The 144,179-nt window shown below is 47.1% G+C and overlaps 3 protein-coding genes and 2 long non-coding RNA genes across 12 annotated transcripts; 2 read left to right on the forward strand and 3 right to left on the reverse strand.

The window, feature by feature from the left end:
• Window positions 1-12,958: 12,958 nt before the first annotated feature.
• On the reverse strand, window positions 12,959-56,858 carry LOC111858695 (serine/threonine-protein kinase Nek7). Of its 3 annotated transcripts, none has more exons than XM_072707316.1 (10): window positions 56,728-56,858; window positions 40,759-40,876; window positions 36,114-36,254; window positions 35,950-36,012; window positions 30,010-30,120; window positions 28,378-28,486; window positions 27,270-27,377; window positions 20,836-20,930; window positions 16,109-16,222; window positions 12,959-14,435 (listed from the first exon to the last, which is right to left on the reverse strand). In XM_072707316.1, the coding sequence occupies exons 2-10, from the start codon at window positions 40,849-40,851 to the stop codon at window positions 14,325-14,327; spliced, it is 945 nt and encodes a 314-aa protein (XP_072563417.1). In that variant the 5' UTR covers window positions 40,852-40,876; window positions 56,728-56,858; the 3' UTR covers window positions 12,959-14,324. The 3 variants fall into 3 exon arrangements, with proteins under 3 accessions (XP_072563417.1, XP_072563411.1, XP_072563420.1); XM_072707310.1 differs by lacking the exon at window positions 56,728-56,858 and adding an exon at window positions 56,543-56,716; XM_072707319.1 differs by lacking the exon at window positions 56,728-56,858 and adding an exon at window positions 51,039-51,621.
• A 6,575-nt stretch (window positions 56,859-63,433) lies between these two features.
• Window positions 63,434-66,349, reverse strand: LOC111858708 (uncharacterized). Its single transcript, XR_002841660.1, has 3 exons — window positions 66,321-66,349; window positions 66,099-66,218; window positions 63,434-63,548 (listed from the first exon to the last, which is right to left on the reverse strand). It is a non-coding gene; the product is annotated as an uncharacterized lncRNA (long non-coding RNA).
• Window positions 66,350-79,407: 13,058 nt separating this feature from the next.
• Window positions 79,408-82,002, forward strand: LOC140587694 (uncharacterized). 2 transcript variants are annotated; one of them, XR_011989371.1, is made up of 4 exons: window positions 79,408-79,458; window positions 80,511-80,639; window positions 80,976-81,195; window positions 81,408-82,002. It is a non-coding gene; the product is annotated as an uncharacterized lncRNA (long non-coding RNA). The 2 variants fall into 2 exon arrangements; XR_011989370.1 differs by having other exon boundaries at window positions 80,976-82,002.
• Window positions 82,003-82,628: 626 nt separating this feature from the next.
• lhx2b (LIM homeobox 2b) lies at window positions 82,629-108,925 on the reverse strand. The gene is made up of 8 exons (XM_023840697.2): window positions 108,826-108,925; window positions 108,250-108,701; window positions 100,675-100,759; window positions 100,153-100,315; window positions 98,311-98,513; window positions 97,234-97,607; window positions 83,363-83,568; window positions 82,629-82,913 (listed from the first exon to the last, which is right to left on the reverse strand). Exons 4-8 carry the CDS (start codon window positions 100,270-100,272, stop codon window positions 82,629-82,631), a joined length of 1,188 nt encoding a protein of 395 aa, XP_023696465.2. The 5' UTR covers window positions 100,273-100,315; window positions 100,675-100,759; window positions 108,250-108,701; window positions 108,826-108,925.
• On the forward strand, window positions 86,462-93,330 carry LOC111856952 (sterile alpha motif domain-containing protein 3-like). Of its 5 annotated transcripts, none has more exons than XM_072707328.1 (13): window positions 86,462-86,626; window positions 88,125-88,206; window positions 90,547-90,659; window positions 90,793-90,925; window positions 91,016-91,066; window positions 91,202-91,369; window positions 91,495-91,582; window positions 91,693-91,845; window positions 91,987-92,055; window positions 92,167-92,376; window positions 92,495-92,651; window positions 92,761-92,840; window positions 92,941-93,330. In XM_072707328.1, the coding sequence occupies exons 3-13, from the start codon at window positions 90,581-90,583 to the stop codon at window positions 93,226-93,228; spliced, it is 1,476 nt and encodes a 491-aa protein (XP_072563429.1). In that variant the 5' UTR covers window positions 86,462-86,626; window positions 88,125-88,206; window positions 90,547-90,580; the 3' UTR covers window positions 93,229-93,330. The 5 variants fall into 5 exon arrangements, with proteins under 5 accessions (XP_072563429.1, XP_072563424.1, XP_072563423.1 ...); XM_072707323.1 differs by having other exon boundaries at window positions 90,578-90,659; XM_072707322.1 differs by having other exon boundaries at window positions 88,125-90,659.
• Window positions 108,926-144,179: the final 35,254 nt, after the last annotated feature.

Genomic DNA, 144,179 nt, shown 5'->3' on the forward strand with positions numbered 1-144,179 from the left:
TTCCCCTGTATAATTTCCTACTGCTTACTTATTTACCTATTCATAAGCTACTGGCCCAAAATTTATAATAATCCTCAACCATATACAAGTTCACATTATGCAAACATTTCATGCAAATCTGCACCAGGCTGTGTGATGATGGCCTGCAGGTGTGTCTGTGTGTGTGTGGATTTCCGTTTGCCTTGACGAGGACTCGTCACCTCAAACTGAGCCTCTCAGACACCGACAAGCCCCCCTTCTGACCCCACCTCCCTATCCAGCCTGGATCATCAACACTCTCTTGGATCATGGGCATCGATAAAAGACCAGCTACCCATTACTAACCACATAGCAGCTAACTACCCGTTCTGTCTGTCTGTCTGTCTGCCTTTCTGTCTATCTACCCATTCTGTCTGTCTGTCTACCCGTTCTGTCTGTCTGTCTGCCTTTCTGTCTATCTACCCATTCTGTCTGTCTGTCTTTCTGTCTGTCTACCTTTCTGTCTATCTACCCATTCTGTCTGTCTGTCTGTCTACCTTTCTGTCTGTCTACCCATTCTGTCTGTCTGTCTGTCTACCCGTTCTGTCTGTCTGTCTACCCGTTCTATCTGTCTATCTACCTGTTCTGTCTGTCTATGTACTTGTTCTGTCTATCTATCTATCTGTTCTATCTATCTACCAATTCTGTCTGTCTATCTATCTATCTATCTATCTATCTATATATCTATCTATCTATCTATCTATCTATCTATCTATCTACCCATTCTGTCTATCTATCTACATGTTCTGTCTGTCTGCCTATCTGACTGTCTATCTTTCCATATACAGCACGACTTCTCTATACACTTGTCATCTCTGACTGCGGATGATTCGAAAGCACGTCTGCTATTCAGTCAGCTGTTCTCATGTTCCACCTCTGGGCCCCTCATAGGTGTTTCTCGGTGCTGTCTTTCAGCGGATGTCACCTGCCGATTCTCCACTATGCAAAGCCGAATTTCATAATTCACCTTTTCCATGCTCAGTCGCATTATGCACTTAGTTGCTACTGGACCACCTTGGTGTTAATTATTAGAAGAGCTGTTCCGATATTAGTTTCTGAGGTGCTTTGTATCTTGTTCCTGTAACTTGGCCCCCTGGCAGCCGTATGCCTGTGATGTATAATCTGCCTCATCGCAATAACATCACCGTGGACAAAAGCATCTACTAAATAAGTAACTGTAACTGTAAATCTAAAGTCTATTTATCCTGGGATACCACAGGGTGGTTTTTAAACACCACAGAGTAGGGACAGTGTTAAAAAGCAGCACCACGTTGTTAAAACTGCCTTCCCCACATTCCACTGAGGGACTGCGTGCCTGTGTACCTATTACGTAACTGGGATGGATCAGCCAGACACCAGTCTGCAACGGCACTAGATCTGAAAAACGGGATTCTGCTCGTGATACACTGCAGGTTTGTGTACATTACTGTACATTACAGAGGAGTCACTGCAGTCATCGTCATGTTCAGCCAGGAAAACGTCGCTTTCAAACAGTATTAGTGTACCAGCACCCAGTTAGGCTTGAACATAATGATACCACTTTACAATAAGGCTCCCTTTGCCACTTACAAATGGTAGCACCTCATTAATTAAAAAAAAACTGTTATAACTTGTTTATCATTGTCTATGAATGATTTACAAAATGTTACAACCTAATTAATAAACTGATTATAAACCATTCATAAACCCTTTGGGTAGACTTATTGTAAAGTGGGAATAACACAATGATATATTAAGGAGCCAAATGTGTATTTTAACTGTACGTATAGCAGTATTTGTTGTATAGGTCCTAGTATCATTTTAAGGTATGTATACATTTTTGACGTTGAGATATGCTGTGATGACCAGTAACAATACATCAGCATGTATGATTCTGCTGTATTTGTCTGTCTATTCCTTAATTTGACCGCGTCACTTCAAGTTCACCTCTGTTGGGCCTTACTAATGAATTTATAATTAGGCAGCTATTTATGCAAATTAGGATGGACGAGTTCCTGGGGGGGTGGGGGGGCTTTGGGCCACTGCCCTCTGTTAAATCCTTACCTTCGTAAGTCAGAACCTTGGACGGCGAGGCCCCAGTTTGCTTTGGCTCCTATGTGTCAAAGCTCAAGTCGTCAGGCTCACCTGTAGCTTTCCGGAGAGTTCCGTCACATCCCAAACTACCTCAAAAGAAGAATGAAACAGAATGCTTAACTAACAAACACAAATCTTCAGAACACATTATGTAAAACAGACCTGAACTTTGGCATATATAAACAATCAGGCAAAACAAACTATATAAATGAAACTGTACGCGGAAAAAGTCAGGTTCACGCTGCTTTCAGATGCTTACAAAGAGCGAAAACATTCTTCGATGAATAATTAGAGTGTATTTGCAGGCAGACTCCGGAAGTAGAAGCCATAGTTTTTGACCGAGGTATTGCGTTGGGTTGCGTTGTCTTGCTGAAGCTCCCTTCGTGGCAGGAAATGGGAACTGGGATCGTTTTAAGATGCGATCAGGAGCTAAAACTCCCTGCCAGCTTGATCCCCTCCCTTGAGGTCCTGCTGAGTATCAGCACTCACCTCCCAAAGAGCGTAACTCCATCACCAGTCCTGTAGGATGAGGAGACAGATAGCTGTTCCTATTAATATTATTTTAATTATACACTCACACGCACACGGTCTCGAAAAATGTGAGCTTTGGCAAGGTCATTTCGTTCCACGTTTTATTTGTAGATTGGAGATGGGTGCAGGGGTTGGGGGGGGGGGGGGAGTTAGTTAAACCCTCTAGAATGTTATGATTTATTTAAGTAGTGGTGAAATATGAATAATGTATCTGTGAAGCGAAACATTCATGCCTTTTGTATTAATTGTCAGGATGGCTTGCGTACGCTGTCAAGGGCTGATGAGCCGGCAAGACCCCGAGATCACAGAGGTGCGATCCGAGAGTCGCCCGTCCTGCAGGCCCCGCTATCAACTTGCAAATTAGCGCAAGGAGTCTAATTAATGCCAGGCTAATGAAAGCGGGATTTGAATACTGCGGGAAAAAAAAAGCGGGGTTCCCTTTTCTCGGCGATGAAGCCGCCGCCATTGAAGCTGATTGTACAGAGCATCAATATGTGAACAAAGTTCGGGAGAAAAATTAGCATTCATTTGAAGAACGGCGCCGTTATGTATTCTGTTGCTTTTGGCAAACTTCAAGGTCTCAGGAGGGCCCCGGCGCGGCAGATCGCGGGCGGCAATATCAGGGAAATTTGCGACACAGTCTGAGGGTACCGCCAAGGTTTCTGCCTGACTAGCCAGCCCCCCCCCCCCCCCCTTCCTGAACGGGTTGATGTTGTTGTTGTTGCGAGGAACGCGAGTGCCGGCGGCACCGGAGAGCGACGCGGATCAGATCCACCGCCCCAGCTGCCAGACCCCGCAGCCGCGTCGTGCCGCTTTGAAGACGTGGCTCTCCACTAAAGCGGGGCCCCGAGGCGGCGGCCCCCTGCTCGCTGTGGCCCCGCCGCCCTGGCCAAGCCGCCGTTTGAAGATGAGTCGCTCCAGTTTCAGATGACGCCCCTGGACGCCCTGGTACTCCCGCCTAATCTGGGTTTCTCTTCCTCTTCTGCACCCCCCCCCTTAAGCTCCACCCCCCCCCCCCCCCCAGCGTCGGCCAGGAAGCGTCATCTCCTGTCACCTCCAGGCCCACCACGTGAGGAGCCCCCCCCGCCGGGGATCCCCAGCCCCTCCCTGGTGCCCTTCAGAGGCCAGGCGGAGGAAGATGGATGGTGGGGTGCACCTGTGCCACTCCAGCAGGCCTGATTTATGGGGCCATATTTCATTAGGAGGAGCGCGGAGCCTCCAGGGGGAAACTCATGGATTTCTGGAGATGTGAGCCCAGGAACTGCAACAACGCCATGGTGCCAAGTACCAAACTGCGACTCCAGAATGATCTTCATTTGTCATGCCGGTAGCTATAGATCTCTCTTAAACACAGAAAGCTCCGGATAGAAAGAGGGGAAAAAAACCGTTGAACTCTCTCTTCTATTTTTGATTGCATTGATCTTCACGGTTTTTCCTTTTTTTATGATCTTCAGATGTAGGAGGGCGGTGATGAACCACCGGACTGTCATCCCCATGTTTGTGTGTAAGGATCACACCATCAGTCGTCTTATTATAAGGACAATGGGGGGGGGGGGGGGGGGTCAGGATTTGGTTTGTCAAGAGCCAGTTTGGTACCTCCTACCCCCGGTAACGTTTACTGCGGCTGCCGCTGTCAGTCCTGGGCAAAATTAGAGCAAAATTAGAGCCGCCTTGTTTCTCTTGCCACGTCCGCATCTCACTCGCTCCTCATTGGCCCGTTCCTTAGCACACGGGGAATCCCATTGGACCCGGGGTCACGGGCTCAGCGGTGCCGCCTGAGCTGGCTTGCTGAGACAGCGAAGCTGCCTGCCGGCGTGGGCTTGCAGCGGCACTGTCGCCTGGAGGCCGTTCCGTTTGCTCGGCCGCACAGCCAACACCCCCCCCCCCCACACACCATCCCCACCGTCGCCCGCGACAACCGCCTCTGGCACCAGCCCGGAGCCGGAGCGGCGTGTAGTGACATCTGTCTGCCAAGCCGGTGCAGGCGAGGCGGCGTGACAGGCTGCACCTGAAATCGCCGCTCGTGAGGGACGCAGCTCTAAACTGCTCGGGCTGCTGCCAAAGGGCGCAGGTTTCGGATGGGGGGTGTTGGGTGTGGGGGGGTGGGGCGCCAGCTGACACATGAGGCTCTAATGACTGTGCGGGATGGAGCGGCCTGGGGGGGGAGGGGGGCGTGGGTGTATTGCAGCTCACTCCGCAGTGGCCCCTGGATTGTTTTAAACCTGCTTGGTAATGATGTGTGGTAATGAAATGCAGTCGCGGGTGAATGTGTGTGTGTGTGTGTGTGTGTGGAGTGTGTGTTAGTGAGTCTGTGTGTGTAATATGAGTGTCAGTGTGGAGTGTGGATTAGGTTTATATTACATTGTTTATATTACTACCTGTTTTTTCACATTGTGGGGACAATTTTTCAGGTCCCCTGAAAGATCTGTGAATGCAATCCAAAGAGTAAAAATGCCAAAAGTCTCATATTTTGTTTGGTTACTTATGCTTAAGGTTAGGGATGGGTAGGGGTTGGAGAGTCCCCACAAAGATATTATTACAAACCTGTGTGAGTGTGTGCAGTGTGTGTGTTTGTTGTGTGTATGTCAGTGAGTGTGAGTGTATGTGTCTGTGTGAGAGACTCTGTGTGTCAGTGAGTGTGTGTCTGTGTGTCAGTGAGTGTGTGTCTGTGTGTCAGTGAGTGTGTGTCTGTTTCCGCGCATCATGGAATCAAGCTTCAGTTTTCTTCACTTCTCCTGTGTCTAACACTTTGGCCGAGGAAAATGGCACTTCCTGTGTTAATATAGCCCTGGTTTCCTGTGCTGTGACCAAGGAACCCACATGGCATAGACACACACACACATGGCATAGACACACACACACACATGGCATAGACACACACACACACATGGCATAGACACACACACACACACACACGGCATAGACACAGACACACGGCACAGACACACACACACACACATGGCATAGACACACACACACACGTCATAGACACACACACACATGGCATAGACACACACACACATGGCATAGACACACACACACACGGCATAGACACACACACACACGGCATAGACACAGACACACACACACACACATGGCATAGACACACACACACACGGCACAGACACACACACACACACACACACGGCATAGACACACACACACACACATGGCATAGACACACACACACACACACGGCACAGACACACACACACACACACACGGCATAGACATACACACACACACACGGCATAGACACACACACACATGGCATAGACACACACACACACACATGGCATAGACACACACACACATGGCATAGACACACACACACACACACGGCATAGACATACACACACACACACATGGCATAGACACACACACACACACATGGCATAGACACACACACACACGGCATAGACACACACACACACACACGGCATAGACACAGACACACGGCACAGACACACACACACACACATGGCATAGACACACACACACATGGCATAGACACACACACACACACACGGCATAGACACAGACACACGGCACAGACACACACACACACACATGGCATAGACACACACACACACGGCACAGACACACACACACACGGCATAGACACACACACACATGGCATAGACACACACACACATGGCATAGACACACACAGACACACACAGCATAGACACAGACACACGGCACAGACACACACACACACACATGGCATAGACACACACACACATGGCATAGACACACACAGACACACACAGCATAGACACACACAGACACACACAGCATAGACACAGACACACGGCACAGACACACACACAGACATGGCATAGACACACACACGGCATAGACACACACATACACACACAAGACATACACACACCTGGGACGGACACACACACACACGCTATACATACACACAACACACTCACACACGTAAGATGCCTCGCATAGAGAAAATAAGAGCCACACAACAGAAGTGTTCCTTTCTTCCCAAATAAAAAACAATAAGCAGATATACACACTTGAAGGCAGCTTAAATCCTATCAGAAGTGGTTGGTATCTTCTACAGATGTTAAAGCACATGCAGAGACGCACAGAAAGGCTGGGAACGGCTCGGTACAAATGAATCCTGACACCAAGTGAGAGGAACCTTGTATTGTGCAATATGTATGTTGTGTTTTGGAACTGTTATTTCAATTAAAAATAAGACAAACTGCTGATTAATTCAGTATACTACCCAATTACAGATCAAACAGGCCTCCCGGGGGTTGCAATACCCTGAAGACAGCAGATGTTGAACAGAAAGGCCCAGGCATATTTAATACCACAATGAAATATTAAGATGGTTTAGCACACGTGTGTGGCTGCAGTCTGGCGTGCCAGAAGACGGCACCCTGTCTCCGGGAGAGCCCAAGGCCGGACGGCTGGCAGCAGCGCTGCGAGGGTTAACCGCTTAACGGTTTATCCAAACGGCAACGGACGGCCGGTTTTGGGTGCGGCAAACTGGGGCCCAGGGCTGGACTGGGATTCAACATCGGCCCTGAACTTTGGCGGTCCCCCACGATAGATCTTGCCAGGTCACATACCCAGCAGCCCAGCAGGAAGATGCCCGGCGTGCCAGATGAACAGTCCAACCCTGTCAGGACCCGCCATTTGAGTTTTGTTACTCTCTCATGTCACCGCGGTCATACCTACACTTTGAAAGTGTTATTCATTGTCCAAAACTCCTCTACCAGAAAGACTGTGGTGCAGGCTGAGTGAAGAGAGAAGGAGGCTACAGTTTAGAGGGCAGTCATTGCACGGCACGTGCGAGGCGTTACACGAGCCCCGCACTTAAGCGCCGATGCCGACGGCTGCATCCCACCACCGACATATGGCATCGCTGGCGGCCCCCGGCTCGCGTCGCCGTGCCGCCCCCCCCTCACCGGAGATGATTCTGACGATCCGTTCGCCACCGTGACAGCTCACCAGGAGGCCCGCGGGCCGACTCGGAGCGCCCCTCCCAGTGGCGGAATGGAAGCCACATCCGTAGGGCCCCCCTAGCAGCCTCCGGCCTGATTGCCGTGAAATTTAGCCCAGGCCGTAACACATAAATCATCTTTTAAAAGATGAGTCGAGCAGGTGCGGATATTAACGAATCCGCGTGCCGCAAGCCCGCCGCTGTAAATAATTGATCAAAGCGGCGTGCCGCGGCTCTGCGTTATTTATTTTGTCCCATGCAGCGCTTGTTCCTCAAGACAGCGTTTTAGCAGAGGGTCTGTCGCTCGCGGTAATGAAGCCCCTTGCTCCCCCCAGCCCCCCATGGCAGGCTTTCCAAAGAGTGCGGCCATTGCTCTCTGACCGCCGGAACATCTTCGGCGACCCCCTCCTCACCGCTTCAAAAGCTGGCCATTTGTCACAAGGTTCTTAATAGAGCCGCACGGCAGGACCCAGAGGCCGGTTTGAGGGCGGCAACACCATCGTTTATGTAGGGGGCAGCTGGGGAGGGGGGTGGGGGCGACCCCCAAGGACTAGGAGTCTCGGCGTATCCCTCTCACCCACCTCTCGCTCCCAAAGACCCTCGCTGTTTTCTGGAACATTCCATCGTGACCTGGAAGCCCCGGACTGTTCCCTCCATTGGCGCACCGATTCTTATTTATTTCCAAAGTGGGACAGGCTCGGCCATGCCTGTCACTACTACCCCCCCCACCCCGCCCCCCGGCTATGGACACCATCACTGTGGGCACCGCCGCCCGCGGATGTTTAGCTATCAGCAAGCGTAAGCGTCTGCCTGAATAGTTTATGAGCGATAAGCTGGTGTGAAAGCGTAGCCGGCGGCGTCCTGCCGAACAATGGCACGTAAGATCCCTTCTGGGAAAGCTTGAAAGGGGCTGAGTTCCTGCTGACGTAGACACGGGGACGGGGGGAGGAACGCCACCATCACCCCCCCCCACCCTGGCTTTCCCTGCTTGCATATGCGGGTTGGAGCTAATTTGTACATCCAGCGTGTGATTGAAGTCGTCGGCCAGCAATGGATGCCTCACGCATGCGAAAGGGTTAACGTTATCTTCACGCTTTAACTTGCAAGGAAGTGCAAAAACAGCCCCCACCCCGCCGGGAACACAATTAAGGAAGGGCTCACTGTGTCGTTCGGCGACACAAAGAGGCCCGGGTCACTGGCCGGTGCCATGCATGTGAGACAACCTATCTGATCCCAGATCAGGCGGGCCTGCTCCCCGCGGAGGGCGGCTGCAGAAGCTGGTCCCTGCAGTGGCTGAGGCTGCCTGGAGGCTGATTGCCCAAGACCCTGTCCCTCTTTCAGCCGTTTTGTTGTTGCTTTCCTCAGTACCTGAGGGACCATTAAGCTGAAAATAATTGGCTTCAAATCCACCTCCCCAAACATCGATCCTTTGAGCTGCTGGACTCTCCAGCACACACACACACACAGAAACTGAAACATACACAGCCTGCAACTCAGTATTGGAAGGTGCTCCCTCTTGAAAATCATACACTACTTATTTTAGGTTTGAAATTAAATTAATTAAAGTAATGACCTATTGGAAGATCAAACACTTACACTTAACTGGATTTACATATTTATTGTGCGTTTGTATTTCCTGTTTGTCGTGGCGTGGTTGGGGTGCAGGCACTAAAGTTAGATGCCACCTTGCGTCTCATGCCACCTTGTCAATCGCGACAGCACCTCCGGTTTGCCGAGGACAAGGCAGAAGCAGTCTATCGGGATCTTGACGGCGGAGGCGCGACCGAGTTCCGCTCGGCCGCCGAAAGAGGGCGCCTTTGCTTTTTCCAAAGTGGTCGTGCAGAATAACAGATGTGCGCTAAGAATGGTCAATAGAGACCCTCACAACTGAATAGCGACAGCTTGTTCCTGCAGGGCTCGGTATTATTTCCCTTGGTAATCCTCATATAGTCAGGTCTGCTTCAATTTACATTTCCAGCCATTTACTGAAAGAATACAACACGCGTGCATTCAAAAAGTATTTGCATAAGGATTAACAGGCCAAGGCTTTATATATAATATGGCTTCACAGGTACGGGTATCTAAACCAGAAAATTAACGATAATTAATAATAATCAGTTGCTGCACTGGTATCCCAAGACTTTAATTAAAAATACGAGCGCTCAAGTGTTGATAAAATTAATCTTTCGTAATCAGATACGTATTAAGCCCGGAATAACCTGGAGTAAAGCCATCGGGTCAATAGTCCAGCTTTTTTTTGGGGGGGGGGGGGGGGGGCTGGGGGCTGGTTAACACCCCCAAGGCCAGCTGAAACTATATAGACATATTAATCGTGGACCAATCTTTGGCCGTCTTAATTTTCAGTACAGAATAGCAGGTAGTGAAATAGCAATAACAACAACAACAATAATATTAATAGAAAAAGTACTAATTAATAGTGACATTTCAGACTTCGACGTGGAAACGACACGGATCCGTATCCGTGGTGTGTGGGGACCCAAGGCCGTCGATGCGGGGGTACAGACCAGTCTGCGCTCAGCCTCCGCAACAAGACCCCTTTAGCTGTCCTGCTCAATAAGACGAAGAAATGCTAGTCTACATTAAAAGCCCGTTTACCTGAAACCGCTTGCTTGTGTTAATAGGCAGTTCATAAATCGCGTAAAGTTCGTGGTATATAGACCTTAGGCTAAGTTAATGCAAGGTAACTGGGGAGGGACTCCCTAGCGGAGATTCAATTTGAAACAATTACACCTTCTCCAATGGTTTCAAATAATGCGAGCAGACGTGTGCTGGTTCGCCGCTATGTCCGCCGTCTCCGCTACTGCTACAGCACAGATACTATTTCGGATCCAAACCAATATAGCGCTTCTCGGAAAAACTTCTCGAAACCAGTTGGATGTCCAGCGGGAAATCTGCTGGGAACTCGAGCGAAAGTTACTGTGTATTTATACAGTATATGTACACAGTAGGTAGCCTACAGACATACGCAGATGCAGTGGCTATTGAAAAATGATGGATATCTCGCAGTTTTATATATAAATAACATCAATAATATTAGGCCCTACATTAATTATGATTAATATCAACAACATCACTAATATTATTACTATTATGATTAATATTAATAATAATGTGTAGTTACGTAACAAGTTCCAAATATAGGCCTATGTCTTATAATGTGCATAAGACCAGTAATCTACAGACTGGGCGATTCTCGCGCCAGTAGAAAACCAGCATGTCACAGAAAAGCAAGTTAATAACGTCCGGACATTCAACATACTTGCTTATAATCGAGAAACACGGTACTTCAGATAGCGTACATCTCCTTATTATAATCTTTGACTAGTATTTTCACTTTAATGATTTCATATCGCCGTATGAATGTGTATTATCTTATTAATGCGCTTGTTCATTTAGATGTATTTTAACTGCAAATTTGCTTACTGATTCATGAAATGTATTGCTGATTTTAAGTAGATGTATTATTTTATTAATGCTTCCTTCTAGCCGTCCTGACCGTGTATAACAGTAGGTTAGCCGGGAATTAATTACCGAGGTCTTCAAAGCGTCGGTGACTTTGAGGGTAAGGCTCTTTAAATTTTGGCATCCCTAAATTAAGCGAGGTATTTTAGCTGAATAGCTCCTGAAAAATCGTTGAGGATTAAATGAAACACCGAAATTTTCACGACAACACATAGTACGGTTGCATTTCGGTGATCATGCTGACGTTTGTGTTGTGCTTGGGTTCTCCCGTTATTTACGTCCCGACTACGGCATGTAGACCGTTCACTGTGTATCCTATATGTCCCGAGGATTACTATCAAATCTGGTTATCTATAAAATGTCCAACACCGCAGAAGTGCTTGGGCTTGATGGATGCTGGTGTTGATGCTCGTTTTCTTGCATAACTATATACCAATCAGGAAACCTATCGATGAGACTCCCTTTAAGGGAGGTGGTAAAGCACTCACCTGGGGTAGAGCAAAACCAGCTTCAGCTCTCTCCTTATCCAGAGGTCACACCTTCAAGATGTCATAAGAGTTTTTGCTCACTCGTTTGATTTGGCAAAGATATTTCTCTTGAGAGTTCAATCAATTCGCCCCTTTTTCCACACTGAACACAAGACCAGTCTGTTAGACTTTGTCGTTCTCATTTTTAGGTTCTTGTTTTTAGGGCTTGGTTGGGCGGTCCGATGGAACCTGCTTCTTCCACCTCTTTATACAAATCTGGGGTTGTGTGACCTTGTCATGTAGACACAAACAGAAAGTTCGTCTCCTTGGCCCTCTTCTCAGAGAGTACCGTAGTTATCAATGATACGGGTTTCCTTTGTTCCCGCCACTTCCTCCAGCAGGTCAGGGACCGTGTTCTCATGAACCTGAAGCCAGTTCACAGTTCCCTTTTCAGTGTTTTAGTAATTTCCTTTTCACAACTTCTCCTCCATCATAACCTGGCTTTACCAAATGGCTTTTGTATGCTTTGGATAGCAGGAAGTACTCAAACCTCTAAAAGCTGTGAGGATTGCATGGTTATGGACAGAAGACATCTTGCAGAAACTCCAGATGGCTACAGTTTGTTTCTTACAGGAGCATTTCATTAATTAGATGTTTTCCTGGACAGTAGAGGTTCACTTTGTTGAAATGTATAACGACGATTTCTTTAGTAGCAAATATCTGAAATGCTTTCTCCTGTACAAAGGTTTTCTGTGATTAAGAGGCAAAAGTTTGCCTTACAAAAGCAGCACCTGATTCATCTGGTTAACTTGAGCATGTCATAAGACTCCATCTGTACAACGAGACACAATACCAGAAACCATGGTCCTTTGTAGTGATGGACAAAATGACACTTCTTGAACCATTTGGTATATTTTTTGACTCCATTAGGTGGTGCTCTCTGTTTAAAGAAGGGCACAAAGCATGCCTCAAAGCAAACCAAGAGCGCCATCTAGTGGGATCAAAAACTACAGCAAATGGTTCATGAAGAGTCATTTGTCCGTCATCAGTGCTTTGAGTTCAGAGTTCATTATCTGGGGGCAAAACAGTAGCCAGACCGGGAATTGACCAGAAGGAATTAACCTGGTCAAATAATCACATCAGTATTGGGCTGTGAATTTTACCACAAGAATGATGCTTTGAAGGTCAAAGTCCCACAAACGTGTGAATTATTCGACATTTTGTGGTTTATGGTGTCATTGTTAGTTTTGTTGCATATACAGCTGTGTAGCATGCAGTATGACCTACTTCAAGAATTGTGCAAGGTAGGTGGGAGGATAAGTAGACAATCAAGGTGTGTGCAGACATTTTTCTGACATGTCATTTCCTAAAACGTGCAAAATCACCCCACTCTCTGATAGAAGGACAATGGTGCAGATCAAAGCAATTCATTTTATTTGAACTATAAAATATGAAAAGAACCACTTCAAAATTATTTCACAAGATCAAAAATATTGCAGTCTCACTAAAAGTCAGGATTCCCAAAAGAAAGGTCAATTATTACAAAAATGCACATTCTAACGGGGAAATATATATATATATATATATATATATATATTACGAAAACAAACAGGATTCTTCTACGTGCATCATTCTTCGTACATTTCAGTGTAAATGTGGAGGCGCGATGGATGTTTAAGACCAGTAAACCTGTACTGGGAAGCACTGTTGCAGGTCATCTGAAACCAGTGGCGAAAGACATCAGTCCTGTGAGTCATATCAGGCTTGGCAAGTAACCATTACTGCGGAACGATGCGGATCACAGCAGATGGGTGGGTACCAGTATGTGTGAGATCCGGCCTTCTAAGGTCAGTCTGACAGAGGCCTAGATAATGTAGGATGTGCAGGCGCTTGGCGGGGGGGCGGGGGTTCTACAACACACAGCCCCAGAAAGAGTCCAAGTTTTCCATCTTGCATGCGACACTTCCAAAAAATCGATTCCAGTATGTACAGAGGATATTCCAGACAGTTACTTTCTCTGCATTTCACAGTAGGAAAATAGTTCTTACAACAGGATGTTAACACAACCATGCTCTGCACTGAAATCATAGCCAGTTACTGTTATCTAAAAAAAAAAAAAACACGAAAAATTACCAAACATTAAAATTTCACTGTTGCGGCCTCACACGCGAAACTTCAAATCAAAGAAGCAAACAGGCAATAATAAATGAGCGAAAAAAACTTCTCAACAAAAAATGTTTACATTTCAGTGACGTCCAGACGCTTGGATATACAGTTAAATGGAGAATTAGCAATAGAAATGTAAAAATGAAAACTTAATTGGTAATGTAATATCTGAGATACATAATTATTATGCTTAAATACAGTGAGTGTTCTCACTGCACGATGTTCACATTGCATTAAAAGCTTGCTGTTCAGTCAAGTCACGTTTTCCTGTCACTAAAGACCCTCTGCAACATCATCAACCATATGGTTTGTACTCCCAGCCAGCAGGGGGCAACATTACGGCCCCCTGTCGCTCCCACCTTCACCGCGCTACCCTCCTTTGCACACTCTGTATGACTACATAGTTCTTGATTAGAAATAATTGGCTTTCACCAGAAACAAAATAAGAAGATAATGGACGGCAGTGCCGGAGAGGAGGTGCGTGAGAATCTCCTCCTTGCACAGGCCACTCTCTCCCATCTCTCTCTCTCTCAGAAACGGGACAAAAGGACCCGATCTCAGGTCAGGCCGGGGGGGGGGCGGCTCGCGTCCGTCCACTCGCGGTCTCGTGCTCAGGTGCTGGAGGACCACAGGTGCATCTGCTTGGCAATCTGGAGCACGAAGACAATATCGGGCCGCTGGTCGGGGTCGGGGTTGATGCACATGCTCACCAGACCCCTCAGCTGTGGAGACACGGGACGGTGGGGGGGGGGGGGGGGGGGGGGGGGGGGAGGGGACACGGGGATTTATTTTGAGCTGCTCGCCAGAGTTAAATTGTCCCAGTTGTATAGCTGGATCCATGATGAAGGTTTAGAGCAGGGGTGGGCAATCTTATCCAGAAAGGGCCATTCTATATGCAGGTTTTCGCTGCAACTCCCTAATTAGGTCAGTAATTAGAGGACTGATTGGCTGAAGAGTCCTCACACCTGGGTTTGAACAGCTGACCTAAAGGTTACCCCAAAGGCCTGCATACACACTGGCCCTTTGCGGATAAGATTGCCCCCCCCCCCCCCCCCCCCAGGTTTAGATCCTCGGCAGCACGCAGAAAGCAAACCTCTCATCGTAGATCCTTCACCAATATGTACCGTTTACAGCATATGAGCCACTGTCTTGTTTTGGGGGGGGGGGGGTGCTTGGGGTAGGTGAACTTAAACAGGGGATTTCTGGTGTATTTCTCACAGTCCAGCCCATTTCTGGTTGAGGGGGTGGTGACCGTGTTCACAGTCGTGGCCATTAAACCGAGAAGCTGATGCCCTTTTCCGGGACGGGGGGGGACTCCTTGGTGCTTAAGCAGCAGAGTGACACATGGGCTGGGCCCCCACCAGGCGCCCGACAACCCGTTTGTCTACAGAGGAGCAGCAGCTGGTGTCCATGCCCTGGGGGGGGGGGGGGGGGGGGGAACACGGTCCCCATCCCTGCCTCTGCCTGGCCCTTTTCCTCTCAAGACCCTCAGCTTGCCAGCCCCACTCTGACACCCCCACCCCCACCCTCTCCACCCAAGTGGCTCCAAGTGCAATCGAAGGGGGGGCCTGGCAAAGGGCTGTCCATTCCCTCATCCGACCCCTCCAGGTGGTCCTCATTGAACCCGATGACAGTCGGGCGCCCCAGTACCCTGTCAGGCGGTACGCTGCTCTGGGGGGGGGCTAACTAACGCTAATCTGTTAGCTACATCCCCGGCAGATTAAAATTAAGCATTAAACCATTAAAAGGTGGAACAGAAACTGGCAGGTGTTTTTGAGTCATTTGCCGCCTCCTTGCTCCACGTTTACAGGTAACGTTAGTCGTGAAGCTGTGACTGGGCTGCAGCCAGGACCTCCCGCTCACACTCCGTTTGACGGCTAGCACCCACGACAGCCACGCCTGGGCGGCCCGCCGTTCACCCTGCCAGACCCGCCCCCTTGGCTCCAGCTCTACCCTCCTTCATGTAAATGATGCCAACCTCCCCTGTGGCATCTGGGCGACCTGTCGGGGCTGCTAAGGGTCACGGGCCAGTCGCCATGAATGATGGCGAATGACGCATCCGCCGCTGCCACGGTAACAATGCCGAGCCTAATCACTCAGAAATTAGGTCTGGCTTGTGCCTGACTACCTGCTTTTGTAGTAGGGGATAGAAAGAGCAGAGTTGCAAGTTGAAACATTGTTTCAATATAATTACGATAAGGGGGAGAAGGGCCCTGAAATAAGGGGGCGAAAAGCCTTGTCTTGAAGCGTACAAGGGGCACACGGCCACCCTTACTGGGTTTTGTTTCCTCCTCTGTCTGCAGGGCTCTTTCACAGCTCAGTATTGTTACTGGACACGTTTAATAGGCATCGTCACTGTAAGATCTCACCGGTCTCCCTCGACAGCGCCCCCTACCTTCTCGGAGTAGTGCTCTACAGGCAGTGGCGGGTAGTCGCACTGCTCAATCTTCTGACACAGGGACAGCAGGTTCATCTTGTCTCCGTAGAAGGGGCTCTGCAAGGCGGCCATCTGAAATAGAGCCACGGGATGATGCTTTATTTGCCCTTCGTGCCAGTGTGAGTACAGCTACGGTGGAATGTTTCCTTTCACATATCCCATGATGCTCTGCTTCGAGACACACACACACACACACACAGTCTAAGCATAGGGTCAGCCATTTATCTGGCACTGCTAGAGCTGTTTCGGGGGGGGGGGGGGGGGGGGGGGAGAGTGTTGATCAAGGGCCTAAAGGTGATATGACAATCCTCCCGACCATGGGATTCAACCCAGCGACCTTCCAATCACAGTCCTGATCCACTGAGCCACACCCCACCCCCCACCTGCGAGGGGGACAGGCAGATGGGTGAGCCCCTGCAGTCTCGCCCCGTTCAGCCAAATTCCTAGATGTCATGTGAGGGGTCAAAGGTCACTAAGGGGTTGGGGGGAGGGCAGGCGGTGATCCCCTTGCCCTGTGGTTCACCCAACGGACCCCCCCTGCATGGAGATTTTCCATCTGCCCCCCGGAATGGATTACACTCTGTGAACAGGGACTCCCCCCCCCCCCCCTCCTGGGTATTACCCGAGAGCAGGAAACAGGAGGTGCCTTTGTTAAGTGCCCCAGGCTTGTGCACACAATCCACCTGCACGCCATTCCCACCTAAATCCTGCCTTGTCTGGTCGACCTGAATGACAAACACTGTATACAAAAGTTGTCGTTACTCAAAGACTGCACAAGTGTTTCATTTTAATGGGTGGTTTCAGTTACCTTACCTGAGGGGGGTCTAGTCAATTCCTGTCATACCTCACTTCAGTCACCTCACAGTTAAGCACTGATTCATACCCAGAACACTAAGTGCAGTGATTTCTGACTCCGGCACTGACCAAGCGAGCAGCACTGCGAGTCGCAGAGGTCCTTAAGATATTGGATGGTCCACAAGGTGCCAGTCTCATCTGCTGGCCCGCGGGCAGACTATGGAGAAGCATGTCCCACAATGCACAACAGTATGACATGTTGTTTTCTAGCTACAATTTGGGTTGGTGGGGGGTCAGTTCATTATGGGGTATTTCACGTGAAACGGCAGTGAAATGACACAAAGAGAAAGGCACAGATGCCATACAGAAGAGGTTAAGTGAGAGAATTTCAAGGAATACGATCCAATAACTAGCATACTGGTGTATCTGTGCCCAGGTGGGAGGGGTCAGCGGAGAGGCTGAGGCTCGGTCAGCGGGGGAGGCTGAGGCTCGGTCAGCGGGGGAGGCTGAGGCTCGGTCAGCGGGGGAGGCTGAGGCTCGGTCAGCGGAGAGGCTGAGGCTCGGTCAGCGGGGAGGCTGAGGCTCGGTCAGCGGGGGTGTCGGTGGGCCGACAAACAGCACACAGAAACACCCGCACAGACGTTCACTTTACCACGCTCACTCCTTTGCTGATGCCTGGCTTTTCCCCATGACATCAGTGCAGTGACGCTTTCATCCAGCAGGCGGCGCCTTGGCTAATTGCCACATGGCGCCGTTATTATTTTCCCTGTTGCGATCGGCCTAATTGCGACTGGGGAGTGATACGCGGGGGCCGGGGGGCAGGGGGGTCCTGGCGAGGCGCTACATCCTTAATAAGGAGATTCCTGATAATCGCTCTGGCCTGTGACCCCGGGGTCTGGGTGCAGCTCATTATCAGGCTGTGCGGGGGGGGGGCACCCTGCCAAACTCACCCATAACACAGTCATTCTTAACTCACCTCTCTCTTTCTCTCTCTCACATACACACACACACACACACACACACACACACACACACACACACACACAAAGTCACACACACACAGTCATGCAGACATGGACACACACACACACACACACACACACACAACGTAGACACACTGCCTTGTAACGAGAGCTGCCTGTACAGATTCCGAGCTGAGGGACCCCCCCCCCATCTCCTGCAGTGAGCTGCTAATTAGTGGAGTACAGCCCCCCCCCCCTCCCCCCCCCGGCACCCACTTGTCACCCCCGTCAGCTCGCTCTTTCCACTCCCAGCTCTAATGTCTCGGCTGCTAGAGAGCTCCAAGACAGCAGCAGGATGGAAACGTTGGCGGGGGGGGGGGGGGCACAGGTCACACGGGTACGTGAGGCACCGCCAGGACGTCAGGTCCTGAACACTGCTCTGGGGGGGGGGGGGGGGGGATGAGCTTTCATTTTATCTGCCAAGCAATAACCCCAATTCGTCAGAAATATGTAATTTGTGCTCCAGAGTCCTGGGGGGGGGGGTTGTTATCAGGAACAATAATCCCGCTCTTTGATCAAACCCACGGTGCTTAAGTTCTTTATTTTTGTCTGAAAGGGGGCAAGTATTTACGAAGAAAGGGATTAGCTGTGTGTGGAAAGTGACAGAAAGAAAGCACGGCTTGATTTAGGGGCCGTTGGAGGTGGAGGTGCTCGGCCATCCTGGGGACGGGGGCAGGCTGCTGCTGTCCATCCACCCCCAGGTCCTAAAAGTCACAGGATTCCAGGACCACGCGTCATGATTTCAGACCGAGGTCTTTGCGCATCATGTGAACCAAGCCCAGTTCCAGAACATTCTACAAAGGCCGTGATGGGAAGCTTGGGGGTGGGATTCGAGCTGACAGCCTTCTGGGTCTCTCCCCCCCAACATGCTCCCAGGAGACACTGTGTCAGCCCTCTGCTGTCCCACGCGTCCCCAGCCTCAGCCGGGCTGCTGTAAGGAGTCCTTCTTCACTAAACATCCCCAGCCGCCCCCCCCGACCCCAACAGATGGCAGCCCAGACACTATGGCCTCAATAGGAAACAACCCCCCCCCCCCCCTGACATCCCACAACCTCCTCCACTGAGCAGCACATGACCGACTGCCGGTGTCCCCAGACACATCCCACGGCGAGGGCATCCATCTCAGCGCCCCCCCCCCAACAGGGCAGATCGTGTCGGTCGCGGCATTACTGACATGCACCTGGTGAGTCACTTTAGGTGCCGCCGTCGATCGCCCCGAAACCTGAGGGTGCGGGATGGCCCAGGTATCTGTGGGAGGGGCCAAATGTAGCCACGCCAAGATCTCCAAGCTCGTGTCCGCAAATGATCCAGAATGTCCTCAAAAAACACACAGCAGGAATGTGCATGCACACACACAAACATGTGCAAACATACATGCAGATGCACACACACACACGAATGCTGAGTTCATATATTGTATCATTGTGGGAACCATCTATTAATTTCTATGGGGAAAACTCTAATCCGAACATGACAACCTTAACCCCGACCCAGCCCTAACCATTAACCATAAGTAACCAAACAAAATACAAGACTTCTAGGTTTTTTCATTACAGTCACAGATTTTTATAAAAAATGAGGGGGGGGGGGGGACTTGTGGGGACTTCAAAAATGTCCCTACAAGCTAAAAAGTAACAGCTTTTATATTTGGTCCCCACAATGTGGTAAATACAAACCCCCCCCCCCCCCCCCCACACACACACACATACACAGCCCCCTCTGATCTTTATTAACACAGAGCAGTACAGGAGTGGGAAAAGGGGGAATCGATGGCGCCCCCCCAACCACAGCCGGCTGAGAGCGGAAAACATTGTTAAACTCCCGCAGAGCCGGCGGCTCCCCTCCACGACCCCCCCGACCGACGGGCCTCCTACACATTGATTTTTTATTTATCGCCCAGTGGCGATATTTCTTCCCGAGTGCGCAGAGTCCCTCCCCCCTCGCTGCCTGTCAGCACATAAATCAGGGCCAATTTCGGCAGCGGAGCCCGGGACGGCTGGTGGACACGGGGCCGCCCGTTAACGGGATTAAATCGTTATTTAGCTTCTGTGGATGGGGGGCTGAGGGATGGCCGGGAGGCCCTGACAGGTAAACCATCCCCCCCCCCACCCCCGCCTGCCCCAATGCATTTTGTTGTCTGCTTAAGGGGTGTGAGCGTATGCGGATTGGGGGAGCAGTTTGAGTCAACAAAAGCCATCCATCCATGGATGCTGTTTTCTATCCTGATGATTCCTGTACAGGGTCAGGCTGCAGGATGCGGGGAGCATCGAGTGCGGGGCAGGGGGTGTGGGGGATAAGAGGGACGCGGAGGGACTGGGTGGGACGCGGGGGGACTGGGTGGGACGCAGGGGGACTGGGTGGGACGCAGGGGGACTGGGTGGGACGCAGGGGGTACTGGGTGGGACGCAGGGGCAGTGGTGATTTACAAGGCCCTTCATATAGCCTGCTAAACTCACGCCACATATGCCAAGGAGTCAGACACTTGCTCCAGCCTGTCACATCTCCTTACAGAAACGCCCTTTTGCTCAAAATCATAAGCGGAAATCCGGGCACTGCACCCAGGGCCGTAGTCCAACTCCATTCTCCTCCTCTTTATCCTCCTTAATTTCTTTCACAGATCTGGCCATTATAATTTCAGTTCACACACAAGAAAGGAAGGAAGACTCGGTGGAATGACACAGCCAGTATCTGACATCTCGAAGAAAACGAGAGACCGATCATTGAAATGTCCATGCTCGGCTCTGTCGGGGCCACAGAGTCATGTGACGACGTGACTAAGATTTTCTGGGAGTTCTCTGTTGCTATGGAAATAACGCAGTGGAGTTTTTTTGTGGGCAGGGCTTGGGGAGGCTGCCGGGTTTCACTTACCTCATAGAGCAGACAACCCAGGGACCAGATGTCAGATTTGAAGTTGTATCCATTCTCGTGGATCCTTTCGGGAGACATGTAGTAGGGCGTCCCCACTGCGGGAAGCAGAGAGACAGCCGTCGGTCCAGCAGCAGGGGTTGGGGTGGGTAGTGGACACTCACGCGTAAATGCAGGTGCACACCAAGAGGCAGGAGAGTAAATTCAATTCAATTCATTTTTTATATAGCGCCTTTCACAACAGAGCTGTCCCAGGGTGCTTTACATTGCAACGTCGGAGTAGTCACTGGCAGTAATCAGTAATCAAATGATTAATGTATCCAGTAGGAGCCACTTTAGCGATATGAGATACAGAGCTGTTAACGACGCACGTCTTCACCGAGAATGAAAACTACAGAATGTGATCACAAATGGCCAAACATCCATCCATAGATCCATCCATCCATCTATCCATATGATATATGTGTTTTATAAGGCATCATTTTGTTATTTTAAGGTGTGTGTAAAAGCAGTCCTGTGCCATGTCAAAATTCAGGGGGGGGGGGCCAGGTAGAGAGACTCCCTCCCCGGTCGCAGGATTCTGGATGAGGACCCCACCCCCCCGGTCTGTGCGGTGGCCAAATAGCACACGCATAAACCCGTATGCCCCTCCAAAGCCAGCCATTGAAGCAGGCGTATGGCGGGGGTGTTTAGGGGCGGGTACAGCGGGCGACGGTGCAGCTTCCGGGCTGCGGGCGTGGTCCTCCGTGGCAGCCCATCCGGCACCGCGCAGGGGTGCGCTGCCTAATGAGCGCCCCCCCGCCAAACTCAACCCCCCCACCTTCCAGTCTAATCAGCGCCAGTCTGCCAATGTAGCACATTACTCAATATGACAAGAGCAGGATAATCAGGGGCTATTCATCACCCCCCCCCCCCCCCCCCCAGACCTCCCCCCGCCCACTCGACAGCACCGGGGTCCACGCGGCCAGCTGAGGTACCCTGACGGAGCGGCGGCGATGTCGCCGGACACAAAATGGATGGAGGGAACTCTGTGGCCTTGATTAACGGCCCCATCGGAACGCGCTGGCCCTGCGGACCCCTTCAGTGGCACTGCAACTGGCGCCATAAATTCCTCCTAATTCATGGCCGTAAAAAATGAAGAAAAAAAAAAAGAAAAATCAGGGTCTAGCTTTAAACTGCGAAGTACAGGACCGGAAAGGGAGCCAGCCGCGGAGAACCCACCCCCCCCTCCGGGCTGGGGGTAACTCACAGAACGCAAAAAAAAAAAAGAAAAGCAAAAGCCAAACTTCTCAAGATAGTCCGGGAGGGAGAGCAGTTCTGACCCACTGAAAGTAACGAGGGCGGTAACTGAAGCTGCAGATGGAGTCTTTACGAGTATAGTGCACAGCAATACACATGCAGAACCGTGCTTCAAAGCCGCTGCACTCACAAATCAAAACGAAACTGCTTTGAGACCGGCCACAGAACATGCGCACAGAGACGATTAATTTTTCCTCTTGGAATGTCATTTAACATTTTTAGTTTTATGACAACCCAGTTTATCATTTCCGATCCTGCCCACAGTAATGGGATGCCAGATTAGGGTAGTCATTTAATCGAAATCTTCATCTACTCACCAGTAAAGGAATATTTTACATCCAAATGACAGTTACGATATAATATTAGCATATCTGTCCCCCGAAATTTAAATAAAGCCGCTAATTAAACCAGTAGGACAATGACAACATCAGACAACCAGACAACATCAAATGAATGACCCCCCTCCCCGCCCTCAGACACAGTCCCTGCCTTTTATATACTGTAGGGGGGGGGGGAGAAATGTCATTATTCGCAGCCTTGTTTCTGCTTACAACCTTCCTTTATGCAAAATTACCTCCATTTTCAGCTTCCCACTGTGCTCATGAGAATTTTTAATAAAATTCGGTCATAAGAATTTCCCCCCCTAAAACCATAAATACAGGTGAAAGCCAGCATTGCTGCAAGCCGCAAGAAACCTGGGAGATCCTGGGGATTTAAAATATATTTGTAAAACATAAATACCGTAAAACACCACGAGAGCCAACAGTGCACAGCAAGACCCGCGTCTCGATGAAAAGTGTGTTCGGTGAGCTTTGCTCAGATTGCCTTTTCCAGCTCAGGCGAGGAACATAGGTGTGTCACTTCCTTAAATGGGAGGGGGGGGGGGGGGTTCATTTGTACAGATTTTAGACAAATGAAAGGCATGGTTTGAGGGGTCTTATCATGCCCACGTTTTTTATGTGCTGTGATTTGGCACCTTGAGTTGGAATTTGAACACTTTCGTTATCATTTAATTATAAACCCGTCTGTTTATAGTGAAAGAAGAAGAAAAAATAAGGTAACAGTCATGAAGCAGAGGCTGAGGTAACTGCCTTGGGAACAAAGTCTCAGGTATTTACTCTAAAATTACCTCTTGCTCCCTAAAATGTGGCTAAATCTCTTACTGACATTAATTCTATAATTTGCTAGACTAAAGCTGTTCTCCATCAGGTTCGTCCACAGTCCTGCTTTCAGGCTACCCGTGGCCCAAAAGCATAAAACGGAAAATAACCTTCCTTACGGTGCACAAATCCAAGACACTGAATTCAGTGTGTGTGTGTGTGTGTGTTTTATTTCAGCTCATTATAGACACACACACGCACCTGTATTTTTTTGCCAAACAAACCGGCGTATTGAGTTGTACCCCCATGACGACGACGGCTAATTAAGCAAACAGACGCTTTTTTTTGGGGGGGGGGGGCATTCATGACAGAACGGCCCGAGCTGGGTGTGTCGGGGGGGGGGGGGGGGAGTGCGGGCTATGAGACCATTGCTTGGTTCCTCCAGCAGCGCTTCCTTTATTTCTTTCTGTCCCGCATTCTCGCCATCCAGCCTCTCACTCCTGCCATTAGGTTCCACCTGCACCGGTCTGACGTTGGGGCGTCTCCCATTCCTAACCGCTAACCTGTCCCCACCGGTGGCCTGTCTAGCCGCGGTCCCACGACCCCCCCCCCCCCCCCTCCCTCAAAAAGCGAGGGCAGACGCAGCCCGGAATCCTCCTACACAGGGGTCAGCAGCCTTTGAGTTGGGAGCCGTCGCCGTGGTGACCAGCTGCGGTCCAGTCCACCCGAGCTCGTTAAGCATCTGAGTCTGCCGTTAAGCCGGCTTCCGGACGCTAACGAAGGCTGCCTGGCACCCCCACTTCACACACCCAGAAGCAAGGGCTAAAAGCAAAAGCTACACACGCTACTTTATCTATGAGCTGGGGGGGGGGGCACACAAATCAAATGATAGCACCCGCAGTTACCGCGTGTCGCCCGCTGACTGGTCGGACATAAACTAGCGTGGCCTGTCGAGTTTCCACCTGCCGCGTCTCCTCCAGCGTGTCCCGGTGCTATGACCACACCCCTTTCCTGGCTTTGGTCCACTAATGGCCAATAAAAGAGCAGCTTGCCAGATCATGTCATGTAAATGTAAACCAGGGCATTGCGGGAAAAACTCATTAAAATGATCCTGGTGTTAGTCAGTAACCAGCCCTAGCTCACTGTCCTAGAAAAACACACACTTCTGCCACAGCACTCGCTCACACAAGAATGCCAGCTGAACTGAATTTTGTTTGAACCATATTACAGTACTAAAAATCCTCAGCATCTACCAGGACAGGAATGAGCAATACTCACACCTAAAGACATGATTAGTTACATAAGGCTTAACTTCCATGGCTGCCTCTCCAGTAAGCTGCACAATGAGCCTGAAGCCTATCCTAGGAGCCACATGGGGACCCTGGCTGGGACTCGGGTCCATCTCAGGGCAGGGACGCACGCACGCATGGATACACACACACACACACACACACACACGGTAATAAACCACAGGCAAATATGCGGAAGACACCTGTGGGATGCAAACCTCAAACCCTGGATGCAAGAGACCACAGTGTGACCCAGTGCACCTCCAATATAAGGTCTTATGATGTAAACACAGGGGAAGACCACTAGGAGTACTTTAGCACTCTGGTGTTTGTGGGGTGGTGTACCGTGATTCGGCAAACGTGCACAGATGACTGGCATCACCGAAAGCCACATGCCACCATCTCTCTGCCCCTTGTCTTGAGCCTCCCTCCTCTTGGGCCATGGACACAGCCAGGAAGTCCCAGGACAGCTTTCCAGGCTGGGGGGGGGGGATTCTATCTGTCTGTTTGTGCTTCACCAAGTCTCAGCAGAACCAGAAAAATCACATGGTGTGATTCTGCAACTGTGTCCATGTTTATGGTTTTTTTCAGGTCCCCATTTGGACAAACTCAATTTTATAAAACTTTGTGAATACATTCAGAAAAGTAAAAATGTTTGATTACTTATGGGTAAGGTTATGGCTGGGTAGGGGTTAGGGTTGTCATTGCTGGGATTAGGGTTATGCCCATACAAATGAATGGATGGCCCCCACAAAGATATGAATACAAACGTGTGTATGTGTGTGTATGTCTGTGTGTCCCACCTCTCAGAAGTACCGTTACGAAGCCGCCATTTGCCTGACTGAACCATGGTGTTCCTGTAGGAGCTGGACAGACAAGAAACCCACAGAAGGCGGGTTGGTGTGATCCCACAGCGCAGAAGCGTGCCTGAAGGCCGGATCAGCACCATGCTGCGAGGATCCACCCTCAGCTGAGTGTCACAAGTGGGAAAAAAATCTCTCAGAAACCGAGAAACCGGTGTGTTTCGTACGGCTGCTTGGTACGATCACAGACACCGGGGCAACATTTTTGAGGGGAGGAGAGTTTTGTTTGTTGCCATGTACGTCTCGGATATGTCTGAAAAGCAGTATGGATCTTCCTTTCGTAGGCAGGCTTTCCAGAAAGTGTGATGGCTTGATGGCAGCATGAACAAGCCCCCCCCCCCCCCCCCCACCAAACAGCTCTCACATGCAGTGACAGTAGTCCGGAACCCCACCCGGCCCCCACCCCCCACTCTCATAGTGCCACTCCCTAACTGCACTGCGATAGCTCATCTCCGTAACAAGACCGTTTTCGGGACCAGCTGAGTGTCCCAGCACATCGGGGGCTGTGCCCCCGTCCCCCACACTGTGCCGGGAAGGAACGGGAGAGGACAGGACAGCAGCAGGCTGCTGCCGACTGAACCCTGCTGAGGGATTGTGCTCTGACGCCTTCTGGAAACATGGGGTGGGGGAAAGGGGGGTATTCGGAGGGGTACAACATAGCAAGGAAGACGAGTGTGGCACTGGGAGGAAGGTGACGGCCGGTGGAACACAGTCACATGTCTTCAGCTGTGATTAACAGCCTCAGTGTGACAGGGGTGGTGTGACTCGGCGAGCTGGGACACGGTGCCTGTGGTCGCAAGGTCGCTGCTTCAAATTTCAGGGTCTGAAGAATGATTCGAGCAAGACTCTTAATGCCTAATCACTCCAGAGACTGGCTGACTCTGCTTTCTCAAGATAATGTCCCTCACTTTGGGTAAATGTCTGCTATATGAAAAAAAACATTCAGAGGGCTCTGTTATATAACAGCAGCCACATTATGTCAGCATGAACCAGCGACATGGTTGGGCAGGTGCATTATTATTATTATTGTTATTATTATTGTAGTTGTTGTTGTTATTATTTTTATTTATGATTGATTGATTATTTGTTTGTTTGTTTTGCCACGAACCTCAAGAATTTTTTTCTTCTAAGTGAACTGAACGCAACTCCCTGACATTTGGAATCCAATGTTAATTACGAAGCAACAGGAGACACATAATCGACAGACATATCGAAGGAATTAAGGTTATGAAGGAGCAGGTGACATGAACTGACATAGTAAGAACACAAAAGGCTGCTTTAGCCTTTTTAACCATCGATCACAGACCCTGGGTCACTAACAGTTAGGCAGTTGGATTTGTCCATCAGCTAAACCTGCAAACACGAATGTACACTCAGGCCTGGCATGTCAAACGGACACATACACACAACCGTAAAGCCTTAATCTCAGTTCACAGACCCACACTCACTGTAACACACACGCACAGACCCACACTCACAGTGAACTCACAATGACACACACAAGACACACACACACACACACACACGCACAGACCCACACTCACTGTAACACACACACACAGACCCACACTCACAATGACACACACAAGACACACACACACACACAAGGCACACACACACACACACACACACACACACAGCAGGCCCAACACGCGCTCTCTCTCAGTGGGACTCAGCCCGGCTTGCAGACGTATAATTTTCGGTGTGTTTTCTGTGTCTTGGTGGGAGATCATTAGTCAGTCTCGTCTCCCCTTGCCTGAATCGGCTCTCGCTGCCAGCGCTGCTGATGAGGGAGGGGCCATTTCAGGCTTCTATTTCCGTGTGCGGCGTCCCCCGCCACTGAAGCCCCGCGAGTGCGTCTTTGAAGGACGTGGAGGGCGACTTACCTAAGGAATGTGCCGCCGTGGTCTTGGAGCTGAAGAAGCGGCCCAGGCCCAGGTCTCCCAGCTTCACCTCCCCCGTGGCCGTGATGAACACGTTGGCTGGCTTGATGTCTGGGGCACAGAGGTGGGGGGGGGGGGGGGTCAGGGCGCAGGCCTTGAGGCTGTCCACACCCCGAGCCACCACCCAATCCAAGCACCATCTGTCCCTTGCTGTCTGTCCCTACTTTCCTGTATCTCTCTGTGCTGATCTGTTTCTTTCCTGCTTGCATTTCACCATTCTACCTGCTTGTCTCACTTTATTTTATTTCCTTGTATCTCACTATCCTACCCTGTCTATCTTTATATTCCAATATTTTACTACCCTGCACTGGCTGTCTGTCTTTACTTCCCTGCATCGCTATCCTACCCTGTCTATCTCTAAATGACTCTATCATCCTGCCAGTCTGATTTATATGATCTTACTGGTCCATCCTTTGTGCATCTCCTTCACCCTGTTCTGTTCTCCCCCTCCACCTACATTCCTTTACCGCTCTGCTTTATCTTCTTTCTAATCTCCATGACATCATACTCCACATGTCTGAGTTTACATCCTCCCTCTCCGTCTTCGACCATCCAAACCTCCTAGACGCCGTGCCTCATCACCCTCCCTTACTCAACGCTGCGTTAATCCATCTCTGCTGTTAATTACGGTATGTCCTTGTCTCAATTTATCTACGCTGTGTTTAACTGGACTGGCCCTCGTTTCCTCCTCCCCGTGTTGTGCCCTGGGGGGTGGGGGAGGGGGGCTCCTACAATCCAGAGCTGTGCGCCGCATCTCGTAGTGTGCCAAGTGGGCACGCCAGTGAGCCGAGGAAGTGGAGACGGAGTTGATTTGGATGCAGCAGGACCCACTGTGCTGGGATCTCCCAGAAAGGAGGGTCTAAATCTCACCTATAGTTTACAGTCACCTTGTGAGGGGGTTTCCATAGCAACAGGCACCACCCCTCCAAGAAGAAGATGGCGTAAACAAGGCCCCCCTCAGACACACAGGTGGGACCAGCAGATTTGCATGCAAGCATGGCAGTCGGGGGCAGAATCACATGGAAAGAAGGCAGGTGGGGTGGGTATTTACCTCTGTGCATGACCCTCCGGGAATGCATGTGCTCCAGGGCACTGCACAGCTGTACAAAATACTTCCATATTGTCCTTTCCGGGATGAGGCGTCGCTTCTTCTTAAAGTACTGGGGGGGGGGGGGGGGGCGCATATGAGAAACAAGCACAACTGGGCACAACTCCCCCCCAGCACCGCACTCTCTCGGGGCCATTGCCGAGGCTCCCGCTCGACATCAAAGGAATTCCTGATCCGGCATTAACATTTTTAACCCTTGCTGTTCCGCCATGTGAGCTGGCAATTAGGGCCCATTAGAAAATACTGCCTAATGAGCTCCGATGCTCCCAATACAATGCTGCACCTAATTAACACTAATCCCATTAATTAAGCACTGAGATATGTTTAACGTCGCAAAACAACAAATGCTATATATATATATATATTTTTTTTTTTATTATTATTATTCTTTTTTTTTTCTCCCCATTTTGCCTTCAGCTTCTTGACTGAATCTGCATATCAGGGGATATAATCACATGCATCAATACGACACGGCCGCATTTAAATGATGTAAATATTTTGGTTTGACTGGATAGTCAAGACAATTATTTAAAATAAGTGCATTTTTATGAATAAAAATTGAAAATTATGCAAACTCTCTTCCAAAGAGGAGAAAGAATGGAGAGGAATGAACTGGTTTTAAATGGAAGGAAAAAAATAAAGGTATTATATTATATTTTATTTCTACTCATGAATAAATAAAGTACCTTAAACTACATCTAATGAAATATCAAACAGTAACATTCACTTAAATTTGTAATTTCAGTTCAAATCACCCATCCATTCATTTTCTGAGACCGCTTATTTTGGTCAGGGGGGGTTCAGAGCCAGTCCCGGAGGCTACGGGCGCAAGGCAGGGAACAACCCAAGATGGGGTGCCCAACCATCGCAGGGCGCACGCAAACAGGCACATCGAGGGCCAATTCAGTAACTCAGCCTCAGCATGTTTTGGGGGTGTGTGGGGAAAGCGGAGCACCCAGAGGAAACCCCACGACAACAAAGGGAGAACATGCAAACTCCACACACATAGAACCCGGGCGCAGACTTACACCCAGGTCCCAGAGGTGTAAGGCGACAGTACTAACCACTGCACCACCATGCCGCCCCCCAGTTCAAATTATTTGGACCTATCGCTATTGTATAATTGCCTTCAAATATCTGGAATTTAAATTGAAAGCTAATGTGCAGCTTAGTTCAGGATCAGAAGTGTGCCTGTAATCAGAAGGTTGCAGGTTCAAATCACAAGACCCTTAACCTCCAGTTAATCTAGGGACTGGATGACCCTGCTTTCTCAAAAAGAAAAGAAAGTGTGTCGCTTTGGATTCAAGTGTCCACTAAATATATATACTTTTTAGGAATAACTTGTTTTTGTCTCTTTCCCTTCTTCAGCTGGCAGGTGACGCCCCACGCGTTGGACGGCTGGCGGGGACGTTAATGGAGCGTGACAGTGTCCGTCCCCAGGGGGTGCCCTGATTGAGGCGATACGGGCCTCACGCAATGACCCCAAACGACGAGCTGTTCTCTTACATGTCTCCCGACTGACCCCCTCCGCCAAACACACAGCAAGCAGTAGTACTGGAGTCTCCGGTGACGCACCTTGATCATCTGTGAGAGGTCACCGGCGTCAGCCAGCTCCAGTACGATGTTCAGCTCATTGTCCTCGATGAAGGAGTCCAGGTACTTGATCACATTGGGATGGTTCAGCTGCTGCAAGGTGACCAAACACACCAAACCCTCTCAGGTCGGTCATGGGAAATTCTGCCTAATGCCGACACCCAGCATATATATATAAAGTAAAACCATAAATAAATGATAAACTATTTTAGGAGACAGAAGGTCAGTTGATTTCTGCTGCTTGTTAGCAACCCTAACGAAGCTCAGACCCTAACAAGGTCTTTCTCAAGTATTTCTGCTTTGAGACAGGTGGTGTGTCATTGACTTGACCACATATTTGGGCTGAAATGTACCACAATGTTTTGAAGAGCAGGAGGCCGCAGACAGGCCCCCCCAACCCGGACACTCGGGGGTTAACTGCTAAGGCACACGGGCCCCGAAATGCCCCCAGGTATAAGATTACAGGGGCATGTCGTACATTGGGCAGGGAGCAATCCCTTTAAATTTAAAGGCATCTCAGCTATTCATAACAATAGCCAGCCGGCGACATCTGCGCAGACAGGCCATCCAGAGGCGAGCACGGAATGCACAGACCCTGCGCAGACCCCGCACAACATCGAAAGCCACAAATAGCATCAAGGTCAGCCGTCTGCAGACTTTCCCAGGACCGGGGAGCAGAGGCAAGTTTGGGATAGTTTAGAAATCAGGAGGATGGGTCACATTTCGAACTGAGTCTGTAACCCGAACCCATTTTCTAACACAACGCTGTGCGCTGCTAAATGGAACAACTGCCGCCAGTGAAACGGCAAACATTCTCCCATTGTTCGCCTTAAAAAGACAGCCACACAGCAATGTCTAACACCTGCTTAGAAACGTACAATGTAATAAAAGCTGACGTTAACTTCAGCATGAAATCCATACCTTAGAACTAAGAACATTTCATTTTCTCCATTAAAATTCAAATATCATGATGATAAGAAGTGTATTGAGTCACAAGCCATTATTCACGACGCATGACAACTTTACTGCTGTTCTCTTTCTACGCGGACGTCAGAAGTCAAAGAAGCATCAGTGTTTTGACAGTATCACCGCCTTTACACGATGCTGAGGTTCCCTGACACAAGAGAGATAAGGATTAAACCACTGCTGTCTGCACTCACTTCGTTGATTCATTGATTGCTGCACCTATTTTACAGGGTATTAGTCAGGGCCTAAGAATGTTAGAGCACCGGCAGACTGTTAATTACGCAGCGTCACGCCATGCCCGCGTGGGGACTGTCTACCTTGCGGCTGTCTGAACGGCAGACGTCTCGCTCCAGGGGAGTTATTCTGAGACGAGATCCTTTGAAGGAACGACACCTGACACGAAAATTTCGGGGCAGTAACTTTAGACACATTCGTGCCTCATACAGGGGATGAGAGATGTGTGAAATATGCAGCAATATGTGCAGAGTGTGCGAGCAAAGTATATACAGAGCATAACTAGATGCAGTTGGAACGACAACAATGCATTCCCTGGACAGCCTCATCACCCCCTCCATCTAATCCTTACCCCTCCCACACACCCCCAAAACTCTACACTCTCCCCACCTCTCCATGAAATCTTTATTAAAAGCCAAACTTTGTGTGACTTGTCTCAATGTAATCAGGTTCACCGGATCTGTGTCTCTGGTTGTCCATTCGAATGCCACCACTGCTTGAATTTAGGTGCCATTTATCTCAAAATGAAATCGGTTCTAGAACATTACTTATACTGTGCTCCGGTATGAAAATGTCCATTAAATACTTATATAGTTAATAAACAGTTAAAGTGCTCAAGAGATCAAGTGTCTTCTGCAGCTGCCCTTTCCTTCCTTTGCTACGAACTAGCGCTGGTGCTTCATTTTTGGTGCAATTTGTCTCAAACATTGATCCAGTTCCAGTTGTTCACCCATACAATACGCTTGCAAGGTTTGAAAAGTATATGCTCAATACATTTTAAGTTATAGGGCTATCAGGATCAGTCCTTCTCTTTGCTGTCACTGTATGGCACTACTTCAATTTTGCTGAAATCTACCTCTAAATTTGGTCAATTCCAACTGCAGTGTCAAAATTCCACTTCTGAGTTTGGTTATAATCAAGCCACTTCTTTCAAATGGCGCAGCGAAAGGGCCAATTTTAAAGGGTATCTGGATCCAATGTTAATTTTATCGCCCACCTCAGTTAAAATACAAGCGACTCATGAGATCAGATCCTGATGAATGCCGATATCGTTTATTCTCTCTGATATCATTAAGTAAACAGAACCAGATGATAAGGTCATGAAAGACAGTCAAAAGGCTGTTAATTTCAAAATACACACGTGTGTAAAACTTCTAAACCAGTCACATTGTCAGTTCTCTTACTTCTAATACGTACCTGCCATAAAGAACTTACAATAAACCAATATAAAATCAGGATATCAATTTAACATTTATTCTGTGATTATCCTTAGGAAGCATCTGAAATCTAATGCAATGTGCAACGTTCAAAAACAGTTTCACAGAAGTTGGCTCTTACAACAGCCATGTAATACGGCAGCAAATACTTTTTGAGTTATCATCTCAATGAGAAATTGTTAACGGCAGCGGCGGCCTGGTACAACACCATAGGTATTCTCTGTCTGGGGGAATACAATAAGAATTATTGCAGAGTATAAGTAAGCCATACAGAGTATGTTCAGAGTATGAGTAAATAATGCAGAAAAATATTTACAGGGTCTGTACTGGGCAAGTCCAGTATGTGAGTAAGGACACCTCTGAACATGCAGTTTCAGCAAAAAGTATGCAGTCTGCCAGTGTTGGGCTCGATCATGTGACCAACGGCAGCTAGTTGCTTAACAGGCTGCACTCCAGCTCCCGGATAACTGGTCTGTGTGTGTATGTTTGTGTGAGTGTGTGTGCGCGCTCGTATCCCAAAATGTGATAAAAACCTGTTATTTTGACATTGTGGGGACCATTTTCAGGTCCCCACAAAGATCTGTGAATGAAATCAAAAATGCCAAAAGTCTTGTATTTTGTTTGGTTAAGGATAGGGCTGGGTAGGGGTTAAGGGTGTTATGTTGGGATTAGCGTTTTCCCCATAGAAATGGAGAGTCCTCACAAAGATATAATTACAAACCTATGTATGTGTGTGTCTGTGTGCGCGTGTGTGTGTGTTACCACCCTGTATGGTGGGATTGAGCCCTGATCTACCCATGGTGAACAGGGAATAGCGAGTGAAATAGCGTAAAAGCAGACGACATGCTAATCCATGTCTGCCTTTCTTAGATCTTCAGGCCTTTGCGAAGATCCTCGCTTGATGCCTCACCGCTGCCATTTTCCCATCGTCATGGGGGCATTTCATGACACAAATACAATAATGTTGATCCTTGGGGGGGGTGGAGGGGGAGATTTTCGATGTGGTGGCCACACCCTGCTCGCTCTGGACAGACACGAGGCCAACACTGGACCTCCACTGTGGGGGTGACAGGGATCTGCTCCCAAATGAGAATCTCATCCCGAATCACTCCCTAACTGTCACCATGTTACATACTTCCTGTGCAAAACCCAGCGTGTTTCACAAAAGTCACGCAGAGACTTTTCCATGTGACACAGTCAGGTCTGAGAAAGTTCTGGAATATGGAAGCGGAAAGAACAAAGGTGTAAAGAGGGCGGCCTGGTCTCCATGTCAGACCGGCCTGTAGTTTCGATCCAGATTGGTCACCACCCTCCTCAAACAGCACTGCAGTTCCAACATTGATCTCTGCAGCCTCCACCAGTTAGCCAAATGCTACGTCCCTCTGCGACTCCCGGATGGGACTGAGTTATAGTTAATCAATGAGCATGCCCCCCCCCCCCGGGCACTGTCAGAACTCGGGCTATGGAGGGATATCAGCCGCTGAGGTGGGGGTGGGGTTCGGGTAGGCATCAGGATCGAAGGGTGAACAGCACGTACAGTATGTAGGAGCGCAAGCTTGTTACCATGGCGGTAAATGTCTCTTTAACTCTGCCTTATTCAGGAAATGGAGGGACAGGATGGGAAAGAGAGAGAGAGAGAGAGAATGAGGGAGAGAGAGAGAGAGAATGAGAGAGAGAGAATGGGGGAGAGAGAGAAAAGGAAAAATAGAGAGTGAGGGTGAGGGGAATAGAGAGAGAGTGACAGGTAGGAGGGATGGAGTGTGGAGGAGGGATAAAGGGAGAGAGAGAGAGTGAGAGAGAGGGAGAGAGAGCCCTTTACTGTCTAGGGACACCTCTACACACCATGTCAACAGGATGGGAGCATTAGTACAGCACGGAGCTGACATGTGCTGACTGGAGTGTGTGTGTGTGTGTCTGTGTTTAGAATAGGTTTATATTACATTGTGGGGACCAAATATCCCCCACAATGCAATAAAAACCTGTTTTTTGACGCTATGGGGAACATTTTCTAGGTTCCCACAAAGATCTGTGAATGCAATAAAAGAGTAAAAATGCCAAAGTCTCATATTTTGTTTATTTAAGGTTAGGTGTGTCTGTGGCTGTGTGTGTGTGTGTGTGTGTATGTGTCTGTAGCTGTGTGTGTGTGTGTCTGTGGCTGTGTGTGTGTCTGTGTGTGTGAGTGTGTATGTGTCTGTGGCTCTGTGTGTGTGTGTGTTTGTGTCTGTGTGTGTATGTGTCTGTGGCTCTGTGTGTGTGTGTGTGTGTGTGTGTGTATGTGTCTGTAGCTGTGTGTGTATGTGTATATGTGTCTGTAGCTGTGTGTGTATGTGGCTGTGTGTGTGTATGTGTGTATGTGTCTGTGTGTGTGAGTGTGTATGTGTCTGTGTGTGTGTATGTGTCTGTGGCTCTGTGTGTGTGTGTGTCTGTGTGTGTGTATGTGTCTGTGTGTGTGTATGTGTCTGTGGCTCTGTGTGTGTGTGTGTCTGTGTGTGTGTATGTGTCTGTGTGTGTGTATGTGTCTGTGGCTCTGTGTGTGTGTGTGGAGCCTGTAGGTCTCTACATGCAATCTTTACACCACACTTTCATGTTTGTTTTTTTCAGACCCACATGGCCTGACCACCCACCATGGAGGAAGCTGATGGACAGGGGGGTCAGTGGTCAAATGCTGGCTCCAGGCACCCCGTGACAGGCTGGGGGCATGTGGGAGGGGGTCACCCCCCCAAGATCCATGTGAAACCCTCCCAGCTGTGTAACCCAGGCAGAGGTGATGCCAGCTCACTGGTGGGGGGTGCATCTTTTCATCAAAAACTCACGGAAGAGAATGTGAGGAGGGTGAGAGGGGATTACAGCACTACTCTCCACTGCCCAGGTCAGACCCCTGTATGAGCTCATCGGCCCTTTGGTGGGTGGGGGGGTGCGGTTACACGAACTAAAGGGTGAATCGGATGCCAGCCGCATGAGATCCGCTCCCCATTTCACCTCTCGTTTCTCCGCAGACCCACACTTGGCCCCGAAAACTTGCCGATCTGTTTATGGCTCAAGTCATTTTCCGAGACACACACAAAAAAAAACAAATCACGAGAGCACATGTGCGCCGAAGTCTGACTCCTGAAAACAGAAATACATTGTTACCAGGTTAATTCTAGCAGCTCACAAGCAGTGCTGTGGCCCTTGAGTGTCAGCCTGAGGGGGGGCTCCCTGCTCCCATGCTCTTCTCCCACTTTCTTCACAGTTCTACCCTCTTTCACTTCCCTGTCATCACAAGGACCATTAAAGTGTAGCGCCAAAGCCAAGGAAATCACGAGCAAATGTTTTTGGACAGTGAGGGGAAATCCAGAGTACCCGGAGAAAACCCCATGATGACACGGGGAGAACATAAGAACTCCACACATATGGAGCCATGACAGAGACTAGAACCTTGATCCCAGGGGTGCAAGTCAACAGGGCTAACCACAGTGCTACCATGCCCCAAAGCATGGGTAAAGTCTTCTCGAGTCAAACTTACCTTCAGAAGGTCTATTTCCTTGATACAGTCCTGACGCGCTTTTGCATCCATCATTTCAAATATCTAGAGTGAAATAAACAGAAACAGAAGTTAAAAAGTCCCACTTGTTTCCAGTTTATTCACAGAGGCCCTGCCTTCAAAGCACTCTGCACACAAAATCATACCTGGACCTTCTTCAGAGCAACCTGCCTGCTCTCCAGCAGGTACGTGGCTCGGTACACCTCGCTGAACTGGCCCCTGCCGATCTTCTTTCCCATGTGGAAGTTTGCCATCGTGCAGCAATACTGGTGTCCAGGGAGTTTCCTCTGTGGGAGCGAGAATATCAGTCTACAGTTTGAATCTGGGAAGTGTGTGTATAAGGAGCTAGTCTACAATAAAAATCTGAGAGGTCTGCATGGAAGGAGCCAGTCTACATTAAGAATCTGAGAGGTCTACATGAAAGGAGCAGTCTACAGTAAGAATCTGGGAGGTCTGTGTAGAAGGAACCAGTCTATATTAAGAATCTGGGAGGTCTGTGTGGAAGGAGCCAGTCTACAGTAAGAATTTGAGAGGTCTGTGTAGAAGGAGCCAGTGTACAGTAAGAATCTGGGAGGTCTGAATGGAAGAAGCCAGTCTGCAGTTAGAATCTGAGAGGTCTGTGTAGAAGGAACCAGTCTATATTAAGAATCTGGGAGGTCTGAATGGAAGAAGCCAGTCTGCAGTTAGAATCTGGGAGGTCTGTGTGGAAGGAGCCAGTCTACAGTAAGAATCGGGGAGGTCTGTGTGGAAGGAGCCAGTCTACAGTCATAATCTGAGAGGTCTGAGTGGAAAGAGCTAGTCTTTAGTAAGAATCTGAGAGGTCTGCATTGAAGAAGCCAGTCTCCAGTAAGAATCTGAGGGGTCTGCAAGAAGGAGCCGGTCTAAAGTAAGAATCTGAGAGGTTTGCGTTCAGTGATGTGTTCAGTGAATCTTTCCAGTTTCCTTCTAGTGAACAGGAAGAACATTTTACAAAGTGAGAACAGAGACTACAGCACATCCCCCCTCTTGACATTACAGCGTACGAAGTCATGTGACACCCCCCCCCCCATCGTTTGTCTACCATGTCCGCCTGACAGGTGAGACGCCTGGGAGAGTCGAGGCAGATGGGTGAAGGGAGATGGATCCTGACCTTTTGCGGCACCCTGCTATTGGGCCTGACAAACTCCGTTTTGGACGCACCCAGGTATCAAAGAGAAAGGTCACGCCGGAGCTCTGATCAACGACCACCTCCCGCTCCCTGCCGTCAAACTGGAGGCAAAATCAAACCTCGCCCTCTGCCTTTGAATTCTCACATGCTGGCTAAGGTACAGCACCAATAAATGTCGAGCCGATGTCCTGCAAGAGGCGAAGACTTCAGCTGTCACTTAGCACTCATCACAGCCTCTGAAATAAAGCGGCACTTGCTTACGGGGGGACACACACCTGAGCCTCCTTGCTGATAGAGAGACAGAAACCTGCAGCTGTTACCCCCTTCCAATGTAATCGGAAACAGCTGATTTATAGAAAGCGGGACTGAGACCTGCGAAGGGGGAGGGCCGAGATGAGAGCGGTTAGCGGCCGAGATAAGTTCGTCTTTCGATTACCGCTGGTTCCCTAGGCAACTGTGCCTGTGAATGATGCTGAGAGTGAGGGATGCTGACTGAGGACCAGCCGGTTTACAGAGTGGCATCCCCGCCCCCCCACCCCGTAACGCCCCCTGCCTTCTGCTCGAGTGATCGCAAACACATGGGGCACGACAGCTCGCATGCGACACAGCCCCGTGGACGTGAATCTAGGATCACCTGACGCAGCGAGACATGGGGGTGCTTTTTTAATCGGAGCGCTGTCATCGCAGTCGACAGTCCCCCCCCTGCACCGACAATGACACGGCACCATATTGACACTATTTGTAATCGGCCTAAGGTGTCTGCGTTAATGCCGAGTGACACAGAGGCACCATGGCGGATGTGTTTTGGCATCACGCAGATCCCAGCTGTGCATTTACATGTGCAATGACCCAGATTAGCATTGGCCTCACCCCCCCCCCCCCAAACCGGCAGCACCTCGCAGCTTGTCAGCGCTGATCTGAGCAGCCCTGCTACAGTCAAGCTCAATGCGACACCCGCCGCCCCCCCCCTCACCTCCTTACCTTGTCAGGCCTGACATCACCTGCCAGCTATCACGGTATCACCCGTGTGCACCAACGGGTAAAGTCAGCTAACGTTTCATCTTAAGGATTCAACAGCCGTGCCCCCCCCCCACCACACACACCCGGGACTCCTGCCCTTTCCTAGGGGCTCCCGATTTTTCACCCTGAAGAGCCCACTACCTTTACAAATCGCCCACTTTCCTGGGAGGCAGTGTGTGTCTCAGCAGGTCAGGCCTGTGTCTGGAAGGTTGCTGGTTTGAATCCCATCCTCAGCAGAATAGACACACTTCCGTCGGGACCTTGAACCTAACCCCTAACCCCCAGAATGGCCTGAGCCCGGGCCAGACCCCAAACCTTTCTCTCTGCACTCTGCTTCATGGAGGCTGACCCCGTGGTTATTGGCGATGGACATGCGATATGCTTCGCTGCGGCCTGCGTACCGGGCTCGCCTTTCAGGGCCGGACCGGTGGAGTGTGACTCACTGGCGAAAGTCGTTCATTGTTTCTGTATCCCCCCCCTGATTTTCTTTTTTTTTTTTTCCTTTTTCCACAGGACGGGTGAGTTCGGAGCGGCCACACCGTTTGCTCTTGAATGTAATGTAAAATAAAGTTGTCCTCCGAAGAGAGGGGGTGGTGGGCAAAAAAAAATAAAAAAAGAAAGTCGTTCGTAGCCGAACGTGATCTCACTGGAGAGATATGTGCCGCGTCGCACAGGGAGCCCAGAGTGACAGGCTTTCAGCTGTTTTTAATCGAGCCCCTGGTCATACAGTAATACGACAAGGATGACACCGTTTCAAATTATGGAAACACAACGTACGGAGGTTTTTTCACACTGGGGGGGGGGCTGTGCCGTCCTCTGGCCCCACAGAGGAATCTACTGCTCCAACAGCATTAGGGGCCTGACCTTCATCAGAGTGAATCCGCAAAACCTGTCAAATCGGGAATAATGGAGATCTGTCCAGCCGGGCCAATTTAAATAAATACTAAAACCAATATCTTCTTGTGTCTTTTTAATTCTCCCTTTTCTACGGTCGTATAATAAGTGCAGCAGCTTGTTTCCATGAAGCTCCAGGCAGGACTCATTGCTGCAGGTGTGATGCAGGACAAGATGCCGAAATAATCCACTCTGCAGCTGCTATGCTGTATCAGAAGCAGACTTTGAGTTCCTCCTGCAGAATGAGGTCTGACGTTGTAACAAAATCACATCTTAGTGGAGGGGGATGCTCTGGGGGGGCCCCCTTTTGGCCCGAATGATTCAAAGAGCTCCCCCTTCTGAGGTCCTAAGTGCCCCTGTACAGTAACTGACAACCAAGCAAATTTCACAGAGGGTCACATCGACCCCCCCCCCCCCCCTGCCAGCTGGGGACCTGTCCCTCGTAAAGTCTCTGAACATCCCAGCGTCTTAGGTTCTTATGGCAAAATCAGATCTTGTGTTGATGGAGCAAAATCAGACAGCGCCTTCACCCAGAAGGAGCAGATCTGCTGCTGCTGTAGCAAAATCAGGCCCCGGGTTGTTGCAGTGAAAGCAGATCTTGTTCTTGTTCTAGTCAAAGCTGGTCTTGTGTCGCGCCGAGTCTTTGGGACACAAAGGAGGCCCAGTGTCAGCAGCTCCGGCGAGCTGCCAAACCATCTTGTGAAAGACCATGGATTTATCAGCAGTAACAAAGCCACTGCTATCCCCCCCCCCCCCATCGCCGCCTCCAAGTGAACTGCCTGAAACACCAGAGTCCACTTTCCAAGGTATCACAATGTGCTAGTGAGAGAAGCCCCCGCCATACTCTCCCCGGCTGCATGCGATCAGGCTTCCGGCTCCTCACAGCACACGGACCCAACAAACTGCCGGAATACCGCACGCCGAGCCCATTACGGCCCACGATTCCGCTTGGCATTCCATCTCCCGGAAGCGACTTCCTCACAGAGAGCTGCTGTGACCCACAGTAATGTCACACTTCAGTTATCAGACCTGAATGCTCTCAGACTTGTTTTGTAGGGGTGGGATGGCCAACAACAGAACACTGAGCGACGACATCATGGGTCACATGAACCACAGCTTGGAAGACTATCAATGGGATGACAGAGAAACAGGGAAATCCGAAAGACAGGCCACATTTATCTGAACGGCTGTGTGATTTAGCCCCCAGGCACGGATGCATTGGGGGGGAGGGGGGCACAATCAGCTCTTGTTGTGGCAAATGCACGAGTGCAGCTTAAGTAACTAATTGCATTTGACTGCAGCTTAATTACAGCTACACTATGTCGTGGCACGGAAAGCATTCATTACCCCGCAAACAAACCGGCTGCAGTATCTGCAATCTCAGCTTCAGAAAAAAAACGTGTAATTAACCTTAATTCCCCAGCAGCAAAGTGGCTTTGCCAGTGAATACATTACGGGGGGTCTAAATATCGCTAAATTGGTTAATTTGATAAATTGCGGGTGTGTTTAAGAGGTTCTGGTGACATAATTCAGAAAGGAGCCCTTAACGCTGGCACCAGTACCATAGGCCGGGTTCCGAGTACAATGGAACACAAATGGACCCCCACGGACCTGAAGGAGCAGAAAGTGACCCAAAACACAACCATCTGTACAGCTGGGCCACGTTGTCTCCAAGAAGGGAGAAGGGAACCCAGAAACAAGCCCAGCGGTGGGGGGGTGGGGGGGCTCACCTGCTCTTGGAAGTCCTGCCCAGGCAGCTGGTACAGTTTGTCTTGGTTCTCCAGGTTGTGCTGATGGTGGTTGTTGTTGTTCTGGGCCTCCATGGTGACATACCAGGCTTTTCCGCTCCTGCCGAGAAAACAGAGGAAAACAGCCGTCGGCTCAGGCCTCAAGTCTCACCACCAAACCAACCTCCCGCAGGTTAACTCGGCAACTGCAGGTCAGAAGGCAGGTAACTGGAGAACCGGCCGTCCCACTGCGAGGGTTGATGATAAAATGTGTGTCACCTGCCGGTCGGGTGGGCAGATTCGTGCTGAAGCCACCTTTGTCGATGATTCCCCCATCAGAAAAATTTTCATGCAAAACACGGCTAGACCGGATGCATGAACCGGATGTTCTGTGGGGTGGGGTCCGGTCCGGAGCGGATTGCAGTGGCGTGACGATACGTGTGTGTACGTGTGTGTCAGAGAACTAAATGTCTGTGCTGCGTAGGAGAAAACACACGCACACACAGCGTTGCTCAGGAGGACCCCGGCAGAAAACATTTAAGCGAAGCAGGCGGCACGCGCTGTCAGTGACTAATGCATATTCAGGTCATCGTGAAATGAATATCCCGCGTTTTATTATTTCTGCAGCGTAACCAGCTTCAGTGCTGCCGTGCAGCTTTTTGGAGGAATAAGCAAAATGTAGATCAAGCGAACAAAAGGCGCGTCGAGGTCTTAATAAATCTGATGAGTTTGCAGGCTCGTCGCACGTAGACAGAGATGCAGCCATTTTTTTGCCTTTTTTGATGAAGCAGTGAAAACCGGGGGGGGGGGGGGTGCAAAGTCCCCCCACCCCGCTTCAGCCGCTCGCCGGATCCTGCACCCGGCGCGTTTCCCGCCACTCTAATCGAAGAAGAGGGAACTAATGAAAACATGTGTGAAAACTGGCCTGGCCTGGGCTGGTCAGGACAGAGGGGGCCGCAAAGGAAAGCATGCGGATTTGGGTGTGGTGACTGTTCGCGTCACTCCGCTGGGGGGGTGGGGGGGTTAATTTAAACGACACACTTCAGTAATATTGCTGTTTTTCCTTTTTAGCACAAAAGACAGGAAACCAGCTAACGAAAGAAACGGTTATGTCAAAAACAGACCTTGGACTATTTATACGCGGGCGGGCAGTGAATCCCAGCGGCCGGGGAGTTCCTGACGGCGGCTCCGACGTTGAAGGATATTTATCATGCTCACAACATGCCGGACTTTTGGGGGGTGGGGGGCACCGGCAGCGGGGTGTGGATGGGATTTGCAGAAACTCCACCGTGAAGCTTGACGCTGGATTGCAGCCGGAGCCGGTTCATTTGCGCTGCGGAGACGACGCCCGGAGCGGCGAGCCCCACGCCCGCTTCACAGCTGGTTTTTGAAGAGCAAAGTGATAACTTGTACGGATCCTTGGTGATGGGGGGGTTAGGGGCAGCGCAGGGTCCCAGAAGCAGCTGAAGATGGTTGCGAAGCTCTCGGCCTCTCTAGGTGGATCTGAGGGGGGGACCAGCACTGGTACATGGGCTGACCTCACATCAAGCAAAAACTGGGGGGAGGGGGTTACTGGGCACTATGGCCCCGCCCCTGTACACGCCCCTTCTCCCAGTGGCCCCGCCCCCCGTACACGCCCCTTCTCCCAGTGGCCCCGCCCCCTGTACACGCCCCTTCTCCCAGTGGCCCCGCCCCCTGTACACGCCCCTTCTCCCAGTGGCCCCGCCCCCTGTACACGCCCCTTCTCCCAGTGGCCCCGCCCCTGTACACGCCCCTTCTCCCAGTGGCCCCGCCCCTGTACACGCCCCTTCTCCCAGTGGCCCCGCCCCTGTACACGCCCTTTCTCCCAGTGGCCCCGCCCCTGTACACGCCCTTTCTCCCAGTGGCCCCGCCCCCTATATGCACCATTTCTCCTAGCCTTCCCGGTCTGCTTCCCAAATTCACACCGCCCTGATCAGGTACATGCACATATACTGTAAACACACGCTCAGGAAGACACACATAGCAACAAATCCGCAGAGGTTTAAGGGTCCTCACCCACAAACCTGCACCCACACACAGCATCACATGCTACTGCACCCCCCCCCCCCCCCCCCCCCCTTGCTGCCCTGCTCACTGGCGCCCCCCCTAGATGAGTTCCACATATATTGCAGGCTGCTCCTTTATAGAGGGACTCTCCATCACTAAAGTATATAAGCTAATTAGAATACTGCAAAAAAAAAAAAAGGGCTGGGGGGGCGGGGGGCTTATATTTACCTCGACAAGCATGTGCCCTCACACATGAAAAAGCGCACATACAAAAGCGATAAACTTCCCAATTACAATCCCATACTCTGAAGTGAGAGCAGACACACATGCACCACCTTCAAGTCTCCCTTTCATTTTGCTTTAAGTTCTATAGTTACTCTCAATACTTTCCTCTGGTTTGCTGCTATCACTGCTCACTGTCTTAGGGGCCATAATTACTGTATCACTAAAGATACTGTAGATGAAGCACAAAAACACAGGAACTTTCACACACTGTACCATGAGACTGAGAGCGATTCATAAGCATCAGAATCCCAGTAGGTCCGTCTGCCTTTGTTTTGGCCCAGAGATGCATCTCGATCTGTACAAGATTCAGCTGGTCTGTTTTGTTGTGTTCCGAGTTTTCGGTTGCGGTTAGATTTTTCTCAACGAGCCAGATCCAAACTGGTATAGTTGAATGCGTCTCGACCCATACAAATTTTAGCAGGAACAGTAGAGTTCCAAGATTTCGATCATGGTCAAAAAAAAATCGAAAGCAAAAAAAAAAGTAAAAAAAAATTAAACACACCCGTTCGACATCCGAGTTGGTGAAGTTAAGAGGCATTCGAGTTCCAAGGTTGTACTGTATATGGAGAATAAACATACTGTAATTCTGGATTGTGATTCCCCTTTAAATAATGCCTGCCATAACAGCGTGGACTGAGAACTCACTCACCATGAAGCAGACAGGAACTGCATGTTCTCCTATTGGCTGGGTGGTCTACAAAAGTCCCACCTCTGTGTAATGACCACCCCCCACCCCTCTCCACAGGCCACTGCTAAGCCTAGAGGAGGGGTTAGCAACCTTTTTAAAGCAAAGAGCCATTTTATCCTAAATGTCTGACCCAAGATTTACAAAGAGCCACATTGGGTAGAGAAGGGGGGTTTCAGTTACGGTTTTTAATGCGTTATGAGTATATATGCCTATAACACAAAAACAAAAAATAAAGAAAAGCAGTATCACAATATCGCTCAGTTCTGTAGTGAGTCTTCACCATCACCCCTTCTTTCTGAGTAAAGTTCGTTCGGCTCCGCAGTCGTATGGCCTTCACTCTCCACTTCACTACAGTAACTGTGCTGACTGAACAGTGCACGACGTACTCCCCACTCCCAACTCAGCCAGCTATAATATATAAATCGGAGAAAATATAATAATATTTACGAAGACCTGGGAAGGCGTGGTCACGATTTACTACAAAAAAAATGTTAATAAATGTAAATATGAATGCGTCTATCGCTCTGAGGCGGCCACCTGGTGAAAGAGGCACATGTGGCTCGCGGGCCGCAGGTCACGACCCCTGGCCTAGAGCCCAGTGTATCCCAAGGCTCCTGACACTCTTGTATGACGGTGTAACTGGCAAGTTGAGAAGGGGGGTGGGGATACAATTTGACTAAACAAGGTTAGTAGGGGCCAGTTTTAGCGAAGGCCCCTGTGCTTCAGCCCGGGAAAGCCTGTGCATTAAAATGCCCCCAAAGACTGTAATGAGATCCAAGACCTTAGACAGCAGGCAGCCATTGATATTATGTGTGTTAAACTATGAATTTATCATCTGTATGTTGAACTGGACCTGTGTCCCTGACTAATATAAGCAGTTGAAAGATGGATGGATGGGTGGAAGTTTAGTTTATTATTTCTGTACACATATACTCTGAGCTTTTCAGGTTACAGAATTAATTCCATCTAGCTCACGTCATTTAAATAGGACTTTTTCATACACATTACTTATTCTGAGTTCCGTATAGGTCATCAAATTACCACTCGTGCTGTAGCTGGCTGCCCTGAGGACTATCTGGCCGCCTGGGTTAGCAGCACACGCTAGCGCCTTCATAAAGCCATGAAGGAGGCAGACGGCTCCCCGCGCCGAAGGTAATTAACTCTTAGGCGAATTCGCTGAACCCTTCGCCTGTATGATTGCGGTTTGTGGGCGAGCAGAAACCTGGGCGCGTGTCAGCGGCGGGCGGCAGACGTCAGCGGTGAGCGGCGGGCGAGTGACGTCAGCGCAGCTCGCCGGCTGCGAACGTCTCCGGCTCTCTCTCTCTCTCTCTCTCTCTCTCTCTCTCTCTCTCTCCCTGGCCGCTTCTTCAAACGGAAAGTTCTCCTTTTATCACACTTACTTTCCCTCTTTACGTACGACGCACCCCCAGGATGTGGAAGGATATACATATACGTGTGTCTGCTCTTTTTGCTAAATGACACAGCCGCAGATTTCTTAGAAGCAGCCCGAGGCGCCACGACCGCGGATGTAACGTCATGGGGGGGGGGGGGGGCTATGGAGCACCACAGTCTTCAGAGTGTATACTTCAACATATACAGTACACACACACACACACACAATACATACACACATATCTCATTTACATCTACGTGTGTAGATACGTGAACCACTACAGATTTTCTGCATTTCTGCATCCTGGTTCAATCGTGGTTTTGCTGACAGAATCCTACACTGCGCGGCCTAAGACTGTAGTACACAAGAACAAGATAAAGTAGGAGACACTGGGAATGACCACAAAGGCCCACAAATGACCCGCGGGACAGAGGGTGGAAGCGACTTTCTAACGCCAGAGATGACCGTTATCCTATCCGGCAGGGCCACATGAATCGGAGGATGACCTCAAGTGACCTTCGAAAGGAATGGGAAACATTAAGTGCAGGTGTGAAGTGCACTGCTAGGACAGTTCATATCAGGCTCCTAGAAGAAGGACTGTAGTCCCATAAAGCAAGGAAGAAGCCCTTGTATGTGTTATTCACAGATGCACACCCACAAACTGAGAAATGAGTGCATCAAAAACTTGTGCTGTGGTCTCTCAATTTTTTCCATGGCTGTGGGTGTGTGTGTGTGTGTGTATGTGTGTATATATATATATATCTCTTAACATCACCACACACACACACACACACACACACACATATTTGTATTCATATCCTTATGGGGACTCTAATAAACCCTAATAAATGGTCCCCACAATGTCAAAATAACAGGATTTTATCACATTGTCGGAACATTTGATCCCCACAACATAAGATACACCTGGACCAGACACACATGCAGTACATAAATAAAATGCTTATCTGTAGATCAACATGCGATTCAGAAAGTGAAAACCTGAAACCAAACCACAGGTCTCCCCTCAAGCACACTCCTCAATCACATGACTCGAACAGCAGCCCAGAGACTAGCGTGAAAAAAGCGGGTTTTCTGTTTTAAAAACACCTACCCATCCATCCATCCATCGGTTGGGCTACACAGACACACATTTGTATTCCTATCTTTGTGGGGACATTCATTTCTTTGGGCATAACCCTAATCCCAGCAATGACAACAGTAGCCATAAATCCATCCATCCGTTTTCTGCCACTTATCTGGGTTTCCATCACGGGGACAGCAGTCTAAGCAGGGATGTCCAGACCATAACCATAAGCAACCAAATAAAATATAAGACTTTTAGTTCTTTGATTGCAGTCACATATTTCTATAAAATTTTATAAAGTTTCCCCTTTGTGGGGACTGAAAAATGTCAGTCAAACCTGGCCATGTTTCAGCCGGTAATCTGTGGTGTTATTAAGGGACAAGGGGAGGGGGTTTAATGCGTGGGAGTCAGAGAGGTGTATAGATCTGCTTAACAGAATAGAATAATGAGAGGAGGGGTCTTCTGCTGTAGAGAGGCAAATACACTCACTGGCCACTTTATTAGGTACACCTGTCTAGTACCAGGTTTGACTCCCTTTTGCCTTCAGAACTGCCTTAATTTTTTATGGCATAGATTCAACAAGGTGCTTGAAACATTCCTCAGAGACTTTGGTCCATGATGACATCACACAGCCACTGCAGATGCAGATCTGTCAGTTGCACCTTCATGATGCGACTCTCCCATCGACCACGTCCCACAGGTGCTCTATTGGATGCAGTGACTGAATCTGGTGACTGTGGAGGCCATTTGAGTGCAGTGATCTCATGGTCATGTTCAACAAACCAGTCCGAGATGATATGAGCTTTGTGACATGGTGTCTTATCCTGCTGTAAGTAGTCATTAGAAGCTGGGTGCACTGTGGTCATACAGGGATGGACATGGTCAGCAGCAATACTCAGGTAGGCTGTGGTCATACAGGGATGGACGTGGTCAGCAGCAATACTCAGGTAGGCTGTGGTCATACAGGGATGGACGTGGTCAGCAGCAATACTCAGGTAGGCTGTGGCATTTAAACTAAGCTCAATTGGTACTAAAGGGCCCAAAGTGTGCCAAGATAATATCCCCCACACCATTACACCACCAGCAGCCTGATTTGTTGATACAAGGCAGGATGGATCAATGCTTTCATGTTGTTACACCAAACCATCTGAATGTCACAGCGGAAATCAAGACTCATTTGGCCAGGCAGCGTTTTTCCAGTCTGTCTCCAGTCATGGTGAACCTGTGCCCACTGTAGCCTTCCTGTTTTTCCTTTTTCAGCCCATTCTCTGTAAACCTTAGTGATGGTTGTGCATGAAAATCCCAGTAGATCAGCAGTTTCTGAAATACTCAAACCAGCCCACCTGGCACTAATAACAACACCACATTCAAAGTCACTTAAATCACCTTTCTTCCCCATTCTGGTGTTTGATGTGGACATTAACTGAAGCTCCTGACCTGTATCTGCATGATCTTATATACTGTGCTGCTGACATGATTGGCTGATTAGATATTGGCTTCCACGAGCAGTTGAACAGGTGTACCTAATAAAGTGACCAGTGACAATAGCTCTGCTTAATAGAATACAATGTTCTACGAGGTGATGGCCCCTAAAATTCTGCACATCAGAAAGGCATTTAGATATGCTTAACAGAAAAGAACAGAATGTTCTATGAGGTGAGGGTCCTTAATGTCTGTGCATCAGAGAGACATGTAGATCTGTTTAATTGAACAGAATAGCATACGAGGGGTGGGCCCGTAATTTTTGTGCATCAGAGGAGCGTATAGATCTATTTAACAGAACAGAATAGAATGTTCCATGAGGGGAGGGCCCCAATCTGTTAAGCAGGCTGACCTCTCAAGGGTTATGTCAAAGGGGGAGGGGGCATTACACCACTCTGCTATTTGCCCTCATCACAAAGAAAACTAGACTGGGAAATCAGACTGGGAAGCACCCCCGTGTTCTGGGCAGGCCTTGGCGGTTCCACGGCTGCAGCACCTGCATGTGTCCCGCGTGTCTGTCTGATTATTAGCTTTCATTTGTTTCCCATCTTTGCGCAGACAGTAGAACCTGAAAAACAGAGTCTGTGGCATGTCGCCAGCCACCCCCCCTCAGCCCCCCCACCGGGGACTGCATGCCTTTCCTCCGTATGCCTCTGCCCGCCTGATCCTCCCCCCCCCCAGCCTGCATAGTATAGACTGCACAGCCTGTCACTCACTGCATTACGTACAGCCGCAGTCTGATCACCTGAGTCATTGCTTCCTGCTGTGACTCACCGTCGTAGGGGTGGGGGGGGGGGGGGGGGGACCACTGCAGGGGCTAATATCTCATCTCTAGGGCAGTAGTTCTCAACTATTTTCGCAACCCAATTCTTACCATACCAGCTCAGTCGTGACCCTGTATTGGTATAAATTAACGCTATGATCAAGTGTGCAGTGCACTCTACAATGTACTCAGTCAATGCCGAATGGTGAATTTTAAATTAAGCACCTGTGGTTTGGCTTCTTGGACTGGTTGAGTTTTCACTAGTTTTGTGCTAAGACCTAAGACCCGTTTATATAGGTTCTAGGCTTGGGGCTGGGAAATCTGATCGTGGATCAGCATAGGAGCTGGCTGGTTTTAAAATACTTACATTCCCAGCTCTGCATCGCGACCCTTTCTGAGCAACCCAGATTTGGGTCAAGACCCATGGGTTGAGACAGTGTCAGGGTGGCGCAGGAGCCCTCACTTCTGGAGAGGGGGGGGAGAGGGTCCAAAAGGACCAGAAGACGGGGCAGTATAAAGGGGGCGGGGCAGAGGGGGCGGGGCAGAGAGGGGTGGGACGCAGGGGGCGGGGCAGAGGGGGCGGGGCAGAGAGGCCGGGGAAGAGGGGGTGGGGCAGAGGGGGGTGGGACGCAAGGGGCGGGGCAGAGGGGGGTGGGATGAAGGGGGCGGGGCAGAGGGGGGTGGGACGCAGGGGGCGGGGCAGAGGGGGGCGGGGCGCAGGGGCGGGGCAGAGGAGGGCGGGGCAGAGGGGGGTGCGGCGCAGGGGGCGGGGCAGAGGGGGCGGGGCAGAGGGGACAGGACAGTGAGGGCGGGGCAGAGGGGGCGGGACACATTGGGTGGGGCAGAGAGGGGGCAGAACAGAGGGGGTGGGGCAATGGGAGCAGCTGTGGAACCGGATGAGGATCTGAGCTCACAGGGCCGTTCCCAAAACCTGGAAGAGGCCAGCAGCGCCCCCTTTTGGAGGGCAGGCTAACTGCACCTCCTCTGCCTTAAGGAAAAACGAAAATACAGCCATGGAAGTTGGCGCTCCAAGACAGGGTGGGGGGGGGGGGTAGTAGTTTTATTTTAATTACAGATTCTTGGCTCGTTGTTAAGCTCGTGAGGAACTCCACATCCATTTCACACAGCCTTCCTAAACCAGCCTGCACCCCGCCCCCCCCCCCCTGGGAAAACGGGAATAGCAGATCTCAGACTGTCTGCCGTATCATTACCGCCAACCTTGACTCCTGGCTTGTAGTGATAATCTCGGCGAGTCACGGGGGAGCACACCAGGCCTTCAGTGAATAGCTAATTAGGAGGCCCAGCACTTTCCATGGTGGTGGGGGGGGAGGTCGTGGCGAAGTCGATCTCCCCGCACACCTGTCATGGTAAACAGGCCCCGACCCTCCGTGCTTTTATAAATACAGTAAAGGGAGAAATAATCTGATCAATAATTACTTGCATTCTCGATGTCTCCTGCCCTCCTTCCTGCCGCCATGGAAACACTGGAAAGGGCCAGAATGCTCCTTCGCCCCCATAGCAGCCGTGGGACAAGCAACGGGCAAAAGCCTCACCTTGACAGGTAAGCCGTGGGCTTTAACCGACGGTCGCTAAGCGCCGAGCTGACTGGGATGGAAACCATCCATCCATCCATCTTCCAAATGCTTGTCCAGACCAGGGCTACAGTAAAGCCTGTAGACTGTCTCAGAACAGGCAGCACACACGGCAGGGTCCACCCTAGATGGGATGCCAGTCGATCACAGATCAGACAGACAGACACACAAACACACACCAACCCACCTCAATGTACGAGGAGGAGGCCATCACAAACACGGGGAGAACAAGCAAACTTCTACATGGAGAGCAAGGTGAGCATTCGTTCGAACCCGCAAACCCTGGGAGTTTGGAGGCTGCAGGTCCCCCCCCCCCCCCACCCACCCCGTGGCAGTCACGTCCACGATCATGCTGCTGAGTCAGCCCCTTGTGGCCAGAGAGAACTACAATGGCGCTCGTTCACGGCACGTCTTTACTGGTTCTGCGTAAATGCAGCCCAGATGCCAAGCAGGGAGCAGCTGGGGAACTGCAGAAAAGGGGCTGGAGCACCTCAGATCCCGCCCCCTACACTCCAGGTCCCTCAGCGGGGTTTTGTACCATGCAGCAAGCAGGGTGGGGGCAGCAGGCCGCCAAAGCCCGTCGCTCCCGCCCGCCTTGCCAATCAGCGCCCACCACTGCCTGCCAATCGCAGAGCAGGCCGGGCAGATCATCACGGCACGGCACCCGCGGGCTCTAACGCAGGCAGCGGCAGGAATAACAAACTCCTCCATGGGCTGCCCCCCCCCCAGCTCTCCGCCAGATTACACAGAGACCTTTAGCCTCATTTCCAGAGAAGGGAAAAAACGAAAGCCTGCAGAGGCTGGGGGGGGCACATCCTGCCTGGATGAGAAGCATGTTTGTGTGTCAGGCGGCCACACAATGGAGCCCCTCCCACGAAAATAGGCGACACGGTTCCATGCAGGGGCCTGTAGAGGCATGCCTGCCCCCCCCGGACGCCCAGCCTGCCCACCCCCCCTCCAGGTTTCACCTTGCTCTGCTTTCCACTTCCGTCTTTCTTAGAAAGCCGAAATCTTATCAGTCATTTCTGTTTGTGCTGCCAGTGCTCTGAAGCACGCGTTACCGCCGTCGCTCACACTCGCAGGATTCTCTCCAACCCAAATGTCAGATTCTGCTGTATTTTGACACCTTTCCTGCCATTTTTAGCTCTTCAGGCTTCTGAGGCCGCATGCAGGGGTGTTAGCCATCACTATTGCTTTAGCGTGCGGGTCAGGTGACTCCTCCTGGACCTGGTGGTAGCATTATCCGGGGGGGAGGACACCTGGTATAAAGCAGTAATATCCCCACACGTGGCGGGAAAAGCAGCCCCCACCCCCTCCCCGTAACAGCTGTGCAGGGTCGCTCCAGGCCTCTGAAATCCAGCCCTGACTGGGCCTCAATGTTTATTTTTTGTTCGGAAAGGTTTCCACGGCCAGGAGGGCGGTCCGGGCCGCCGTTCCCACGTTCTCCGACGAGGATCTGGCAGCGGGAAGCCCCGGAGCTCCCTGCTGGCCGCTAGTGGGCTGGCGCCCGTTCAGTTCGCTTACTCACGCCGCTGGAAGAGGACAGGGCCTGTGGGGCTCGCTGGTGGAGAGGCCGGGCGGGTTGGGGTGGGGCGGACTTCCGCACACGGACAACCAGGCGCTTTCCCTGAGTTTTGGATTAAAACCCAGTATGTGTCTGCCAGGCCGAAGCAGAGGGAGGGGGGCACTCCCCTGGCCCAGCGTGGCCCCATCCGCCCACGTCAGCTTCGGTAAACAAAGTGCTTTCTCTTCCTCCCCCCCTCCAGCCTCGTCCTCCTTTTTGAACCTCCCAGGTTGTACTCCCCAGTTTCCGTGGCAGCAGAGAGCAGACTAGGTCAGTGATGCCGCCCCCCCCCCCACCGACGCGGGCCCTGACGCGGGCCCTGACGAGGCGTAGGGGCGAGTCACACCGGGCCGTAAGGCTCCTCCCCCACACACGCCAATTATACCAGCTCATTACAGGATCAGAATGACTCCATATGAATAAATAACAACAGAAAAACCCAGGAGGAGGGGACTTCCCAGCATTCTCTAGTGCCCACACCCCCCCCCCACCCCACCCGCTACGCAGTGGAGCACAGGAACATGGCTGACTGATGCCTCCAGCGTCCATTAGATGGGGGGCCAACATTAATCAAGATAATAGCCCGGGCCCCTCGCTGATTAAAACAATTAAAGGCAGCGGCTCAGTAAAGAGCAGTGACTGTGAAGCTCTGACCTATATCCAGACATCCCCGCCCCCAAGCCTAACGTCCCCGATCATGTGGTCCACAGGACCGCATGCAGTGCCCCCCCACAGGTACTGTAGGTGACGGTTGCTGACGTCGGCCATCGTCACTGTTCTTCATGCAGTTCCTCGGGCGCCCATAGAGTATCGGAACCACAAAGTGACATCAACTGAGGGGGAGACCCCAAATGGTAACAGTCCCCCCTCCCGATATACTTCAGCAAGGCCCCTTCTTCAGGGCCTGATCAGAACCGTCACTCTGGATACCGGACTCGAGGCGATTCTCACCAAGACCACACAGGCCATCATAAATCACGCTTCTACTGCAATCCAAATGTAATCAGAAGCTACTGAGGCCCCGTCTCTTGCTTTCTTGCTGGCTTGCTTTCTTCCAAAAGTGTCGCCTCATGCTTGTGGGGTCTGGCATGACCACCCCCCCCCCCCCATCCTAGTCAAGGTGTGATCACAAATGAACGAGAGACAAAACATAGAGCGTGACGGGCAAACCCCACAGCTGTCACGCTCTGCATGGAAACGGCGTCAGACTGAAACAGCACAGCCACGCAGCGAGAGCGTCACGCAGGGACATGAGCCCTGGATGAAAGCACGGAGATCATCGTTTTTAAAAAGTAGCAGCCTGCAAGGGAAATTACAGTTAATCATAGTAAAAGAAGTCTGCTATGATTCATGGCGTGGAATGAAATGACAGCGCGATCATCAGCGCGCCGTGATGCGGCCGTCAGTCTGTCTGTAGACCGGGAGCCGCATGGTGCGCGGTACAAACCCAGCGACAGGCAAGGGAAACTTTCTAACGTCTTTCAACGGCCGAGCTGCTCCCGAGGGTAGCATATAGAGCGAAAACCCACATGTGGCACATGGAAAACGCAGCCCACGCTGACCCCCACACCGCGGCTCCTCATGACACCCAAAGTCAGAGGAAATATATGCAGATTCACTGAATGCATCCATCTGCAAGACCTGGGGTCCATCCCAGAATGCACTGGGCAGGAGGCAGAGGACGCCTTGGATGGGATGATAAATTAAACCATAGGAACACATCCATCTATGAGGAGACCAGGGACCAGAGGACATTATCCCGTGGAATATTTCAAACGGACTGCAATTTAATGAGTAATTTGTTCATCGATATGCGGCTTCCGATTTATGAAAGTATCACAGCTGAGACTTTAGTAGCTAGGAGAAGCAGGTGTGAAGCGCACACTGGAATAGCAGGGAAGCCACCAGAATTTCAGAAAGCATGTTCCTAGGCATAGCCTCGCTTCGGACGACCGAGTGGGCCACAACCTCACCGCAAACCAGCCGGCGTCCACTCTGTGCTTCACTCCCTCAAAACTTTAATCTTTCATACAAATGGCATCATCCACAACATTCTGGCCATTTTTCTCTGTCAAACTGAACGTTGGCAGCAGAGGAATCAGGGAAACGTGCAGCGTGAAAGGAGCGAAACCGCCAGCCTACATCTTGAACCTGTTCAAGTGCATCAACTGCCCCCCCGAACATAAAACTGTGTCAAGCAACAACCAATCACACTCATTCCGAAAAGGCACACTACTTTCAGCCCAGATCAAGTCTGTCAGTGATTATTAACATTTGTTTGGCTTCTAACTGCATGCCCGTGTTCCCGCTGCCATTTCGGATGTCATTCCCAGGTGCTTCCCGGGCAGGACGCCTGAACGCTGATCATGACTGATACATGACTGCCCCCCCCCCCACCCACCCACCCACCCATGATGAGGCACAAGCCTCCCCATAGTTAAGTTTGGCGTGCGGTGATGAGGGGATTTGAGCCGACAGCAGCATCCAGAAATGGCGTGTCCCTTTTAAGGAGCGTGCTCAGACGCGTGTCTGTCAGCCACGACCACCCCCTACACACACACACACACACACACACACACACACACACACACACACACACACACACACACACACACACACACACACACAGGATGGCAGCCTGTTAGGTGCGGGCAGGACAGAAGTTACTATAAAAACAACACGTTTTAATTAAGTACGACTGACTTTGAACGACTTAAGATTATTTTGTGAGTATGAAAAGGCTCTTCCTTTTGTGATTCTTTTTTTGAAAGTTGTAACTAGAGTGAGTCACGTTTCCTTACCCAGCGAGGTTTACAGATCGCCCAGTTACACAGTAATCAGCTCCGCCCTGCATAAACCGGGCCTCAAGGCACTGGGCGGCCACTACGGCGCGGCTTCTTAACACACCGTCCTCGTGACCCCACCCACCCACACACCGAGCAGAAATATCACACAAAGGTAAACTAAAGGGCACCCCAGCATTATTCCTGAAACTGTCTTTATAGGAGGGTGTGGACTCTGCACCGTTTTTCTAACAGGAGCTGCAGACGGTTATGCAGCCAGATGTTCTGATTTAATTAATCAAGGTCAGCGACCTACCCCTCACACGACCCCCCACATGCAGCTCTCTGACTGTACGTCAGCCTCTGCTTTTGCCCCTCCCTCAGTGCCCCGACGACGGCATTTCCTGTCCTAAAAAACGCAGTCAGGAGGAAGAACGAGGGACCGCTTGTGAAAGAATGGCACTTACGTCACTCCTAACAGATTGCGCAGTGGTGGCGGGGGAGGGGGCCCCTAGAGGCATCTGACCCACCTGCAGATGTGCAGGTGCGACCTCACAGAAACCATAGCATGGATGACCACCCCAGCCGCCCCCCCAACCCCCCACATCTGCCTCCCCTCCGGAACCCACTGCCTGGCCTTGGTGGGTATACAAGAACTGTGACACCCCCCCCCCCCCACCACCACCACCACCACCAGAAACAGAGAACGAAAGAGAGCAGGGAATGAAAAAAAAATCAGAAAACCCCCCTCCATTAATCACTCCCTCGTTATGTCTGGGAGAAGGACAGTGGACCAGTGCTTCACCCAGTGGCTCCCAGTCACCAGCCCTACACGCCTTAAACACGCACCCTACACGCCTTAAACACGCACACCTGTAACCCAAGGAGGGAGACAAGAGAGCAAGTTTTAAAAAATGTAAAAGCATGAAAGCACTTACAAAAGGCTTCCTAGAACTCTCCATCCTCAGAGAAACGCTCACTTCCAAGTAATTGCCACATTCGGGAGAGGGACAGATAATCAACATCAATTTCACTCTTAATGAACGTATCGTCAAGTCCACTCGTCCTTCTAAGCACTCACCACAACCTCCCACAATCGGCCCACATTGGCAGCATCGCTGGACCATTGTTAACCAGGCCAACAGAGACGGACATGGGCATCCCTGGCGCCCAACTGATCACTTCTGGGGTAAAAATGTCAGATGTCATTCCAGGTCACCGGCTCCGGGCCCACGATTTAAAGATCAGAGTAAACAAGCTGAGAGGATGTCAGTGATGCATAATTAAAATGAATCCTCCGCACTTATGTCAAAGTTACCCCATAGCCCCTCTGCACCACCTAACTTTTAACAGGTTTCAGTATCCTGTAGCAACTGAACCAGTTTTACGGATTGCCTGTTCTTGCTGCACAGCCCATGGGACAGCCTAATGTGGCATGAGAAATGGGAGAGCTTTGGGACAAGAGTACCTGGGGCAGCAAATCCCAGAACAGGACAGTAGATCCAGGGGCAGTAATTCCTGGGATAAGACAGGAGCCCCGGGGGCAAGAAAATCCAGAACAATAAAGGAGAGAGTGGGACAGTGTGAGACCTCCAGTAAAAAATCAATGGTAAATTAACCGAGGGTCAGGAGTCCTGGGAGACACTAACCGAGGGACAGGAGTCCGGGGGACACTAACCGAGGGACAGGAGCCCAGGGGGACACTAACCGAGGGACAGGAGCCCAGGGGACACTGACCGAGGGACAGGAGCCCGCGAACAACCCTGCGGGAAGCCCTGAGCGCTGTGGGAAGCTCATCTGGTCACACACGGTACGTCTTACCAAGCTGAGACTCATATCCTGTAACAACAGCTTCAGCAATGCAACTTTCGTACGAGGCCGATCGTCTTAAAGTGAAGGAAGGAAATGAAATGCAGCCTAACGACGTTTAAAAAATCCTAAACATTAAAAAAACAAAAATATCTGGGGTATGAGTTTTGTGGCCGTAATCGGCAAGCGTGCGGCGCGGCTCTGCACTTTCGCCAGCTCACGGAACGTAAAGTTTAACGATTTACACCAGCGATGACCGATCAACGTCTGCATTGCAAAATTACGAATTAAATGCAAAGTTGTAACGAGGTCCTACCTTCTTTCGGCAAAACACTCGATTTAGGGAGCCGTGCGGAGCTATGAAAGTCATTTATGGAGGTAAAGCATGGTGGTCACGTTAATCCGCGTTGTGCAACTTCTGTTTTAACTGTACGAAAGTCCGCATTCAGGCGGACACACACACATACACACACTCGCGCGCACACACACTCCGTGACTCACCGATCACTTAGTGGGAGTCTCTAGCTCTGCCTTTCCGACTGAGCATGTTTTACTTGACGTGCCACGCAGGCTTCCCTGGAGGATCGCGATCTTTTCTCCTCCGTGCTGGGGGGGGGGGGTGTTTGTGTGTGTGTGTGTGTGTGTATATATATATATATATATATGTGGAGGATGGGCCTGGGGGGTGGGAGAGAGATTGGCTTGAAAAACGCTCTGCGGCGTCCCCCGTGCCGTTGATATAGCGCCTTTCACGGTCATGTAAGCACCAAAAGTAAGGCAGCGATGCTAATACTATGCATACTACGGTATGTTTCCACCGCCTGCTGACACGTCCACATACTCTCTGCGCAGGGGAAGTACCAGGCGTGTTTTATTTGTATATCCCCCACTTTTAAAGCACCTTATGGTTATGGACATATTAAGGCGGGAGCCACTTTTAAGCATAACTTGTGATTTTCAACCGCTGTAGCGTAACACATTGATCCGCTAAAAGAGGATGTGTGTTTCTATAATAACCACACACACGCGAGCTGCTGGTGATTAACCCGCGATTAGTGTTTTCACAGGGACCAGTGCAGCGTAAAAACGCGTCGGCTCCACAGTGCACAGATCACGCTTTTATATATGAAAAACTGCATTCCTGTGCAGTGTGTTAATTCTCTGTCGTCCCAATCCCTCGGTCATAGACACAGGAGTCGGTCCTGTGCAGGGATGCAGCTTCTAATTCCACATGGTTCCAGTTAAGTACAATCCATACGTGTCATAACCATAGGTCATATGAGGAAAAGGCTGACGTTTGGGTGGGGGAGCAAGGAGCCCACAGCCTCCATTATGTGTGTGTTTTTTTTGTGATAAAAGTCAACCTGTTTATCCATAAAAGCCCTCCATGAATGTGCCAAAGCCCCTTCTAAGGGCACCTGCCTTCAGACCCTGATCTCAGTGTGTCCTGTGACTGCAGCCATCTTGAAGGACGCTTCTGCTGTCAAGAAAGGCCAGCTAAGGAACCTTCTGGTTCTGCAGGCAATTCTGGTCCAGTTCTACCCGGCCATCATTCAGTGCATGATCACCTCCTCCAGAATGGCACAGTTTTCTGTTGCTCCTGCCAAGAACAGGGAAACCGTCAGCGTACTGTCAGATCAGTCAAGATAACTGGCTGCAGCCTGCAACCCATACAGCACTGTAGCAAGTGAGACTAATCAGTCAGGCTCAAAAGATCATTATCACCTTGCCAATGAAAAGCAGACCCACTAGATACAAAACAGCTTCTTCCCAAAAGCCCTAGCGGTCGCCAGTCGGTAATCTCACTTTACATCATAACTGCAGTCTGCTGCTTTTTGCACATCGGCTTTTCTCTCTGGCACCCCAACATTATATTACATTATTCTTACTCGTGTCTTATTGTTTCTAACCCTCTAATCATATACACACAGCGCTCACAGCAAGTCTTGGGACCCTTCTTCAATTCAGTAAAAATAATGCAAATCTATTGGTTTTATAACAAAAATCATTAGTTTTTCATTTGTTTACAAAAACATGCATTAGAAACAACCAGTTGTGTTAAGTAAAACGTTAATTTCAAATAGTAATAAATTGAAACCCAAATTATAGTTATTAAACATCCGTTCTGAGTTAAAACGATCATTGACAAGAAGTCGCATTGGGTGCTTTTTAATTAGTAACACCTTTGCAATAACATAAAACACCAAAGATTTGTGTTTAGTGTCCCGTTGGGAGCCAGTGACCACAATTGCAATTATTAGCAAAACACCAAGAACAGAATGAATGAGTCAAAAAAAATCATGACACTTAATAAAAAGAAAATGTTTATGCAGAAGTTATATGCAGATACGTTAAATATTGCTTGTCAATGGACTTTGGTAATGAGACCAATATATTTGAAATATTGTTACAGAATTAAACAAGCGTTCTAAGGCTTCCTGTGACCACTGTCTAATTTTTTAGATTCTGTTCTTCTGTTTGTATATGTATATAACGTTCTGCTTATATATGTCTCTTTAGCTCTATATGTATTCACTTTCTGTATTTCTGTCTGTAGAACCATGTCTGTCTGTCCTGACAACATTTGTAACAAGCAAAAATCCTCATGCATGCTTCTGCTAAGAGAATAAATGTGATTCTGATTCTGAGAAATAAAATGTACTGTCAGCAATGTGTTTGTGTCCCTACCAGTTGGTGGTGGTGGTGTGTGTGTATGTGTGTGTGTGTATTTGTGGGGGGGAGGGGGGGCTGATCAGAGAGTCATGGTCCCCAGCAATCGTATGAAGAATGTCACCGATGAGTGTACATCAGTGATATACAACACAGCACTCCCAGAATGCACCTCTGCGGCAGCCATATAATTTAAATGGAAATTCAGTAATTAAATATGAGTGTAGGTTCTATAAGTTTTACTCCAGGGACCCCGAGGTAACGGCGGCCTGTTTATAGGAGGTTATTGGCAGTAGGGGGCTCCTCGTCTCAGGAAAAGCCTACCAGCACATGTGAGATACTCTCGGTATTTAAATCCAGACTGAAGCTGTGTTATTTTAGCCTAGCGTGATGTAAATAAGGCCACTGGTCAGTAAAGGACTGACCTACAAAGCATGTTAATGCACCGGTGTTGGGAAAGACACTATATGGACATAAACTGAATCGACGGAGTCAATCATAAGGGCATCTTCAAGCTGCCATCGTGACAGAGTGACGGAAGCACCCAGAAGCCAGGAACTGTATCAGTGTAGGCATGCTGAGAAGTGGCCATTATATTTAATGTAATAATATATTTTTATAAATTTATAAAGGAATTAGGGTTTTGCTTTGATTAGTTGAGTTAAATTCCCATGTGTTTCTGCTTAACAGGATTATGCTTACATCTTGTACGGCATGGTGTGCTGTGTGTTGCTGAAAGGCTGAATTGTATTTTCAGCAGTATAATCTCCAAACTACTATCTCAATATATTCAGCAGACATGCAGGTAGGTAGACACCCATCTCTAAATCGCCATGGCGTGTGACTGTCTGTGTGCGTGCGCCCCTGCGCTATGGGGCAGAGCCCTCCGTGACCCTGTAATGGTTGGAAAATGGGTGCATAAATATTACAGTATATAGACACACAGACACACTCTTTGACTCTCTGGTCTTCTCTAGAGACACTGTTGCATGTTACATATCAAAGAGTATCGACTTACACTGACACACAAGGCAGGGAGATAAGATTAATGCCAGGTGGGGTCAGGATATGGTGGTTCCTAAAACCAGTTAGATTCTGCCAGTTACAATCTTCTGATGTGCCATGTACCATATCATTTACCAGGAAGACAACTACCTTTGCTCGAACAGGAATGAAACGCAGCCTAGTTTTCACCGAAACTGAAAATGACCATGACTTTTGTAGGCATTTGTTCGCTTCTCCTTCCTATTTTTGGTTAAGAAAACTGTGACTAGGAACCACCATTCAAGGATCTGGTACGGTCTATAAATTGTTCTTCGTTTAATGCTAAATAAACACCAACCCAACAGGATATTTCAGTTGCCATTGAGCCTGAGTGGGCCTCCTCATCTGCAGATCTACCAATTGGTAGGTATCATGCTCATTTGATTTAGCCACTGCTCCACCTGCTGGCGAGCACTGGTAACTGCCACCCCCAATTTGAAAGAACACAAAGCTTTGGATAATATGAATAGATGACAAATGTATATTTTATCTTCATATTTCAGAAAATGTTTTATTTATGTGCTTGATGCAAAAAACATGAGCTGTCTAAACATTCACATTGTTCTGGCTTAGTCTGTTTGCATCATAACCCCACACTGGCAAAGTGTACATGAAGCACAGTCTATCACAGCAAAAAACAGGTGGTCTGAGATTGGATAAACTATAAAATGGTTCTTAACACACAAAAGGAAACCAGAGAGAGCAAATTGTAGCTGAGCTGCTCCCTGCGAACCTTTTCTGGCTTTGAGAGATGGTGGAAGGGGAGACGTACTGGTTAATAGGGTGGAACGGCCCCAGTAATAGGAGGGTAGGAGTCCGCAGGCCAAAGACACCAGCTCAGGGGAACAGGCCCACACAAAGTGGGAGAATACGTGAAGCGGGCCGCCCTTGTTAGTCAGTGCCGACTGCAGGTATGCCTGAGGAGGGGGGTGGAGATGCCGGATTCAAACACATGAGTCACTGGGGTCTGCACAATAAGCCCCTACCTGAGCAAAAACAGACTGACTTATCAAAGCAGATGCCAGAGCACAATGGGACTGCTCTCCAAGGTCCGTCGTTTCACGGTCCACAGGTTTCCTGACTTCCGGAACGTCCCGCAGGCTTTCGGAGAGGCTTCAGGAATGATGGGTGAATAGACCTGGCCACTTCGTGATTCCGACTGTGTGGGTCACACATCACGCGCACAAGCGCTGCTTATCAAGCAGCTGCGGGGGTGGGGAGGGCGGTGCCTCTGCTGCTTTTAGTCCCACCCGCATCCGTGAGCAATATTCCCCACCCACCACATCCAGATTCATACACACACATTCCCACACTGAACAGATAGCTGGAGTTATCATCATTGCAGGGACACCGGTCTCTGCCTATCCCCCGCCCTGGTGGTGACACATGCTGTTTTTTCTGTCCCCTTCTGGAAGAGCTGTGTGAGCTTGCCTGTCCACCCCTATCCCCCCCCCCCCCCCCCCCCGCCACTGTGCCCTGGGAATGAGCCCTTAATCCAGGCCACTCAGCTACGAGCTGATAGATTACAGCTGTTCCCAAGATTTTCCAAAAGTTACCTGCCTTTACACTCCCCCCCCCCGCAGGCCCTGAAGAAGGCGATCATTCATTTCCGTCTCCCATTCGATCTCATTCTGCCTCTGACATTATCCTCTTTTGTGAAATGATAAAGGATTCTTCATGATTGTGTACACTGCCAAACGGGGATTGCTTTCCATGTTAGGTCTTATTTAGAGATAATCTGCAATGCAAACAGCAATGCACCAAATGAAAGTTATAAGGAAATGAAAGGGTTGATCCATCCATGCGTCTTGAAATCCATGTTTTGTTCCATATATCTGAGGGTAAATATGAAAAATAAATAATACCCATTTTATAAACCTTATGTGTATTGCTTTACTTCACATCACATCCATTGCAAGTGGACTATGTAATGTTTCATTTTCTTTTGAAAACACCAATTAATTTTCTAATTGCCTTCAGGAGTTTGTGCATTCTAGTGCAAGTCTGGAAAACGCGTTATAAATTATTTCACTTCTTAAACCTGAACGTCAAGAAATCCCGAATGATTGATTTCAGTTGCATGATTTTCTTAAGCGAAGTCTATGACAATAGCAAGACAAGGGAGGCTCACCAACCCCCCACCCCCCTAAAAAACAGCAGACTTACATTACAGGATGAATCAGAGCGTAAGCCTGAAGAAACTGAAGTGTTGAATATTTATTCAGTCTTCCTTGGAAATGAATACTGTACGGCAGTTTTCACAAATGTTGTAGTCAAACAACGTCCTGGCTTGAAATAAATTAATAAAAGATGGAGATAGAACGAAATAGACAAACTTTTAACAGTTATAAAAACAGGATTTCACTTCATGCTGGTTTTAAGGGAGTTTTCAACGAAATCGTTTCCGGTTGCTCACTGAGGGATTTCTCCGCGGTCGATGCTGACATTCTTTCCCCCGAAACATGATTAACGCCTTGAGTTCATAAGCTGGGTTTGGATCACCGCCGCTGCCGTGGAATCCCTGCTGGACCGATCCGCATAAAGCGCCCGTCCGCATTGGGCGCCCGGCTGAAATAACATTACCCCACCGGTTTTACGGGACTGCCGGGCGGCTGTGTGGTTGCTTACCCTGTCCCGATCCTCCACAGCGCTCCATTATAAAATAGTTATTAACGCGTTAATGCCCCGCATCTCGGTCTCAGAGACACCGGGCACCTGTAAAATGCACTGGGAACTTTACAGCGAATGGCCATTAAATTGTCAAAAGCGACGTGCTAAAATGAAATAGAATAAGGCGGAGAGACGTTAGATCATCTGCCATCATTTACAGATCCCTTTACCCATCCTGTCGACAGTGACATATGTTAACTACTTTGTTGTAGCGAGACAACCATCTTTAATCTAAGACGTCCCTTAATTCGAAGTGATTGCTAACAGCTCTTCAATGTTAATATTTAATGTTAATACTCTGCTTATATACCGGCGATATTTTGCGGAATGAACTCTGAGTAATTATACTGCACATGCTATTCTGCATAAAAAGACGGATGATGGATGGATGGAATTGCAGGAAAGTACAGTTTAAGGCTGCAAAAATTAGTAGATCTACTCAAGTAGTAGGGAGAAGCAATCTTTATTACTGAAATGATTGAAAACGCCTTTGGGAAGTGACACAATAACAGAGAATCGGAGCTACTTGAGAAGAATATATATTTTCACATCACATTTACAGCAGAGGGCTGTTCCTCTGTGGCAAGACGGATGCAGCATTGGCACTGCAAGTCACACATGGCTTGGAACAACCTTTGTTTTCCATGTTGAATCTGTTCGGTCAGCTGAGAGTGAAATGTGACCACCTCACGCGGTCTCCAAACATCTGCATCGGGGACGCCAGTGGTCTCCTGACAAAGGAAGCTGGCTGGACCGCACCAGCAAATTCGTATCTCCTGATCTGCATGTTTCTTGATGAAAACACTCTTCTCAGTAAACAGGCCTGTTTACTGTATCTGGTAAAAAACCAGCCTTCACATCTCAATGACCTGAATGCAGCAGGAAGCTTCAGCGACGTTGTCACGGTTACTGGGATGCCTGGTTCTTTGTCCCAGTCCCTGGTGGGTGTGAGGTTGGAAGGTGAATTTTCCTCTCAAATACCAGGCCCCAGGGATACAGCTTTGGTCCCAATGTCCGATATACTCATGCAGTCCCATCTGAACCTACATATCATCAGAAGTGTAGAGTCTACAGTATTTATAGCCTGAGATTGCTGCCAAGGCAAATGGAATTAAAAAATGTTAGATGAGTTTGTTTTCAGTTTTATATTTTCTTAAATTCTATTCCAGTTTTGAAAATATATGTATGTGTGACGCAGGTTAATTTGTTGCCGTTCTTTCAGTTTTTCGTCATTTCTTAACTTTTCTCTGGATCTTATTCCTCGAGATGTTCCAGTGCAGGAGGAGGCAATGGGCATGGTGCTGTTTGTAGACGTGCTGAGAATGGGCGAGGACCGGCCCATGTCAGTGTTCTGCACGGACAGGATGGACAGAGATGACGCCTCATAAATGATCATGTACTGAACTGTCATGTCTCGTGCACTCAGCCGTCCACAAGACAGCAGTAAACTGACAGGAAGTACACTCTCGTGCAGAGGAGAACTTGACTTAATCTCTGTTCTCTCCAGTGAATTAAGATGTCATCTGTATAGCTTTGAACTGTAGCCAGTAAATTTAAGATTTTGAAACTGAATTTACAAGCTCAATGCATCTATATAGGCACTCTGTGTTGGACTGGTATCCCTTCCAGGCTGTACCCCAGCCTTGTGCCTGGAATTGGCTCCAGAACCCTCCTGCAACCCTGACCAGGACATGAGCTGGCAAACAGGTGGGTGGTGCATTGCTTAGCAGGTAAGGACTCTATGCCTGTGATCAGAAGCTCACCAGTTCAAATCCCATAGTCAAAGAAGTAATTCACCATTGGGTGCCTATATACATTTTATGCACTGTATATTTACAGTGTATATAATATATAGCTCACATAGCTTATGTACAGTATACAGTATATGCATTTTACAGAGTATATATATATAGTATCGGTGTGTTACACAGAATGATTACGTGAATGCTACCATAAAACATATATAAATTAAATTTGAGTGTGCACCCACACGTTTCTAAAATGCACTGCTTAAATACTGTTTAACAATGCACCACTGACTTTAGATGTGGTTTTTGTTGGTCAAAAGCACAGTGTCATTTCGCTGCATTAACATTGCAACGCACGGACAATGTGCCCGGCCACGCCTCGTTCAAAAAACACCACTCTTACGAGCGGAAAGCAGGAGCAAAATCATTTGCTATTTTGACGACGTGCGTGCATGGCGTGATAATGAGCAATGCGCTGGTATGAAACTAGCAAAATCACTTTGCCTCACTCTTTCTGCTGGTGCAAAATAGGGCCCAATATGTATGCACCCAGAAATGTTAGTGTAATACCCTGTCACAGAATAGATGGGCTGCTGCAAGCAAACCACTATACTCTGCAGTATCTGTATCCAATCATGGATCATTACTTTGCTACACCATCCATCCCATCCAGAACCCAGAACTTGCCATTTTAAGAATGCAGACTGGAACTGTTTCCGGAAGTGTCCATTAACCTCCTGTTGACGGATGGCTGTTGGGTGCGGGATTACAGCATGGCTCTTGTGCCAAATATTGCTCATTTTATGCCTTACTGTATGTGTGGTAGGCAGTGTTCTTAAAATGGGGACAGAGTGGGGCTAACAAAGTGGATTCATTTCAGCATTTATTATTTCAAACCAGGAGCGAATTATCCAGAGCAGACTGGGCCTAACAATGTTGATTTATTTTAGCATTTAGCATTTCTAACCAGAAATGAAACTGGAACATTCTCAGGTTAACAATGTTGATTTCTTTTTAGCATTTAGCAAACAGCTAATAAAGACTGGGGCTCACTTCGGAGACTGGTATTTTATTCCGCCTCCGCCAATAACGCCGCAGACAAACCGATCCCGTTTAAAGGTCAAAGGTCACAGCTGGGATCTCAGCGCGTGCATACGTGCGGGCAAGGAGCCGCGAAAGTGAAGCTAATCCGAAAACGTGTAAATCCCTCGGTCCCCAGATCATTAGCTCGGTTTGCCAAGATCGCCGCATCCTCTTTTTTTTGCCTGAAACACTTTCAGTCCTTTGCCGTTTTTTTCCCTCTTGTCGCTGTTATTGAGGAAGGAGGGGGCTCGTTTATTGGAGTAATTCATCACCTTCATAACATAACAGTGGTCCTTCGGAAAGGCTGAACACTTTTGGAGAGAATTATGTTTTTAGGAATTTAGAAAAAAGGGGGGAAACAGGGATGCCTGCGGAGGAGAGTCCGCCGGGAGTCGTTTGTGTGACACTGTAAGCGCGCAGTGCCGAGGCGCAGCCCGCACAATAAAAACACGCCTTTTAAGTTCTCGGCGCGCGTTTCCCGCTCCGACTTTTGTCAGCTATAAATTGCGTATAAACACGGCCGCGTATCAGCCGGCAGTAAATGCCTCCATAATTCATAAGCGGCGGCCGCCCCGCTAGCATCACGCGAGTCCCGGGACGCGCGTTTCCGCGCGCTCGCCTCGCATTTCAGCTGCCCTTGCACAAAATTGCACGCACCTCGCCGTCGTCCCGGGATCGGCGGGAGGCGCCCGGAAAGCCGGCAGGTGCCGCCGCACATCGATCCGGTCAGGATGACTCTCATCGGGGAGCCGCGGCCAATTGGACTGCTGAGCAAATCTATGCAATACATACAATGCGTATGTTAGCTATATATATACTGTAATTATATAGTACATAAAATTTATATATTTGTTATATGTGCACTGTAAATATACATACACCTGACATGGATTAGCCTGCCATCCTGGGTTGTTCCCTGCCTTGCGCCTGTAACCTCCGGGGTAGGTTCCGGACCCCCGTGACACTGCATAGGACAAGCTGTTTCAGAACATGCATGCATGTATGGATATACATATACATGTACAGTACATGACGTGTATGATATATATATACACTGTAAATATGCAGTGCGTACAATGTGTATGTTCACTATATTTGCACTGTAAATGTATATACCGTCGCTGTCCAATAAAAACCACGCATGCCCACTGCTTGGCGATAGTGACTTTTTAACTGTAGATGGAATTCGCCCATTCTCCCCTGTCTATTGATAGCGTTTGATAGCAAATTGACCAATGCAAGATTTTTCATGAAATCATCTATTTGAATAGTATTTATGTTTGTACTAGTTAACATTTGTATTCCTGATGGTCATCTGTGTGGATGTATGCCTAATTTTAACAACATAAAGATAGCTGGGTAGGTAGCTAACTATTACCATTGTTAATATATAATGTGAGATTACTTTGTATCTTGACACTGATGTATTTGCCTTGCTGGCAACAATCCACGAAAGTCCATTTCAAACATTAAACCGTTCGCTAATGGCACTGTAAAGATCGGCTTCTATTTGTGCCGCAGATGACATGGCACACTCACACACCAGTCTCTCAGACATTCATACTTATGGGCAATTTGGCTGCACGATACTTAGGTTCTTATTATAAACAATATATACAACATGTGCAATTCAATTTATTTTTATATAGTGCCTTTTGTGACACAGTCGCTCAAAGGCACTTGCAAAAAGTGTGTAGCAAACCATGACTGCATGATTTACACAAAATATATGAGACAGCCCCCCCCCCCCCACACACACACACGCACGCACACAATGCTTTTGTTCCACTGAGCGCTGTTCCTGAGAAACAGTGAACCCTCACACGATGACTCCGAGACCATCACTGGAACCCCAGCGGTAAATTCCCCCTCCCTCTGGCGTAACGGCCCCACTGAGCGGCCAGCATGGAGATGCCTCGGGGCCCGGACCAGGCTGAATGGGGGCAGCAGGCGCCCTCTGGATCCTGGGCTTATCAGACAGAGAGATGGAGACGGGAAAACGAGGCGAGGAGGCTCCGTGATCCGTGGATCCGAGAGGGGCTGTCAGGATCGTGATCAAAGTGCCTTTCTGGGGGAGAATCAAAGCAAGTGTGGGTGGTGCACTGGCACTCGTGTATATTATACTCAGTGTACGTTATAAATGGGGGGGTGTTTCAAGTCTCCCTTCTTTTTTTTCCCTTTTTTTTTCATCCCGAAAGCGCCGGCTGTCAAACGGGCTGGCGAGTACAGCGAGGCCGTCTCAGACAGTCGCTGACGACGAACAGATTGAAGGGGACGGATGTTCGCTAAACGTGGCCCCGCGGCGGGTGCTCCTGGTTCGTCGTGAGGAGGAATGTAGGAATTGGGCCTCATGGAGGCCTGAGGAGGGCAGTGGGGGCGTCTCTCGGCAAGGGGGCCCTTTGGCCTTCGCAGCCTCTGCTTCCTCCAGCATGGGCACTTTGTTGAGTCGGCACTAGAGCGAGACCGGTTCGGGCTTAGGGAATACAAAGTGGGGGTCGTGCCAGGGTGGGAGGAGGCCATTGGAATTGGGGGGGGGGCGGGAAGGACTGTTCACAGCCCCTGTTCCTGTGTAGAGGCAGAACCCCCCTGCATGCTGAGAGGGCAGAACAATGTGTCTGGGCCGTGTGAGGCTGACAAAGAGCCCAGCTACTGGGACGAAGCATCTCAGCCACTGAGAATACACACACACACACATACTCAAACAGAGTCACACACACACACACTCAAACAGAGTCACACACACTCAGAGTCACACGCACTCAAACAGAGTCACACACACACTCAAACAGAGTCACACACTTAGAGTCACACACACTCAAACAGAGTCACACACACACTCAAACAGAGTCACACACTCAAACAGTCACACACACACACTCAAACAGTAACACACAATCATGCAGTCACACACATACACAGTCACTAACTTACAACAATACACACGTACACTTACAATTACTCTCATAGCCATACATGAACCGTCTTGTATGCAGACTTGTGTATACAGTCATAAACTTTCAATCAGTCACACACTCATAGACACACACTGCCAATCACACACCTATACACACACATAGAAGCAAACTTCCACATATACATGAGCATCTCCATCCACATATCTGTGCAGTTTGTGAACAGATGTAGTATTCTTAACCTGCCAACACCGATATACAAAGACAACAGGCCGCTTCTGAGCGTCCTGCGATAAGAGAAACCTCGGTGGAAAGCAGCGCCTGTAGGAACCTGTGTACAAGGTGAGGGTGTCACGTGCCAACCTGCCTGGCGGACAGCTGGGCCGTCCTGCAGAGCGGCGAGACTTACACAGCGCTAAAAAGCCAGTTTCAAAGGCAAAAGAATAAAATACGTTTAGCATGACTAAATCTCATTCCTGGCTTTGAACTCTGACCCAGAATCAAGCCACTGCCAGCTGTCAACATTTATTGAGTTCTGGGAATACTACTGATAAACTGGTTGGAAAAGTTATGGTATTCTCCGAGGATGACACAAAAAGCTATGAATTATTTCCAGAGATAGTTGCAGGGATTTTTCCTCTGCAGCTTGACCTCTCAATACCTGGCCTTTAATTATCAGGGCTTGCTACTGTTGTTGCTGACGCTGAAGTTCTGTTTCCGAGTTGTAGCTTCCTGAACAATATTTGCATGCATTGACACCAGCATCATTATGAGATTTAGACTAATTTGCCTCTTTTTGTTGCCTAAGAGGAAATCTGCTAAATATATGCACAGTACTAGGATGTTAAATACTGCTGGTACCTTATTTTGTGTTAATAATGACAATACCAGTGTGATGGCGCTGTTGTTGTTTTTTTTTCCTCAAAATAACTTGATCAGCTGAGAGTATTTTTTACCCAGAGTATTACCCAGAGTATTACCCAGAGTATTACCCACATTTTTGTAGAAGCACTAGGAGGAAGAAAGAAACAAAAAAAAATACATAACCCCCCCGCCACTAAGATAGATTTAAAAATAAGAGACAAGCAAATCAAAGCCTTGCTATTGGCCCTTGAATACCTTTAAGGAACTGCACTGAATGGATGGCAAATTATTTTTTCATCCTTTTCATTTTGACGCTCTTTTCTTTTTCATGTTCTTTCCCGGCGAGGACCTCTGTGAGCACGCTGTAGAGATCTCAGTCCATAAACATGTGCATCATTGTTCCTTAATAAGGGCCGTCATTGTTTGTTTGCCCTGGTCCCCACTCACTGAGTCGCAGAGAGCCAGCCCTCTGTAGATGGACGAACAATAGGCTGTTCTCATTGGCCGGTGCTGACAAGCCCAGGGAGCCTGTGTGTGTGTGTGTGTGTGTGTGTGTATACGTGTGTGAATGGGGCAGGGGGGTGGGGGGGGGGCCTCTGAATGCATCCCGGGGCCTCCATTGGTGAGTGACAGCTGAATCGTGGCGAAGTTTTCCCAAGTACGGGATGCGAGAGGGAGCAATGTGTGGCGGGCGGGGGGGGGGGGGGGGGGGGGGGGGGAGGCAGGGGGGTGTGCATTCAGGGCTGACCACAGCTGCAGACCTGGGAGGTCCTGCCACATTGTTCTGGAGGACATAATGGGGGGAGAGCAGGGGACACCGGGCCCAGAGGCCGGTACACTACCCACCGCCGGCCGGGGCGCTGAATGAGATGTCAGATAGGGGGCGTGGCACTCCAGCAGGGGCTCACACAAAGACACACACACGCACACCCACGTTTGTATTCGTCTTCATCTTTGTGGGGACCGCAAAAAAAATACGAGACTTTTGGCATTTTTGTAAAATTGAGGTAATAATTGTGGGGATCAAAAATTCTTTGGATTGCAGGAAAAAACTGGCATGAGACAGAGAGAGCATGCAAACTGCACACACGCAGCGTGGAGGTGGTACCCGAACCCCTGACCCAACCTCTACCAGCACCATGACCCCCTGAGCCACTGAGCTGAGCAGGGATTCAGAATAAATAAAGCAGCCAGACTGCCGCTGGCGGGTCCCTCTGACACAGGGCAGGTTTGGCAGTTTGGTGAAACTCACCACGGTGCAGAAAGCGACCTGAAGAGAGCAGGCTAATGCACCATTCCTGCTCCATTTTCAGCAGCAAAGGGTTTCGAAATGCTTTATATCATGCATGTGAATTTTTGAAAGTCACACACTTTCTGTTGAAATGAAATGATGCTTTATTTGCCATTTGCTTACAGTACATTGGAATTGTCTGGCTTTCACACATCCCATGGATACAGGTGAGAGCGAAGCTCAGGGTCCGAGCACGGGGTCAGCCGCCCCCCCCCCCCCCCCCCCCAGCGCGTCCCCTCCAGGGCACCCCCTGCTTGCTCTCTCTTCTTCTGGGCTGATGCTGGATAAGCAGTAAATGGGTGATGTTACATGTACCCTTCAAGATGCATTTGGCCCAATTACAGCCTGGAAATAACCGGATGAGGCAGACTTTCTTTTCAGAGTCGTGTGTGAGATCATTTTTGGATTTTATCATTCCTCAGGTTCATGATGGTGGCTCCTCTGGGGTGACCCTGTGTGCTCGGTGGGGGTGGGGGTGGGGGGTGGGGGGACGCTGCAAGTCTCTGCCTGCGCCTCTTCCAGGCTCCCCAGGAATGAAGTTCAGGTGTCAGGAGTTCAACTGATTTATAACGGCAAGCACGGTATAATTAAGCAGTCAGTGTGGCATGGGGGGGGGGGGATCAGTGGGTCAGGCTTGGCTGGGAAAGACGAATGGCCTCGCTGGCAATGATGACCTTTCCCGCGATGGCATCGCTTCCAATCACCGCCGGGGGGGATGCAAACGAGCTCGGGGAGGCTTCCGCCGGCTCCGCTTCTCGCCCCACTCCACTTCTTGCTCTTCTACTTTTCTTCACAATTGTTTATCAGTTCTCTCCTCCTCCTTCATCTGTTCTTTTTTAACCACAAACTGAAATAATTGATCTGACAGGAAGCCGGCCGACCTCATTTGACAGGGGAAACGGGGGAGATCGAGCGGATATATTGGCTGGAATGAACCATTAAGGAGTCGGAGATCCTGGGGGGAGGGGGTGGAGCTCCTCCAGGAAGGCAGGGCCATTGATTTGCCCATAACCCCGCCCCCCATCCCTCCTCTGTTTGTGCCCCCGGCTGCTTGCGGGTGGATCGACACAGAGTTGCGGCGATCGTTAAAAAGTCTGCTAAACACACGAGTAATAGGCAGGGCCTGGTGCCGTTAATTAGCTTACAAGCCGAAGCACATCTCTATGATCAGCACGCCACGAACACGGCACACACTCGCGATTGCCACTTAAATCACACGTCGTACGAAAAGATGGGAGCATGGACACCCGTCTTGGAGGGTGGAGGGGCATGACAGGGGGCGTATTTCATTACAGAAGGGCCAACCTTATCATTAGCCAATCATGTGTTTTGAATTTGTGAGTGACAGGGGAGGGGGCACTCTGGGGGCCAATCAGCTTTCAGCTGGAGCTAGTGCCTCAGTAAAGACTCAGCAGACTGAAGCGTGTTTGTGTAAACGTGGGCAGGACGGCCTGACAGCTCCTCGCTCGTACGTTAACCTGTGAGAGTTACGTTATTAGTGCTAACCTCCCTGCAACCTATAGGGGGTGTCGCCCAGGAGTGTGGCGGCGTCTCCGTGCTGCGAGTCGCGGGTGGCGTGACGGGCCCCGGCGTGGTCCCATGGTTCCACTCTCCCCGCCGCGTGTTCTCTACAAAGGCGACATCGGCACGCGTTTTGGGGGCTGTTTTCACGTCCCCGGGCATATCAAAAACACGCGAGGGTGTCAGCCGCAGCTCTGCTCCTGGCAGCGGCTGACAGCACCACTGGGGGGGGGGGCACCACCTCATTTCTGACAGCTGCTGGTGGAGCTGGCGGGCGCGGGGTGGGCGGGGCCGCGAGGGGAAGGCGGCCGCCAGCTCCCCAGCGTTCGGAAACCCCACCGCCGTCTGACGGGACGCCTCAACCAAACAGCCCTCGCCGCGCCTCCGGAGACGTGCCACCATACTAATGACGTGTCAGTCATCCAGCGACGTCGTGGAAAGCCAGGCGGGACTCTCCCGGATGGTAGTGTACCACTGATCCCCACACCTCCCCCCCACCCAAAACCCTCCCCCATATCTGCGGAAAACGTGATTAGAAGGTGAACACGGGGAAGTGCTTCTCATTTCCAGGTCAGTATAAAAGTAATGAAAATGTTAGAACAACACAGAATGAGCGAGCGTGTGTGTGTCAGCAAGGTTTGGGGACGGACTGGTTCAGCCAATCGGAGTGGCCGCTCGCCACCTGCGTAACGGGCAGCCGTAAATCTGCGAGGCGGCACGAAAGTAACGGCGCCAGCAGGGGTCATGTAAACACAGCAGAAGCGGAGGCTTTGTGCCAGCTGCCAGAGACACCGCCCTGCCCAAAAACACACCCCCCCACCACCACAAACAGCACTCATATCTGTTTGTGGCCGATTCGCTTTGTTGAGTTTTTAGCTTCGCTCTGGTGAGGTAGGGGGCTCACTGACATTGCCCCTGACAGTTACATTGTTGAGCATGTCGTATGAGGCAATGGGGGGTGGGGGTATTTTCACTGCAACCCACCTTGGGATAGTACCTCAGATTCATGCAAAACCTGGCCTTCTGTACAGCAGGAAAGACCGGTGTTGTTTTTTTGTATCCAAAGCTGTGTGATTATACATACTGTAGCTGGGTTATTGATTGAATACAAAATCAAATAAGGCAATTCGAGGTATTTATACAAAACCGAAAATCCGCAGTAACTGGGTGTTTGTATGAAACTGGAGCTTACAGAGAAGCTGGGGAAAAAAAGTGGGAATTTATATATAATAATTAATCTGATCTGATCACAATAGAAAGGACAGTAATGAACCAGACATTTACCGTGCAGTGTTTTCAAAACGGTACCAATGCACTGCACACAAAAACAACAAATGCTGATTCAAACTGTACATCCACTGATAAAATCCCAGGGCTTTGTGTGAAATGGCGTTTCATTGCGCAGCCTTTTGGGTGCCTGTGATGATTCCATTTTTGACAGATGTGAACTTATTTCTTTAAACAGGTATGATTATATACACATAAATAGATAATGTCAGCGTGCGGACTACATTATGTAAGAACTCAAATACAATGAATGGAAGAAACAGAAGACAACCGTCCTTTAGGTTGATGCAAGGGCATCTCTACACTGGGTATGTTCATCTCAGCAGCCACAGCAGAGATGGAAACCGGTGGGATCCTTTTAATTTCGGAATCTAAATTCAGCGAGTGTGTACTGCCAAATGTCAGCAGTATCCAGAAGCGCGCTCAACAATTGCATCACCTCCGTGGGCTCTCTTGGGGAAAATATATCCCCTTCATAGCTTGTTGAAGAGTAATTTTCATTTCTTTAGTGCTTTAGGACAGGAGAGCCATCGTCTTTGTTCATTTTTAAATCACTGGGTTTTGTAATGCGGGAAGTGAACCTAAAATAAATTCTCATCCGCAAATTGTGTGAGAGGTCAAGCTGCTTCAGCAGACTGAATAGATCTGAAAATTCATCAAGGATGCAACCAAATTCTCTTTTGGCTGTCGTCAGTTTAAATTATCCTGACTCTGGGGATGCGGGAATGTGAAGGTTTGCTGCCGGAAGGTCTGTTCCAGTAATTGGTCTTAATTGTCACTAATACGAGTAAATCCCCCTGCAGGAGGTCAGGTCAGTTCGGCGGGAGGGACACGTTTGTCATCGATGTGACAGCGGCAAATTGAAAACCTTTGGCTGGGTATCGCGGGCCAATTTGTCACTGCGGGTCCCCTTCCCGGTGTCTCCCTGCCCGCCACATATGTGTAATTACAGTAAGAGGTGCGACTGCCGTTAATTAGCCAGGGGATCGCTTTGGAAAAGCCCAGACCCATGGTGGATAGCAGAGGAGTATACTGGGGCAATGCCACAGAGACACTGACCGCTGCTGAAAGCTGATTGGCCTCTCTTCTGTCATTCACTGATTCAAAACACATCATTGGCTAATGTTAAGGTTGGCCTCTCTGTATGAATTATGGCCCCTCTTATGCCCCCCACCCCCCTAGAATTGCCCCAGGTGGTGGGTCAGATCGCGGCATTGGGAACACACCCGCACATCCCTCACTCCTGTACCGTGCAATGCTGGGTCTAAACAAACATCGTTCCGATTGTGATTTGAAGAGACTTGGGTTGGGGGGGGACTTGTTGTTTCTGTCACTTTGAGACCCCTGGCCGGGTGTAGTGACTGCTTGTGGGGAGCAGAGGACCCCAAAACATCTGGGACCCCACGCAAATGTGTGGTTTGAGCAGCAGTAAACAGTACTGCTGTTGTGGGGATGTGTGTGGGGATGTGGCTGTCCCCGTCCTCCATCCCGATGGAAGCTGCATGGCTCAGAATGGAACTTCAAGTTTCTTCTTGTTCCAAAAAATCCAGTAAATTCCAGGATAAATGGACCCCGCTGGTCCAGTTCTGTGGCACCCTGCTGTCTGTGCTTTCAGATTTGTATCTCACTCCGTTAAGCGGAACCTCAGTCAAAGCTAAACCAGAAAAATCAGTTTAACCCCCTCAAAAAATACATTTTCAACTATGTTAACTAAGTAAATTATCAATAAATAATCAGCACATGTTTAATTAATGCATTGTAATGGGGAATCTGTGTGATTAGTAACATATTCATGTTCAGGTTGTTTACCACTTAGCTCTGCATGATAAATATGAGATGAGCAACTTCTAAATTATTGATCCGTCACGATGTTTAAAATTCGCGCAGTGCTGAGAAATTCCGTTCCAGGAAAGGTTGGTCGGGAATCCTCACCAGGCTACCAATTTTCTTCTCAAGCTCGGAAGACTCAACAGCAGGATGAGCTGTTGTGTGTGTGTGTCTGTGTATGTGTGTGTCTGCGTTAAAGAGAGAGAAAGAGAGGTGTTGTCTGAGGCATTGTGGGTAGCTTTCTGTCCATGGGCTCTGCTGAGGTTTACAAGCTCCTCCCTCTGCACTATGGTAACCCGAGGGGTACCTGCCTGTGAGATATGCCAACAGGCCCTTGATATTTGATGGAACAGATTTTTATTGGACCTTTACCTCCCCATCAACCCATCCAACTTCCAAAACTGCTCTCACAACACTGAGGCTGGGGGCACCAAGGACGGAATGCCAGCCTGTGGCGGGGCACACACACACACACACACACACACACACACACACACAATGGCAGACTTTGGGCACTACAGAGTCACCAGTTCACCTCACTGTGAGAGGAACCCGGAGTACATGGAGAAAAGAGTAACCTGGAGTGGACAGAGACAAGAGGAACCTGGAGTACACAGAGAAAAGAGGAACCCGGAGTGGACGGAGAAAACAGGAACAAGGAGAACAGCCACAGGAACACAAGGAGAACATCTGTCATCAACTCTTTACAGTACATGAGAACATACTGCAAAAAAACACATTACCCGTGAAGGTAGATCCACTGGTGACATGCGGTATTAATATCCTATGTTAAAGTTTATGGCTCCAGATTTCCCATATAGCAGCATGAGTTTGAGGAACAGGGTCCTCCACATCAGAACCCATCAGCACGTGCCTTTATTTGGGGAGAGCACCACATGTGGACAGTATATTCCGTCAACACCAGCTCCACAAAGCTTGATGGCCTGTCACATGCCCCCCCAGTGGGATATAGGCCAAGGCCCTTTAATTCTGATTATAAATCATCCAGAACATACAAATGAAGATAAGCTGGTAAGCCCAAGCTCTGATGCTGTCTGGGTTCCATTCAACAGAACATCCTTCCTTTCTCTCCTCCTTCCCTTCCTCCAATTCTCAGTGACCCCATCCCTCTGCCCTCTCCGCTCCTCCTTTCTTACCATCAGTACCCCCCAGGGGGTCAGTTCCCTCATTTCTCCCGCACATTGCAGGTTCTCCCCCTCCGGTCCTTCGGCCCGCGAGCCGGATCCTTCCGGCGGTTCGCAGACTGTCAGCCAGTGAGAGGAGCATTGGAGACACAAAGCAGCCGAGGCCTCTGATTGGCTCCCACGAGACGGGGCCACATTGGGTCTCCCGAGAGAGTCCCAGAACCTTCAAACACATTCAGAGTTCTCACAAAAGGTCCCCACAAGCACGCTTTGCTCCCTGTCCTGTTTTGCCAAACAAAGGCCCCTTTGACGCGATCACACGTCCCTATTAGCACGTCATAAAGAGCTCTGGCGATGGATAAGCTCAGTTATTCTAAGGCGGATGCGGCGCCAGGCCACAGGTTCTGCTTCCTTGTAATTATTTGCATAGGATGGCGCAGAGAGCGCTGACATCGCTCATTAAAATCAGGCAGATACTTTAGAGGTCTATTACCAGCTCATAAAGCGGACGATGGCGACCGCACTTTCCTCTCTGCCGAGGCGGAGCCGCGAGGAGAAAAACAAACATTAGTTGTTCTTCAAAGAACCGTGGTGGGACGGTACTCTGACTGCAGGAGTGTGATTGTGGTAGCCAGTTCCAGCTGTACTGCCCTGGTGGCGATCAAGCTGTTGATCAAAGCCGAGAAGGAAATCCTGAAGAAGGACGTCAATGGGAAATGCTTGGGGGGGGGGGGGGTGGTGGTTCATGGCTGGTATTCTTGGGGGCCCCAATAGCGTGCGGCTGCATGCATAAGGTTAAGTGTGATGCCCTCTCCTCCACACAGGGATACAGTGAGCCTATACAAGCAGAGACCTTGGATTGGACACAGTGAGTGTGTGACCATGTTGGGTCCCCACATACAGAAGTGCGTTTAAGGGTTCAGCCAGTGCCCTTGGAGATGGGAGGCCACAGTGCTGCCCATGGAACCACTATCCACATTTGGGAAGTGCACCCAGAAGTCGCCCACATTAACAAAAATCAACCACCTTGGTTTGCAATGCGGACCATAGAAAATATACTTTGGTGCCATCAAACAAACAAAGGCAAGTGTAGCGATTATGAAGCGATTAGGAAGGCATTCCTCCACCATTTATTTTCCTATTTCGTTTGACTCCTCTTCAAACCTTCACAGGAGAATTGGATGGCAGAGGCTTCTCTGAGGGTCCAGCCATGTCCCAGCATTAGATTAACTAAAATGGATGTTTGAAGAAAGTGCCATTACCAGGACATTTCTGGGGAGTACCTGGTACTAAATGAAAAAGCCCCAACTTGGCCATGGAGATATGACAGGCCTTCCAGGCTTCTTTGTGTAATAAACTCGAAGTCGTCTGTGTCCAGGAGTGGCCATTGGGTGACATTTTTGTCTGCATGCTTCTGCTGATTCTGGACAGGACAGGAAACTGTACAGCTTCTGCAGCACGAGGATGCGTGTGCAATATAGGACAGACGGCTCAACATGAGCTTTCAGGAGATGTTTGTCACTGAGCGCCTCTCTTATCAGCGTATATGGTCAGTGCACCAGGTGAACAAGGTAAACGCCTCACATGTGGTGCGATGCACGAGTTGCCGGCATGATCCCACTCTCCCTCCGCCTCACATGCTCTGTTTAATCATCACACCACGAGTAAATGGTGGGTAAGAGATTACACATGGTAACGAAGACTTACCCACAGTAGGGACCCCCTCCACCTTCCAGCCATTTGTATTACACGATTAACTCTCTTCTATATTAAATGTCCAATTACAATTTCCCCATATTTTACTAGAGCATTTTACACAGAGCTCCTTGCACCCCACTAACCCACAGCATTTCATATTGTAGATCCAGGGCTCCCTCATCTTTCAGTCTCTGTGCTTTTGAGGTACCATCCTTCACAGGTTCCCCTTCCCAGTGCTGCTCCCGGCTGTCCGTGGCTCCAGCGAGGGGGTCCGAACGTGCTGCTATCCAGCATCTAAAAGAGCCGTATTTCATTTATCATAAAAACAGCCTGCGATGTGGCGCGACGCTTCGCTCCTAAATCACAATCTAATTTTTCACTGTCGGATTTTATATGTGGCTTTTTCCCCGACGTTTTCGCCACGTGTTCCTGGAGGAGCGATGTTTTTTTTTTTTAGTTTAAGGATGCTGCCGTAAATGAGTATGCCTTGGAGATGCAGAGAGCCTCCACTCACATCGGGATGAAAAAGCCAGATACTACCAGTCTGCTTAAACCAACACGTGTCTTTAGGCGAGGTGACATTTATTCACTGTATGACATGTAATCATGGCCTCTCCGCCGCAGCGACTTACTTAATAATTTCTAGACGTATACAGGCACTTCTGACTTAACGACCGAGTTCCGTTCCTACGATTAGGTCGTTAAGCGAATTGGTCGATAAGCCCGTGTTCTGTCATAAAACACTACCTATCGAGACGAGCTATCGAGCCTTACTGCGCATGTGCAGTTCCACCGTCTTGGGATCAGGGTTAGGTTTTAGCGGTTAATGTAAGGTTTTTAGGGGTTTTGGGGGGTTAGGGTTAGGGTAAGAGCTAGGGTTAGGGTTAGGGCTATCGATTAGCACTACGGTAGCATTTTTCGACAAGGCAGCATATATCGACAGAACACCGGGAATTGGGTATTGGGTTTGTGTCAATCATCTTTAAGATATGGTTTTAATGTTACCTTTACACTATTTAGGCCTATAACAATTTTAGTAGGCCTATATTTAAAAACAGGGATGCACATAACTGGTATGCAAGCACGCATTCACCCTTGAAGCCGTGCATGCGGCAATCGATTGTTGTAACATTGCAGATGTGGTATTTATTTTATGTAGGTACATTTGCGCTGATATGACAAATTGTCGCGCATTTTAACCGTTATATGCTAATTCGTACTTCATTCGTGGTATAAAAGTTAAAATACACGGTAATTTCTTGTCCTAGCATCACATATGCACATAAAATAAGTGCGCATTTGCACTTTTACAACCATCTTTTGCTGCACATATCGCTTTCAGTGGCGTATTTCCCTACCAGTTATCTGCATCCCTGTTTATATATAGTGTAGTGTACTGTATAGCGTAATAAACAGAATAGAGGAAATCCACTCTAAAATACATTACTTAGGTTTGCATACTGCAAATACAGGTAATCGTTCTTATTTATTCTGAATGAAGAAATCGTCTAAAGGAAAGTCTAACGTGATAACTTTGTTTTAATCCGCATAATTGCTTGACGCCGGCCAAAGTTTCCGTACAGTGTATGATACCGACAGGTCGGAGAGCTAGTCGTGGGTCCGGGGGGCTGTTAAACAGGTAGATCGTTAAGTGAAGTGTATCTACTAGATACTATCATAATAGATAATATTATAATAGACGCGCCCTTCACTGCGATCCATAGGCTACTGCTTTCGATACTAATTGGACAGTATAGGACCTGCATTCCCTTTATCTCCGGAGTGAGTGTTTTTCATTACGGAAAGCTGTCATTATTTTCCGCTGTGTGACAGTGACATTTTGCCGCGGGAGATGCCAGAGACGCGCCGCAGGAGCACAGCCATAGTCAAACCGAGCGCCAACCTCCGGTACCGGTACCAGAACGGAACGATCCGACGAGAAAAGCGCCTTTTTAAATTCATGCCACCTTTCTTTCATGTGCCTTGTTCTTTTCTGTGGGACTGAAATGGATAGGGGGATGGGGACCCTGAATGCCGCTTCAGTGTCGCGTCTTCAGGGTACGTTCCTAAATGGCACTTTGACTGAATTCAGCTGGACCGGCTGACACTGGTGCCATAACGAAATCAAACACACATTTCCATGCTTAAAGGAGAATGTCCCCTCTGAACGATGTATTTTATGACCGGGCTCCTGGGACAAGCGCCAACCGCAATCAACGTTTTCGCGTGGAAAGAAAAGAGCTTTGTTTGTTTAGTCACAATTTCTGTTCAGTTATGGGGGTGCCTCAGGTCCTAATGATTTGGAAAGGTTTAACTTTGTCCTGGTTCATATTTGGAGACACTGGGTTTGCTGAAAGAGCGCACAGGAAGTCTGCTGTTAGACTTGGGTTGTTCTCTCTTTCGGAGCGGGTGGGAATGGGCCTTCTCTTGTCCATTGAGAAGTGGACTTTGCTGTAGGTCATCATCACTGGCCCAGCCTGTTGACCCCAAGCTACTTAGTTTGTGCTGTTCCATTCTAAACCAGGCTGGGCTCATTCACTCACATGCCGTGGATGATTTACAGACCCTGGAGGAAAACCCGCACACGACACAAGGAGGCCACATAGTCTGCAGACACAGACTGGAGGCGGGGCTGGAACCCCTGACCCTGGAGGCAGGTGGCATCAGCTATGGCTCAGTTTACGCACCTTGTCACACAGTGATGACACATCTGACCTTTCCTGTCTTTTATCAAGAAAAACATAATCAAAAAACATCTCATCTGTCTATCCATCCATCCATCCAAATTCCAGCCATTTATCCTGGTCAGGATCACAGGAACTTTATTTATAAGGTTACAAAATAACACTCTGACCCTTGGTACGCCCCCCCAACGTGAGGCGTTTTCGGTAATAAAGCTCAGTATGATTATACATGTGCTACGTGTTGTATGAACAAACACAAGGAGCTCCAAAGGCATATTATTAACTCTTTAATATTTTTTTTACAGAACTGAAGACTAAAGTACATCAAATGAGGGAACTGTACAAGAATGTGCAGAAAGAACGAAAACATGAAAAGAGCTCGGCCAAGGAGGGGGTGACACAGCATCCCGAAGAACAGCGCAGTGTGGCCCCGCCCCCTCACTCTGCGGACCTGGGGGCGGGGCTCCCAAAAGCGAAGCTATTCGCCCAGTGGGGTCGTTCGTACGTCCCCCCGGCCCATCCATTGTAAGTGTCGATTTATCTTTTTTTGAGAGAGAAATCCCTGATTTGTCATACAAAATGGAATAAAGGAAAAGCGACGGTGTGTCCGCCGTGGATGTGTGTGACGGCGACGGGGGGGCGGCGTTCCGCGTCCAGGCGCCTTCCCAAGCACACCTCCCCTTTCTCCGACTTAAAGATATGGATCTTGCTAAAAATGTTACCGTTTCGGTCTTCAGTGCATCGTAGCCACATCCAGCGACATGTGGGCTGAGGTAAGAAGATCAGCTGGGTGCGTCAAGTCACCGTTTTACGCCACCAGAAGGAGGCGCTCTCACGCTGGCATCCAGGACTGTGCTGCTCCACTCCTGACTACAGTGAGGTATCAGATTGTGACTGGGTGGCAGTGGCCACGCCCAGGTCTGTGACAAGTCAGCAGCCTCCTCTCTGCATCCTGCGTGTCCCCCTGGAGGAATCCCTCCACAAATACGAGTCACTGAGAAATCTGAGTGACTGGAAACAGCCTTACTGCGGAGACACCCCCCCGGCCCCCAGCAGGCCACACACAGATACCAAGGTCAGAGTCACTGGTGTTTCCTTTCTTGGGGGGGCAGTAAAAACACAGCGTTAAAAATTAATCTATTAAAAATCTGTCTATCCATCCACCTCTACACTGGCCTGACTTTTTGTTCTGTCTATAATCTCCACGACTGTTTTTTTTTCTTTTGCATTACTGTCTTCATTTTAATTATATATTTTATGGCATAAATAAGAATGTTCTTTTTAACATAATAAATTACAGGTTACGCTAACGCACTGACATCTGGCTGCCATTAGGGGGTGCTCTCTCTCCTTTCAAACCCCCGGGGAAGGGGGGGTCCGCAGGCGAGGGGTTGTGCAAATTGTGTGTGTCCGCTGAATCTGGATGCCGGGGGGGTGGGATCTTCCCACAGAGAGGGGGCGGAGCTCTTTAGCTCCAAACACAGCTTTCTAGATGTTGTATCCGAGTCGGGGGTGGGGGGGCAGACACAGTCACGTGGGGGATTGTGTTGGGATGCAAAACGGAGCGATGGCATCGGAGTGGGTGCCCGGGACACGCGGAAAGCCACGGTGAATAAGGCACACGGCGGTCTCGCGGTCACGGCCTGCATCACGCGTGTCAAATGCTCTCCTTTTCTCAATGGTGTCCTCCCTCGTGTCAATGCCCCCCTGTCGCCCCCAAACGTGAGGGCGCCCGCTGGCTTTCCGAACTCCGGACTGTAAACATGGCCAAAACAAACAGAGAGGTGTGACAGAACAGGAGGCCAGTTTCCCGTAGCTCTCTGGGAGATAAAGCAGGATGTGAAGCACATGACAGCAGCTCAGTAAGGCCCCTATGTCACTTGCCCCCCCCCCCCTGCCCCCCCATTTCAGTGCCTCATGTGGAGGGGTGGGGGGGTGTGGGGGGGCGGGCTGTGGCATCAGAAGAGGCTGGTGAGGGTGGTCTGTGAGGGACTGCGGCACTCGTGCACGTCCAGGGGCCCGGCGGTCAGCACGGGGGTGACGGTGGGCATGGTGGGATTGGTGAGATCCGTCAGGGTGGTGGGGGTGCTGGATGGGCTCATGGAGGCGTTGGAGATCTCCGAGGCGGGTCCCGACGGGGTGCCCCCCTGCAGGGCCGACCCGTCCGACACTTTGTCTACCCCCGAGCTTTCCTGCCGAAGAAGGTTCCTCCGGAATTTGGCGCGGGCGTTCTGGAACCAGACCTGTGGGGACCAATCAGGAGAGAGCACAGCTCAGGACATGTAGACGGGGGCTGAAGGGGGATGGGGGCTGGGAGGGGGGTCACAGGCTACTGGAGTTCATCAAAGCAAAACGACTTCTTTGTTCCCCGTTCTGTTAATTAGGGCTGAGGGCTTTTCCCCCACTCCTCCGGATTTCGGTTCACGGGCCTCCTCCTCTGCCCTCACTCCTCCCTCTCCTTGCGGAATGTGCTGCTGCTCTCTCGCACCACTGAGCACTCCGTGCACCGCTTTCCCCGTGAGCTGCGCGAATGATGCTGCTACCTGCTCTGTCGTCTCACTTCTCTTCTCATTTTTATTTGAACTCAGTTCATGTCATTTCCGCACCTTCTCCTGGTGGGGGAGTGGGAGGGGCGATGGGGAGGGCTGTTGGCACTGATTGGGTGGTGAGCCTGGGGGGGCGGGGCTCTCACCTGCAGTACGCGCTTGGTCAGGCCTGTCTTCTGCGCCAGCTGTTTCAGGTCCTTGGCGTCAGGGTTGTGGTTGATGGCGAAGTAGGACTTCATGGTGCGCAGCTGGTGGTGCTTGAAGGACGTCCTCATGCGTTTGGTCTTCTGGCTGGAGCTGTACTGGGAGTCCCGGTCCAGCAGGTCCCCGTCGTTTTCATTGCAGCTCAGGGCTGAGGGGCCACACAGAAAGACAGGGAGTTCATATGGGGTCTTACCTCCTTTTACCTTAATGTTCATTTTTCATCATTGTTATTTATTATTTTAGCAGTGTTTATTCAAGCATTCCGTTCCACCAAAGTGGCCTGTGGCCCTCAAAGGACCAAGAGCCGGGCCCCGTGTGACCGTGGCGGCGGCGTATGTGGGAGCAGGGGCTCGGCGCGTGACGGAAACAGGGCCAGCTGGCGGAGAGGTCAGATATGCAGGTGTAGACGGGGCCCGAGCGTGGCTGCTGCTGGTGTGTGTGTGTGTGTGTGTGTTATATACATTACATGGTGAGGACGGAATGTCGGCTGTCCTGTGTTCATCATATGTGTGACTTCAGCATATGACATCTTGGGTGTTGTGTTAAACATTGAGGCCATCATGTAATCAGAGAGCGATCAACTGATTACTAATTAATGATAATATTTAAATGATTATCTAATATTTAACATTTATGTTTGTAGCCAAGAAAAACGTTGACATTTTATACTATGGGGAACAACTACTGTTGCCAATTAAATGTTATTATTTAGATATGAACTTTTCTCTCTTGTGTGTCATTATTCAGAAAAGGATCTTCTTTGTTTCGGCACCTGACCTGTTAGACACGCCGACAGCCGCCTCACTCGGTACGGCGCGGTTTGTCACGGTTCAGTTCGGAGTGCTCAGACTCAGACTAGAACGTCATTTTCCCCTGTCACTCTCTGCCTCGTTTTCAACCTAAATGTAGCTTTGGAATAAATAAATAATTTTTGAAAACTCCTGAAATAATTTTACTTGTGCCTGAAAGAACTGCAAAGACACTTTAACGGACAGGAAGTGATAAAACAGTATTTATATAGTATGAAGTGTTCCGCGATGTGATGTGTTTAGGAGGTTGAGGGTTATATAAATGTCAGTTAAGGACAGATTATCGCACTGCGGCTGTCCCGAGGACTGAAATAAACCTGGAAATCAAGGCCCTGCCTAAAAGCTGCATGACACGTCAGCCAGGTGCCGCTCGCAGGATGCGCATATCGGAAGCGCGTCGGGCTGGTGAAATAAGCCGAGATCGGCCCACGCTGCCCACCGGGGCCGCTTTCCGGAGCGGAACGGGAGCGCACCGTCTGTCTGTCTGTCGGACGGGCATACATTTGGTAATTAGCGGATGTCTCCCCATCCCCCCTCGCCGGCTTTGCCATGTAGAAATCAGTTTCAGGGATCTTTTACTCCAAACCCGAGTGGGCTGCGATGAGGCGGCAGATGGTCTGGGGTGAGCGGCTGCTTTTACCTGGACACCTGCGACAGCGGGCCGGCGTTAAAAGAAACAACGATCCACCGTCGTGACAAAAAGAGGCGACAAAGTTAACTCACAAAATGAAACTTTCAGGAATAAACTAATGCTATTCTGCAAATATTTAAGGCTATGATATATTTTATGTATTACATAATGCTGTAGATATAATTAAGTGTGTGTTTGCGTAAATTTATGTATATGTCGGTGTTTTTTTCGTTTTATGCTTTCCTGTTAAATCACTTTTTTGTTCTGAAAAAAGGAGACTTCGGGGACTTGGAGGAGCTGAAATAATTAGCGGATAAACGGAAACAAATACGTTTCGCCTGAATTCCAGGGATGTTTGGTACCACAAGACGCACTGAAACATTTTTTTCCCGCCGAACAGTTTCTTGGCAGGGATTTAAGTGTTGCTGGATGTGTAACAGTTCAGAAATATTTTCTGTGAAAAAGAAAAATATTATTGATTCACAATTCACAAAGCAACACTCTTCAGTAATTACCCTGCAATTTTCTCAACGCTACAGTTGTAAACAATCACAAACAATATTAGGCCAATGTTGCTACAGGAGTGCCGTGGTCAAATCAAATCACACTTTTTTTTTGGATAAATATACCTTTAGCAACGCTGCATTTTAAAATACGTGCATTTTACACAACATTATTTCCCTTCGTGTCTATGTTGGAGTTTTTCTTTTTATTGACAAATTATGCGTATACAGACTAATTTCCCTGTTATTGAGATTCCACGCAACACATCCTTATGTGCGAAATCATAATTGAATATGCTCATCGGAAGCATGCTAATTTACAGATTATACCACGCACAATGGTCATGTCTGTCATTCAACTTTCCAAAGAACAAGTAAATAAAAGAAAATATGTTTTCATGTACAAATTTCGATGTTGTTGCTGTCGAGATGCGTCTATCCATTATACCCCCTCAAGAGGGCAGCAGAGTTCCAAAGCCTGCTTAATGTTATCCATTGCGCTTTACAACTTTTACTCAAATAACAATAGCGACCGCAAAAATACAATCGTATATAACAAATGCTACGCGAACGATCACCCATAATTGCAAATTGTAATACATTCTAAACATGGCTAAGTAGTCACTGACCTCCTTAAAATTACATTATTATTTCCAACACAATTAACAGAGCCATTCGTACTCACGGCACTCCCAAATCTCTTGAAAATATTTAAACAATCAATTTCATTGGCGAATATTTTGTTATTTTATAACATATTTTATAATATAATTGCATATTTCAATGTAGTGGAGGGAAATGCATTCGAGGCAGTGCACAGTCCCTAACCACAACTAGAGAAGGTTAATTTTCTCCCAAATCATTGTCAGTCGTATGATTAAACACGGGATGGTGAAATTGCCCGGAATTGTGGAACAAAAAGCCCAGATTCTACATGAAGTCAAGATATGTTATCTGTCGTAAATATGGCTTTGGTAAATTCTTGATTGAGCGCTGAGCACCAAACACGGCTAAACAGAGGACCACAGGCGACACACCTTAACCTCTTCTGAATCCTGAAGGAGACCATCACTATCGCCCGCAAACCGTTTCACTACACTCTTAGAAAAAATGGTTCTTGCGGGTGCTATATAGAACCATAGGGGTTCTAACCCTAGGAAATAGAACCGTTGCCTTCAAAAAGGTGCTATTTCACGCACGCGAGGATATATTTGAATTTCAACTGCCGTTTATGGAACCTTTCTGAAGACACTCATTTTAATGGTAAGTGGCACAAAACTTTCCTCTCCTTTTTCATTCATAATCATTACCAGTATTTTCTGGAGACCAAAACGTGAATAAAGGAATACAAGGTGCGTTCCCCGTGAATGTCAATGGGCACGTTACCGATAATTAGGTCAGCTGATACAAAGTTTATTGTTCGTTCGGGCTATATAGTCGCAGCTATCCTTGCCTGTCACCTTACAGGATTCTTCATTAAGATAAGTTTTCTACTTCCCATGGAAACCCGTTTCCGCCACCGTGGAAAAAAAATATATATAGATATAATTTAAGTCTACTTAATATCTCGGAAATAACGAGATAACTAAGTCGAAATTTCAAGATAATATCTCGAAATAACGAGATAACAAAGTCGAAATTTCGACTTAAAATTTACACATATATATATTGAAAATATATATATTTTTTATTTTATTTTATTTTTTTTCTTCCCCCGGTGGCGTAAACGGGCTTCCATAACTTCTTTCTCAGTCTGACAGTTAAATGAATTGTAGCGTCTGTCGGATCGAGACGTCGCAGAAGCTGAGGAAGACACGAAGACTCTTCGGCAAGAATACGCTCTTTATTAGTAATCCTTAAAAGAACTACCTCAAGCACTTAAAGAGCACCGAATCAATTAAACATCCGAAACACATAGTTGTCAGACGCTGAACTGTAAGATGCACACACGGTGGGAGATTTACGTAAGCTAAATACACGCGAGGATTGTTCAGGGTACACAACAAGACACGGGCAAACACATGCACGACAATAAGGAAACACAACCATTAACAACAACAATACAACAAGGACTATTTACAACTGCACGCGGGGCATGCTGGGACATGCGCCCCGCCGGTGCTACAAAATTATCACATATAATTTTGAGCTTGTATCCATTTTTGTTGTTCAATGACATTTCTGATCATTTAAGACGATGCTTAGCTAACTTAGCGCCATGCAATTGCTAGCTTGGGGAGTTGTCATTTTCGCTAGCATCAGACAACGCAGAGTGATTTGACAGTAACTAGTCTTCTTCATTGGCATGCTGTTTAGATAAATTGTAGAATAAACAGCATTCAAATGGTTTTGAGGTATGTGGTTGTCAGCAAGTTGTCGTACAACCTTCCCTCCTAATAAGCTTATTTATTGCTAACTAACTAGCGTTATTAATGTCAAAGAGTACAGAAGCCTGATATATTGTTCGCGGTTCTATACTCATTGTTTCGAGTTGCTGTCATTAGTTCTGTGTATTTAAGTCTCCGTTTAAGTAGCCTATATTTCCCCAGTCCTGTTGTTAACGTCGCTACCAGTTGTGCCTTGCTGTTCCGTGTTGTTTGTCCCAATAAATCCCTCGTTACCTGACTCTTTGTCTCCCTGCCCCTGCTTCCCCGGTTCGGAACGTGATAGCAATCAATAGAGTAAAAAATAAATATAGAAAAATGCGTTATGAAATATTTTTTCTGTAGGCCTAATACTTTTATCTTTCATTTCATTTTAGATGACAGAGTACTGGACTGTTGAAGATGTCTGCAAATGGCTTCAATCCATAAACTTAATTGATGCAAAAGAAATCTTCACCGGTAATGGAAACAATCTTCAGATGTCCATTTTGTGACGTTGTTAAGTTTCACCTAGCAAAATATTTGCAACATCTACAGCTACAGCATCACCATCTACCCGATTTCCACATTGTTTGCAACATAGAGGGATGCACAAGAAGTTACACAACTATACCTGGCTTCAGAACACATATTTACAGAAAACATAGGGCTGCCATTACAAGGAATGCAGATTTTGACAGTGTAACACCCTCTGCTGAAAATGAAATTGACCAGGTGGACAGCTTAGAAGATGTGCAGTCAATTAATGAAAATAGTCTGCCTGACTTAAATACTTTACTGTCAGGTCTTCAGAAGCATGTGGCACTTTTTATATTAAACCTCCAAGAGAAACACCTTCTCCCCAAAGTTACTCAGGACACAATTGTTGAAAATCTTCAATTTGTACTACAATTTTTTCAACAGCATTATGCTGACATAATTAAGTTTCACTTGGATCAGTCAGGATTCAGACTGAGAGACCATGAGGAATTGGACAATCTCCTTTCAAATGAAACTCTTTTTGACTGTGCATTTGAGTATGTTAAATCTGAATATAGATTAATACAATTTAGCAGGAAGAATTTGAATTTTGTAGAGCCAGTTCAATATGTTCTTGGTGTTAATAGCAAGGGGAAGGAAGACACTTTACAGTATGTGCCACTGAATGATGTTTTGAAGTTTTTTTTGGAGAAACAGGACATTTTTGATTCTTTTCAAAGAGGCTGTGAGAAGGTTTCAAATGATCTTTTGGAAGACTTCACAGATGGCAGTATTTTCCAAGCTCCGCCATTTTTTGGTGATCCAAGTATTCTTCGTATCCACTTGTACACAGATGAATTTGAAGTTGTGAATCCATTAGGCGCCAAAAAAGCAATACACAAAGTAACTGCCTTTTATTTTACAATCGGAAATCTAGAACAGAAATACAAATCCCAATTACGGCACATACACCTGTGTCTTCTGATACGATATCAGCTCTTTCAGAGGTACCCCCTTAAGGACATTCTCTGTCCTCTCCTACTTGACCTCAAAGAACTACACACAAAAGGAATTGAGATTTGTGTGAATGACAGACGGCATTTTTTGAAGGGGGCCCTAGCAACCATTTCAGCAGACAATTTATCTGCCCACAATTTAGCCGGATTTACATGCTGTTTTAACAGTGGCCGGGTGTGCAGGTTTTGTATGACTGCATATAGCGACTTAAAGGCCCATTTAAATGAAGACAGTGTGCAAATTAGATCTTCCGATGTTCATAATTACCACCTTAATGCACTTCAGGAGAACAATCAACTGTCAAAACAGACCTATGGAGTAGTGAAAGTGTGTCCATTCACTGAGCTTCATTACTTTGATGTCACCAGAGCATTTCCACCAGACCTAATGCATGATTTCTTAGAGGGTATCATACCAATTGTTGTTTGTAAAGTTATCACTACACTTCATCATCAGAAAATTGTGACACTGAATGACATAAACTCAGAGCTGGAAGCATTCACATTCGGAAAAAATGATCGAAGAAATATCCCACAGACACTACCACAGAGTGTACTGAAACAAAATAAGTTAACTGGATCAGCAGCACAAAACTTGTGCTTATTTAGGATTTTACCACTCCTTATTGGACATTACATTCCAGAAGGTGAGATACACTGGGATATTTATCTCAGGTGCAGAGAAATAGGTGATATGATCCTCGCTCCCTGCATCAGGAGGAGCATCATTCCTGTCCTCAGCTTACAAATTGGTGAATTTCTCGCATCTTTCAAGACTGTGTTCCCAGAGACCTTCACACCTAAATTGCACTATCTCATTCACTATCCTCGTCTGATTTTAGAATTTGGCCCCCTGAAACTGCTGTGGTGCATGCGATTTGAGGGTAAACACCAGTACTTTAAGAGACTGTCTCACAACACTAGCAACTTCAAAAATCTTTGTTACACCCTTTCCAAAAGACACCAGTTGCGGCAGTGTTGGGAATTAACATCCCTGGATATCCTCCGCCAGCACTCATACACTGAAGGTGAACGTCAAATCCCATTTCGATCTCTTCCCCTTGACATTCAGGAAGGCATTGTGCTAAAGAGTGGGGTTGAAGACATACCAGAGGGCGAGAGAGTAGGAGTTGTTAGCTCTCTACTGACCAATAACTGTACATACAAAGAAGGTGACACCATCATAATTGATGTGGTAGAGGAGGACATTCCCATCTTTATGAAAATAGTTAAGATTATCCAGTTCAGAGCTCTCTGGCTTATCTTTGGAAAACTACTGACACCCAAGGCATTCAGTAGGCACTACCATGCCTTCTCTTTGGAGGACCATAAAGAATGGATTGTTGTCCATCCAGGGGATGAAAAAGACTACCATGCTTTGGACACCTATGTTCATGATGAGAATATGTTCCTTACACTTCACCACTGTGTCCACAGGTAAAACCCTGCTGCAAACAACTGACTTAAAGGAAACAAAAATAGACTTCTGAAATACTGGTATATAATTAAGCTCTTGTTTAAATTGATAATTTAATGTAATGGAAATTTACTGTGATTCTTACATCAACAGAACAGCAAATTGATGGGGAAACACTACTGGGGTTGACTGAAAGGATGACTGAAAAACTTTTTCCTCTGATGAAGCAGCAAGTGATATTTTTAAAAGAGTTGGAGAAATTGCGCAACACATCATCATTGGCTCAGTGAGTATGGAATTTCATTATATACATAAAATGGGGAATTTCTTGACATGAATGTTTTGTAGGACCAAATGTTATCTTTTCTGTCCACAGACAAACAAGTCCAATGCTGTGTGATGGATTACCTGCAGAGCCCAGTAGTCAGTAAGTATATAGCAGTTCAGTGTCATCTCACTTAAGTCTTTAATGCTTCAGCCCCTCTGAGAAAAGGATTTTTGACAAATGACAAAGGAGTAATGGTGTCTGTCTGTATGTGTCCATCTTTATTTCTGTACATAGTCAAGGAGCCCAGGAGTCATGGCCAGCATTATACACCCTGCCTGTCCTGCCCCCAGAGCTACAGGAAGCTCTACAAAGAAAAGATCCATCTTTCAAAAAAAAAGACAAGTCCCACGTGCGATCTTTACTGATCCAAGTGTTGTTTGACAACATCACAAAGTACACATGGTATTGTCATACCCTTGACATATACTCTAGTTTGTTGTCAGGAACATACATTGAGGTTGTTGTGTTGTATATTTTAATATTTAAATTTGAGTAGGAAAGTTTTAACTCTAAGCATGATCTTTCAGGTACCCAAACCATAAAAAATACACAGATGTCCTGGGATGTCTGATCACCAGGTTTCCATTTTTGAGAGACCATAGCTCCTCTGGATATGTATGTTATTTCTTAACTGTTATTTCTTAATGCAAAACATTATTTTTCAGTTGAATTTCTGTACTACTTTTATGCCGTGTGAGCCTTATAACTTATGTAAACACCCACAGGAAACTCTATTGGAGTGTTTGCGAAATAAGTTCAAGAAGGAAAGGTCACCTTTAGTGAACTTGGCAACAGTCCAGGAGATGAAAAAAAAGTTTGGTGCCAAAAGACGGAGAGTTATGGACCATGTGCCTCTGGAGGACCCACTTGGACATCAGGTACCATTTTTAAGATTCATGCTTGTCTTTAGCCCATCTGTGTGCCTGTCTGTATGTCTGTCAGCTTGCTAGCCTGTATTGTCATGGTTTACCAGTATATACTATACAGAAACTTTACAAATATCTTATGGCTAATTCCAGAGGGCAAAGAGGCACAGAAGTGAATATACAATCCAGACTTCTTGGGGGGATTGTAATCCAACACAAAAGGTTTGCAATAAATTAATGATTCAAATTCTGTATTGTATTTCTGTCTTGGAACATTTATTGCTCATTGCTCACATGCTTAATTCCTGTATTCTCTGTATATTTTTTTTCTAGATTGTACTGGACCATGACGGTGTTGGGGAGGATGACCTGAGTTTTCGAGAGCACATAAATGCCATGAATAATGAGCTGTGCCGGCGACAGCCAGACTTCCCCAATATAATGGACCGAATGAAGCGCACGCTGTATAAGAGGGTTGAATATATGGCCAAGCCAACTGAGGAGGTGATGGAGATGTTCCCCTTTCTTCAGGTGCCAGAGCTGGTGAGAAGCTAATAGTAATATTGCTATAATGAGATTTCAGCACTGTTAGGAAGCAAGTGTATTAATTTATTAATGACAACTTTCCCTTTCACTTTTTTTCTCTTTTTTGTTTTTGTAGATGCATCATGAAATGAGGTTGCGTTTTGGTCAGGACATGGAGCTAAGCCTTCAAAATGCCCTCAGTCTGTTGACATCCAACATCATCAGGGCAGCTCAACATGGTAGTCAGAAGGAGCTGCTGTCCAGCCTGCTAAGGACCGAGGCTAACACAGATAGTATGTCACCAGCTGACATCTTTTCTTTTTGCTTCGCACCCTTCAATTGTCTCTATAAAACTACTGTATGCTTTTATGAAAACATTGTTTGTTTCTTTTGAAATTTCAGACCTTCAAAAGAGTGTTGCCATCCTTATCCTGCCAGCACTTTTCAAGGAGAACTCAAAGTTTCTTTATTGTTTAAATGAGGTATGTGATGTGTCTATGATTGTAATTTGCATGTCTTTGTTTTGTCAACTGCATCATAAATTCAATCAGGAGGTCACTAAAACATTTCTCATTCATATAGGAACCACCCAGCTCATTTCCAACCATCATCCTTCATGATTCAGAGACTCCCCTCCTTGCCAGCAGAGCATCTATAAAGATGGATGAAGTCACCATCACAAGTGGAAAGATGGACATACCACATGCTCTCCAATGCCTGCTGGAAGTTTACTTCATCTTTGGTGTGCAGTACCCCAAGCAGATAAAGCACACCTTGAGTTTTGCAGAGCGTTATTTATTTCAAATGGCAAATGGACAAAAACCTGTGTCTATTCCTGTACTAAAATTGTACAATCAGATTTGCTCATAACTGAAAGGTGAATTGTTTTGGTTTTCTAATGGATTTTATTTCTAATTTATTTGATTGTAGATAATTTTATTAAATGAACAATACAGGCCATTTTTGAAACTACATCTCGTCTCTTTCTTCCATAGCTGCTTTTGGGCTTATATAGCTTGTAAAAAAGGTTTGCCTAGTTATTGCCTATTTTATTTAGAATAATAGCTGCAGCTAATTAATTTAATTAAATTATTCATTTATCATATCATATAATTGCTGAAGTATTATTTATTACTATTACAGTATCACCCATTATCATTCTTCATCATTATTAATGATTAAGTATTAATAAAAATATGAGTACAAATGAACCTTTTAAAGGTGCTGTTTAGAACCCTCTTTTTTAAATCAAAGAACCTTTAGGGTTCTTTTAATTGAACTCTCTATAATGGTTCTATATAGAACCTTTTGAGGGTGCCATATATGTACCAAGCTATAGAACCCTTAAAGGTTCAATATGGAACCTTTTGTTTTAAGAGTGTATTTAGGCTACTTAATAAACTACGCTAAAGCGCCGTTGTTTAAAACGTATACTACACGCTCTGGACAGAGAAAATAAGTTAAATTCAAGTGTTAAGGGAGGAAATATATTACGAAAAAGATTCACATTTAGGACATAATCAAACGTTACTCAATAAACTATACTGATCGATCTTAAAAGTTTAAGTTCTCCTTCAAAAGTTTAGGCTCCTTCAAAATCTCAGTAATGCATTTAATGGCTTTCTGGTTGGTGGGATAGATGTATATTGGTTTACTGTTAAAATATTTTGATATTTTGCGCAAGGCAATTGTTAAATTTAGAGATCAGAAAGTCATTTAAGCGGAAAAAGTCAAACATATTTTTAAATAGTGGAGAACGTTAGGCTACTTCATTTTGTTTGTTTTGTTTTGCTTCTGTTTGTTTAATTTCGTACTCTCTAATTTTAAGGCGGCGTAAATATTTTCGATGAGGAAGGGACTTGCATATTTTTTAACTAGTCGCGAGTGGCTCGTGAGCTAGCAGATGCTCTAACTAATTCTGCCTGTATTATTCAAATTGTCTTTAATGGCACTGGAGGGTTCGTTAATGGAATTGAGATGAAGGAAACAATGCGCTACTTGAAGCCGCAATACAGGGCACTTCATAAAAGGGAGCCGGCGGTAGTTTTATGGCGATATGATATGACATGCTTTCCTGTCGCAGACTTCTGATTGGATTAAATCATATTATCTTAAATCATTACGCAAACGAAAACTATATATATGCGCATGCAATTAATGTGCAGTGCATTATATTATATAGACGTATTGTACTATAACATTATAGTATTATTATATTATTGCTGGCCTATATAATATGTCTATATATAGTGCCAAATAATTTTTAAAAAATTGACTTAAAACTAATCAAATATCATTCCATTTTCTTCGTCGTACGGAATATCATCACCACCGCCACCACCAGCAGCAGGCCTGTCGTCACTGCAGTGTCGTCGTGGCGTTCTTTAATCCAACTCTTACACATTTAAGATTCTATCGGCTAATTGTAACTTTATTTCTTAGGATCCTTTCCTGAGACGACAAAGCAGAACCCCTGGCGCAGCGGCGACGCCGCGCATCTGGCCGTGTGTGAAAGGACAGAATAGACTCCTCGGAGCCGTGGGAGGCTTTTTAAAAATCGTGTACGGGCCAAATCTATTCAGGACTTCTTACAGGTGCGTCTGTTCAACAAGATTTCAGACATTGATTTACTGACCTAAAACCCATCAAACTACAATTATACAAGCGACTGTGGTGGGAGAAATTTTAGATCACAGGAGTTCTCTCTCACTCACTCACTCTTTTTAAAATCTTTTTGAAGTTCCGGCTTCCATCTAAGCCATTTTCCACTTGTCAGTCTCTATAGTCGTCTAAAACTCTCCAGTTCGCCCCTCAGCACACACTGGAGCCCAGTGAGCTGGGGAGGGGCCACGTGCAGTTTAGGAGAACCAATGGAAAGAGGGGCATCGGCGTGTTGGAAACAGCCAGTGAGTGACTTCTGCCTGCGCTAACAAAGCTTCCAAGGGCTAAACCAATAAACGGCACATAAAGAAATGCGTGAACTCAGTGTAACACCGCGTTACTCATCATTAATTACTGCTATTTATTATAAACATCAAGGCCAACGAAGCTAATAATAATAATAATAATAATAATAATAATAATAATAATAATGCAAAGAACAGTTCTTAATTCCACCAGGCTGATGTTACCCGCTTCTATTCTGTAAAATCATTTAATAAAACAAAAGTGTTATCATAAGAACCTATATTATCGAATACTATTGGAAAGCAACAACAGCTAACATTATAACGTATTTCTAAAGTATATGTATTTATTAAAAGGAGTGTTTGTATTAATCACAGCGTGTTCTTATGTACGTCAATAGTATGAACATTAGCATTCATAATAAAAAATAAAATGAAGCATAAAATTCTGTGTTTGAAAAATAAAATAAACACCCAGCAATCTAAGCAGAAAAGCTTTTTCTTAAAAACAAAAACGATGGCAAAATTCATATAAATGTTAAATTAAATGCAACTACTACAACACACTTAAAAAGAAAACGATAGTTTGTAATAAAAAAAATCTCAAATTTATCATCCCGGCAGCTGAAACATTCATAAAATTAACGACTGCATTAAGACGTGCGCATACAAACTCATGTAAAAGTTAAAACGTATACAACTCATGTAAAAGTTATATCAAGTATAGATTTACGGACCTAAATTAGGGTACTTTGCAATTATGCCTTATATTTATTACGAATAACAGGGTTGATGTGCTTATAAAACTTTTCTGTTACACAAATCTGAGTAGCTGAAAATGAACACAGTACAGAAGGAATCATATGTCCCTGGCTTATGTCTCAAGGCGAACACGCTGTGGTTCCGTTAGTCTTTGCGGCCCACTCAGTGTCTCACGCAGACACAGGCAGATCTATAAAAGTCTGTGCAGAGCTGTCTCATTCCAGCTGAAATGTTCGACATAACCACATGTGGATACTATGAGTAAGCTTTAATAGGCACGCGCCCTAGTGATTTACTAAAATCAAATGAAAATTTATTCAATGCGTGCTGGAAAATTATATAAAGTGAGATAAGTCCTTAAACCATATCAACCTATAATAAAACATTATAACAAACATGTTTCCTCCGTTGAAAGTAACGTTTTTAGATGATAGATCTCAACAGTCAAAGCTTCACCCCTCCCCCTCATTAAATATGCTGATATGTCAGGGATCGAATATTACCCGACTGAAAGTCGGAGGTCGACTTTTAAAGTGAATTAGGTACTTATAGTAACAATGCATGCGCCCTTAACGAGCTCTTAATGAGTATATTATTACATTCATTTGTTTCATTATATAGCGTTTAAAAACACAAGATTCTCGTGTAATTGCAATGCATTGCTTTTTATTAATAATACTTTCGTTTCAGGGGTTTAATTGGCATTTTAATTAGTATTATTAACAGTGTGTCACAGCCGCACAAACAAAACACTTTGTGAGTCAAAATTGAGGTGCTGTTTTGGGGTGTGCCTCATAACCGGTCCACAGAATTAGATAATAGTGTGCTTCCCAAATCAAGTGTGGGAGCAGAGACAAAATCACTGGCTGACGTTACCCCTTTAATTGCATGACTTCAGACTCCATCAAAACTGTGTCTCATTTTACTCCCGTGTACAATGAGGAAGCGCCATCCTACTCATTATATGTTAATGCGGCCGGGCACTCGCGTTTGTTAGAACCGCTTGAATGCTGTTTCTTCATGCTATTTACTGGGCTATTGAAAACAGGTAGCACTTTTATACCGCTGGTCGCCAACCCCGGTGTGGATGCTGATTTGCCGGTGACACAGGTGGTTCCTTCTTCCTCTAATGACACGTAAGGGTCCTCTTTACACTTCTAACGGTTTGCAGCGGGGTGAGTGGCAGATAGGAACAAAATACACCTACCTGCATTGTAAGCCGCCAAATCCGCTCCTGGTCCGGGACTTTTTCGTTTCCTCGGCCGCCCCTTCTGCACAGTGCCCACGCCGTTATAGTACGACAGTCCCAGCGAGTTGGCTGTTCCCAGTCCTCCACTTTTCGAAGCTACATCCGTGTGATTGAAATGCGCTTGATATTCCCCCTGTATGAGCGATTCGAAGTGTAGCCGGCAGTACACCAAGCTGTCCTTCATGCCGAAGTGGTCCCCGGTCGTCAGCATCTTGTTACAGGTCGTGCAGGTGAAGCAGTTCAAGTGGTAGACCAAATCCCTCGCTCTCATTACCATCTCCGAGGCCGAAATTCCAAGATGGCACCTAGCACACCTCTGCACCGAGAATCTCCTGTCGAAGGGAACCGTGTCAGTGTGCGTTAAAATGAAGAAAAAAAAACCAAAACATAATACAATTTCATTTGGCATTATTAAATTTACAATAATTTCGATAGGTTAAATGGTGTTTTAATAGTAATTTTGAGGACTTAGTATACTGAAATGTAATCACAATAGTAAATTTTAAGAAGCTTGAGAAAAACTTTTTAAAGTTTGAACCGTACGCTAAAATAATGCATCACTAGCGAAATAAGTGTTACAAACAAGGTGGCAGAATTTATCATTGTCTTCAAACGAAAATTGCACTTATTTATTGTAAGCAACGCATAATTAGAGGGAAATTACCTTCTATTTGTGACTGCGTTTTATCAAACAAAAAGCAAGTGATTTGTGATTTAAATGTCCATAATTTTTTTATCACGCAAAATGTATCGATGAATATGTCATAACTTAACAATAAGATTTTAAATAATAATAATAATTATTATGTATTTTCTTATAACAACAACAACAACAACAACAATAATAATAAGTATCATTATTATTATTATTATTATTAATAATAATATTATTATTATTATTATTATTATTATTATTGTGGCTTTTTAAAGAAAACGACAGTGTGGGGCAGCACAACAATTAATTTAATTGTGGGCCAAAATCACCGCTGCTTCGCTTGCCACCCTTCTCAGCAGCCGTGACCGTTTGAACGTTACCTGTAATAATCCTCCTTGCAGTAAATGCTGCCGTCTTTGCTGAAGCAGGTGAGCTCCGACTCCAGGTTGAGTTTACACTCGCAGCACTTCAGACAGCGCATGTGCCACTGCTTGTCCACGGCCAGCAGATAGTAGCGGTCCGAGATCTTTCCCCCACAGCCCGCACACAGGGCCACTCGATCATTGCTCATGGAGGGCATGCTCTGCGTGGGAACAAAGCGACGCTCACTGAGCACCGGTGCAACTGTGCATTTCAAAATGTGCACGCGCTGATGGTTAGACTGCTTTAATGACGCAGGGAAATGTATGCATATGATTCATGCATATGACACCCCTCCCCAGTCTTTCTTGCTTAAATAATCACGTACCAGTTGGTTTTATATTTTCGTAATATTTTAACACAGGCGAGGGGCAGAAAATAAATTAGATATTAAAAATATCAATTTATTATACGCATCAATTTATTATAGTGGCATTAAAGTAATTGTTTTAAATAAAGGACAATTGTTTTGTTTTTGTAAAATGTGTAAAATGTTTTTCAAATTATTACCCTACCGATCATCATATGAAATTGGTAAGATGAGAAAATCAGACCTTAATTACAAATAGGTGGTATCGATTTGTTTGCATCTCGAGGGAGTGTCGCCTGTGAGGTAAATGAAATGTCTTGTAACTCCCGGGGGCGGAAAGTAGGCTACGATGGTAACGAGTGAAGGGAAAACAAATCATGGCACAGTCACGCACAAAACTTACGAAGAAAACGGACTGAATAAAACAAGGCTGCTCTATCCTGTCTTGAAGCAAACTGAAAATATCGTACAAAACGCAACTTCACCCGGAAATGTGCAAAAACGTCATTACTATATTTGACCGATTCAAAACTAAAACAATAAATAAATACGCTTCTCCGCGATAATTAGTCAAATATCCTCAACTGCCAAATTAGTGAACAAGCCATAAACGAAACAAGAGTTGAGGGTCAGGTAAAAAGTAAGCCGCAAACACCACTCCACTCAGAAAAAAGAATTAAAGGTGAAACTTCAATTGATCCTGACGTCAAAATAACAATTGACAGTTAATTTAGTTGACTGTTAATAAGGTTGTTGGTAAAAAAAAAAATGTTTGTTCTTATTGATTTTTTTCTTTTAAATCTTAACTTTTACGAAATCATAATGCAAGTAATTCGTGTACATTTTATTTGCATATAAGCAAATTAAAACCAAACGCACAAAACTACGCGATGAGACGATCACCGTTATATTTAATACTCACTTATTTGCCCATTTCCATAACTCAAAAAGGCACAAAATAATTGTTTTACTGTGGCACTGAAGGAATAGATCCTACATCATTAATTGGAACACTGTAGTTTTCAGTGATTTTCGCACACTCTGTACTACATTTATAAAATTTTGCAGATGAAAATCAAAAATCAGCGACCGCCCCTCTATGACATTTATAAGCTTGCTTATTTTTCTGTTGAGATAAACGCAGTGCAGAAGGGTTTGTGAAAACCCGTTAAACAATATGCATATTAATTTGCATTATCGAGCACCACAGTCATTATCAATTTCCTAAAATTTTAATTTAGGTACAGACCTATGTTTTAACTTTGGCGGACCAACGAGAATAATGTGTAATACTGTATTATTGGGTAATACGAAATTCCCAATTTTCTTGAACAACATTATTTACTGTGGTATAAATGTGAGGAATTAGCTGTGCAGCCAAAATGCTAAAGTATAGTCTAGCGCGGTCCAGCGCTGACTTCTCGTAGCCATTTTCTGAGAGGAGGTCGGCCGCGGTGCAAATCTGCAGCGGTCACAAGTAGGTGTCGCCTACCGTTTCGGTTTCCCCCATATCTATGGCCGAGCTGATGCCCGCTGAATCGTTCTTTCCTCTCCGGTCCATCTCGTCTATAACGCCGTGCATCTCGCCTCCAGGGAGGCCGTGGAAAAGCATCGCAGCGGCAGACGGGAGGAAGCTGCAAGCGCCTTCTTCAGATCTGCAACCCAAAACTTCCATAAGACGGAGACCCAGTCCGTGCATTGGCAAGTCAACTGTTCTCTCTTGCTGAAGCAACTTAAAAAATCCACGCCGGGAAAAAAATGACAAAAATAGATCATGTAAAATGGAGACTCTCGCTTTCCAACAGATTCTATCATTTGCCTGTGAAATTACAATTGGAAATACTCGTGCAATTCGTTATAGGAACTGACGCTCTTTATATCCTTGTATAATTTCGAAAATTTGAAACTTTTACTTTCTGTGCACAGAATATGCGTTTCAACTGTCCTCGTTAAGGGCAAGGAATACATACAAATTATATGCGTAAAAATTCCTAAGAAGACCAATAAAACATACCAGCAATTGGAGATTCGGTGGCAGCTGCAGAAGTCTGTTACCGCGTTCTCTTCCAGTGTCTTCAGTATTCAGCAGCTAGTACATTCTGCAAGAAATTCGTTGAAGCGATATTTTCTTTTTTCTTTCTAGTTATTTAGAAAGAAGTGTTGAAAGAAGCAGCTCGCAGATATTGCATCTATAGCTGGGAAAATACAACGCTGACGGCCTGTACCGTCAAAAATATCCCCATAACAACAGGAGGAATGGGCGAGAGTAGAAGCGGCGTGTAGTTGGTGAGTGTATCTCCTTGTTCCTGTCACTTCTTCACTGCCAATGTCACGAAGAAAACGCAAAAACACAAAAACGCAGACTGCAGATGCAGTTCTGGCGATGCTCCTGCAAGTGTGTACTACTAATGACACTAAAGAAAAAATATAGTGACGATTGATAGAAGATGAAATCAGATGTTATTATCAGATGTTGCTTGCAGGCTCGCAATGCTTAAAGGAGCTGTTTTCTTAGGAAGTTTTTCTCCCTCTCTCCCGTGCCAGCAGATCTGTGGATGAGTAATTGAGGAGGAGGAGTTGTCTATACATTGAGTTTGTATAATCCCCGGTAAGACTCCAGCAGAAAGCTGCCAGCCTTTATTCCTATTCCACTGTCTCCCGACCTAAGCTACACTCCGCGCCTTTTCTACGGGGAAGAGCGCGTCACGCCCCCTCCTGCACGCTCATTGGCCGCTTAACGTCACCCAAATCTTAATATATCGACGGGCCGAGGGGGTATAGCGGGAGTTGGACTTCCATCCCAATCTCTCGCGCTGTTGGTTGGTCAGCATCCGTGGGTTTTCTTATTTTAAGTTCTTTTTATTTGAAAGAAAGTAATTTTTAGCTATGCCCAGAGTATTCAATTGGATTGCCACCCATTTCGCCAGTGATGATGATGGTTATGATGATGATGATGATTATTATTATTACTTCTGCTTACGAATAGCATGCTGTTGTTGCTTCTGTTGCACTTCTGTGTTGCATTTCTGCTATAATAATGTCCAGCTTCTTGTTTGTGTATGTGCTGTTACTTTAAGATGCGCCATACAAACGCAGTGAGAGACGCGGGAGACGCCAATTGTACTTTTTCGTCACTGCGAAGGAGCTGGCGGCGGTGTTCTGATGTTTGGGAGGGCTGCGGGGTTAAGTCGCTGGTTGCGAGGAGGACCGGAAAATTGCATCTCGAGTAGGCTAATGTATCCAATTCAGCTAATCTCATGGCAGTTTAGTCAAGGCTAAGAAGATCTAGTGAAGAAACACTGATTCAAGGAAGTCTTGTTCCTTAATTTTTAAGGTGTACCTTACTGCAAGGATTCTATTAAATATTGATAGATGCACTAAACGCGCAGTAAAAGGAGTCGCTGTTGGTAGAACAAATATTTTCGAGTTTGTTGTTTAAATTATTTCCTGTTTCGATAAAAAGAAAATCACCATCATAATTACAATTTTCCTACATTTAATTTATGAAACATTTATAAATATGTTATCAGTACATTGTTTTTTATATAACATAAATCAGCTCTGAAGAACCCAAGATGGTATACCAAGTCAAATATTATATCCAAGTAACATTTAATAAGAATTAAAAAGAAACTGCACAAGCATACAGACATTTGTGTTTAAAGTTTAAACGAGTGTATTTTTATTCTCAGTAAACTGCGAGGTCTTTGTTAAAAAAAAAAAAAAAAGCCGATGAGACTATACGATCTTCAAAGCAGACGTGACAGGTGAACAAATCAGAGATCTTCCGTTACCTTATCCACCTCTGAGGAACGTCACCGTCTCTACAACCATCTGTTTCCTACCACACAGGCAGATCCGTCAGACAATACAGCACCAGCGCCGACTCAACACCCGTGACTGAACTCCAACAAAAGAACACAAGGCCTTCTGTGCCCGGGGATTCAGGTCCTTGTAGCTGCAGCACCGACACCAGCAGTACTGAGAATACCTGGAGATTAATCCGTGTAATTAACACCTATTGAGCGTAACATTACACACTTTTCCCCCAACATGTTTATTTCTTAATTAAACTACATGCGCATAGAAAATATTCCTCTTGCATTTTTATCGTGGGGGCGATGTTTGTCGGAGAGATCGTTTAAATCTGTGTAGTACAATACCGGTATATATATGATTGCTAATTACGCCCATGCATTAGAATTTTAACTAATGAAAATGCAATTGAAATGATTTATATTGTAAATACAAAGTTCCAGGACACTGCATCTCGGTAAAGGTGGGCTATAGGCCTTCTATTCATACCATTTACTGGTTTAATTAATTTATCCATTGTTATGCATATCTTTCTGTGTTTTGGTAAAATGAATTTCTGCCGATTGCACGAAGTATTAGGGTGTAACTGTATACATAGTATAAACAGTATATAGGCCTATAGCATAAACGCCAAACGCATTTTTAAAATGACTTGTTTAACTACTGGGGTGATTCGTCGCGATTGAGCTGTGAATGTAATGAAAATTTAATATAAACAAAAAAAATCAATAAATAGGGTCTAATATTAGACTTTTGAGCACTTAGTTTGCTTGGAAAATTGTGAGAATTGCGAGTACCGCAAAGAAGAAGTCGATTTGTCGAACTTTATTTGAATACTACAAATCTCACAGTATTTCAGCTTGCCGAATTTCATCATGTTGTATTTTGATATTTTATTTTCCGCGATCTATCACTGTTCGCTGTTTAATCTCCACTTCAGTTCATACGCCGCCCCCCGTCCGCCAAAGTACAAGCGAAGCAATTGAGACGTTCGTGAAAGCGCTTTTTAAAAGTGCATTGTAGAGTCGTGTAAAACAACTTCAACAAAGCTACGCAGACCCAACTAAATCATGTATGCTTATACGCTCCAGGCGTGTACTATTCTCTAAGGTCGCCGGGTCTTCATAAACAACCGATTGACATCACATAATTAAACAGTTTCATCAAAACTGAAAAGCTTTCTTTCAGCACATAAATATTCAGCGTATTGCCTCCTGTTAGATTAAACTGTGTCTCTGTCGAAACCATACGACTTAAGTGAGTTTTACACAATAACAAAATCTTTAATTAAATCCACTTACTTGAAGAGCGAGAATCAATTCTCTGAGGCCGATTTACCTGTTTTGTTAAGAAACACAGCACTTTTGTTTCATTACTGGGTAATAGAAAGGAACATTTTGCCGAAATTATTCCTTTTTTACATTTACATTAAACGGTTTATATAATTGGCTGTTTAGACTGGTTATAGCCTGTAATTTCAGTATCTGACGACGTGTTATTTTTAAAGTGTAACGTGAGGGGGATATAGTACTAGAGGCAGCTGATTAAAATTCTGGCTGATTCTACATTTTGGTATTAGTTTTTGCTATTCTAAGAAATCGTTCCTTTGCGCTAATTATCAACTTTAAATATTAAGAAAAAGTGAACGACATGCAAAAGCCAACGGCTTAATTGATCTTAAAAGCTATTGTTTATATTTCACAAAACGCCAGATTTCATGGAACAGCATGCTTAGAAAAGAAGTGCAAAATATATTTAGACCTATACCAATAAAGTACGATAGTGCGATTACCGTAGATTCCCATGGGTATATTATTAGCATACAAATTGATTTATGAAGATATGGAACTGTGTTTATTCAAACATCGCAAGAATAGAGTAAGATTATCCTTCGTTGCTTTTGCAAATTCATCTTTGAAGGAAGAAATGGCCCCTCTGAGACTGGCCCGCAAACTTTGCAGGCTGATAAACTCATACAAAGGCCAGCAACCTAATTTGTGCTATATTAACTGAATTGTAATTTAAATTTGATGCCATTAAGGGTATACGGAGTAAGCACAGGATCAAGACGTTGACAACAAATTTACTTGATTTTAGAGAATGTAACATTAAAAGATTGGCGCGACATATAGGTTAAACTCGTGCTAGATATGATATAGCTGATCATTTTGAGCTTTCGTCATGATCTACTTCTATTCAGACAATGTGTATATCTTTCTTTAATCGTAATAATAATATAATATGGTGTAGAAAGGTAATGTTTAAACGGATGACCGATCAATTAAGTCGCTTGGGTAACGTGCTGGAGATTGCGTCCATCAGGATGCGACCTTATTCATTAGACCTTTAAAATGGCCTTAATTGCCTCTCTGATCTCATTTGATTCTGGGTCCTCTTACAATTAGCCGCGACCTGGGCCTACATTCTTTGTGTTTGGTTTAATTTGATTTTTTGACAGTGAGAATGGAAACAATGTCGAAAAAGGCATGGTTTTTCTTTTCGTATACGAAAACAATATATTTTGTGATGACAGTAATGGTTTTATCATACTGATTTGGGAGATTTATACCGGCGTATGAGACGTACGCCACGTTACGACGATTTGAAGCGCAAGCGTAAACCTCGCAAATTAAACGAATCCCCTTCCGGCACGTTGATCCCTTACCGTGACACACAATCCCCAACATATACATATATTTGTATAGATTAAACCCCCTGAACGCTGAGCTTTGATGATATATAAAAATAAAATTAATGCGCGTTGCCTCCTTTAATGGACACGCATAACGACTCTCGGGAGAAAATACTAATTCTGACATTACATAAGCTGCGGGAAATGCTTTGATTACAAATACTGATGTTAAAGCCATAACAAACGTTAACTTTTCCAAGCTGAGGCACGATATTGTAACACTTGTTGAGTTCCTTGATTTATGTCACTCAGTGTATTGTTGGACTTGAAGTGTCTTTAGTTTTTCAGTTGACTATACTTAAAGGTTAATTTCACAGAAGAACAATTTCCCTCCAAAATTAACTGTTACTAGAAGGCAGTACAATACAGACAATATTGTATACACATGTACAGACTATATACCACTCTTGATATTATTGCTATTGCTAATAATAATAGGCCTAATAATATTTCACTGTATGACCAACAAAAGTAATGGCCTCACTGACTGCTCACTCAGTAGCATACAAAATATATTTTTGCATTAAACAGCAGAAGGACATGAATTTAGTGCCAGCATCTGAAAGTGACAGTATGGACAAACCAGTTTCAACAGATGCTAAAGGTTGAAAGAGCACTGTATTTAATTAAGAGCCGGCTTCCTCGTGTCCACGTGTTTTTTTATTATTATTTTTTTTTAAATATTTTGGTATAGCGCCTTTTAGCACAGTTCGCGTACAGCTCGCAACTCAGCAGACGTTAAAAAACCATACGGATGACAAAGAGCAGCACGGCCCTCCGTTATACGGCCACTGCGGCCAGTTAGGGGCTTCAGAAAGCTTTAGCTGATGACAGAAACAGAGAAGGCGAGTTAACGCACAAGCGTGTTAAACAGAATGCGGGCTTTACTTTAGTCCTTTATATCTGGTATGCTCTGTTAAAAGCGGTGTGCTTTGCACATTGAATTCATTACATATTACTCTGGAACTGAATCACGTGGAAGTGCATTTTGTCTGTATTTATACGCTGTCTAGAGGCTGAGGTCTTGTGATATATTTCCGAGAAATACAAGGAATGACATGGAAACAAAACGGATAAAAATGTATGCTTCGTGCCATTTTGAATTCACCTCCAGTCGGTGCCAGTCGGTGTTGAGGTTGTGACACCCAGATGTGGAAGAACTGAGAGGGTAACAGGTGATTTACAAGTGTTGCCCTCTTTGACATGAAGCCAGTGACCGCTGGCATTGTATGAGGCCCCGAAGACGGTGAGGGTGCGTCCGGTAAGCGCAGCAGACAGCTGCGGCCCTGAGCCGCCAGGGGGGCAGGTGTTGGGGTGGCTAAGGAAGCGCACTTGTAACTTGAAGGAGGCTGATTTGAATCCCACTCCTGATAAATGTACAAAGTTTCAATATGGCTTTGTATCTAATACGTTATAGGGGCCTATCAGAAGGCGTCCCCATCATCATCCTCTAGAGATGTTTTGCCCCCCCCCCCCCCCCAACGAAGACACGGTGGGTAATTGGACGGTCCGCCGGAAACATATCAGTGTACAATATCCAGCAACAATAACTGTTGGATTATTAATGGATACGCTTATATTAAGACATACACTCACTAAAACGCTACACCGGAAGAATTAATAAAAAATTAACAAAACACTACTTTCACCAGTTCCGTGTTGTGCCAAAACCAACAGGCGCGTCTCCTTTTTAAATCGTTATTACTTTCTTTTTTTACTTTTCAGCTGCGCACGCCATCCTTTTTCATTGTTTTACAGTGTCTCATTCAATAATACATTTAGTTTAGTAACGCGTTTGGTTATGAAGATCGATTTAATGGTCATGTATACATAGTGCGCATAGAAATGAAAGACAGTAGCTAATAGACATATCCCTTAACACTTCTAAGGTATGCCCTGGATTTTTACTCAGTTTTAAATTACACTGAATGTTCATACTGGCCACAGCCCACTGACGTAAATTTTTGTTCGCGAAAGCTATGTTGAAAACAAGTACGACTCTCTTTAACCCTGTAAATTTCTAAGCTCATGGGAACTTGCAATTTCGCTTCTAATGTAATAAAATCACTTCCATCACGCAACGGGCGATCTTATTGAAACCTGAAATGACATTCAAACCTATAGATATGGCTGTAAATACTATTATTTGTAAGGCTACCGAAGAAAGTGCGAAAGCTTGTGCAAACCACGTTCGCAAAGAGTATTAATTCTAGTTAATAAGTCTTGACGTGCGCTTTGTATCGCTACCATCCGTTGGATATTCAAGCATGCCCTAATTAAAGGTACAGTCGTACTGTCTTCCATTGTCACATGAGACAAGACAGGTTTGTCCTGGTGCGGCAATTGTCTGTCTGGCATAAAATACATCAGACCTAAAAACGATCTTTGCACAATTAGCGTCGACCGGACAGCCAATCGGGCGGAGGACCCAACTGAAGACAACCCACAGCGGAGTCTACATGATAAAAGGCGACCCCAGCCGCGCCTCGGATTATACGAGTTAAAGGATCTCAGTGCTTTTGTATTGGAAAAGACCCCAGTCCTGGGGTGAGTCCGCAGATCAACTATAAAATGTAAATTAACTTCATATTAGACCGGCGATTTCCATGATATTATCCAGCACTTCAGCTGCGCATTAATGACAAGAAAATTTGACCTCACTACTTTAAAAAGATGTAGGAATTAGAACGGCACAAACTATAATAATAATAATAATAATAATAATAATAATAATAATAATAACACATCTGGTACAATATAGGCTTACACTTCTGTGTTTTTTCATTCACGTGACTTACATGAAAAGGCGTAATAAGCTTCTAAAACAGTATGCAAATAAAATCTTCTGTAATACTTTTAATTGAATACATGCATATTTATCACGTGCATCCTATGTCTGGAATATGGTTGGCTTATACATTAAACATTGCGGTGCATGTGCACCGTATCTGCTGGCGCGTATGAAAAGTGATACGGCAAGGAGCGGCCAAGCGGAAATCAATCACCAGGCTAAATCCTGCGACTCAAATACATCCACGGAGAGAGAAAAAAATCAACACCTGTGGATAAATTATAACTTACCTGATTTCGCCTCCCAGTGAACAGCTCTTAGCTTGTTTTCCGAAGAAGGGTCTAATTGAGGGCGGAATCAAACGCCTCCCTTGTTTATATACATTGTGGTTTTTCTTGCGTTTCGTCTCGGCGCTCTTCTTTTCTCTCTCAGACAATTGTAGTTTGAACGGCAGCTCTCATCTCCATTCCCCAGTCTATTCGGAGTCAGTCGCGCTGATTAGTGCTTAATGCAGTTTGTCCTTAAGCACCGGGAATTCACATGTGTTTTGTCTGTATACTGTTACAGTCTCCCTCAGTGACAGTGCTACCAGGTCGTGATCAAGCTGCGATCTCTCTACAGATATTTCTTTTCGGCGAGACGGGCAGCCCATGGCAGGCATCCATACCCCGCTACTCCTCCCGACGCACTCACAATCAGCTCCCGGTTTACAATCCCTCCGAGTCGCTTGTTCATCTCTGATCTGAACACAAAAAGCAAAGCGTCAGATGATTATAATGCTAATACAAATGGATTTGAAAAGGGGAATATTTAAACAAAATTGCCACGTGGTATTACAGGATTAGACTATAAGTATAAAATATTACCATGTAATTAGTGTGACATTTGGATCCTCTGACAGGTTTTGACAGACAAATATATAATTCAATACACATGCGCAATAAAAGAGCTGGTATATAACTAGAAAAAAAGTTAAGCTACAGCACAAAAACGTATTTAAGATCCTTCATGGCTGAACTTGACGGACCCGCTTTTAAAGGAGTAGCCTACTCAACATTTGAACTCATTTCTTTAGCTACAGCGCTACGCTGCCCTGTGGCTAGTCATGCTGTTTATTTAATTAAAGTGTGTGTGTAGGGCGGTAAACTCTGGGTTTAAAAGTCCATGCTTTTTGGGTGCTTTTCTATCTGATGGTTTCGACGGACTCATTCACAAAAAAAGTGTGAAGCCTGTTCCTTGTCGCTGCTGTGAATTCTGGCTTTAACCCGATAATAAGTTCAAGGTTTGCCCTTTACCTTCCCCTCGGAATTTCTGGGAATCAAATCCTTCCGATGAAGTGTTAGACCGGAAGCGGTTAACTACTTCCACATCAGTCCCTCTTTAGAAGAATGGAGGAGCAGGGTGCGCGCGTGTGTGATGGACTGAGAGAGGGAGAGGTGTTGAAGGTCGGGGGAGGGGCACGCTTTTTACTGCTTAACCCTTCTTACCTTTTAACTAACATATTTTATTATTCTAAAGGTGCCCAGTTTTTCACTATCGATTTGGAAAAGTGTCCGGAACAAGATTGAATCTAATCATAAAATACCGACTACTTTGCCATTGTCGGGACAGAGCAAGCCCCCCCCCCCCCAAAATAAGAAATCACATCGGATTTATAAACATTTGCACCAGTAAAAGTTCCATTATAAAAAAAGAAAGTATCAAATTAAAGGTGCATATTTAAGACTTCGTTATTTTAGAATTAAGATTAGAACTCAGGGGGCTTAAGATATATGTTGATATTTAAATGTTAACGAAAATCGTGCTTGTCAGCTTAGGTTAACGTAATGCAGAAATTACTTTCTTAAAATCCCAACAAGAAAAACAAACTATACTTCTTAATAGCCGCCTATGTGCAAATCTTGAAATATTACACCTTTGCTTACGTTTAAGTCAAAAAGTGTGACACATTACAGTTCAACAATAAGAAAATAACGGATACCGTAGTGAGTTACTTAACACAAGCACGTGGCGCATAAAGTCAGAAAACGCACGTACCTCCATTTATTCATAAATTAATTTCTTACCGCATAAGTATGGTACTACATCACCTGTTTCCAACAAATTTGACATGCAGGAAATATATTTTTTAAATAATATTATGGTGTTTAAAGGTACTATAATTATATTTCCATTAAAGGCATTTGAACACTACATAAAATAACACTTTCACACGGTGTTTAAAACGTATTTATTCGATTGTTTATTCGGAACTTGGTGGTTTTGGTTTGTTCAAACTGAAACTATGGAAAGATAAAATTTGCAGATATAAATGACTTCATCCTCCGTTGTAACTCAACAATAGTACTCATTATACAATTACGGAATCTCTCTGGTGGGCTGACGCATTCTGACCTCATAAGGTGATCCGAAATTTACAGACGTCAATCCACGAGGCTAGTGTAAGAAAAGGTTGAAGACATAATTTTGATTTTCAAGTTTACTCTTGCGCTTTAGCTAATAATATATTTAGTTCCAAACCAAAAGGAGCACTGTGTTTTTTTTTTTATTTGAAAGCAAATGTAAAATTTCATGGTACAAACTATAGTTCTGCCACTTAATACGTTTTGAGCAAACAGTTGTTATATTTTACGCTTATTTTTTTAGTTAATCTTCAACGTGGTAGCCTAAACGTTATTACACAATTCACGCAAACTTTTGCAATATATGTAATTAAAAAATGCATAATTTGGAAGTTGTACAGTTTTCTCCAGTTCGTAAGCGCAAAAGGTTTGCGTGAAAATACAGTTTTTCGACTACCTTAGAACTTGCGTTAAAACTCTTCCAACAACCTTTTGCCGTCTATAAACAATCCATCCAGTGATGCTTGTTAGTGCCGTAATGCATTAGCTGACCTTTTGCTGAATGATTGTTTTGTTTATTAAGTTGATTAATGTAATGACATTACATTCTCTACAATGTACAGGGAATGTCAGCGAAAACAGTGGTAAATAAATTACATAGGAAAACAACAAACATTTTTGGGAATTCGCAAACCCGGTGACGGTTGTGAACTCGTTCTCCAGCAAAATCCAAATGTTACGTAAATCTAACGCCTGAATGCTCAAGATGCGCAAAGAGAGTCTAGTTACGGCAGCGCGCGGAGCATGGGCTTTCGTGGTGTTTTAGAGCTCCAACAAACACGACATTAAATAGTTTTTATTAACCCACATGTAATTATTCACGTTTGTAAAATATCTACAGAAAAAAATACGTTAATGAATAATGAATTATAGTAATGAGTATCATGATCATCACATATCATACAATTTTGCTTGCTAACGGTTTACTTAGAAGTGACAAATGAGCTGATTCTAACGGACATTTAATACGACCCTTTGCGATTTTCTGTGCATATTAATGATCGTAACATATATACCTACACGAATGGACGGAAAACGAGCAGCCGTAAACGAAACAAACATACGACTCGTTTTCACGAGCATCAGCGCACATGAAAAAAAATTAAATAAATAGAAAATAAATGGATTAATAATTGAATGAATTAAGATGAATGAATGAATGAATTGCGGCAGCTGGTTTATTTTAACAGCGCTTACATTTTAAACAGCGTCTTAAGACTTTCAGGAGGCACTAAACAGAATTGTGGTAAATGTAGGTTTTTGCGAATGAAATGTACCTAAATTAAAGGTATATTTTCCCGTCATGAAACTACACTCCCCATAAATCTGTTCAAAGATATTGTTGCGTACTAGAAGACCACTGTACAACAAAACGGAGAAATAATGTGTCACTTCCAACAAATATGCATGTTGTGAGAAAATGAAAATTAGGCTCCAACCAAGTAAGCGCTTTTTAAACTCATTTTCTGCTGTTACACAGAGTTAAACGGCGTGCTTCTCAGAAGTTACGGCGATGGGAAATTTTTATCATATTGTATCTGCATACCGAAATTTGATTAAGTTTTTTTATAAGCTGATTATACAATGTGGGCAAAGATATTAGCAGAACTGTAGTTTTTTTTCAGATAATGCACAAATTCTCCCACAAAAATGTTGACATTACAAATGTTTCGGTATGACATATGTAGGCTATTTCCTTTATTTGCATTAGAACAACACAAAAAAATCTGTGAAAAAAGCTAAATGCAATCTTGTTTCACGATTTGTAGACGCATGTTTTCTTTAACTTCGGGTGATCTAAGTGAATGAAAGTTGCAAAGCCGTTTACTGTATGCCAGTCATTACCAGTGCAGACTTAACGCCCTCCTTAATTAGTAGACAGTACCGGTCCTCGCCAATGTGGCGCCCTAGGCGAGTATCACCGCCGGCGCCCCCGTCAGAGGCAAAGTGAAATTGGCTAGAAAGTCAGCGTTCCGCAGAAGTTGGCGCTCAAGGCGGGCGCCTATGTCCTGCGCTGCGTGTAACTTACGGCTATCACGCCACCGCTGTCCTTAGTTCAGGAGGAGCGTCATGTTGCCTGCTGGAAGCACGTCGTCCCCTCGACGCGTGAAGAGCGACTGCAGGCAAAACGGAAACGCCGTGACACAAACTCACAGCTTGCATCTCGCTTCCAACTTGAATACAGCAAGTAAAAGCAAAACAAACTTAATGTGATAATACTTTACAGAAACTAGATAGGCCTACCAGTATAACCGGGACTGGGGCCAGGGAATAAACCGTGACACGTTAACTGAAATACGGTGCGACTGTTATGGGCACGTAAAGACGGCCAACCCGCTTAACTTTTAACCCGAATAAGTGCTTTAATGCTGATACAAAAATATCTTATATCACTCCCGATGGAAACACCCTAATTCAAATCACTCACGACTGGGTTTGCCTGAACTTTGATTACTTCACAAAGTACGTCACACTTGCTAAATATACAATAACTCGATGTATGTTTAAATATACACGTCCTCACATTTTACCGCTGTATGGATAGTTCTGGGCCATTCACTACAGACGGCCATCACTGACGAAGGGACTGAAGATGCGCCCAGTACTTAAAGATTAGGGTCATCCATCCTTAAGCAACGTGTATTGGTTTGCATTTATTTAACAACATAATTTCCTAATGACCCACCGCATCAAGTGGAGAAGTCCTGTTATATGTTCAGTTTATGTGGTATTTATGTAATTATACTCGAGCTCGAAAATTGTTTTCAATTAATCCTTTCGTGAATCTTTATATATGAGTAGGCCTACGATTATGGGGTTTTACATCAATCCTGCCAGCAGTGACATTTGAGGTTAAGACTAAGCTAGGCTGTCTTGAAGCAAGGGATCTTGCTCCTTTGTGTGACGTTTTCTTGCGCTGCGGCATTAACTGTTTCCCGTGCATCCTGCTGGATGCCTCCTAAGTCTGGAAACTTAAGGACTGCAAGAAGCTTTATGGCCGATTATGCAAATAAAAACAAAAAACGTAAAAAAAAAAAACTACTCTCGATTTAGCGGCCCTTATGTTAGACTATATATAACCTTTAGCTGGATTAGCTACCGAATACTTGAAAGTAGCTAGGGTAAGACTTAAATAAATACACACTCAACTCACGTCCTCATTACATTGCTTTTTCAAGCTTCTTAAGTATATTAAAACAAACAAATAAGCACAAATAAAACCCACAAGCCCCTGTTTTCATAAAAAGAGGGAAGCGGGCTATTTAAAAACGTTTCTGTAATGGTGCCCCAGTTTTCCATTCTAAATTTATGAATCCACGCTTCCCTCACAATGTGTTTTTAATTAGGACCTAAATATTTTTCCCTATCAATGATATGCAAGCTCCAAAAAGTTCAGTTTTACTTTCTTCTTGCAGTCGATGTTCTTAGGAAGCTGTAGATATGGATTTACGCTGCAGATCTCACAATGGCGATCCTTGGCATAGCTTACATTACTTTTAAAAAACCTTTACCCAAGCCATAACAAAATGGTCACCAGATATTCATAAAGTGTGTCAGCAAACAAAAAGCACCATATCATTTCCACAGTAGCAAACTAGTTAATATAATTGTGTTTAGGTGCTGAATTAATAGTTTATATCAATAGTGACCTTCTAGAAAATGAAATTTTGAAATCTCTATATATGCACTGAGGAATTGATGTATTGTATTATACACCAAAACATTTCAAAAGATTTTTTCGTTCATATATATAAATTGTGAATTTCGTCATTGACCAAAATATTTAATTGTATATAGACTTAAACGTTTGTTGCTGTGCCCTGCTTTGAGTTATATGTGCTGTGATATTGTGGGTACTTGTACGCTGGGGACCAAATGACCCCACAGAGAGTATGTACAGAGTAATTAGATGGGTTTGAGTATGAAAAATACTAAAGGCAAGCATGCCAGGACATACCAAGCCACACCAGGGACGCTCCTGCTCTGATGGTGGTCTGGTCTCCTGTGGCTAATTATCACAATTAGGAACATCGTAAATGGACTCTAATTATTATTCATTTGAAGAAGCTCTTATCTGATTCGTCAGCTGGTAGAATGAACCTCGTCTGAAATGGTTACAGACCGTGATGCACGCAAGCCAGAGTGACCGGCTTCTGGAATGTTAGCCGGTGCGCCTGAAGCATGTGTATTTGGTCATAAACAGTAAGGACAAGTCGGCTTAATGCTTGAATCTGTGATCTTTTGGCTGTTGATATCATGGCTCAAGAAGATTAAGGAACCAAGGGGTGATATCGGGGGCGTAGGAACTGGTGGGGGGGGGGCGTCCCCGTCCCCCCCCGCAGTCCCAAACTCTCTCCTGTGCCATTGGGTGATATGCCTTAAAGCAATATATAAACAGCGTAATATGTACTACACTTGCTGTCAAAGTAGCAACAGTGATAACTACACAAAGTGTAATAATGACCCGAGTCCCAGCTTCAGTGAAAACTACACAAAGTGTAATAATGACCCGAGTCCCAGCTTCAGAAGTAAAAACAATGAAAACTACACAAAGTGTAATAATGACCCAAGTCCCAGCTTCAGAAGAGGAGAGCTTTGTGGCTGGCTCCCCTGGTGAATTTGTGTTTGAAACAACAATAAAGAGCATCATATGCCGACCCATGTGCATCGCAGCCGACTTCAGACACCTTCAGGCCCTGTGTTGACAATGAGCTGCCGCCCGAATGGGTCACCAGTCCTTGCTGCGTGGGGACGAGGCGGGAGTTAGGACAGGGGGTTGGATCGCGATGCTGGGTAGCAGGCTTGTCGCTGACCGATGCAGGTTCTCCCCAGTGCGTTATGCTGCTTGGAGAGTGCATGTTGCCCACGGAAGGCCAGCCTGTCAGATTACAGGAGGCGCGTCATGCCTCAGTGTGACTTCTGATGCATCAAAGATGGAAAAACAAAGTGGCCTTCCTCCGGGGGGGGTGGGTGGGGGGGTGGTGTTAAAGAAAACAGTGGACAACAACTGAATACTCAGGGGAGACATGTTCTGAATCAAAGTACTGCATCTCACAAGCGACCCGGGGGTTGGGGGGTGGGTTTTTTTGTGTCCCGAAGTTATCATTAAATGAAAGCACGGGTGGCATTGTTGGGGACGGACCCCTAAAATCTGTTTCTAAGGACATCCAGCAAAGGGATGCTTCTTCCCCTGGGGCTCGTGGTCCTGAGGACTCTGCCTCCTGTACTGGTGCATTGTGAGTATATTTCACTTTTGTCTTTGAGTCTCTTTGTGCTGTGCTGTATGCTTAATCTGCTAGATAAACTGAATAAGTATCCAGAAAGGTTCAAATGCAGCATGACCAGTGGGAGGGCTTCCCACCTAACTAGATATTTACATTTGTGTCTAGTTGTGATTTTCTGTGCCTGCATAGCTGCCTCACACCTCAGGGACAGCAGTTCAAATCCTGCTCCCTTTCTTTTTATAGCAGAGTGACTTACATGTTTTTTTTTTGCATTTCTTTCAAGACAGCAGGGTCAGTCTGTCCCAGGAGCAGTTGGGGGTTAAGGGCCTCACTCAGGGAGCCAATGGTGACATCACTCTGCCGACCCTGGGATTTGAACCAGTGACCTTCTAATCACTGGCACAGAGCCAGACCCTGCCTCCACACCTCTGTTTTGTGTGCTTGTGTGTCTGTGTAGTTTTTGAATTTGGTGGTTTTAATGTGATATGTAAACTCAATATAAATGCTCCTCAATTTATTATGGTGTTACATTCTGATCAACGCATCATAATTGGAAAATATCTTAAATCGAATGTGAATATGATATGAGAAATAAATGAGTAAATAAATAACCACTGTCACTGAATAAGTAAATAAATAATTACTGTAACTAACTAAATACCAGTAATTGAAAAGTAAATAAATGAAAACAAGTTAATTTGGTTAAACAGAGAAAAAACCCTGTACAATATGTTGTTAAATACTGTGTGAGCTGTTTACTCTGGTGATCGTGACACTGCACTGATGCCCTGCATTGGTAGAATGATCGTACAGCACATCGCTAGTCCAGATTACAATTAAAAGGTAGATGACTCCTGAACGTGCATTGCTATCGCACCGTGGTGAACTTGAAATATTCTAACCCTAACCATGATATGACGAGGAGCATCTGTACGCTGTTAGCTGAGGTCTAGAACAGAATATCATGTTATTTACGTCAGAAACTAAGTCAAACTGGGAGTTAATTCACATATGCTGCTATATAAATAAGTATTGTACCTCATTATAATACATTCACTTCAGGATAAAGAATTAGGTTTACACCATCAGTGTTGTATGAAGCTGATCAGTTTAAATCACTAGTATCTGGAAATAACAGATGGATATATTTTTCCTTAAATATGCATGCACTAATGGAATGAAAGCATAAAATCTGGTAAATATTTCTTTTAGCATATTCACATATTAAAATGATTTAATGTCCAGTTTCCTGTCAAGGTAAAATCGAAAGCTCTTTCAATGAGAAAAAGAAGGAATGGTATATTCCATTACAGCTTGTAGCTTTTTTTGTGGGAGTTAATCCCACACAAAACAAATGTAAAGCTGATTAACTGATCTGAGTAACATTCAGAATGGTGTCTTGTGACCCCAGCGCCTATGGATGTGTCTCACTCTCACAGAGATGTTTCCAGTTCCACACATACTTGGTTTAGAGTCCCGGCCTGGTGCCCCAAACAGCTCTGGGCCCTCCGCCATCTTGTACTGGATGAGTGTTTATGTAAAACAGATGGATGTATTTGTTTGACAAAAGCTTTTATTCAGAGGTCTGTGAAATAACACAGAGTGTCGACACACGCGAATGCACAGTTAAGTGCGTTCAGGAAGTGTGCTGGCGGACCATCCCGTAACACGAGAGAGTGATGTGGTGCACGTTACGAACAAACAGCTCTTAGAAGGAACACGTTCAAAATGCTCCAGTCCGACACAAAGAAGAGTCAAGTTTCATAACAGGCAGAATGTCACCACAGATCACTATCGGAGGCGCATATTGATGATGTCACACAGCAGCGAGCCATTCAGACTACCCATCCAGTGGCTAGCCTAACCCCTACCCCCCCGCCACTCCACTCCACTCCACTCCACTCCACTTCCCAATGCATGTAGCACATCAGGAAAATCTCTAGTGAATTAATTACAGAACTTTTGGTATCTTAGCTAAGTTCCAAATGAAATATTTAAATTGGATAAATTATGTGCTGTGTTAAAGCATGACTAAAATTTGTAGGCATGTGATATTGGAATTTTCTGGAAAGATAGGCCCCAGAATATGAAGCACGAAATGCAAAGGAGTAAATACAGAAGGAGGTGCTGGAGATATTGGTGTGGCAGTCAGTACAAGGCCAGACTCCGCCGTGGATGTGAGCTGTGCAAATGCCGGGGTTGAAAAGCAAATAAAGAGCAACTAAAGAGCAGCTAAAACTAACTAAACTGAAAACTAACTAAAAGCAAGCCAAATAAAAAATGTGTACGTTCAGTTGCTGTGAGGGGCTTTGCCAGTGTCAATACAGACAATTAAAGGTAATCAACCATTTTATGAAAATTTATGCAAATACATGAGATGGGTCTTAACTTTCTATAATTGGTAAGGGAGCAGGTTTGGCAGATGGTCTGAAGTCCTATATTACTTGAATAATTTAATACCTTAATAGTTTAACATGGTTGACTCAGATTGGCAGCGCATGCGCGACTCAAAGCCACGGGTGACTCAGATCACGTAGTGACAGTGACGTTTGATGACAGCGAAGGCCAAGAAGATGTGGCTGAGTTCTGCTGGCGGGGGGGGGGGGGGGGGAGTTACCGGAGGACTGAGAAGCTGACAGGTAGCTGGAGCGAATGCAGCGGGAACATCTGGGGAGATTTGGGGAAGGAGCGCATGCAGAAAGAGATGGCTACAGTGTGGGGTGTAAGGCGGGCAGACCTGCACTGTGCAGAAGGCAGTTTGGGATATGAGGCAGGCAGGCCTGCACTGTGCAGAAAGCTGTTTGGGACGTGATGCAAGTGGGCCTGCACTGTGCAGAAATCAGTTTGGGATGTGAGGCAGGCAGGCCTGCACTGTGCAGAAGGCAGTTTGGGACGTGATGCAGGAGGGCATGCACTGTGCAGAAAGCTGTTTGGGACGTGATGCAAGTGGGCCTGCACTGTGCAGAAAGCTGTTTGGGACGTGATGCAAGTGGGCCTGCACTGTGCAGAAATCAGTTTGGGATGTGAGGCAGGCAGGCCTGCACTGTGCAGAAGGCAGTTTGGGAAGTGATGCAGGAGGGCCTGCACTGTGCAGAAGGCAGTTTGGGATGTGAGGCAGGCAGGCCTGCACTGTGCAGAAGGCAGTTTGGGAAGTAATGCAGGTGGGCCTGCACTGTGCAGAAGGCAGTTTGGAAGTAAGACAGGCGGACCTGCACTGTGCAGAAAGCAGTTTGGGACGTGAGGTAGGTGGGCCTGCACTGTGCAGAAAGCCAGGGCAACTCTATCTGTGAACATCTTCAGTAACTGGGACTCTGTGTCCTCATCTTAACTTTTTGCTGTTTCTCTGTGTTATTAAGAAGGCAGACTCGCCCTAAATTCTCACATCTGTTAGCTCTCTCACGGCTTCATGCTAAACCTGTTGGATCTGTGTCGTTCTCATCTTTAATTGGCTAATCGTTTCACCACCTCCCACCTGAATGGTCGGAAGGAAGCGAGAGCAAAATGTGAAAGTCAGAAAGTAATGGCGCCTCCGTAGGTGTTTGATATCTGTTGTTTTTTTTGGGGTGTGTTCACAGCCCTTGATGTGAACGGGAAGAGCGTGTGACTGTGCCTGTATCCGTAAAACATTTAGCTAACAAACCCACTAGGGGGGCGCAGTGACTGATTTGTTACAGTTGGGACCAGAGAGGACTTGCACTAAAGTAAATTGGTTTGCAGTTTTTCCATTTGTAATTTTAATGCTTAATTTCCCATAGTTGTACGTATAAAAGTTTCTGTGTGTAAACATTTGTTGCTGATGACTGTTTCACTGCTGATGATATTCTGGATCTTTCTGGCATCCTCCGTCTGCAGTGGGAGGGATTAATGTACCCTGCTAGGCACGGCCCGATTTAGCCCAATGGGAATCGACAGAGTCAACTAATGGGAAGCAGGTGAGCTCCCCCCCCCCGTGACTGACAGTGCTGTAATGAGTTCGGAGGCCAGGTCCCCCCTGTCGCTGTCCTTCGGTAAATTGGCACAAGCGAGGTGAGGAGGACGGGGCCCGCAACATCTGCAGGGATGGTTGCGGGTTCAAAAGCCGGGAGAGGCGCCGTGCTCGCACCTGGGGGAGGATGCTTAAGCAGAGTATATCCAGCAGTGTGCCAGTCAGTAAACAGGCAGACCAGGCTGAAAGAAAGCAGCTAAAGTCCATATTTGTGCACTATACTGTGCTTTTACTGCCCGTGCTGAGCTGGCAGAAATATGCAGCCGCCCACATTTACGTGTAAATTCCCACCCTGGCATATCCTGCTGCAGGTTTTTTCACTACAAACACGCTAGTAATTTGTCATCCATTAGCTTTAGATTGTGGCAGGACTTACTGAACTCATTTTAGTAATTATGGCCAGTAGTTACTGCACTGGTAGGCTACTGCTCGATTGCACTGGTACTGTACTTTTCTATGACTCTGTGTTATGTGAGCCATATAAATAAATGAACAGCTAAAGAAAAAATACATGCACAGGAACTTGAGGAATTGTAGACATACAGATTACAGTGCAGCATGCAAGCTGTGCTTCCTTTTACCTTCAGCATGTAAAACTCGCACTTCCTGTTACCTTCAGCACTTAAGGCTCGCACTTCCTGTTACCTTCAGCACTTAAGGCTCGCACTTCCTGATATTTTCAGCATGTACAGCTCGCACTTCCTGTTTAACTTCAGCATTTAAGGCTCACACTTCCTGTTACCTTCAGCATTTAAGGCTAACACTTCCTGTTACCTTCAGCATTTAAGGCTCACACTTCCTGTTACCTTCAGCATTTAAGGCTCGCACTTCCTGTTACCTTCAGCATTTAAGGCTCGCACTTCCTGATATTTTCAGCATGTACAGCTCGCACTTCCTGTTTAACTTCAGCATTTAAGGCTCGCACTTCCTGTTACCTTCAGCATTTAAGGCTCGCACTTCCTGATATTTTCAGCATGTACAGCTCGCACTTCCTGTTACCTTCAGCATTTAAGGCTCGCACTTCCTGTTACCTTCAGCATTTAAGGCTCGCACTTCCTCATATTTTCAGCATGTACAGCTCGCACTTCCTGATATTTTCAGCATGTAAAGCTTGCACTTCCTGTTGCCTTCAGCATTTAAGGCTCGCACTTCCTGACATTGTCAGCATCTAAAGCTCACACATCCTGATATTTTCAGCATCTAAAGCTCACACTTCCTGTTACCCACAGCATTCAGTTTATGCCTCCTTTTACCCCCAGCTTGCGATATTCACTCTTCCGCTTCTCCTCAATGCAGAACGCTCTCACTCCCTATTACTCAGAGCATGCAGAGCTCACTCCATTTCTTTGGCCACAGTTCTCATAAACAAAAGCTAAAAATTTTTTTTGGGACAGTCTGTCTGGAACAAAGGATGAAAATGTTATGAATGCAGAATTGTGGTCTACATTAGCATCTAAATAAATGTGACTAGAAATGTTACATTTTTTACTTTTTCCTGGCAGTAAAAGGCCCATTTTCTCAGGAGCCATATTGATTTTTTCTCATATTAATATCAAGTTTAAAAAATAGTAGGCTTGCAGGCATAATAATTCATAATGGCTGGGTCACAGGCCGTGAGGTGTGTAGAACGTTCTTCACGGCGACAGAATGCAAGCCTTTGTTCTCGCTGGCAGACGGCGGACTTTTTTTCGCTGAATATTAGCCCTAACAAATAACTGGGCCTCACCTTGACTCACCTTGGCTGCTTCACCTTTTTTGTTATAATCTTTTTTATCTTTTTAACTGCAGACTTGTGAAGTTTAGCTTGGAAGTGAGAAGTAATGGGTTCGGCCCCCCATAACCGACATGATAAGATCCCAGGAATGACCTCAGCGCGGCCCGGGGGCCTGGGGGCTGTTTCTGCAGTGTGTGCCGTACCGCAGCTTGGATCAGAACTTCCACAGACACACAAAGCGCTTTAATGCTCCTCCTCTTCCACGGGAGTGACTCCAGCTGAAATGAACAGGCTCCGCCAACTTGGGACAATAGAACTAATTCCTGCTACCTTTTTAAGGTTCTTTAGTGCCCCCCCCGCTCCAGCCAAATAAGAATCAGCTGCCTCACCTAACGGCGTGGGGGGAACACCGAGCCGAGTGCAGGGGCACCAGCAGCAGAGGTGGACTGGGACCAGGGCTCCGATCCCTGATTGGCTGGACCTGAGTGTTAGCATTTTCCTTTAATTGGACCGACATTGATGACGGGGGAGGCGCCCTGTAATCGCAGTGCTCAGATTACATCTTAAAGTGAGGACAATTCAACCAAATGCCAAATTTGCCCATCAGGTGTCCCCTCCCTGCCCGTTTATGGAAAAGTACCTCATGCTGGATGTAAGGAAAAAAACAAAATGAAAAGAAATGCTTTCCTTCCCTCCCCTGGCTCTCCTCCTTCCCTCTTTTACACCCTCATCCCACCCCCCACCCCCCTATAAGGGCAGTAGTCCTATCCAACATCTGCTCCATGGATTAGCTCCTGAACATGGCAGATTGTATTATATCCTGAGTGGGCTTTACTGTAAGGTTCACCGCAAGCCGCACCCCCCCTCTACCCACCCACCCACCCCTGTACAACCTTCCTCCCCCTAAACGGGTCTGAAAAGGGGGCTAACTCTTTGTTAACAGAGAAACTATTAACTGAGGGGGAGTTAATCAGAGTCAGGGTGAAGGACTCAGCATTAGCATGTGAATTGGCCATGACTCTGCATTGGAGTCCTTTCTCTCTGCTCCTGAAAAGGCCTGAAAACCTTGCCTGTAAGTACTTCCTGCTCTGGTATGGGCCCGAAGGGATGACCGCTGCGGTTGCCGTGCACAATTGCCAGCAGATAATTATATAAAAAGGGAAATACAGCATAATAGAGGTAAACTTTTCAGTAGCAGATATACCTCTCTTTAACTGCTGAGAGGTGATTCCCAATGGGACAGTTTAAATTTCGCCATCGACTAAGAGGGGATTCCCGATGGAATGGTGTCCCCTTCGCCATCGGCTGAGAGGGGATCCTGATGAAATGGTGTCCCCTTTGCCATCGGCTGAGAGGGGATCCCAATGAAATGGTGTCCCCTTCTCCATCGGATGAGAGGGGATTCCCGATGGGACGGTGTTCCCTTTGCCATCGGCTGAGAGGGGATCCCGATGGGACGGTGTCCCCTTCGCCATCGGCTGAGAGGGGATTCCCGATGGGACGGTGTCCCCTTCGACATCGGCTGAGATGGGATCCCGATGGGACGGTGTCCCCTTCGTCATCGGCTGAGAGGGCATCCCGAATGGACGGTGTCCCCTTCGCCATCGGCTGAGAGGGGATTCCCGAATGGACGGTGTCCCCTTCGCCATCGGCTGAGAGGGGATTCCCGAATGTACGGTGTCCCCTTCGCCATCGGCTGAGAGGGGATTCCCGATGGGACGGTGTCCCCTTCGCCATCGGCTGAGAGAGGATTCCTGATGGGACAGTGTCCCCTTCGCCATCGGCTGAGAGGGGATTCCCGATGGGACCGTGTCCCCTTTGCCATGGGCTGAGAGGAGATCCCAGTGGGACAGTGTCCCATGGTTGCCATGGGTTACCTTTCCCGGCGTCGGGAGGCCCTGGCAGCTTCTGCCACCAATTAACTCCATTTGATTGGCTCCTTGCAGAGCGGCGGGATGTGGGATCTCCCAATAGTTCCAGATACCTTTCAGAGGGGACATCCTAATTTCCTGGGCGGGGGGCGTCCTGACCAGGGAGATGTGAAGTACACATAGATTACGTAACCTATTTCAGGGCTGCAGGGGTTGCAAACCAGGATTAAACGTGACTGGAATCTGGGGCAAAACTCAGAATGGGTTTGAGATAAAACTTGGATGAATCCTGTCATACTCTGGACATTCGGCACTGGATTCATGGTTAAACACCTCGTACAGCGCTGAATATCAGCACAAGGGCAGCAGCTCACCGCTTGGGACGCCGTGTGTTTTTCCCTGTCCTGTGTCTCTTATTCAAAAAAAAAAGTTTCTCCTCTTCGTTAAACAACTTGTTCCCCTTCCTCCCCCCCCCGGGATTAGCTGGCTAGTTCTGTTTGCAGAAGCAGGTTACTTTAGTTGGATGGCTCTGCTCAGTTGTTCTTGATCATTTTATTGAGTGAGGGTGCGGGGTGGGGGGGGGGTTGATTGGAGAAAGCAAAGCTGATAAGCTGATGTGGAAATGTAGACTTAGCAGGACTTTCCTATTAGAAGAAAAGCCCTTTTCATTTGTTTTGTTGGTTTATCCCCTAAACCCCCATTTCAGCTAACCCACCCCCCCCCCACGGCACCCCCCCCCCCCCCCCCCGCCTGAAAGCTTTTGACATCTTCATCTACTTCACAGCGGGCTGGTTTTGTTTGCTCTGGCTCGAAAGGCGGATGGAGTTTTGCCCCCGTCGCTCTGTGGCAGAAGTGCAGGACTTTACCACGGCGAGCCCCCCCCCCTGGCCCCCCCTCTGGCCCCCTTTATTCCAGATAACCACAATATCGTCATTGTACGCCACTGAATAATTGTGGCCACTCTGGCAGTGTAGCGTGCTTCTGTACACGCCGTACCCTGAAAGGGGCCTAATCCATGTAAATACTGCTCTCAGAAGGCGGCTTTATGCTAGGGGGGGGGGGCGACAGGGGAGGGGTCAGCAATTTAACCTTTGACCCAACAAATAAGAAGCATGAAAGTTCCAGAATTGCTTTACAAAGGGGGGCTCCTGTGGCTGCCAGGGACGTCCTTTGTGCTGCACCGCTGAGAGCCAGAGTGACAGACGCGGGGTTCAGAGCAGCCCGGATTACGAGGCTTCGCCGTTTCGGCACAAAAAGACGCTGTCTCCACCGAGCATTCCTCCCCGAAGACAATCCGTGGCCGGAATGCTGCCAAATAACATGCCGAATGCATCAGCGTCCGCTCGCCACGTTCCTGCTGCTCAGTGCACGCATTTGTCCAGAGCCTTCCACGTGGCTCCCTTGGTGCATTCTGGGTAATCGGACCTGTGACACCTTCAGCTCCACACCCAGCCCGGAGCCAGCCTTCCAAAGCATTCTCATACTTTGTTCCTGAGCTCAGCTGTACCTGGCAGCCCGCATGTCACATGATCAACCGAAAAACAAGCACTCTGATCTTTCTCAGCAAGTACTTGTGTCCCAAGTGTGACCTGCACTGACCAGATCCTTGAAAAGCAGCTTTGGCTTCTCATTGGTGATTTTTAATACAGGTGCCAGGCGGAGGGTAAGATGAACACTGGTTTGGTGTACAGCAGCCCTCCATCAGGTCCGGTGTTGGCTGGTGGGTAAGTTGCTCCTGACTGTAGGTGGGGCTGTGGGTCCTGGAGGTGAAATAGTCCAGAGCAGCCTGGTTTTCACGGCTTCCTTCCTGTCTCTGGGCACATGTGAGACTTCCTGTCCTGTGCTGCCTTATTAATGCCTGGCTGTGGGTACCGCTTAATGTGTGTGTGTGTGTGCATGTGTGTGTGACGCATGACCAGGCCCGGTCTGGAATGTCTCAGCCTATTAAAAGCATTTTATAATCACGCTGAACAGCGCTCCGCTAACCAGATGGGCCAGCTGTGCCCTTAAACAGCACACCGAGGGTCGAGTCTCGTCGTCATGACTTTATGGATGATTCTGAGCGTGTAAAACAGGCAGGGATGTGGAAAAACTTGCCTGCGTGCTGCCCTCCTCGCCGTCAGCCCGGTGTGGCGGCGTTGCCGGCTGCTCGCACTCAGAGGCTGACTGCGGCTGGTCCCCAACCTGACTGCGGCTGGTCCCCAACCTGACTGCGGCTGGTCCCCAACCTGACTGCGGCTGGTCCCCAACCTGACAGCGGCCTCTGATCACATGAAGCAGCACAGGGCCTGCCTTTCTGCCCAATGCCACCTGAGCGCGCTCACAACTGCAGGGCTATTTGCAAAGGGAAGCATCTGGACACATGTGTGTGAGTATTGATTAGTGTGTGTGCGTGTGAATGTGTGTGTGTGTGTATGTGTGTGTGTGAGAGAGAGAGAGAGAGTTTCATCCCTTTTATGTATTTTCAGTCCCCAGATTCCGGATTCTTCTCTTAATTACAGCAGTGTTTTTCCTCAGAGATCTCTCTCCAGAGTTTAACCCCCCCACCGCCCCCCTTCGCTGCACCCTATCCCATTAACTGGCTCCCTGTTTATACCTTTGTGCGGAGCACAATTAAAAAAAACACAGAGGAAGATCAAAAAGGCGTCTTCGCCCTAGCGTGGCTGCACATAACAGAAAAATGCAGATCGCCTTATTGATGCCTGTCTGTTTGGAAATCATTAAGGGCGACTAGCTAATCGGCAAAGCTGCCTCAGCGTTTAGTTTCGTTTTGCGCGCCCCCCTGAACAACACCCCCCCCCCCGAACAACACCCCCCCTTCCCTCCGCAACCCCCCCCCCCCCCCCCAGCTCCCCAAACACGAGCACTCGATAGTTTTTTATCTTTTAATGGAGTAGCAGCCCTTTGAAGTCTGCCGAATGCTATCGCCCTTTTCCCGGCATTATGAAAATGGTGGGCTACAAAATAAAGCCCTGCCGTGTCATGGGGCGGGGGGGCTGCAGCACCCCCTGCCTTCACCCCAGCGTTTCCACCAGTGTGAAATGAGGGGACCAGGGACCCGGCGAGGTGTATCCACCTCAATTCTCACTCCTTTCCCCTTCAAGACGGGTGTCAAACGGCCAACTCTGGATGGGCCACCCGTCCGCCGTTGCCGGGCCACGTTAATAGGCTGGCGAGCCGGGCTCTGGCCACGCCTCCACGCCACCACAATTTACACACCGGCGGGAACTGGCCGTCTCCCTCACCACCCCTAACAAGCATAGCGGTGCTGCAGGTGGCAGCAGCAGAGGTGGGGTGTGATCACAGGGACACGCGGATATCCGTAAGGCCCTGCCAGACCACTCTCGGACTGTCAGACACCCCCCGCCCCGGTCCCGCTTCCCGGTCCTTCCTGTCATACCCCCAGCCTCTCGCCATTCACGTTTTCTCCACATTTTTTTTGGGGGGGGAGGGGGGTAAATGGGGGGAAAACCATTTCCTGATTACCATTTGTTCCTGAGAAAAGGACAGATCGTGAGTGTGAGCTCTCCCTTTGTGCACAGAATCTCTTTCTGCGGAAGCAAAAGGGCCTGATGAAAAGCGCGCAGCACATCAAAGCAGCCCCTCGCTGACGGCGGGTTACGCGTTTCGCCCCAACACAGGTTAGCTTCCTTTCTACCCCGGTTCTCATTATCAGCTTGTCTTAATCACACTCGCTGTCAATTAGCATGACTTTCTACCCTCTGCTTGGAGGCTCTGAGTTACACCTCAAGGACACTCAACTTTCCCAGTGAAGGTGCGGAGCATCTCCTGGCTGTCGAGGTGGTACTCCATGCACTGGTTCAGCCAGGAGGGTAGCTACAAATACTGGGGCCTGCTGGAAAAGATGGGATGGTAAAATTTGGGTCCCCCACAGTAAATGGTGTATGGCAGAATTTGCCAAGTTGAGGGCCCCCCCCCCACAATAATTTACTTTCATACTCAGGGTCCCCTGAACCTGCCAGGGTATCCATGCCCCTCTGATGCCTTTAACGTGGGAGAAATGTTACAAAGTACACTGGTGCCTGCGCTTCACCAACGCGGTGGTTTGCGACCAAAAATTTTGTGAAAAAAATGCATTGGTTCGCGTACAAAATTTGGTCGACGAACAGATTCCTCAACCAGATTCTTATTTTATACTAGTGTAACACCGGCGGGACGCCATGTCCCAGCATGTCCTGTGTGCAGTTGTAAGTAGAAGGACCACAACACACAACCAACGAGCACCGAACCCAAATACGCAGACAGGAAACACAAGGATGTCAGACGCCGAACTGCAAGATGCTCACACGGTGGAAGATTTACACACGGTAAATACACGCGAGGATTGGACCGGGTACACAGAAGACACGGAAAACATACGCAACCATTAACATTAACAACAACAACAATACAAGGGTTAAGGGTTAAAGAGCGTGATTTCCCCAGCAAGCAAGTCTCCATGTCTCTCTCTGGGCCCATTGCCACACTATATTGTGTTTTTCTTTAAAGTTTTTACTATAAAAACCAGAAAATTAATTAACAAAAATTATTATTTGGTAGACTTGTGAACAAATTAATTGAATTTCAGTGCTTACTTTTAGGAAAAATTGCCTTGGTTCACGACCACTTTCCTGGAACAGATTGTGTTTGTGAACCGCAGTCACCACTGTGTTACAAAGAGAGATACTACTGAAGCACAGAGTTGTAAGGTTAGAAGTACAAATGTTGCAAAGCACAAAACAATGTTACAAAGTAGTTTCACAGAGTAATGTAACACAGTACACTGGTTCACAGAGCATTCTTACAAAGTACACTGGTTCACAGAGTAATGTTGCAAAGTACTGTGTCACAAAGAGAAACGTTACAAAGCATCTATTGTGTTATAGATGACCACGTTAGACAGCAATCCTGCATCAATTGTAGTGGCTGAGAACAGAGTCTTCTTATCAACTGATGTCTCAAAGAGAACCCATGTTTGGCCCATTAACAAGGTACTTAACTTCACCATAACCTGCTTCAGTGAAATACCCAGCTGTATAAATGAAGTGTAAACTCAGAATCTATATAGGACACTTTTCACAAGATGATTTGTCAGTGTGATGGTTCTTTCGCGGGAGAGACTTAAAATAGACCCTCATCGAAACACGGTCTCAGTGTCTGCCCCCCCTTTTTCCGTCTGCACCCCCTCTCTCACAGAGCGGCAAAGCGACTCGGTCCAGCTGGTTGTTGGCGCTAGCTTGACCCGGTTCCACTCTTGCTGGATGCCAGGGTACGAGTCCCCATCCTTTTGGGCATTACGGGGGCAGATGGCGGCCTGTAGCTGGGGGGGGTCCTGCTTTCCAACCTGCGCGATGAGTGATGTTTCTAACACAAGAGAGAACTGGAATCCTAAGCCGAAGTAGCAAACAGGCTGGGATAAGCAGACTTGGCCCTGCATGGAGTAAAGCGCGGGGGGAGGTTGAGTGTGGGGGGGGGCGGGGGGGGGGCGCTTGTGCCTGTCATGGTGGCTGGGAGAGCACGGTTCAGGGTCTGTGTGATCTGAAGGCTACATCCTCGTTCCCTGGAAGTTAACCTCAAGCACTGTGCCGAGGCACCCAGCTGCGTGTTGTGACACCACTGTCCGCGGCCGCCTCGCCGGCTCCTCTTATGGTTCCTCCAGCTGTCGCTCCTAGCGGAGCCCAGGGGAGCCCTCCCGAGGACAGGACCTTATTCTGCCTGTGACATTCCCCATGTGACGCCTGTTTGGAGCAGCTTTCCAAGCTCTCTGCTGCTTTCCTGGGGCAGGTTTCTGGCACGTTCTGAGAGAAAATGATCTGAGGACTGTCCTCCATGCGTGGGAAGCTAAGCGCTGTGTTAGCGTGTCGCTCCACCTGACAGGGGCCCTTTGGGAGGTTTTATTACTTATTTAGATACCTGGATACCTGCCCTACCTTCATGTTTATATATATATATATATATATTCTTGTCTCTTCTGCAGCTTCTTTAATTCATGTACGTCAACATAATCACAATGTACTGTATTTTCAAATTATTGCATGATTGAAAAGGAGAGTAATTGCTTTATTAATCACTCAGTTTACGTGATTAATCGCTATTAAGAAAATCAATTCACACACAGACACATACACACATAGTACTACAGTAACATTCTCAAGAGCTTTTCTCAAAACGTTCATGCATATACCACAACGCTATGGTTTAGCTGCAAAATCTTGTAACTGATCCAAAACAATTAACTCATGTCTCAAAAGCAAATAATTCCACAGTAAATTTTGGGACGATTGCTTAATTTAGTAAAAATGTTGCAAATTAATTTTTCATATCAGCACATATCGTCCATATGGACATTTTCTTTTTATGACAATTTTTCTACACAATAATGTCACTTCTGCACAGCAGAGCATCATTTCTCATTGCGTCACACACATTTCCAAATGTGCAGTAAAGGGGGAGGAGGGGAGTTAGGATGATTCCAAGGGCCCCTGAGTGACAGAGGCCCTAAAAAATGTAAACATAATTGGAATTGGGGGCCCAGTGTGACAGGTTTCCATGGGGTCCAAAATCTCTAGCAGCATTCTGGTCCACAGTACTTGATTTTGTTGCCATTTTGCTATTTTTATGTTACACAGTGCTGTGTGACTTGTGACTTTTTGTTTGCTTTTGTACTGTGTCTTGAGTTCTGAAGTTACATGTGCATTCCAGTGCTTTCTCTTGCCAGTGAACTTTACATACTGCAACGCAGAGCCCTGCAATGTTGAACCTGGTGTTTTTCCACATGAATAAGTATCAGTTTGCTAAAGAAAAATGATCCGTCAGCGACAATGAGAAAGTGGGAACCGACTATCATTCAGAACTGTGAAGCTCAGGAGCATATTTACACTGACACACTGACAATATATCTACGCACTTTGGCTCTCATGGTCAAAACGAAGCTGATTGTACTTTTTATTTTGGTGGCACTGACTAATTTACTGTGGAATTATTTGCTTTTGAGACATGACTTTATTGTTTGGGATAAGTTTCAAACTTTTGCAGCTAAACCATAATGTTAGATTAGATTAGATTAGATTAGATAGTACTTTATTAATCCCTCAGGAAGGTTCCTCCGGGAAATTTAGTATAAAATTATACTATATGCATGAACTATTTTGAGAAATTAAAGTATATAGTCTTGAGAATGTTACTGTAGATATGTTTCATGAATTCTGCCAAAGCAATCAAGAAAAACTGTCAATTTTTTTTTCACTGACTCATTCATTTCTGTTCTTGCCATTTTGCAGTTAATTGCAATTATATTCATTGGCTCCCAAAGGGATACCAAGTATTGGTGTTTTATGTTATTGCAAAGGTGTTGCTAACTACAAAGCAGCCAATGCCACTGCTTGTCAATAAACTTTTTAACTCAGAACAGATCTTTAATAACTATAACTTGGGTTTCGATTTATTACTTGAAATTAATGTTTTCCTTAAAACATAACTTTTACTGCTTGTTTCTAATGAAATATATGTATATTTCTTTGTAAACAGATTAATAAAGTAATGATTTTTGCTATAACACCAATAAATGTGCAATATTTTTGCAATGTTTTCACTTTCTGTGAGCACTGTGTGTGTGTGTGTGTATGTGTATATGTGTGTGTGTGTGTATATGTGTGTGTGTGTGTGTGTGTATGTGTGTGTGTGTGTGTGGATTGATTTTCTTAATAGCGATTAATCACGTAAGCTGAGTGATTAATAAAGCAATTACTCTCCTTTTCAATCATGCAATAATTTGAAAATGCAGTACATTGTGCGTACATGAATTAAAGAAGCTGCAGAAGAGAGAAGAATATATATATATATGTTTCTTAATCTACGTATGAATACCTTTACAGATGAAATGTGAAGACTCCGATCAGAGTTTTACTTGCTTGCTATTTCCATAGTGGAGTCAAATTCACCATTTAAAAGACACAACATCAACAAGCGTGACAACATGAATGGAATGTTCTGGCGCATGCGTTGTCCTGATAGGGCTTCCAGTCAGAAAAAAACAGAAGTGACTACAGTAACCTCACAGGGCCAAGACCCTGGTGGGAGCAGATGAAGAACGTGGTGCAGATGAAGAACGTGGTGCAGATGAAGAACGCAATAAATGCATCGTCTTAACCTGAAACGGGCCATATGGCAGACTGCGCAAGTGCGTGTCAACACGATAAAAAAAATAATAATGCGTTATTTTAAAATTAACCGCACATGTTAACACATTGACTTTCACAGCCCTAATATATACAGCATGTGTGCACACACACACACACACACACACACATATATATATATAAACCTCTGACTGTAATATAAAGTGTCTGTGTGTCTGTATATATACATATAGGTATTTCTATTTAAGTTCCTTTCAGTGTTGAGGCTGTGCCCACTGACAATAAAATGGTAAAGCCAGGCAGGGGTGACAAAGCCCCAGATGTGTGTGGACAGTGTTTAGGTGCCCATGTGTTACTCTGAAGCATTTTCCCTCCTCCTGACCTGTCCTGTAAGGAGGTGTAAGTGCTTGGGGGGGGGGGGTGGGGCAGCTCCCCGGCGCAGCTCCTTCCCACATTCTTGGTGCGGCGGGGGCAATGTCCCCTCTCCGGGTCTCTGCTCTCAGCCTCACAGCCCCCCCTCGGCCTTCCTGCCTGGGAGAGGGGGACGAGGTCGTCAGTTTCAGAGCGATGCTCCTGGCAGGGAAACGAGGAGCCGCCGAAGGTTCCGTCCCAGGTTCCCGCTCCAGGGGGGAACAGGTACAGAGATACCCAACACGACTTCCCCCCCCATACTGCACCTCCCACCACTCTGAAAGAAGCTTTTATCCTTCAACTAGCTTTTTATCATTGCCACATGGACCCCAGCTAACAGGGAACGTTGTGTGAAGGTCTTCACAAAGTTAGCAGAGAACATTCTTACTGTAACATTAATGGAATGTTATTTCTGCGTTCCAGGTTCTGTCAATGTCAGCACTATAACATTATCACCTGAGCGTCCTTTTAGCAAAATTCTTGAGAAATATTGTTTTATATAAAGTATTATTTTTGTGCCAACTGTACATGCACCACCCAGTCAAACCTGTGACCTTTCAGGTGTAAAGTGAGAGCATTATCCTCTGCCCTACCAGGTCCTGCGTTCGTGTTTATGCTAATAACCTTTCTTGTAGTAGTAGCTGTATTGGTGGGATGATGTTCTAGGAACGTCTGAAACGCTGGACACTTCCAACGTTTCCATGCCGTAATTGTCATGTTCGGTGAATATTCCTAGAAATAAAAATTGTTAGTGAGGACAACCATCCCCCACAAATGTGTATGTGAGTGATGGTGGTGTTTTAAAGTGGGGGGTGTAGTGCAAATCCGTGGGGGGGGGAACTGTTTCCCTGAAAGGCCAGGTGGAGCACAGAGTCCCCTGAGCGTCACCAGCCACGTTTGAGCGATAACGTGGCCTGGGTGGGCCATCCTGGTGGGGGTGGGGCAGGGGGCAGATTTAACCTGTGGAGGACAGTGATTGTTGGGAGCACACTGGACCCGTCTGTCAGCAACGCTTGCGAGACGCCTTTAGGGAGGGTGCGGTTTCCTGCCCCGCACTGGGGGGGGGGGGGGGGGGGGGGCGGGCGGGGGTCTGATCCCCATGCCGCTTTCTGGATTCAAATCTGAACTCCTTCCCTGCTTCACTCCACAGCTCCTTTCCTCCACCAGAGTCAGGATGCACAGATGTAGACGGGGCTTAATTGCAGGGTGAGGTGAATGACCCCCCTCCCCGGTTAATCGCACCAGGGGTTTGGACAACCCACTGATGGTGCTGTATCCACGTTTGTTTTTCCCCGCTGGGCTGTGTGAAAAGCGTGCTGTGCCCCCTCCCATTCCCACCCCCTTCACCTCCTTCAGGGTCTAAGTCCTGTGGCCCCTTGTAACTCAAGGAGCAAAGCCCCCCCCCCCGCCCCCCCCTCCTCTACAGGCTCCACAAGGCTATGCCAGCTGCCACTGCTCACTCAAACCTGTCGCCTGGCAACAGAGGCTTGAGGGCAGAGGTGAGAGGAGGGGCTCTCAGCTCTCTGTATACCCATGCTGATCTCCTGTCCCGATCTCCCGCGACTCTCCAGGAAGGCAGGCCAACAGCAGGAAGTGCTACCTGACCTGTGTGTGTTTCATTACATTGAATGTTTGGGTTTGTCTGGAAAAAAGCATCTTCCTTGAGTACACATCCAGGGGGACCCGTCCAGGAGGGTGCCGCCCTGCTGGCAGGGGGAGGACATGGCATCCCAGAGAGACCATACCAATGGGTGGCTGCACTCCCGTTTCCCAGGGTTTTGGGCGTTCACAGGGTCAGGGTGATGCTAACTGGGGGCGTCTGCTGATGGCTCTGAGCAGACCGCCTGCCTGCCTCTCCTCAGGGCGTCCTCATCTTCTTGTGTTCTGTGGTTGGGGTTATTATTAGCTGGCCGCAAGCCCCCCACCCCTGCCTGAGCACCAAACTCCAACCCGGCCCCCTCATTTCACCGCAACGCCTGTCTTTAGAACTAGAGGGCGACTCTGTGGAAGATTTGCCGCTCCGCCCCAGAGGAGCCGACATCCTCGCCGATTCCAGGACCTTCTCCACAAGTTAGGCTGCCTCTCCTGCTGCCTCAATTTGATGAGCAGGAGCGCATCCTCATCTTAACCTGCAGCTTGGCGGATCAAAGGGGCTTTTTGAGGCAGCTTGCCCCCCACTCCCAGCTCTCAGAGGACAGGCGGGCTGCCAGGCACATTTCTGCTGTCTTCTTTCGTGAGGGGGGGGGTGGATAGTTGGAGTCACGGCTTAGGCACCTAGCAAGGTTTCTCATCGGAGTGACTCCATCTCAGAACCTGGACAGCGACCCTCGGAACGCTCCGCTTTCGATTTACTTCCCTTTGTACCTCCCAGGGCAGCAGGAGGTGCTAGAGCAGACAGCCCATGAGTCCCTGAGCTCCCATTGGTACCTTCTGCTGCGAATCGGCGAGTCTGGGTGCCAGAGTCAGGAAAACGTGCTAGAAGGGCAAAGATAGGCCTAAGGTCCCCGAGGAACGCAGAGGCCCCTGGGGTGAGGTATCCGTGGAGGCATGTTGAAATTTAACATTTTTTATTATAAAAAGCATCAACTGTCTGACTTAACCGAATAAAATAGCTACATCACAGGCCGATTCATAGGCCGATCACACTAACTCGTCCCCTCCAACACCCCCTAAAGACGATTAAGGAGTCGAAATAGATGATCGAACGAAGCTGATCAGGAAGACAACTATTTTCATAATTATTGATACCTGCATGCTGGGCGTGCCTTTTTGTAATTGTGGGTGTTTCAGGTTTTTTTTTTTTTAAATGAAAGAAACTTTTTAAAAGCGTCGGCAAAAACCTATGAATCTTTAATCAGATAATTTCCAGAAGTTAGCGTGTTGTTTCTCATAAGGCGTCGAGCTAATGGCCAGACTTCAAACGACTCTGAGGAGCTCGATGTCTGCTTCGGGCCGCACCATCCGCGGGAGGACTCTCTGCCGCTAATGTGATGAAGACCGTTAGTGCTGTCCTTTTCTTTTTTTTTTTTTTTTTTAAAAAGGCAGTTTTCACAAATTCCTCCAAAAGAATCAGAGCCGTTATTAAAAAGTAGCTCACAGTCAAATGGTCTGAATATAATAACAGTGATAAAACGAAGAGCCGGCCCCCCTCCTTTGGTCCCCCAAAATCAGCTAGCCGCTAACAGCTACAGTCACGTCACCTCTTTCCATAGAGGAGATGGTTTGAATTGTGCAGCTACCGCCCCACCCCCCACTCCCTTCTCACTACTTTGACCTCTAGAGACTGAAAACTGCTCATAATAATGTGAGAACACATTTTAAAACTTAAATATATATATATATCGCTAGGCGTTAAATTGCTTGGTACATCCCTGCCCAGAAATGAGATGCCTCAGGTGAGGGGTCTGCAGATACCCCCCCCTGGGTGTCTGACTGCTTCCCTCAGTAGGGTTTCAGAGAGCCTGGGGGGTGGAGGGGGCGTCCGGTTCTGGCTACCCGGGCTGTTTGCTGTTGTAGGGGTGCAACTGGACAAGGTAACCATGCTGACGTAGGTGGTGTACTGTGGGCATAGAGGGTGTACTGTGGGCGTAGGTGGTGTACTGTGGGTGTAGGTGGTGTACTGTGGGCGTAGGTTGTGTACTGTGGGCGTAGGTAGTGTACTGTGGGCATAGAGGGTGTACTGTGGGCGTAGGTGGTGTACTGTGGGCGTAGAGGGTGTACTGTGGGCATAGAGGGTGTACTGTGGGCATAGAGGGTGTACTGTGGGCGTAGGTGGTGTACTGTGGGCATAGAGGTGTATTGGGAGGTGTGATCACCATGGAGACGGTCACTCCATGGGTAGGTACATTATAATAAATCCACAATTAAAAGACACACTCTGACTCTGAATTCCTTTATTTCTCTGGTGGTTCAGTGGGTGGCACTGGTACCCTCCAGGGTTGGAGGTTCGAATCCAGTCTCCCCATGTTTTCATATTCACTGGCATCTCGGAAGTGCCCTTATAGCATAAGCAAGTTCCAGCTCATGGGAGTTTTACTTGCACAAAAATGTTCTAAGGGCCGAATGAAAAATGATTGTTTCAGAGAGATAACCAGTCAGATTGTAGAGAAGGTGGGTCTGAGCAACTAGAGGAGGCGGGACCAAGGCATTCGTTCTGATTAATTGGTCCCACCTACTCTAGTCGCTTGGACCCAACTTATTTACACTTTCATTGGTTATCTATCTGAACTAATAATTTTTCATTTTGCCCTCAGAACATTTTTGTGTAAGTAAAACTCCCATGAGCCATGTCCCTGCCCCGTGACAATCCACAGTGTCCCTGGCTTTGTCACTCTGCTGTCTGTGACAGGCCTCAGATCTCCCTGTGATGCTGCATGGGAAGAGCACTTGAGAAATGGATGGATGGATGGATGGATGGATGAAGTAATTCTAAAAGCATACAGATGCAGAGGAGCGTGCTGGTAGAAGCTGACCCGGCCGGTGGAGAGGGCCCACTCCTGTACCACGCCGGCCCACTCCTGTACCACGCCGGCCCTCTCCTGTACCACGCCGGCCCACTCCTGTACCACGCCGGCCCTCTCCTGTACCACGCCGGCCCACTCCTGTACCACGCCGGCCCTCTCCTGTACCACGCCGGCCCTCTCCTGTACCACGCCAGCAAGTTCCCATCCTGTCAGCTGGAAAATCGCGAAGGGCCTCCTGTCCTCGGATTAATTTGTAGGGTAACCCACTGAGAAGGTCTTATGGGAAAAAGCAGGGTTGCCTTTAAATTCCATGAAATTGAGCAGCCAGATCATAAGGTTTATGGCTAATTTCAAAGGGCAGCTCCCTGGTTTTTTACGGCACCATTTAGCCCTTCCACATTTCCCCCCCCCCGCCACGGCCGCCATCAGGAGCCTGCGTCTGCGAGCCCGTGCACAGAAGCCCGTCTTTATTACGTAACGCATGCAGACGCTAAACATGTGTCTTGGTGCTGACAAGCCACGTTTCGTGGTCGCTTTCTTCCTGCCAGTAGCATGAGCGTTGATGGGCTTTCCCGTCTCCGCTGCCTGACGCTCTTATTGTGTTGAATCTGAGCTTCAGATGCAGAGTCCACAGTAACCGTGACGACCATGGAACTGCTGCTAACCCTGTAGCTGGAGGCATGTCTGCTTCCAAACTGTTAATAATGCATCTAGAATCACTATTATTATTCAATTAGTGCATGGGTGCATGACCCCGAAGAGCCAGGTATTTTAATATTTAGAGGGACCTGAAAAACATGGAGGAATGAGGGAATTGGAGGGGGAGAGGTGGACTTATGTAGAGACACATTAGCACAGGTGCAGATTAGCCTGGATGCAGATTAACATAGGCACACACATTCATTAGTACAGGTGCACATTTGTCTGGTTACAGATTAACAGAGGTACACACGTGCATTTGTACAGGTACAGATGAGCCTGGGTACAGATTAACATAAATACATGCGTTCATTAGCACTGAAGGTGCAGATTATCCTGGGTGCAGATAAGGATAGGCGCACACGTGCGTTAGCATTAGCATTAGCGCCTGCCCTGGAGTTTGGCTGGAAGGACCAGTGGCTGAAGCTGGCGCATCCCGAGACCTTAAAACGAACAAAATAAGAGATTAGAGAACACGTGTGCTGTGGGGGAGGCTAATGGCCACAGGGGTGAGGGAGGGGGCGCTGGCCGCACCGGGCAAGAATCCTGCGAGAAAGCAGCAAATCGGCGGTGCTGAAGGAGATCTCGGCAAACAAATGACAGCATATGGCAGATGAGAGAGGGACACGGTCATTGTTGTCACCGGGCCACCCGCGGCCACCCATCCAGATTGAATTTTTAATTCCACTGTCGCTGGTCACCGTGGCGGGCCGCTGCCACGCTTTAATTAGCCCCCGGGAGCGGGGGGGGGGGGGGGCGCTGCGGCTTGGACGCTTTCCACGCGGTGAGCTCACCCCCGGCAACACCGGCGTTCCCTGCCCCCCCCGCCTAGACACGGGGGCCAGAGGTGCCGCGTTTGATCGCAGCTCCCGGATATCACAGGCCAGGAAAGAACGAATTTCTGCCCGATATTTGGGGTGAGGCGGTGAAGCCGCCGGCCGCCAGGGGCCCGATAATGAAACAACAATCAAAGCCGGTTTGAAAGTCCTTGTGATTTTTTTCCTCTCCAGCGATACATCCAGCAGGCAATTTGCTGCTGGTGGGAGGTTAGACTCTGTAGCAGCCCTGAGCTAACAGGAGCACCAACCCCCCTGCTCTCCCCCCCTCTCTGGAAGGGGTGGGGGGGGCTGGCTCGAACAGTTTCCTTTCTGGCCTAATCAACAAAACAGCCTCAGCTGCCCCCCCAGATCCCCTGCCAGGGTCCCTATCATCTTCTGATCAAATATTAATGTCTGATACTCTGCTTGCTCACTAATCCAAAGCCAATTAATATTATCTGTCAATTATTTACAGATCCTGAGGTGCGGAGGCAGATCCCTGAGGAAGCCCATCGACCAGGTTCGGAATGCATAATTGACTTCCTCTTTTCCTCACCCCCCCACCCCCCTGCCATCTCAGCGCCCCCACCTCACACATCTTTCCTTTCTTCCTCTTCTCTCTCTCACCCTTTTCCTGTTTACTTTAATTTCCTGCGTCTTCTTCTTGCACATCCCCTCTTTCGTTTATGTGTTTTCACATCCCCCTCTGCATGCGACTGGATGACCGGCGTCACTCCCAACTTAATCGTGGTGGTGGGGGTGGGGGAACCAGGATGGAGCGTCGGGGGTGGACTTCACGGGGTAACAGGGCCCAAGATCCATGCTTCATTGGTACTGGATCACGACAGAACTGGGGGCCCAGCAAGACTACCTTGTGAAAAATGTCTTGACACATTTCTCTCATTTGTTATTTCAGTCGTTTCAGACTTCCTGCGTTTTGTCTTCCAGCTTTATCCACAAGCCTCCTTCAAAATGTCGTACCAACAAGCTATGAAGCGATCACCCCAGCGATCTACAGGATCCCTCCTGTCACACAGAGGGTGTGTTTTTGCGAGGTTTTACATTCACCTCTTTCTGCCATGCGCACCTTCGCATTAAAGGTCAAACATCGCAATTTAACTGAGAGCAAACGCAGGCGGGATGCAGGCGTGCTAGCAGCTGCCGCAGTGTGGATAATCTCTCAGTAACAGGCTGTAAGATGACCCACCTGGACTTAAGTGGCTGAACATGGTTTAGTTGGTGTTTGAGGTTATCTTAAGTCGCTAAAATGGAGTTAGGACAATAACGAGGGATTAAACTGGCAAAACACAGTGGTCGCTCGTCACTGCTGCTGGTGTGCTGTATTCAAGGCGCAGGGAACGGTCACTATGGCCGACCATCAGCCCGACGGTCCTGAAGAAGCGACTGGTTCTGGTGCGGCTTTTTGTGCGCCCACAGGTGGCCTGTGCCTCGTTAGCGGCGCACCGGGCTGAGGGCCGCTCGCTCCTCGCGCTTATTTATTGTATCACTCGTTAGCGTTAAACAAAAGGCCGCCGTTTTTTGATGGCACGGCTGCCATGGCGATTTGACTTGAAAAGTGTCCTGACAGCCTCCTCCTTGGGGGGGGGGGGGGGGTGGAGGATACGCGAGGCAGCAGAGGCTCATTAAAATGAGCGAAGCTCCTTTTGAGGAGAACCTGAATACCCCTTCAACTTTCCGCGCATACTGATCATGTGATGACCGAACCACCTCCCCCCCCCCCGCCCCCCCCACCATCCTTTTCAAAGATGGTGGATGCCTTCTCCTGAGCCTCAGTCGATCCTCTCGCTTTTTTTTTCCACCACACCCCCCACCCCTGGCTACCGCAGTATGCCAATACGCCCGCTTCCGGACTGCCGGCTGGCTGCCATACCACCCATGATGTTCAGTGATGGTGGTCATGGTGGCATCATATGTAACTTCCCTGTCCACAGTCAGGTCTCCCTCCCGAGGCCTCTGTCACGCAATGGTGTGACTAGCCTGTGACATTCAATAAAATCTTCATACGGTGCCTCTAAATGGATCCGAATCGTGAATTGTGGTCAAGGGAGTCAGAGTCACTGAGGAGTCAGAGTCACTGAAGAGTCACAGCCGCTAAGGAGTCAGGGCACATGTCCCACAAATGTCACTCGAAGGCTTGATTTGCTCCTGTCTCCTTCCACCAATGAGAAACTCAGCACCCCCACCTGCATGTATCTGTCTGTAAGTGTTTTCCGAAGGTCATCCTAGGATGTTGGATTATTGTGGAGCGTGTCGGTGTGGCTGGCCATTCAGCCTCCGTTCTCCCGCCTCAGTCGCGACCGAGGAGACCACCGTGGGCTGTGGGCTGTGCAGGGCGGGGTGGGGGTCGGACTCTCATCTGCATGGCTGAGGTGTAAGTAGAGCCCAGCATCAATGGAGGCAGGCAGCATCATGAATATGTAGGATCCTCCTTGGGGGGGACAGGCCTTTGTACGCTGGGCTAAGAGGAGCGCCGCTCTAAACAAACAAGGAGGTATTTATATCCTTGGCCTTTTCTCTAAGTCTGCAGAATAATTTACATGTAAATATGTGAATATTATATCGGTTTAGGGACAATGTTTTTATTTCTAAATATTTGAGAGCTGCCGTCTACATAATGTCTGTTTTATTTATTTTGTGGATATTGGGAGTTTATTCAATGGTTAAACATTTTAGAATTCAACCAAAATGTTTTTTCTTTGCAAAACTAAAATATTTGTGTTCCATATTTTTTAAAAATAATTGAATAAGTAATAGAAAACAAGTATTTAAATGATTTTTCTCTGGCCCGAATCCTCTGGCTCTTTGTGACATTAATAGTAAGCCGACGGCTCGCCATGGTCTTCGGAACTTTCGCCCGAGCAGGCATGTCCAGCTAATGACCTCCGCTTGTTTATTTTAAAACCTTCCCAACACCCCCCATTCCAGCCCCCCACCCCCGCGGCCTTTTTGCACAACGATTTGATGTCCAGGACAAACTATGTCCTTTGCTGCTGATGAGTGTTTCATTCTCAGCGCCCTTTGTTCTTTACAGTAAAGAATCTGTCTCAAATTATTGTGCCTCATGTGGCTGCATGGAGAAGGCGGGGGCGGGGCAGCGGGGGTGGGGGGTGGGGGGGATGGGGGGGTGCAAGCAGAGGGCGAGATGGGCATCTGGTGGGGAGTAATGACGAGCTGCCTTTCAGCTCCCCTGCATCACAAAGCTCATACTTCTCGCTTTATGGAATGGCGGGGGGGGGGGGGGGGGGGGGGTGACAAAGGGCCCAGAAGAAAGGGAGAGGATAAAAGGTGGTTTGTTTAAAAAAGAGGGGGGTCGACGTTGTATCGCAGCTCTACCAGTCATCTGCGCCCTCCTTCCATGATCCAGCCCGATCCTGGCGGCTCTTAATTGTGTGCCCCTGCCAAACAGGCAGCAAAAGTTAATCATTCCCATCTTCTACATCTCATTTAAAGGACGCGATAAATGAGGTCGTTTCTATAGAGGAACGTGGCGCAATCTCCACCCACCCGCCGGTGTGTATCCGTACACGTGTAGTCAGGGAGGGACCCAGCCCCTCATTATTTGGCGCGCTCTGTTCCCGTGGCGATAGATCTCAGACTGTAATCTGATATGTAAATAAGCCGTTTGATACAAAGCGATGCCGTAACGAGCTGCATCTCCACCACTGCAGCCCCTGTTTCTCGCCTGTAATTAAAACAAAGCCCCCCCTCCTCACCCTGGCTTTTTTATGTTTTTTGCCCCCCCCCCCCCGCCACCGCACTGTTGTCCTCTTTGACATGAGCAGACTGCCTCTGTGTTTCCGCTTTGAATCCGGCATATGAGCCAGCTGCTGCAGATTCCCCCGGAAAAACTTACCGTGGCAGGCGACTTTGTCATTTTTTGAAATTGTGATTTTTCCCAAGTTCCCCGCCTCTGATGTCACGCCGTCGCCGAGAATCACTCTGAATTTCCTGCTAAAAAGGCCTGATTCGGGCTTTTATGAGGAGATATTCAAATCGCTGACCTCTAGCAAAGACATGAGTCGAAGGAGGGACAGGTGAGAGAGAGCGATCCGCAGGGGAGGGGCCATTTGGGTTGGGCGCTCCGTCCTGCGATTTGCTGGGTCCCAGTTCTGGTTCTGGTCCCAGTCACTGTTTGTAGGGCTTTGAGCATTGCCAAGGCAGGTTCCTGACTCCTACAGGGCTGAGTCACGTGACACCTGCTCCCCCAGACTCCGAGGCCTCCGGCAGCTGTGTCGGACTCGCTGAAAGACACCCCTCACCTGGAGAGACGCAGGGGTGCTTTTTGGGCGGGTGGATGAGGAGATGCCAGACTGGCCCGTGGGGAGTTCAGGTCAGAACCCAGGTCATACTTACATCTGTGTTTGGCCAAAACACTCGGGATCCGAGATGCCGGAGTGCAAATGGACGATAGCAGCTGCAGTGAGCAGCACAGGGGAGGTTTTTCTAGAGTGGGACGGGGGGGGGTTGCTAAATGAAACAGACCCCGTGAGGGTTGACATTGTTTTAGACCACTATACTCATGTGACCATAGTTACTTTCTCCATGAATAATAAGTTAGTGAGCCGGCTGTACCTGCAGGCGTGCTCACTGCTTCCGGAATGTTCCGCGCCGTGCCGCAAGTCGTCGGAGATGGGGGAGGGAACACCTGGCCGCACATATGCTGCCGGTGCTGTGGCACGCGAGATGCGACTCCCGACATCTGCGGGGTGCGGCGATGCCAGCGCGGGGCCCTGGGATCTGGGCGCGGAGAGGAGCCCCCTCTGCGGGCGGAGGGCAGGGCCCTAAGCGGGTGCAGCTCTGCCCCATTTACGCCCTCGTAGTGCAACGGCGTCTCACTGACAAACAAGCAAGCGGGACGGGGCGTCTAACTGGTGCTGCAGGAGTGTGCCCCAAGGTCGTTAAATTAACTTCTGCTGCTGCTGATAATTAGCTGGTCACTAACTTAATTATGTTTGTGGCTTAATTAAGTTCCAGCAATATGGTGATACGAGTGTTTATTGTGAGTGTATTAATTTTTACACCCCGCTATTCCTGGCAAAGGAAGGTGGGCGGAGGTGCGGGTGGGGGAAATCACAATGATATGTCACACTATAGAAGTGTCATTCTTACTTTATTCCTGCTATAATGTGAATTTAAGTTAAGGTCATTAAGATAATGAATGGAAGTTAATTTGCTGCTTCTGTATGCGGCTGGTTTTCCGCACAGTGCTGTTTTGTTCTGTTCTGTAAGGGGACTAATGCGCTTCTTTGTCATTCTTACTAGCATTTGTTCAAATATACCTTATATCACTTATGTCACAATAAATTACTCGATTTTATTGGCTTTTGTTGAGCGACACGCATGGACACCGACTGCCAAACTGAACATTGGCGTTAAGGCCGCTGTGTCATGTCAGCTCATGTAAGATCAGGCTGCTTAGACGCTGCTGTGTTCAGCCCAAGGATGAAGTACATGAGGTACATGAAGTACATGAGGTACATGAGGTACATGAGGTACATGAAGTACATGAGGTACATGAAGTACATGAGGTACATGAGGTACATGAGGTACATGAAGTACATGAGGTACATGAAGTACATGAGGTACATGAGGTACATGAGGTACATGAAGTACATGAGGTACATGAGGTACATGAGGTACATGAAGTACATGAGGTACATGAGGTACATGAAGTACATGAGGTACATGAAGTACATGAGGTACATGAAGTACATGAGGTACATGAGGTACATGAGGTACATGAAGTACATGAGGTACATGAAGTACATGAGGTACATGAGGTACATGAGGTACATGAAGTACATGAAGTACATGAGGTACATGAGGTACATGAAGTACATGAGGTACATGAAGTACATGAGGTACATGAGGTACATGAGGTACATGAAGTACATGAGGTACATGAGGTACATGAGGTACATGAAGTACATGAGGTACATGAGGTACATGAAGTACATGAGGTACATGAGGTACATGAGGTACATGAGGTACACCCCCAAAAGCAGAATATCGTGAAATATGTTTACGCACAGAGCTCATCTTAAAGAAGCCGGCGTCTCTGTTCCAGCTTTGGTCGCTCATTGTAAATACCGTCTCCGAATGAAGGTGCTTTGTATAGCTGTGAAAACGTCACATCTCTGGCTGAAGCAAATGCTGCCCACGTCTCCCCAGGAATGAGAGGGAGGGAGAAACCACGCCTACTTTCTGTTGTTATTTGTCATTGCTCACAGGAGACGCTAAAACATGTGTGTGTGTGTGTGTGTGTGTGTATATATATATTACATCATGGAGACCAAATGTCAGCACAGTGTGATAAAAACCTATTATTTTGACATTGTGGGGTCCATTTCTTTTTTTTGGTCCAAGGGGAAATTCAATTATATAAAATTCTGTAACTGCAATAAAAAAACAAAACATGCAGTTTAGTTTGGTTACTTATGGTTAAAGTTAGGGCTGGGTTAGGGTTAAGGTTG

This window comes from Paramormyrops kingsleyae, chromosome 2 (assembly GCF_048594095.1).
Source record: "Paramormyrops kingsleyae isolate MSU_618 chromosome 2, PKINGS_0.4, whole genome shotgun sequence".
Lineage (NCBI taxonomy): Eukaryota > Metazoa > Chordata > Actinopteri > Osteoglossiformes > Mormyridae > Paramormyrops > Paramormyrops kingsleyae.

Coding starts and splice junctions, on each gene's coding strand:
- LOC111858695 (XM_072707316.1), bottom strand. CDS start 40,851: ATGGAGGCCCAGAACAACAACAACCACCATCAGCACAACCTGGAGAAC. Junction 36,013..36,113: donor TTGCTCTGAAGAAGGTCCAG/GTATGATTTTGT, acceptor ATTTCACTCTAG/ATATTTGAAATGATGGATGC. Junction 16,223..20,835: donor TGGGTTGTCTGCTCTATGAG/GTAAGTGAAACC, acceptor GCTCTATTTCAG/ATGGCCGCCTTGCAGAGCCC.
- LOC111856952 (XM_072707322.1), top strand. CDS start 90,530: ATGCCTTCTCTTTGGAGGACCATAAAGAATGGATTGTTGTCCATCCAG. Junction 91,067..91,201: donor CCTGCAGAGCCCAGTAGTCA/GTAAGTATATAG, acceptor TTCTGTACATAG/TCAAGGAGCCCAGGAGTCAT. Junction 92,841..92,940: donor TTCTTTATTGTTTAAATGAG/GTATGTGATGTG, acceptor TCATTCATATAG/GAACCACCCAGCTCATTTCC.
- lhx2b (XM_023840697.2), bottom strand. CDS start 100,272: ATGCTTTTCCACGGCCTCCCTGGAGGCGAGATGCACGGCGTTATAGAC. Junction 97,608..98,310: donor TGCAAGGAGGATTATTACAG/GTAACGTTCAAA, acceptor TCCCTTCGACAG/GAGATTCTCGGTGCAGAGGT. Junction 82,914..83,362: donor TGACCAAGCGCGTACTGCAG/GTGAGAGCCCCG, acceptor TGGTCCCCACAG/GTCTGGTTCCAGAACGCCCG.